Genomic DNA, 119,247 nt, shown 5'->3' with positions numbered 1-119,247 from the left:
TCAATTGTCCCCATTCACTAACTATAACCAGCTAAATTTGCCACTGATAATGTGGTTTTGACTTGAAAGTAAGGATTTGAACTCAAACTTTATTGCTTTTGACATTTCCTTTATGGTAAATTTTGTTGGTAACTCAAATTTCTAAATGAGAACGTGATATTACTGTTGAAAATAATAAGAAGTTAAGTTAAATATATGTTATGAATATCATAACTAATATATATTTTCTGAGTTTTCTTAAATGTTTCGTCTATTAAACTTAATTATAGCTTATGAATTAGATTTAACTATAATTCATGTATTTGAAGTTTTGAAAGTTGTGTTAGTGTTTATATACATTCAAGTACTTGAAGATTTTATATGTACAACCACAAATTAAAAAAAAAAATTGAATCTTTTTATTAATCTCTCATTTTCAATAAAATATTACTTAAAGTTGATCTTATCTCTTAAATTTTTTTTCCAACAATAACATTAACTTACACTCTTTATACAAAATAGTTTTTCTCCAATATATAGTTGCTTATAATGTAATTTTTGGATTGGAGGTTTAAATTCACTAACAGTGAAAAGATAATCGAGAAGGTATGATACATATTCTGCTTGGACTTTTATGTATAATTTGATCCTCAAATTCTAATTTACTCATTTTTCTTATTCTATGATCATTCAGTTCCTCACAATGCATAGAGCATGCCAGCAACACATACTATTTGGAAGAAGAACTAATGATTACTTACATGTGTACTTACTCCTATTTTAATTGCCCATACATCATCCATGTGTATGAAAAATGTGTTTATATAAATATACGTGTATGTATATTGTCACTTATAGGTGGATAGATTGATTTTACTACTTTTCGTGTTCATAGCATAATAAAAAAGCATACGAATTTTTACTACAAAATATATAACAGTAAATGATTGATCCTGATGAACTCAGACACCCATTGATTTGTATGTGTATATCTACGGATGAATGCATAGGAGTATATCATTTTTCTTTTAGTTTCTTATAATTTTGCCCGTTTTGGTTATTTCTTATATTATACGTACAATTTTTGTAATTTATCCATTTGCATCCTTTTCTCCCAACTGGTTTTGCTAAGGCCAAAATCCAGTCGGGTAAGTGCAACGATTGGTAGATTAGATATCCTTTATACATGCATACAGAAGAAACTAGGAGTCGCTTACATACAAATATATATTTATGTATGTACATGCATGTATACAGAGAGATTGATCGAGAAAAAGGCGGGGGGGAAGGGGTGGGGGAAGAGATTGTGGACATTACAGACGGCCAGTACATATATATATATATATATATATAATTTACTACGTGTGTGTGTGTGTGTGTATAGGAGTGTTTTGTGATATATATATATATATATATATATATAGAGAGAGAGAGAGAGAGAGAGAGAGAGAGAGATGAGAAACATTCATGGGTACGTCAATGACTGAACCATAAAGTGGTCTTCTATATTTTGACCAATGACTGAATGGCTCTCTTACTAATCAAATTTAGTAAATGCTTGCAAAATATGTACACATACATATATATGTATGTGTGACTGTATGAATTCATCAATTTGGTTTGACTCTAGTATGCAGTACATCATGTATGTCTTCGTTTTTTTTGGAAGGTAAAGAAATCATTTTCATTAAGGACAGACTTGGAAAAACAGGTAGAAACTTGACACACTATATCTATAGAAAAGATGAGAATGAAGCCACTATATCGGGTATATCTATACTTATATATGGGTATATGGATGTTCTTACCAAGTTCTCTTTTGGTTCTTTTCTGGTATATCCATTCTTCATTGTTTCTCTCTAGCTATTTTCTACTCTGTTGGTTAATTTTTTATTCATCTCTGAATTGATCGGATAATCTTCAGTTTTGAACTCCACATTTACATATACACACATATATATATATATAGAGAGAGAGAGAGATAGAGAGAGAGATAGATATGGAGCTTGAAGATGGTAGCATGCAGTACATCCTGATGATATCTTCAAAAATTCATTCATGTGAATTTGGAGGGACCATATATATATATATATATATATATATATATATATATAAAGGGAGAAATTATTTGATTTGACTTGCTTTCTAATTAAATTAATTTGGTTAAAAATAAATTATTGAGAATGAGTTGAGATTTCTTTTGAATAAACCTCCTGAAATATTATCTCCAATATATACAATTTAATTTTGTGCTTCTTTCCTAATAAAAAAATTCCTTTCTTTGATACCATAGAAAAAAGTAATATTTTGCTGATTAGTAACTTAGAATGAACTACACTTACTATCTACTCAAGGTTGGATATGAAGAGGATTGAATTCTATTTACAAATACTAGTTACGGGCGAATTTGTTTTTATAGCAAAAACACTTGAAAATTAAATAGTATATATCTTCGTAATATATCATTAAAAGATGAGAATAATAATAACACGACGTAAAGAACAAAGAAGATGGTAATAACAATAATAATAATAATGCTTTGGAGCAAGTTTGAGATTGTTCTTGTCACCTTACCGGTCATTTTCATTTTGTGGATATTCATTTTAACCTTAATGTAGGATATTTGTATTATGCTTATGGGCTTTGTGAACTTGCAAAATAACACATTACAACTTTACTTATTTGGTGATGTGGGTCTCTAAAAGTACAAAATAGTGTGATTATAAAAATTACTTAAAGTTAACGAGTTTAAATTTTACTAAAAAATATAGGTTTCGTCACTTAATAGATATGTTATGAGATACAGATGATTGATTTATTAAAATTGAAGACTTAATTTACTATTATGTTAGTGAAATTATAATTATCAAATTTAAATAAGTTTCGACGAATTTATTACATTTTTAAACAAAATAAATATTTCACAATAATTATTTTTTCTCAGTTAAAGTATCTACAATGAATTTAAAACTTGATATAATATTTCTCTATTAAAATAACACCGATCATAACAGTAGTAACAACGACATTAGGCTTGGAGCAACTATTGCAATAATTATGACTTGTAGGAATTGAATATTGGTGGTAATACCAATAATGATATCAATTTGAATGGTGGTAATGGTAAAGCAAATAACGAAATAGTAATAGGTGGCAGTAATAGTAATAGTTGTATAGTAGAAATGACAATATTAATAGTGGTTGTTAGCGGGAACGGTAGTTAAAATTTTACAATTAGTCACTTTAGTTTGAAATTTTCGAAAATAAATGCTACTAAAATTAATTAAACGAAACCAAACTTAGGTTTGAAACCGAAATTGAACAAACTAAACTAGTTTCGTATGTTTTTATATGGATATTATTTATTGGCCTCTCATAAAGCAATTAATACTCTCTATTTTAAGATACAAAATGTTTTAATGTCTTACTTCACTTATAAAAGTTTTCTCTCAAATATTATTAGAGTAAAACGAAAGGCTGTACCCGTCCTATTCTTATTTTTCTACACTTCAATAATTTTTTTTTTTTCAAAATTATGAAAATCATTAGGAAATGAATTTATATTACAATATGGTTGACGGTGAGTTGAAAACTATATTGAATATCATTATACAATTATTACATTTAAAATAAGAATTTGTTTAATTATTATTTTTTTTTAAAAAATACTAATTGTGGTGGGAAAATCAAAATCTTACTCATAAGAAGCATAAGAGCGAAATTGGTGTTTTAGATGTCATTCTTTAGAAGGACAGCTCTCTGCCAAAACGTCTACTGCTTGCATATATACATGTATATATATATACATGTATATATGTAATATTTTCTTAGTATATATACGTAAAATAAATATATAATGCAGTAAGTAGTATAAATGAATGCATTAAAGTGGGTCCGTATGGTTTGGCAGTGAGAAAAAGAGTGAGCGAAAGTGGATACAGCATATATGCATATAGGATCTATTATATGCAGTAAGCAATATATACATATATATATATAGGGAGAAGCCTAGAGAGAGAGAGACACAACAATGGAAAATGGTAGGTGATCAGTGTAAGTGCATATACAATTTATAGAGCTGCCGGTCCCAATACTCCAGACAGCCCTAACGACATATCTTCCTCCCCCCCCCCCCCCCCCCCCATAACCATCAACTTCATCCCATCCCCAAAACCATTATATACATACATACATGCATACATACGTATACAACACTGTCTATTCTTTCTTCCTTAAATCACTATTTTTAGCTTCTGGATAGTCCAAAGTTAATTAGTCGGCTTTTGCTTAAATTAGGTATAAATAAATAAATAAATAAATAATGTAATTCAAACCCAAATATTAATCATTTAATTAAAAATTAATTAGTGGAATTATTAATAAATTAATTTAATATTAATATTGTAAAGTTAATTAATTAATGCTAAAATGGAGAGTAATTGGATATAGTAACGAGGGCATAAAGTAGGGAAAGAACGAAACGAGATTCCTCCGGAAACCTGGACTAAAAGTTGAAGTCCCCACAAGACCTAACTTTATACAGAAAATGGGTATGTGCATTTTGTAAGGTTTAGGTCATCAATGACGATATTAACATATATATATATACGTGTGTGTGTGTGTATACGTACACATATATGAATATATGTATATATATATATATATGGTTGTGAGTAGTCGAGGGAAAAAATGGAGGTCGGAATTAAGGGGGGGAGTTGGGGGAGAGGCGTGCAATGTACTCCCACTCCCACTCCCTAGAAATATATAAACCTTGGACCACCTACGTTTTCAAATTTCTCTTTGGCTTTAAATTATTTAATGCCTACCACATTCCCGTGATACTCTCCATCTTTGTTTTGTCTCTATTCTCCCCCCACCCCCCACCCCCACCCCCCATTTTTCCCCTTTTCTTTTCTTTTTTCTCCCTAAATTTTTCTTATGGTATATGATTATATGATTTTTTTTCTCTTAATCTCATTGCTTGGGTCGTGATTGGTCTACTTTGTACCCCGTTAGGAAAAGACTTAACCTAATTACAATTATTATATGAATACTTGGGGGGGGGGGGGGGGGGGGGAAATTCTAATAATACACAAGTTAATGTAAAAACTGAATGTAAGTCAGAAAAAAAAAAAAAAAAGAAAAAAGAAAAGGGCAAAGAGGTGGACGGGATGGGCACGCTTCTCTTTTCCTAATTCTAGAAAAAGAAAATGTTGCGTGCATGCATGCCCCTCACGCACACACAGGTACATATGTGTGTGTATATATGCATGTGGACAAGACTTGTTGGAGGTGATCGTGATCATGACTCGTCTAATATGTCAAGCAATGGACGGTGGTGATGGATGAACTTCTTTCTTCTGGTGCTTTCATGCAAAAGGGTACAAGAAAGCCAGAAAAAAGAAAAGATACAGAAAGGAAAAAAGGGTGATGAGGAAGACAAAAGAATAATTAGAAGAAGAAGAAGAAGAAGAAAAGATCAGAAAAAAAGCTGGCGAGGGTAAGGAGATAAACCCAGCAGGGTACAGGTACAGGTTGTTTTCTTTTTAACCTTTTTTTTAAAAAAAAAAGAATTAATAGAGAAGGATTAATAAATGAGAGAGAGAGAGAGAGAGAGAGAGAGAGATAATTAGAGTGACAGACAAAGTGATGACAGACGCAGCGGATCCCATAAAACAACCGCAATTATTATGATATATAGGAGAAGGAATGATGGTAACGGATCAGTCAGGTAATGAGGGCTACTGCCCACCACCAGCCGTAAAGTAAACCCACATACATCATCCAATTCTTTCTCCAACCCCTTTATAATCTACTTCCCTATTCCTAATAATTAAGCTAAACAATGATGAAACTATGAAATATTAATGATGATCATGAAATACACAGAATTTAATCGATTGGTGAAGTGGGTAGAAATTAAATTCAGGATAAATATATGGGTTGAGAAGCTAATAATAAATTCGTGCAAGAGTCAAAATCTTATCCTATGTGTGTATGTATGAGGAGGTGATGTGTGAAAATGAAGTGACCCACCCTGGATTGGACGGGAGGGAGATGGAGAGGTTTTTGTATTTGTCTTAAGCTAATTTAAAAGAGACAAGAACATAAATTAAGTTACAGGGTCTCCCTCATTCAATGCCGGTCGGGCACCCTCGTAATTTCCAGTTTGTCTGATTTTTTCTTTCTCTTCCATCACATGTCTTATTATTAATTTCTCATTCATTCATTCATCACCATCATCATATGCCCATTTCTTTCTTTTTCATTTTTCAGTCTCTTTTCTCATTTCCACTCTCTCATGCACGCTTATTCCTTCTTTACTTTCCCCTCCTTTTTCACTTTTTTTACTTTTTCTTTTATTTCTTTTATCTCTATTTATTTTTTTTTACCCGGATGTTAAAATTTTACTGAACATATCAAATAACTTTTATCATATCAAGCGTCATGAGATTTGAACTTAGTTTCCGTTAGCACAATCTAATTTTTATCTTGTTAGTCAATAAGCTTAATTCTCTAACGTTGCTTTTATACTAAACCATTTCTTCAATAACTTCACAGCACACTCTTCGGGTTCAAATTTAATTCATTCATGTATTTAAAAGAAAAGCCAGTTGCAATTCTAACAATTGAATGACAAAATCAGTTGGCAAATCTTCACCATCTAATTCTAAAACCACCATTTTAGCTTTACGTTTGGAGGAATAAAATTACAAGTAAATTTAGTTGTCAGTACCATTAAAAAGCACCTTGATTTAATAGTAACGATGGATGAATAGATTGATGAACGCGAAGCATGCTAGACTGTAGAGAGACACAATAGTGTCATTAGAGATAAGCTAACTAAATCAATTTTGGATATGGTGGCTTTTAGTTTTGACAGTTTCCTTTTAAATGATAAGACCTTGTTTGCTTTCTCCTTTTTTTGCACCTTGTAATTAATTTTTTCCAATACCCTTTACTTTGATTGATGCAAACAGTACTTTCGCCCACTGTTTATAATAAATAATCTACCCATATCATCGTCCAAACATGAGAGAGAGAGAGAGAGAGAGAGAGAGAGGTCCCCTACATCATGAGTGGTCACTTTTGTCTAGGTGAGAGGAGTGACTGGGTTTTTACATGGGCTGTCCTTGTACTTCCAACTGGGTATTCAAAATCCAATCCCCTATCGTTTTTTTCTTCTCGCTATCTTGTGGTACCACTCCCATGAACAGTACAGGACACGTTCTTCCTATATTTTCATAGCTTTTTTCTTTTCTTTACGTTTCCTTCTTCCTTTTTCATGTGGGTTCTTTAGATATTATTCATAGATGTTACAAGAAAATAAAAATCAACAAATGATACAGATAGTTTAATGAGGCGCGAGGGATATTTTCAAAAAGAGATATCAGAATTCACAACCAAGGCTAACCAATAAAAGTTTTCTACACATTTGAATTGCTAAATGGAATCATGTTTAGAAGTACGTGCGCTCTAATATTTTCATGCATTGTAATGACCAGTCTGTATAAAGCATAGCAACTATAAATTCAAAACTAAACAACAAGAAGAGAGTACTTAAATGATAATATAATAACAGGTTATATTCATTTCTTCTGATAAGAAAAAAATACCCCATCAATCCATCGTCTCTATGAGACTTCAATTGCTCGGTTGGAGCTCATTCCAGCCCAGCAAAACCTAATTGAGATGGATCCCTAGTATTGCAACGGGTCAGCTTATTGACTTGGTTGTTTGGAGAGTTTATGTTGTCTTACCCTGCCGTGGCCCTTGGTATTTGAAGTCTTAAGAATGTGTTAGCAGGTCACATGACAACCAAAATGGGCCGCAATTCACCGCCCGTTATCAGCAAGGTGTCAAGATAATCTTCGTGGCACCAATTCATTGAGATGCATGTCCTGTCTGTTACATTTTTTTTTTCAATCTCAATCTTAATTGGGTATATAGAAGTTTACAGCTCCACTGAAGCAGCAATCAATAAATGACTACAAGTAAATATCCGTGGATATCAGTTCAGGTTGCGCAAACAAAAACAGCACGCTCCCTCTTAAGCCTGGCCCAATTTCTGTATATTCTTTTTCTTCGGCTTCTTTGTGCCAGATTATCATGTTAATCATCCAGAAAACTCAATCCTAGAATTTCATCTTGCGGCTTCCAAAAAGGAAATTTTCATGTTGAGGCTGTTATTTGCAGCTATAATATAACTGAACTTAGTAGAGTCAGCATCATGCAAGATTAGAATAGTAGGCATCTGATGCTTCATCCTATTATGGATGCAGAAACGCCAACCACAGTTTCTTCTGGTTGTGTGTTAACTAGAGTCACCAGCCCTACACTGTCAAAGCGTGAAATTATGCAGTATATTAGTAAAGGATTAACAACTTACACTACGGAGAACAACTTACGCACCCACTATCAAGAGCATTGCCTTCGAAGAGGAGTGCTACTGTGGTACGCATCAAAGCTCACAGTAATTTTCTAGTATTTTATAATTATTTAGTAACTTCATACATTTGAGTAGTAAATAACTATATTATGTTATGTTCAAGATATAAAGTTATTAAATTACTATAAAATATTAAAAAATTACTACAGAAGCCTGAAAATGCTTACTAGACAGACATCATGGAATTTTCTTTAAAAGAATACTAAACTTTGAGACACAACCGGGCTGAGGCATTGAGGATTTTCAGGACAAGGGAAATAACCTGATAGTCCTTTGTTCGGTTCATGTCACTTGAGTTCATTTGCTAACGTTTGATGCAGAAGCCTGATAATTAAAGAAAGATAATGCTGCTTCGGCCTTTAGCCACAAACTCCTAAACAGCAAAGCCTGCGGGCTCATTTCCTCAGTTCCACAGGATCCTTGCAAAGCATTCTTAGCAATAGCCTGCATCTTCATCCACAAAGACGTGCCTTGATAACTCCTGCTGTTAAATTTATTAAAATAACTGTCAGCATGACAATATTAAATGATACCTGAGTTATGCCATTGGCTTTTCCCCTTCCCTCATTGTTGCCTGGACAAGAAGAACCCAGTGCTTCATCAAACAATACGGAACAACTTCCTTTCATCTCCAGATCATTTTGAACAGCTTTACCCTTAGTTCTCGTCACCTGTAGGTTTTTAGTTGAGTTCCCTTTGAGTGCTAACCAAGATTCAGGTTCTCAGATTAAGTAGGCAGAAAAATTGATCAATAAAAACAAAACTATATAAAAGGTAAATGCTATGGAAAAAGTCCGCTACAATTTATATGGATGCATAAATAAAGATAAATTACCAAAAAAAAATAAGGACAGTAGGTAACCATTTAACTGTGAAAATGTCTGACCGACAAGAAAAGCACCAGTAAAATAAATATGGTCTACAAATTACAATGAAACTAATTTAATTCAGTGCCTGGGCAGCAAAACACTTTTTCGGAAGATAAGAACTAGTAATTTGATGACGGGACGATCCAGGATTTCACATCTTTACAAATCTTACACTTTGAAACCCTCAAAAACACACCATTCATATCCTGCCTAATTATATTTTTATATTAATTAGAGAGCTATTGATCATTACATGACTTAAAAAGATAAAATTTGAAGCAGCTGGGCATCTCGCTTTCTATATCTCAAAAGCATCAAAAAACTTATCTCTTTCCCACGTGATCCTTCAAAACACCTTGTGGCTTGCAATAAGCCTCAGGTGGATGTTCAAAGAGAGAAAGAGAGCTGTTTACGAACAACCCTAATATCAAACAAAGTGCGCCCAGATTTAGGATCATCAATAATAATGTCTTTTTGTAGCCAAAGGAAGAGTTATCCCCAAGTCAAACCCACAACTCTAATTAGACTCGCATAGATGAGATTGGCCCTAACAACAGTGTCAAAGAGTATTTTGTGTAATGCTCCGGACCCAAACACCATTAACTAAATAACCTTTTGAATCCAAACCACTAATCCTTCAAAGTTTAAACTCAAATTATTGGTAGTATATAACTTGAGTCCTTAATGAAACTTAACAATTATGTATCTTTCTAATGTGGTACTAGGATATCACAATATCCACTATTCAATTTTTTGATGTTCTCATCAAGGGCACATCATACAGTCACAATTCAAATACCCATCAGGTCCAAAATCATACCAATTGGAGTCACCAAACCAACATGTTCTCTAATACCGATTATAATGCCCGGACGCAAGCATCACTAACTCAACAACCTTTTATACTCAAATCACTAGCCTTTTAAAAGTTTAAACTCAAATTATTAGGAGTGTGTAATTTGAACTGAGCTCAATAATATATATCTTTCCTATGTGGGACTGAGAATCACATCGTGTTCTTGAACTTGGTCAGAACGGTCTATCAAAGAAAACCTAGAGTTGGCCATTATCAAACAAGAGGTGTAGGATCGCACTTCCTAGACAAGCCAGCAACCCTCTCAAGTGAAAAAGATCATGAACTGAAGAGAAAATAGAGAGAGGTCATAGAGACAGAAAAAAAGAAAAACACATGAACAAAAGAAGATTCTGGTTTTTGTAACAAGGATGCTAGCATGGATTTTTTTTTACTGGGGGGTGGGAGGTTTTAGAGAGAGGGAGAGAAACAGAGACAGGAGGATTTTAAGCCAAGGGTGTTTCGGATTTGTTTTTCTGAGAAGACTGAGGGAGGACAGGACAGAAAACTAACTATTACTGCCATTGAAGAAAAGCAATATAGAACTAGTAATGTTTAACTTGCATATTCAACAACTCTTTGATCTTAAAGAATCATTTGTTCTCCAGATAATATCACAAGAAAGTTGCAATTGATTTCCATAATATAGAGATCAATGGTCATGCACCCAGTTTAGTAACAAAGTAAAAACATACCTTACCCTCATCAGCTAATTGCCTGGGACTATACGACGTACCCGGATGGCTTGATTCGGACTTTTGATCCCTTGGAGCTGTATTTCTGATATATAAACAAAGGTTACTAATAACATTCCAGGCAATGTCATGTTCACTCTCATTCATTGAAAGAAAATCTTTTGAACAGTGCTGAATAAGCAACTCTGATAGCTCATGCATCATATTAAGCAGTAATTCACCATCTATTTTTGAAGATGCAGATTTGCATGAACCCTGACGTGTTTGAGTAAAATTGGGAAAGAGTTCAACTTCAGTGGAAGATGAATTTAAGACATTTTCTGTTACATGGAAAGACATATTATTCAAAGAATTATTTTCAGTGGCACTAATACTCCTAACGGAACATGGAAAATTTGGCCCTGACACCAGCTGATTATTAGATCTCAAGTACTTCGGTACAAGAGATGGTTGAGGTTCATGAACACAGGAATGTTCAATCACAGAGCTTTTATGTGGCAAACTGGGCAGAAAATTGCCTATTTCCAGTTTATTGGCATTGGAAAGAGTCCTAACAATATTGCTAACTTCTGAAGATCTTTGTGCTTTAACAGAATCCACAACCAATCCCCCGTCTCCAGATGAGAAAGCAACAAAAGAATATCCAGTTTTCTGGAGAGATGAGGAATCATCTCCATCATATTCTTTCTCAGGCTGACAACCGTCTTGTTTAGCAGTGGCAGGTACAAAGTGAGGGGCCAAGGGATTCAATCTGTTAGACGCATCTGTCACCTTACCAGCATGGTTTAAGTTCACAAAATTAGAATCTCTGCCAGGAGATTCAAGTGCAGAGCATCCATACGACTGGTGAGGTAGCATACAGGGTATTTCTGGCTCATGGACATTACTAGAAGATTGCATCCCAACAACACTGATCACTTCTGAAGTGCATCTTCCTGCTTTAACAAATTCTCTTACTCCGTGGTCCCCTGAGAAGAAAGCAACAGATGGAGACAATGCTCTCTGGAATGATGAAAAATCATCTGCATCATATTCCTTTTCGGTGTCTATAGTTTGTCTACTGTCAGATGGCAAAAACTGAGGAGCCAAAGGATTCAATCTGTTGCATGCTTCTAATTCATTACTAGAATGTTGCAAATTAACTGTTCTGGAAATTGCACTTGTTGATCTATAAAATTGGGTTCCTTTCCAACAAGGTGAATCCACCTCAGAGTCATTCTGGTCAAAAAACATATCACCAACAGGACCACTTGCTTCAGCGCCATGCGTTTTTGGATTGACACTATCAGAAACCTTTGGACAATTGATTCGTGGTAAAGATGAATCCCCAACCAAGGGATCCAGTGCCCTGCTTGTGACAAACTCATCCCTCTTTCTCTCCCCATTTCGAATTAGGACTTTCTCAGTACAAGTTATTCCATCTGAGGCACTGCACAGAATTTGAGCCTCCGAAATGCTAACCAGATCATGGACATTTTTCTTGTTTCTCGCTGCACCACTAAAATATGGATCCACATTCTTCAATGAAACTGAATCAATTACAGAAGAATTGGTTGAGGTTCTGAAAATTGGAGGTTGAGCAAAACCATATTCCGATGTCTGGGAAATTGTAGGTGCAGCAGTATGCGCATTAAAATTTGGGAAGAAGCTCTCCTTTGCAATACCTTGTGAATCATAACAAGCATAAAGTTCTGATTAAATACTTATTTCTTCAATGCCTATTGAGTTGATTCCACTATACTGGCTTGCTATATGATTTAAAAAATATTTACTAAATAATGCTGATGCTTTTGAGAACTGTATTGCCAATCCTAAAAGCATTACTTAGATTCATCAATTGCCATGGCAATCTTTTGTCAAAAAATATCAAATATGATAATACATATGGAAGAACTCGTTGAGGCCCGATTTACAAATAAACACTGTACAAACACATTAAAAATGGAAGAAGATATGGAAATATAAATTTTTTAGAGAAAAACAGTAGTGCTAACATGGCACCAAAGGGGTGCCATCCATGTACAGAAGACAGAACTTTACAAAGTATAATCTAAGTTCCCAAAGATCTTCTACATGAAGGTTAGGATGGCTTCTAAACAAGAAACCTGTGAAGGCCTCATGTATTTGTTAAAGGCGATTCACAACATGATCAACAAGAGCCATTTAACAATTAATGATTTAGACAAGATGACAATTACCAAAGCATTCTTTAAGCATGTCATGAACTAATTTGAATCAGACATCTTGATCTTTGTGATATGATACACATATTACTATGAGCACTATAGATCCTTTGCAAGAACAAACAACAAATAAACTACTTCCGCTGATATAAAATTTTATGGACTATGACCAGAACCATTCCGTGTCAATGGTGATCTTCAGCCCATGCCAGACCCCTGCTCTTGTCTTCGAATGTAGGTTTACTTCCATCAACTGTATAGAAGAGGGGACACGAACCTGATTGCAGATCTTACCACAATTCAATTCCAGAACCATCTAATTGAACTATGGATCATAATCTCATGGCTCTGCTATGGCCTATTGGAACTATGGATCATAAGTGAACTATGTACACCGTGGCACATAATCTTTTCATTAGAATTTGCCTTAAATTCTTGTTTGCTTTATGAATCCTAATTTGTTGAAATTTATTACCTAGCCCTGACCATAAACGACATAAATTCTCCATTAATTGGATTAAATGGTAAAGATTTGACAACTTTGGCCTAGGGTTGTGCAATACCCTCTGTTCGAGGAGAGTGTAAGTCAAAGAGATACTATCATGTGAGAGTTTCTTGATTGAGGAATTGCCAAGGGATACTGGATTCAAAAAGAGTGGTCATGTATCAGTATTTTCTCATGGCACTAAGTGGTTGATTAGAACATAATAGTCCTCTTGCAGAGATGGTCGGATGGACCAAATCTACTCCCTTTTTTTACAAGAGTCCCTAACAGTTTTCATTTCAGGAATCTGCATAAAGAAAGGGAAACTTAATGCCACAACCTCAAAAGTAAATTTCAACGTTTATTTAAAAAAAAAAAAAAAGTAAATTTCAACGGGAAAAATGAAAAATTCATAAGCTGACAAAACATGTACTAAGACAATATGAATTTAGCTTGCAGTAAAAATGAAAATGCAATTTATTTCATCATCATTGAGAAATCCTAGCATTGTCCAATTTATATAAAACACAGAGAACACAGTATTGACAGAATTCAATAAATCAAAGACGTATGCAGACCAAATAATACGAGTGGAATAGTGAGCATGAGAATTTGGAAGGACAAAGTAAGCGTGGCAATCGAACAATACCTTGTTTAAGCAAGCTACTGAAATCCATCGAGTCGCTAAAGGAACTCTCTCCTTGGCCCAACCCGTCTACACTACCACTCTCGTGAGATGCAGAGACCAATCCCGAAAAATAACCAGCCTGAGCCGATTCAGCAACAGCCAAAGAATCGGATACCGGGTCACGAGGGATGACGTAAGCAGCTCGAGGTTCATGTGCATCTGGCGGGTAGGGTTTGTAGTAGGAACTAGGTTGGATTTCAGGGGGTCGGTCATGTCCATAGGCGCTCGAGCCTGAGTTGATATGAGAAGTGGAAGCAGTAGAAACAGGTAAAGGATGAAATTGAGTGGAATTAGGTCGCAGAGAAGGGCGATTGACGGTGAAGGGTTGAGCAAGAGCTGACAAACGGGAGCTTTTCCCGTTACGTCTGATCTCACTCTCACTTGTCATCTTCTCAACTACCTCTAAGCCTAATCCACGACAGAGCATATAGAAATTTTACTTCAGTTTCGGGAATTAGCAAAAAACAACCAGTACAAATTTGCAAAATACAGAAGCAGATTATAATATCAACATAATCAAACAGCGTTAAAGACCACCACCACCACCACCACCGTCGTCGTCGGATAACAATCAAAAGAGAAAAAAGTATAAAAAGTAGGTAAAGAAAAACAAAGAAGGCAGATACCTCAAGAAAGAACCAAGTAATTGCCGGAGAGAACGAGAGAGAGAGAGAGAGAGAGAGAACTTGATTCGACTTTTCGGTTCCTGTCTCTCGTCTTCTCCAAAGTTTTGTAGAGTTGACACTCGAAAGGAGGACGAAAGGCACAGAGGCAGGGAGGAGACAAGGTTTCTCACCTTATTTTCCATTTTTTCTTTTTCTCTATTCTTAATAAATTATTAGCTTAAATAACTATTTGTCCCCCTCAATTTAACCAAAAAACAAATTGCACCTTATTATATATGAGTGGAATAAGAATTTATTAATTATTTAATTAAAATTATAACACAATAACTAATATTATCTATCTCGAATATCATTTATTATTTATTTAAACCAACTAAAATTATCTTAATATATACTTTTAATTTTTTTATGCATAGCTGAAGCTGCAATACAAAATTAATGTTTATTATTTTAATTTATTAATAAAGTTTATGCATATGTACATGGTAACTACTAACGAATATAATTTTCCCAATAATTAGTATCCTATATTTTGAAAATGGGATTATTACATATTAATTTTTTAATTCATCTCTCTTGATATTTAACTCTCCTCAATTTATAATTATAAAACTTTATATTAATTATTACATATATAACATTAACTAAATTTATCTTAATTGAATTATGTTTTAGTTTGACAATTGGTACTCACATTTTTTATATGAATTTATAAATTTAAGTCGGAGTATATGTTTTATATATATTTTTATTATAAGATTATTGTATTATTATTTTTTTATTAAAAGATTGATTATATTATTATTAATATAAAAATTTTATTTAATTATTAAAATATATAATATTTTATTAAAAAATTTATAATTCAAAAAAAATTAGATTATTGTTGAGATTTAATCGATAGAATAATTATGAAGTCAGAATAAACATTCCATATATAAGTGCGTGTGTTTGGTCCGTAAGATTTTTAATATGTACTAAAAATTTAAATAAAAAATTACTATGTGCACACGCAATTTTTAATAAAATATTGAATTAGATAATTTTTTATCTGAAAAATTAATGACTAATTAAACTATATATATATATAATGGTCAATATATTGACTTTTGAATATTCGGGCAGCATATGTAGATATGTATAAATAAATTATAAAGAACCAAAATTTAATTAAATAAAAATATTGAATTAATAAAATATACGAAGAAACACTATTAAAAATTTAGAGTTTACATTCTTTATACAGTTAAATCAAAATGTCAAATAGGGTTACAAGAATATCTTTTAAATGAGATTAAATTAACAAAAATAAAATGCGACTAGAAACTTATAGAATTGACTTTTGCAGCGCAACTGATAGAAAACGGAAGACAACCTTTAATCACTAATTTTCTTACTGTTCAGAATTTAGATTTTAATCCTCCTGATATAAAATAATTAAATAAATAGAATAAGTTACACCATCTCTGTAAAAATGTAACACCTACAAATTTTTTGTTTTAATTAAATAATTAATAAATATAATTGTTATTAATTTATTTTATTTTATTATATTTTGTTTTATTTAATTTAAAGTAAAAAATGAAATAAAATTGATGAATGATTTAATTGAAAATAATTTTGAAAAAAAAAAGTGAAAATTTAAATTTTTTGGGTATTTTTGAAAAAAAAATCGAAAAAAATGGACTAAAAAGTAATTTTGGAAAGTTTTGCCACGTTAGACGCCCGGTCAGCAGCCCTGACCAACCAGGATGTGCCAAGTGGCAGAGACACTGATACGGGAGGCCAAGTCGGGTGCTACGTAGGCGATCCATGTGCCCGCAATCGAACTGCTGAGGTCCGTTCCCGCGCACACGGACGACCTGGATGCACTCTCTCCCAAATGCGATCGAACGGCCAGATTCAAATGCGATCGGACGATCCAGATCAAATACGATAGACGGTGTAGATCAAAAGCAGATGAATATAAATAACCCCCATCCGCACCAAATTCTAACCCTAGCCGCCAGAACCCCTCGCTAGAGAAGACGACCCAGCTGCCGGGGAGTCGACCATCGCCACCCGCTACTGCATCAGAACCTTTTCTGACCGTCAAAAAAGGTAAAAACTTCTCATTTTGCACGAAATTCAATTTTAAGCTCACCCACGGTCAAATCAGAGCAAAAAGACTGGCCAGTTGGTCGGAAAACACCAGTGAAGCCTGTCGGCACTGCCGCAGAGAATTTCACAAAACATGTTCGTTGAGGTCCTTCCCGATTCCCGTTTAGCGTAATTTTTTCACCGTTGTGATCACCGTTTTCTTCTCTACAGGTTGACTGACGCAAAACACTCAACCGCAACGTGAGCCAGAGGAGCCGCCGTACCGGAGAGCCCTGTCGCCGGTGAGTTTCGATTTTTTATATTTTTTTGGTCAACCGAGACCCTTTAACATGTTTTCTCGCAGGGATCGATGCAAAATTGGCCGAAAATGACCGACTCGAGACGGACCACCGCCATGCCGGATTTTCAAAATTAGCCGAGTGGGCCCTAAGACTAATTTTTGAGTTTATTTAGAACATTTGTAAGTACTATTAGCGTGTTTCAGTTTCCAAGAAAAATTAAAGAAACTCAGGGACCGCCAGTAGGCGCAGTAAACAGTTTAGTTTTTTAGGCTTCAAATCGAGTAAGGATCCCTCAACCTATTCTCTATCATAGAAACGAAGTTTAAATAAATAATAATGTGGTATTTTATGCAATTTTAGTAAACATGCATAATTAATGACAGGTTGCTAATGGAGTCGGAATTGGAAATTATCTACTACTGTTGTTGATTGTTTTTATAGTTTATTGCATGATGGTATTTTATTTATTTATTTTATGGTTTGAACGCATGTATGGTTATTTTACGTGTTTACTGCTAAATCGAAAAAAATGAAGTTTAAACAGTAAATAAATTGTGTGATTAAATAATTAGATAAAACGACAGTTTTACTGAATATCCTGGGAGATGATGGACGGACCGGGTACATAGGGAATCCTACCGTGAACGTTGTCTCATACCGGATGGAGTATGGAGACTTGATAATTTGGCACTCATACCGGATAGGGTATGAGAACGGCCCGCTTTACCCTCATACCGGACGGGGTATTGAGCTTTAGTAAATTAGTGTTCATACTGGACGGGGTATGAGGACGGTCCATAATTGAGAATGATAAATGAAAGGGTTCACGTGTAGTGGGGGCATCTTTATAAACCCCCATGGATACCAACAGGCTGGTGAAAAGAATGATAGTTATTGTTTGGTTAGATATGAATTTATAATATGTACTATGATAATTGATTATGCATTAGATATTGGTTTGTATGATATTATTGTTCTTACATGTTGTTTTCATAAATTTTACGATGGTAAGTGGACAACAAATGATTTTATGATCGATAAACGAATTTACTAAATTTAATGCTCAAGTAGTGATTTTCGATTTTATACCTATATTTACTTATGTGTCGGTGATATAATATGATATTCTTACTGGGCTGGTGTAACTCATCCTTTATTTAATCATTTCAGATCAAGAGGATCAAGTTCTAGAGCCCGATCCACAAGAACATTGCGAGTAGATGTTAGATATTTTCTATTTCTCATTTGTTTCCTTATTTCTTGTATTTCTTTCAAATAATAAATTATGTAATGTTGTTTAATACTTTTAAGTTATTGTGTAAGAAATGTAAACTTTAACATTTTATTTTGATTTCGCACTTAAGTTATTATATATTTTCTTTGGCTATTTATGGGGTCGTTACAAAAAATATTAACATTTAATAACCGATATAGAAAATCAAATGTTGGTAAAAATCACAAAATAACCTATTGAATCATTTTTCTTTTTAGTTATATTTATTTAATTTTAAAAATGTGATTTCATACTCATTTTTTAGGTTCTCAAATACGACTTATAAAGTCAAGAATCAAGATAACAATTCATTAGACGTTTTAAGAAACAATAATAATTAAATTTTACATTTTTACTTATTTACGAGTATCTTTGGGAGTCTATAGGGATTCTCCATATACATGAATCCAATATCTAATCTATTAAATAATCAGTTATCCCCACACCCCGTCTATTAATGAGCGCCAAACGTACCACCTCCTCAATACCCTATCCGATATGAGGGTGAACAAATACTTTCCAACCCCTTCCGGTATGAGACTTCTCAGCCCCGTTCGACTGAGGTAATGTCTACAGTAGAATTTGCCCTATGTACCGGATCCGTACACCCTTTCCTATGACACTCAGTAAGCCTTCCACATACACATACACATCCTCATCATTGACTAGTCATCAATTACATACAAAAATCTTATTTCATAATTGCATAACAATAGACGACAATTAAACAAATAATATAATTTGATATTTAAATAACTAAGAAAATCGCAGTAATAACATTTATTTAAAACCAATCAACATATGAGGATAAATGGTTAAATAAACTAGGGAACAAGAAAACAATTAAAATCAATCAATTAAAGCAAACGACGTAACAGTAAGCAACTGAGACAATATAGAAATAAATAGGCAGTATAGATAAACTATACACTAACCAGTTATCGGCTCCATTGGTGACCTGTATTTAATTAATAAATGGTTGCCAATATTCACAAATTTCACCAGTTATTATTATTTAAATTTTAATTGACCATAACAAAAAAAAGATGAAGAATTCTTACCCCGAATCGGTGTTCGAAACACCACTTCTTTCACTATACTTCCCGGCAGTTCTTGAATTTCTAGATTTTTTTTCTATGAAAATTGAAAATACGCGTCACTTATCTCGAAAAATCTAGAAATGCTAAAACTAAGGGTTTTAGAATTTTTCGACCAGTTTAGGGTTCTGACACGGCACCGCCGCCGTGCTCCAACACCGATTTTGCTGTATACGGCGGTGTCTCCTCTCGGTTTGGCCAGCTTTGGTCGATTTTGACTGATCCGTTATGAAAACCTGCAAACTTCGTGGTTAGACAGCCTATGTTAGTTGAAAAAAGGAAAAAAGTGAAGCTTACCAACGGGGAGGTTTTCTACTCCGACGGTCGCTCCTCTCTCGCGCTCGGGGATTTTCTTTGGTTATCTTATACCAGAAAAAAGTTAGGAATCTAATGGTCAAAAAATAGAAGGAAATGGGAAGGGAAGTCGGGCTCACCGGAATTGTTTTAGGTCGCAGTACGGCGGCTCGGCCAAGCCCCGCTCTCAATTTCAACTTTTCTTTTACTTTTTCAGCACCGATATGAGTATGGAGATATTTAGAATCGAATTTTGAAGCGAAATGGGTAAAAAACTCACATCCCTGATGTCGGCAGTGGCTTTGGTGCGACAGCGATGGTGGCTGGCTTTTCTTCCAGCCGCCCTTCTTTTTCTTCTCCAGCGGGATCAATTGCGGCTAGGGTTAGGTTTTCTGAGGAAGAAGAGTTTAAATACTCCTATTTATTAAATATGGATCGTCCATTTGAAGAGACGTAATCTATTCCCGACCGTCGAATCAATCTTATATGAAAAATGAATCTGGGTCGCATGATTGGATCAATCATGGTCGTTCAATCACGTCTGAAGAGGAAACGGATCTGAACCGTCCGTGCGCGTAGGAGTAAATCTGGGCCATCGGATTCGTTGACACGCAGATTGCCCGCGTGGCTTCTTGCGTGGATGCGTGTCCGCGTGTCTGCCACGTGGCGCACGTGGTCACGGCGCTAATGTGGCAGTCTTATGTGATCCATTTTTTGTTATTTGTACTTTTACCCAAGGTTTCTAATTTTCTTTTCAAATATATCTTTTTTTATTTTCAGTTTTTTCATAGCTTTTGAAAATTATTTTCAAATACACCCCAAAATATAATTTTCTTTAAACTTTCAAATAAAAATTGAAAATTAAATTTTTTAAAATTTATTTAGTAATATAACTTGTTTATCCTGAATCTAAATCTTGACCCCAAGTGTTACATAAACTATATATAATGGTCAATATATTGAACTTATAAAATTTTCATATTTTAGAAGTTTCCTAGTTACCATTCTGCAAGACTCCCTATAATACTCGTAATTAATTTTAAAAAAATTAAAATTAATATAAAAAATATAATTTTTTTAATTTATGAATTGTATTTAATGTAAAAATTAGCAAAAATAGGTAGATGATGAAATTAAAAATAATTTTAGGAAAAAAGGGTGAAAATTTGAGTTCTGGAGGTATTTTTGAAAAAAAATTATAAACTGGGGGTCAAAATATAATTTAAGAAAAATATGCCACGTAGGACTGCCCAGTCAGTAACCCCAATGAACCAGAGCACACCGCATGGCAAGTCATGCTGATATGGTGCCACGCGAGAGGTCGCGCTAACAATCCATGTGCCGGCGATCGGACAGTTCAGAATTGTTCCCACGCACGTGGACAGTCCGGATTCATTCCCTCCTCAGGTGCGATCGTATGGTCCAGATTAAATCGCGATGAACGATCCATATTTATTTTTTATTTTAACACGATCGGATAGTCCAGATCAAATGCAATAAACGGTTCAGATTAAAGGAAGACAGATATAAATATCTCACTTCACACCGAATTTTAGCTCTAGCCGCCAGCTCCCCACTGGAGAAGAAGAACCAATCGCCGGGAGAGAGAGCCGACTGTCGCACCGTAACCGACCGTCAAAAGAGGTTGACCGAAGAAAAACACTCAACTGCGAAGGTGAGCCAGTGAAGCTACTGCACTGGAAAATTCCACCGCCGATAAGTTTCTATTTTTTGACTTTTTTCGGTCAACCGAGATCCCTTAACTTATTTTCTCGAAGGGATGAGTACAAAACCGGTCGAAAACGGTCAGTCCGAGGTAAACTGCCATCGCGGGCGACGGTGCTGTTGCCGGAGCACGATGGTGCTGCCGTGCTGGAATTCTGAAATTGGCTAGAAGAGGGTTTTAATACCGGTTTTAGGTTTTTTAGAGTCTTTCTATATACTTGGAGTGTGTTTTAATCTGCAAAGAAAAATTTAGGGAGCCCGAGGATTGCCAGTAGACGCGACTGAAAGTTTAGCGTTCGGACACCGATTCAGGTAAGAATCTCTCACCTTATTCCTTATTATAGAATTAAAGTCTAGTTATAAATAATGTGGTATCTTGTACAATTTAGAAAATCTCGATAATTAATCACATGTTACTAATGGAGCTGGAACCAGTTATTATTCACTGTTGATCCTGTTTGATTGATTTTACTATTTCAAATGCATAATATTATACTATAGTTGATATGATGATTCAATGGTGTTTCCTTGGAGCATTTATTGCTTGTTTTGCGTGATTTACAATTAAACTGTGAAACTAAAAATTAAATGTAAACAGAAAATTCTTTGATAAAGTGAATGAATGAATGATAGCTTTACTGAATATTCTGAAAAATGGTGGATGGACTGGGTGCATAGAGAACCATACCGTAAACGTTGCCTCATACCGGATGAGGTACAGAGGATTGGTATTTTGGCGCTCATACTGGACGGGGTATGGGGATGACCCGTTTCACCCTCATACCGGATGGAGTATTGAAAGATGGTATTTTTTGCGCTCATACTGGACGGGGTACGGAAACGGCCGGTTACTTGAAAATATTGAATAAGGGTTCACACGTAGTAGGGATATCCCTATGGACCTTCATGGATACCAGTAGGTAGAAAAAAAAAAAGAAAAATTGTTATTTTGGTTAATTGAATATGATGTCATAATATTGTTTGTGGTATTGTTTCTATAGGTCAGTTTTAAAAATTTCGCTACGGTAAGTGTACAATAAATAATTTTACTTATGATAAATGAATTTATTAAATTAAGAGCTTTATTAGTTGTTTTTATGATTGTTACCAACTTTCATTTCTGTATTAGTGAGTAGTGTGATATTCTTACTAGACTAGTGTAACTCACTCTTTCATTAATCATTTCAGATTAAGAGGACCAAAATTCATATCCCGATCCACAAGAGGGTTGCGAATATGATGTTAAGTTATTTATTTTTTATTTATTTCTTTGATTTGTTGTTCTTTAATAATGATCATTCTCGTATCCCTATCGGATATTCTGAATTGTTGTGTAAAGAATATAAACTCTAATACTATTATTTCGCTTCTGCATTCAATTTATAATTTATTTCTTTTTAAGTTTCAGGTTGCTACACTCCCCTTAGCATATTATATTTTATCTCATCTACAATAATTTTTAATATTTTCCTTTCCCAGTTATATGTGCTTATTTTTAGAAATAATATATATATTTTGAATATAAAGTAATATATATTAGTTTTGCACTTAGATAAAGATTAAAATTTAAACCTTTAATATTAAATTGCAATATAAATAGCTGTTGGACCAAAATTCATTCAATTAATTCTATATACTAATTTAATCTAATATGGTCTACGAGTGATCAAGAATTCTCAATATGTTGCACCAAAATAGATATCTTATTATAAAGTAACAAAATTTTATCCATTAAAACTAATACACAAGTGCCCATAATATAATAAGGGTTTTTCTATTTATACAAAAAAAAATGTTTGTTTACAATCTGATAATTTTGAAAGTATAAATTTTTAATCCTTAAAATATAATAATGTTTTAATTTAAAATACGTATTATTTGTTATTCCTAAAATCAAACATATTTATTAATTAATATTTAATTAAATAATTAATAAGTCTTTTATGTATAAATAATTATAAATTTAAACTAAATTATATTATCATGTGTTTTTATTTAAAAGTTATATTTTATATTATTATATTAATGTGTGTGTGTGTATATATATATATATATGAAGGCAACAAATGCCACAATTAAATTAATGCATGCCGAGGTTTCTTCACCTTTTCAATTCCAAATAGAAGAAAGTTTTCCTAATTGAATTTCCGAATATATTCCTCCCCTCTTTCCTATATCTATACACATACTACTTCTTATATTCATAATCTATTCTCAATAAACAAAAGCAAAAACACATGAAACCTCGAAAATATATTTACATATATATATATATATACAGACACATATTTTACACATAAACTTCACAATAACACTAATCACCCATATATTACATACTGATAATTACAAATGAAACATTACATATACATATATATAAATATATATTAGGTGTAATAATGATTTACATGACACAACATGCATTAACGTTGTCATCGTTGAATAGGTTGCTGACCTTATCGTCTCCACGATGACTAACATGCAGATTTCCATGGCGGTCCCCAAGATTATAGCCATGTCTGTAATAGTTATAGCTCTCTTTGAACTCATTACTTGTGTCTTTAAAATAATGGTTAGCCGACGTGAAGTACAGAGGAGGATCTGGGTACGGCCAGAACTCCGCCCTCTTCCCGGCTCTCCTCACAGCTTTCAGTACTTTGTTTCGGTCAACGTAGCCAACCACCGTCACCTTCTCCATCTCTAACTCTACCTCCACCGAATCTATACCTAATTACATACATATATGAATATATATATATATATTAACTTTGTTCAATGTGATTTAGTGATTGAGAAAAATAAAGTATAATCAATTAAATTTGAAGAACCTTTAAGCTTGAAAATGGCGTTTTTGACGACTCTCTCGCACCCACTGCAGCACATCCGGACTTTGAGCTCCACGGTCTGGATAAAGTAATTAATTAAAGGAATTAATTTAAATGTTAACCGGATCAGTGGGCGGTGGTGGGCTCATATATTTATATATTATATAGATATCTTTGTGAGGATTCCTTTATTCCTTTTGTTCTTGAAAGAAACTTTTATGCCTCTTATAGGAAACCAAAGGGATTAAGAAAAGCAATGTTTTGTTTAGATTAAACTCATTGTTTCCAGATTCTTAAATCCACTATGGCCGGCCAAGCTAGGTCCTGGGACTAGATATATATATATATATATATATTATATATAATGACTAAAAATTAAATAATTAAAGCTGGAATATTTAGAGACATATGATTAAAATAAATATGATTCACTTCATCCCAAAGCCATATAGCTCGGACATGGATCATACTTCATCTTCTTCTGAAAAAAAATGTGTATCCGAAAACATATATTATATTCGTTCAAAAAAGAAAGAGTTATAATATGTATGTGTGTATATATTTGTATTAAGAACTAAACCAACTCATTTTTTGTGGGTTCGTAATTGTTTTAGAGAGGATGGAGGTTAAAATATTTGGATCCTCCTCTGAAAGCTATTGTAAAGAAAACAACATGAGTTGAGAATTATTAAAATATAATGGATTTAACTCAGCTTTCTATCAATTTAATCTTTGAAAGTAAATTCATACAATTTTATTATGTTTGATAAATATTCATATATGTCAATACTATATAACATCTGCATACAAATAATTTTGCAACAAAAACAGCACAGAAACCATAATTTTACTCAGAGAAATGAGTGTAAACCAAACATGCATGTACATATGGATATTTTGTATATACAACAGCCTTGAATAACACAGAGAGAGATAGACATAATATATATGTACATATGGATATTTCAGAAGTTATCAATTACAGTTGCTTTGTCATTTGCTTCACAGCAAGTTGGATATATGTATATATATAGAGACAAAGAGAGAGAGGGAAAGATATACATATATATATATATATAAGGACAAAGAAAAAGAAAATGGATTGAAAGCGAAGGGAGTTACCTGCAAAGAAAGTGGTCGACCCCTAGGCATGTTGCGGTGGTAGTTGATGTTGGTTCTCACTGGGATTTCTTTGGCGTATGGTTGTAAATGATTTTTCGGATAGCGAAAGAAACACAAGTGTGCAAACGCAGATATGAAGGCTCTAATAAGCAAGCTGGCCATATATATATACACATATACAAGCTGTATAAACAAAATTACCTATATATTTAGTCTAATTAAACTTAAGGGCTGAGGAAGAGATAGAGACCAAGTTAAATTTTTTCCAGAAACACAAGATATTCCTCTTTCACAATGGTATCTCTTCTTCTTACCCAAGTTATATCTATCTCCTCCTTCATATATATTCCTCTAACTTCCCCCAAAAGCACCAATACATATATATAAACACACACACACACACACACTCTATGTATATAATATTCAAGTCATTATGACATTAATATATATTTGTTATTGTCGGGTGTTTGTATGCGTGTATGTATACACATGTATGTATGTATGTATGTATGTATGTATTATCCTCATGTATGCATGTATATATAGTAAGGACTTACCACTAATAAACGTTTTCTTGGGTGTAATTTTTTCGCGTACAATATTTACTGTCTTTTCTTATTCCTAAAAATTGAAATTAAATCTTTAAAAGAATTAAGGTGAATTTTAATGATGATGATGGGTGTCTGATATATCATTTGATGATGATATATAAATGTTTAATTGTATTATATATTTATGAATAAATTGAAATAACCCTTTAGACAGGGAATGGTATCTAAAGCCGGATGATGATATTGATCAGATCACGTTAATGGTTCAAAACGTGACTGCTGACACACAAAAAGGGGGAGGAATATCATCCTCATGGATGCCTCTCATGATCATGGATGATATACATACACATATATATACATGGATATATATGGGCGCCTTAACCAAAAGCAAATACCACCTCGTGGGTCTCGATGCCAACCCAATATATATATATAAATATGTATATATATATATATATATATATATTCCTTCATATCAAAGCATGAAAAAACATATTCCTTAAAATCTTTCTTTTGAAATTCAGTGCTTTTCATATTTATGATCCGCATACCCTAACCAATTTAATATAACTTATATATACACATACGTATTTATATAATCTCTAAATCTCATTATGATTCATTAATTAACTCATCTATATGTAAATATATACTTATAGATAACGTTAATCAATTGGTACAATTTTTAGGATAAATTATATAAATTAAGATATCGTGTATTATTTTTATCATTATCTCACACTAGCTAGACATGAGAATTTTTTATTAGGACTTGCACTTTATGTTTCAAATTAAAACCCATCAATCTTTTAAATATATATATTTATATATATATTAATACTAATTTTCATTTATATATATATGTATGTATGTATATATATATATGTATATATGTTACGTTTGTGTATGTGTGTAATTGAAATTGAGCGCCAAAAGGCACGTACAACCTACAAAAATGTATGAGTAAAAATCGAGACTTTTTGCAAAAGGTAAATTAAAAAGAAAATACAAAATAGAAAAGGTATATATATATATACTTTCATTAATAATAATTTACTTTTCACTTAAAAAGATAATCATGTACTGCATATGCATGCATGCTGAAAAGTTAATGGCACAGTTATTCCCAATTCCCCACCATTGAATGCAAGCCAATGAAGTATTATTCTTCCAGCAGCAGTCACACCATCCATACACACAAACGTATACGTGGTAATTGCGTGGTATGTATATATATATATATACACACACACGTGTGTCAGGGTGTGCTTTTATAGTTTCTTACAATAAGCTGATGCATTAGGCTTCAGAGTTAATAAAAATAAATCTGCAGGACTAATTCTGGGAATTGGAATATATGTAACTATATGTATATGCTGATATATATACTTGGCAAAAGTCCTTAATCAGTGAAAGCAGAGCATCTAAACCAAAGTTTCCAGATACCAGCTCCCCTTGTCTACATAGGAGAAATATAGACAGCCGCTTTACAACCTTTTAGAAACTATTTATGCACACACACACACACACACACACACAGATGTATATATTATGTATGTATATTCACAAGCTTGATTATAAGATAATTAATTATTCAAGTTAATTTATTATTTATGTGAAAGACGAGAAACATAGCAGCTTATTCGATATTCCTGGTGCTGTATACGTAGACAAGAATGTTATTCTTTGTGCATGAATTGAACCAGGGTAATACTATATATACATAAAAGCCAACAAGCATATAACCGTATAAGTATATAAGTATATATTTATAGATGTGGATTGAAGAAAAGCTTACTACTATTAGTAGCAAAATTCTCCACTAAAATACAAACATGACTAGAGAGACATGATCTCGAACTAAATTCCTTCTTTAAGTTCTATAGTTTCTGAATTTTATTTGATGGGTTTTAATATATATATATATGTGTGTGTGTGTGTGCGTATGTGTGTTTATCTGTGTGCGAGAATCACAACCATTCACAAAATCTCCCAAATTATACTTACTACATATATCATTATGTATTTTCAATTTGTAATTTAACTAATAGGTTATTATATAGAAAAAGAAATATACTAATATTGATGTCAATGTAAATATTATAGGTAGCTATAGAAATTGGTCTGCATGTTTAGAATCGTCAAACCCATTATAATTTGATAAGCCCAGAAACAGAGGAGCCATTGGGGAACAAATTTTTGTTTAAATTTTAATTTTTGAAATGGAAATAACAATCCAATATAAAATTTTTAAAATAAAAATAAAAATATAATTTTAAATGAATTTTATATTTAATTAAATGTTTTTTTTTTGTTTATATCTTGAGGTGGAAGTATACAATTCATAATTAATTTACACCAAAAAGGTTTTTTTTTTTTTTTCTTTCTTAAAGTAAGATTGCATGTGGTTAGGGTTTCAAAACTTTTATTAGAAAAAAAATAAAATTTAATTCTAAATTAATTATTTGTACAACTTATAATATACTTTTGTACTTTTTTTTTTTTTAATAAACAAACATATGAATTTACCACCGAAAAAGTAAATATGTAAATAACTCAAGGATTTACTATCCAAAATTAATATATACATTTACATACACACTGAGAAAAAAATTATTTTTTTATTTATAAGTATAAAACTAAGCCAAATTTGAATTATCTAATATTTCAGTAAAAATTAAAATTTTAATCTGTAATACATACAGATTATTAAATTATTTATAATCGGGTATTAGAATAAATTATTAAATTAATTCTTAATTCTTAATACTGTTACAATTTAACTTTTAATATTTTTTGTTAGAATATAATTTTTAATATTTTATATTTATCAAGTTATTATTACTCAATTAATTAATTATTAATAATATTAAGTACATTTTTATCATTAATTTATTAATTATTTAAAATTATTTTTTAAAATATTTAAATATGATGTAATTATTTTAGTTTTTTTAAATAAAAAATTAAGATAAAACTAAATATTTAAAATAAATAAAAATATTATATATCAAATTATAATGAAAAAAATATTAAAAATTAAATCATAACAAATGAAACATTAATTTAATAATTCGTCGTATGTACAACTATATTTCTTTTCGATCAAATTTATTATTTATATTAACATCCAGATTCAGGTAGTCCCTGGAAAGTTCATTTTTTAAACACTTTAACCTACATACATATATATATATATATATATACAAGGGGCAGTGGCAGTAAATTCATTGGCCATTTTGTAATAATAAAATATAAATAAATCCTATAAAATCAATAAAATTAAAATCAACCAGTACTTGATTGAACCAATGAATTTGAATCAAAGACACCAACTAATTTAAATAAAAAACTACCGACCCTAATGATTGAATCCTACCAAAATTCATCCTCTGCCAATCTTAGTTTCTCAATCCAAATTCATTGCTAAAGAATTTTTGTAATCATGATCTTGCTTTCAATAAAAAAAGAAAACCATTATAAGGTTAAAATTTAAAATAATTCAAGATTTAAACCAAACAGCCAAACGCGGTCCAAGCAGATCACACAGCTCACGTTCTATACTCTTCCTCGGAAGGTAACTGCTTACTTGTCACACAAATCGCATCGGAACAGCCGGGGCCCGCTCTACTACTAAGGACCACGGCCACGTGGCATGTCGTTACGTCACACCACGTGTCTCTTCTCGAGTTTTCATAATTTCCTAGAAGAGGAAAAAAGAAAAATAGATGGAAAATCTTAAAAATTCAAATACAGATCAATCAACGTCTCCGATTGGATATTTTTTCTTAAAGAAGAAGAAGGATCATTCGTTCTTCATTCTTGATAATTGATCAAGAATGGATAAGGCTGTGATCAGAAGAATTGTTAAGCACCTGCCGACAAATACATTCATTTGTCAAGTAATGTAATTCGCATCGACGTTGATTAAAAAAAAAAAAAAAGAAAAACATCTCCGATATACATATCGAGTGATTCTGTTAAATATCACATGTTTTGAGAAATTTAAGAACTATTGGACGAGTTCTCCTAGCAGCGTATCATATAATTTTGGTAAGAATCTAACATCACGAATCCATTAATGGAGGAAAGTTAATATGCGGCAGTTAATTATATGGAAACTCAGTTGCAGAAAATTCAACAACTCACAAACAAATTACTCGGTTAAAACCTCTGTAATATATACAGAAACAAAGACACCCGGGGGATTAATTACATAGATACAAAAATAATGCAAAGCAGTCTAACCGACAATTCTGGCTAAGAAACAGAGGAAGAGGATGATGATCAAGCGGCAGTCTGAAGAGGAGGATTGGAGGAAGCGAAGTGAAGACTACGAAGGAGTCGGAGCCGAATCCGCCTCGGGAATGGAGCTTCGTGGAACATATGCTCCAGGACCCGAGCCAACAGCACCGTGTACTCCTCCATTAGCTCCGCCATTATCGCTACCAGTATCATCTTCTCTCGTTCTTTTCTGTGTTAATCGGAAGCTAAGCTGATAATCGAAATTCCGAAACCTAATTCACAAAATCGAACTCGAATCTTTTGATTTCTGCGAAGAGAAGGTTGAAGAAGTAGAAGAAGAAGAAGAAGAAGAAGGCCGAGGAAGATCACTGACTGTAGTTGACAATTCTGGCGGCTCTGTCTGTGTGGGAAAATATTTATAGAGGAGAAAACAAGCGGAAAGTTTGTTTCAATCCAGTTAACAGTCAGACGTGATATGACACGGTTTATTTTCTGTGGGTTTGCGGGTTTCGAAGTTCCCGTGGTTTCTGGTTTCTTGTATTTATTCACACGTGTATATATATATATATATGCACTTAAGTATATTGATCGTATGGAGTAATTTTTTAATAAAACAAATAAGTGATAATTATTAATTTTAAAAATTGAATTCACAGTCATTATTAGGTACAGAAACAAAAATAAGTCCTTTTTAATTGTAACTTTAAAAAATAAATAAATAATTTAATTTATTTAAATCTATTTTCATGCAATTAAACTATTTATTAAAATTCAATTAATTAAATACAATCATTTACGTACGTCTTCGTGCGTATAAAATCAAGCTTCTAAAGTTTGCTGAAGGAAACTCGTCCTTCCTTAATTAAATAAGGATAATCCATCATTCTCTTTTATAAACAAAATTAAAATATTTTATAAAATATAAATTTGTTAATTTTAGATAATTATTATATTTGCACGTATGATTATTTTTTTATAATTTCAATTGGTTCAGTGTTTTCAGTGCGGTACATCTCTGCCACGTGGATCCAATTTTTTTTTTTTTTTCTTTTTATTCACAAGATTATCTCCACCTGCTTTTTCTCATCCTTATCTTCTCTCCCCCTTGCGAGTGCATTCTCCTTTTTGGAGTTTATAAAATAATATTTTAAAATGTTAAAATTTAGTTATAATTTTTTATGTAAATAATAAAAATTCCTATACTTCACTTCGATATATGAATAATTCAAAATTCTAATATTTTTATTTAGATTATCAAAGACAAATCTAAGAAATAATTACTATTGGTATTTCCTTTAATATTTGACGGTATCATTTATAAAACTTTAATAAAATAAATAATTTACTCCCGAGGATAAAATAAACTAATTACTATATCAAAATTCAGGATTATAATAAAAACGGAGACGTATAACAAATTTAATAAATATAATTATCTTTTTGTGGCCCCACCGGTGGTTGCCTTCTTTAGGTGAGTATTATTAAATATTTCTAACGTACGTTATTCCGATTGCCACGTAATCATAAGATCACGTGATGGCCTTCATAATTGTTACATAAAATAATTAAATATTATTTGCATTTTCTTCGCGTATTTTTTAAAATATATATTCCACGTACTAATGTCGAAAATAGAGAATTAAAAATAGGTTTAAATCCTAGTGTTCCGGAAGTGAACATTTGGCTTTTTAAAGATTTTACTTTTATAACAACCTAATTAAAAAAAAAAAAAAAAAATTTAATTATCTTAAAATATTTTTTATACAATAAATATATATTAAGCAAACAAACAATAATTACAACCATTAAATAAACTTCAATTGATTAGTAATCTAATCCCACCATTGATATACAGTAAAACCCAGACAAAGCAGGAATCAAATGCTATGTAAGATTATCTCTCCTCATCAGAGCTACAAATACACTTCATTTTCTATTCAATTTGAGTTTTTTGACCGTAAATATTTAATTCCTACATTTTAAAGTAAGAATTAAGTTTTTCACCATTAAAAAAAAAAAAAAAAAAAATTGAAATAATGATGTTGTTTTGAACTAAAAGATTATAAATTATGTTCTAACTGGTTCATATCGGGACTAATGCAAAAATTACAACTAAAAACTGAATAAAATTGAACCAAATACATCGTAAATAGCTAAAGGAGAAACTACTGAGTTGTTGAAGACATATCTATACATGACATGGAAAGGGCAATTTACAGATCTCTGCCTATCTCACTGCACATTAAAATACAATGGAAGAACAATACCTGTAGACACTGGCTTCATGCAGCTGCGGGAACTAAGCATCTGCTCACCCCAATCAAAAGAATAACCACCATCACAGCAACCCCCGTCATGACAATATAACCTAATAAACTACTTGATCCAGGACGCTTGGGTTGTCCCTGTGAAGATGTTATTGCTCCTGTCTGAGAACAGCCAGTTCCACCAAGTTTCGGTCTTAATCTATGCTTTCCAAAATACCCATGTGAAATTTCCTTCTTCCCATCAATATTAACGGGCTCACTCTTTGTTGATGGCTCATAAAAGGTAAGGCTTCGTTCAGAAGCTTCTTCGGTAGCCTGCAGCGGAACATTACATAAAAGCTTATTCAACTCCAAGCATTAGTTCAATGAAATGACTCTTATCTCACTAATGATTAATATTACCATATCAACATATCTACTCCTGCCTTCCTGAACAAATGTGGAGAAACGTTTCGTCTGCAAACGAATTCTTCGAGGAGCATTGCCCTGACTAACAAAGTTCTCTGAATTTGGTTCATGTCGAGGCTGCTGAACTCTGATCCTCATTTTAATACGACGGCGAGCACTGCCACAGGGCAGTTTGGCAGGTTCTATAACCTGTATGAACCAAATTGACCAAAATTAGCACAATAGTGGATCTTCATTGAGCTGTAAAAATGAGCTCCACTCCCCAAAGGACACTTACCTCAGAGACATATGACTGTACTTCATCTTCTTCTTCCCTGCGGTTCATGTCTCTCTTGTTGTCGTAGGCAACTGATGAAGGTGAAGGTTCCACCTTTAGACGAAGTCTCCTAGAGGCAGTGCCCTGGTTTATAAAGTTGTCCAGATTAGGTCGGATCTGAGCCTGTCTTGATCTAATTTTGACTCCTGTCCCACTAATTAAGTCGCAGGGAGGATTCACAGGATTGGTCAGATTGGTGATGGAATCATCAGATGAAGGATCTCGATGCCCAACAATTCCACCATACAGTGATCCTTGAGCATGGTAAGATCCAAATGAAGTTTGAATTTGCAGTGGTTCTTTGCGATCATTATGCTCATCAAACCACATGGAAGCCCCAACCAGCGGACCATACTGGCATATGTACAAACCACAACAATCAACCAAGTTAAATAGACAAATAAAAGAACTACTACACTAAATATATACTTTAGCTGCAGCAATTAGCAGGTTTTTCCTTTACCAGTTGTGGTGCAATGTCAGGATCTCCGTCGCCATATGTACCATTTTCCTTGAAAGCTGCATTCTCAGGTGGGACCGTCTGCAATGGACATGTATTTCCAGACAAATGCATTTCATTTTGAAGAATCAAGTTTTTCTGACTTGTTGACTCCTCACCAGAGCACTCATCTTGATTATTGAAGACCTCATCCAACAACTCAGTCAAACACAAATCCTGTTCACCGGTGCCATCTTGAAAAAGTAATCCATTGCTATTGCTACCAAAATCACTGGCATAAAGTGCATCCATATAGGGTGGTAGTTCTGTCCGAATATGTGGCTGCACTGGGGAAAAAATTTTGCAATCACCTTGATTATAAACATCCGAGGTTCCTCCTGGAAGTGGACATGCCTAGAGCAAATAAAACGAAAAGTACAATAACATGTCATTGTGATGCTCATAATATACTCTTTTCACACAGAGGAAGAAGATACCACAGAAACAGAAAAAAAAAAATCCACTTCTCACTTCTATTGTTGTTTCCTCTGCAATGTGCTCTTCCGCATCAGAAGTCGTATGACTATTGCCAGAGCTCTCATTGATAACAAAACCATTAGGGGTCACATTGTCGCACTTATCAGTTAACAAACTCTTTATACCTTCTGACTGCTTTTCAATGTGCATACCAGACGTAGCTGTTTCCTGAAGTAGATCAGAAGATATGTCATCAGGAAAGGACTTTGTTGTGGTATGAGAGGATCCATTCTGTTCTATCTCATCATACTTTGGACCCTCATTCTTCTCATCTGGCTTGTGGAACAATCGACATAGAACAAATGCACTCTGCATGAAGCAAATAGAAGAACAGAGACAACAGTGTCAATAGCCGATCACGAAACATAAATCACAGACCAACCAAAGTATCTCACAAATAAGGGCGAATAACAGGTTATTTCTCAAATTTGATAGTGATAAAATAACAGCAGCAGCAATGGTCAAGAAATGATGGCCAAAATCGGCCTTAGAGATCCCAAAAAAAAATTACATGAGAAGAGATTATGGCAGGATCTGTTTAATTATTTACAGGATGCTTTTGTTGCTTCTAGAACAGACAAGATCGCCAGTCTCTGGCATCAAAACTATATGCTAATAATACTTTGATTCATGCACAGAACAACAGATTTAGGATCACTTCACGTATGTAAAGAAGAGCCAAATAATCTGGCAAGTATTATCAAAGCCTAAATCAGCTAGATAGACAAAAAGACAGGCACTCTCCAACAGCACACCCAAAAGAAACCCAGAAAAATGATAAAGAAGGCAGAGAACAGAAAGGAAGAAACCTGGCCAGGCGCAGAGCCATCAAGGTCCTTATCGGTGGCGCGGTACTCGTGCATGATCCAGTTGGTACGCTGGCCTTTGGGGGCACGGCCTCTGTAGAAGACCAAAGTCTTCTTCATCCCCACCAGGGCCTTCCTGGACTTGATAGTCCGATCCTTTCCTGTCGCTTTCCAGTAACCGGCATCAGTGGCTCTGTTCGAACGATGACCGTTTGGGTACTTTCTGTCCCGAGGGCAGAAGAAAAACCACTCTGGATCCTCCGTCTTTATCACCGAAAGCCCTATCACCCATCTCGATTACAACCACTGAAAATCAGAACTTATCTATTTTTTTCCCTAAAATTCTCCATTATTTACGCATAAAATAAATAGAGAATCTTGTGAGATGATGAGATGCATTTCGCCATTAAGCAATCAGCATGGAGAATAAAGAGAACGAAACTGACGGCCTTAAGGAATCTAAGCAGATTCAGAATGTTATATGTGCTTGCTTACCTAATTTTTATTTTTATCAAAAAGAGAGAAAGAGAGAATATGAAAAGAAGAGTCGAACCAGGTAAATCCCACGGCTCCCATTTGCAGACATCGACTTCGGGGATGACCTGTACCTCGGAATCACGGCCGTTGATCTTCGACCGTAAGTAATGATTTATCAGCTCCTCATCTGTAGGTCTGAACCTAAATCCAAGAGGAAGCGACTCCATGGACAACACAGCCATCTTCTCCTCCTCCTCCTCTTCCCGCTAACTTAATTTCTAGAAGAATGATTTCTTACTGATCTTAATTATGAACAGAATCGCAACTGGAGGGTTCTTGTTTTTATCCGGGTATTTCCCCTTTGTGGCTAAAGCCTTAATCAGCAAGGGGGTAGAGGAAAAAGCCAATTGAATGACGACAGCTCACTAGCCGCGCCTGCGCCTTTTCACTCCATTTGATTTTGAATCCTGCGCAAGCAACGAGTATCTGAGGGAATTGCTTCTTTAGGGTTTGCCGTAGGAGTGATTTTCTACATGGAGGAATATGAATTTGATAGTCCAACATACACGGCGACCGAGAGCCAGAAATTGGCATGATTGTGGCTGGCCACTGCACAATTGCCTTTTGGATTTCTTCACTTTTTACTATGTTTCGACCTTTGCACGTGTCTCGTCAGCTTCTGCTACAAGCCACACACTGATTGATCACTCTCTGTACTGCAAACGCTTTTTTTTTTTCTTTTTTTTCTTACTTTTTGCTTTTTGCTCGATTTCTCTGATCGCCTCTTCAACTTTTTCATCTTATCACTGCATGAAATTTCTTCTGTTAGTTTTTTGATTGCCTGTGATTATGATATTCCACATAATCTCTTGATTCGTGAATTCTGGAGATATATGTGAACTCATTGTAACTCTCAACATATTTATAATTAAACACTTCACTTTTGCTAAAATTGTAAAAATTTTAAATTTGTGTCAAAGAGGAAGAAGATTATGGTATTAAAGAGGAAGTAATTACATATATTAAAATAAATAAATAAATATATTAAAGAGTAAACAAATCAAAATGTCAGAGATAAAATAAATAAAGATGTTAAAGAGAAAAATAATTAGGTTATAATAAAAAAAAATTTATATTTTCTATAATAATTTATTTATTTATTATATTTTTTGTTTTATAAAACTTATATATATATATAAATATAATTTTTAATAAAATATATATCAATTAAAAAATATTTTAATAATTTATTGAGAATTTTTTTTAATATTTTATTAAACAAGATTTTTAAAATAAAAATTACAACCTGATAATTTTAAACAAACTTTTTGACGAAAATTTATAAATAATCAATTTATAATTTTTTTATTATTTATTAAATATGTAATACAAATTAAAAAATTATTTAAAAATTATAATCTCATATTAAATAAAAGAATAACTTGAGTTTAACAAATTTTTTTTAATTTTTAATTAATCCATCAAATAAGCGAGTAACCACTACAATTAAAATCAAATCTAATTGAAAACGATCCTCTACAATATCAATAGAGCAAAAATCGTCTCCGTCACTAATCATGTTCTGATCACACAATCACGTATCATCCATCAAACTTGAGATCTTATCTATTTAAAACACAAAAATATAAAAATACAAACCTATAGAATAAATTATGTTCAAATAAAGACGTCAACGTCTTTTTAACAAGAAATCGTATATTTCAACTCATATATTCACATTTTTAAAAACATCTAAACTTGAGTTTTTAAAAAAATATATAATCTGAGAATTAAAATTTAAATATCTATAATCTCTTACTTAAAAAATTAGTGTTAACAAATAATTAATAATTAAAGTTAAAAGAAAAAAAAATACAATAAACACAATATCTAAGCTTCTTTCCTCAACCATTTCTTTGGAAAATTTATCTTGTGGCAACACAAAATGTCTTCTCTGCTGCCATTTTTAGTTACATTTCTTGATTTGGCTCTGTGTGCTCGTCTCTGTAAAAACTAGGCACTGCGTTCTATTGTTTGAATGAATTTACTAAGCCACTCATCGTTTTATAACCACAAAATTAACAGAACTAGATTCTCCATACATTCTTGATGTCTCTTAAACATATAAAAAGTAGATATAATAGTAACAAGAAGATAGACTGTACGCCCTCATAACAAATTATAAGGGCTATGCTTCTTCACAGGACATAAAGAAAGCTTGTTTGCTTCTAACTCTGCAATTTCTTTGTATATATACACAAATTTTACCTACAAGCCAGGATGATAGGCAATATGCACATTTGTTTCCACCCTCTGCACAACTCTCCTCAAGCTCCACTCATGGCAAAACTCCAGGCTAAGTCGAAGGGCTGTTCCAAGCCCAAGCACAACAATAACTCCTGCATAATGTTTGCCACGTTTTTAACACCATCAATGCAGCTACCTATTTTTAGGGAATATGATTTGCATGTCAATGAACTGAAAATATATGCAATATATGTGCATACCAATTATAATATTAACAGGGAGTGCAGAAACACCAAGAGTAACTGATATCAGGACATCCAACAATAGCCCACCGATTAGGATTGAGAATGCCACCCAAAGTGGACTGAAACAGGCCTGTCAAATGATTAGAGTCAAAGTTTTGAATTAAAAAAAAAAACATGATTACAAGAAAATAGTCACAGCTGTGCCTTAACCCTTCCATGATCTTGACGTCTAAAGTTTGGGTCAACTCTCCAAACCCAGTAGTTTGTCTGCGCCAAAATCACAAATGAATCATCGCATCCAAGACCGAGATGTCATAACATTGGGAAAAAAATCGATGTCAAAATCCATTGCACTATTTGGAGAGTTTGTTTAGCCCAGAAGACATCAACAAACAGCAAAACAGATCACTCCAATGGTCAATCATTTACAAACAAGTGTATATGTTTGCTCATGTATTATAGAATTTCTTTCTCTAGAACACAGAATAACTCTTGTATACCATGATATAACTGGGCACAAAGTTTTAAATACTTACAGCTGATGCTAGAAGACTAGCTACTATTCGGAAAATCATCAACTTACAGCCTTACTGTAACCAAAGGCCATCAGTTGGTGTAGCTCTGGGGTAACTTAAAGACTGAACAATTTTCAGTTATGGAAATAATAAAATGAATGAAATACAAATACTTTAATACGACTGTATGAGGAACTTCGCGGAGTATCACTCTTAGGTTTGAGGTGATTTTCAAGGTTTAAAAGCCATGCTGTGGGAATCCCACAAGAGATGAAAGCAGCGAGTGTTAGATACCCAAATTCATAAGCATTAGATTATGATGCGAAAATAAATGAAATCAATAACTTCGGAATTCTTTTGATTACTCTCGAGTGTCAGATACTGAAATTCAAATGCGTTAGACTACGATGGGAAACAAAAGAAAACAATAACTAAGGAATTCTTTTGATTACTCCCAGAGTATCGGATACCCAAATTCATGTGTTAGATTACGATGCGAAAACAAATAAAAATAATAACTTGAGAATTGTTTTGATTACTCCATGTGTCAGATATCCAAATTTATGTGCATTATATTACGATGCGAAAACAAATAGAAACAATAACTTGGGAATTCTTTTGATTACTCTGAGTGTCAGATATCCAATTCATGTACGTTAGATTACGGTACGAAAATAAATGGAAATAATAACTTGAGAATTTTTTTGATTACTCCCGAGTGTCAGATACTCAAATTCATGTACGTTAGATTACAATATGGAAATAATAACTTAGGAATTCTTTTGATTAGTCCCGATTGTCAGATACTCAAATTCATGTGTTAGATTACGATGCGAAAACAAATGGAAACAATAATTTGACAATTCTTTTGATTACTCACGAGTGTCAGATACCCAAATTCATATGCGTTAAATTACGATGCGAAAACAAATGGAAATAATAACTTGGGAATTCTTTTGATTACTCCCAAATTCGAGAAAAAGATACCTACAGTTGACTGGGATTCTGGAGGTGGCACATTGGCAGCTACTGATCTGCATGCATGTTAAATCAAGATAAATGTTTTTGTAGAAACAAGTAAATTCTAAACATGGAAGAATTTTTATCAAATAATTACTGGCATATCTCGCATTGGTTCGACCCTTTAGTGCGAAACCAAGTGTCTATGCATGACCGATGAGCTTTTGCAAGACCACCGCGACATTGACATCCGAGATCAATCAAAACTTCTTCCTTCTCCTGCTGACAAACCCTGAACAACGACATTGAAAGCAATTTTTACTGCACCTGTTGCAGTGCCAATTTTATTTTAAGAATCATTAGCTCTGCTTATTTGCATGGCAAATAAAATATATACAGGATTTTTAATATATAACAGTGATTATAAAAATGGGATAGACAAAAACAGTTGCAGATAAAAACAAAATTGTTCGAATTTTCCAGTATAAATTATTCACAATTGCAGAAGACAACAAAGATGTTAGAATTTTCCAGTACAAATTATTCATCGTGTATATGTGTATGTGTGTACAGATACAAACATACAAGTAGATGAAAACAAAATGCACCTGCATTGCTCATGAGAACTGGAAGTCCTGGGCAAGCAGCCCTTTTTTGGTGACGCCACGTCCGGCAGTTCTAACTCCTCTTTACCAGAATTCACAGCATTCAGAAGCTTTTCAGGACCTGGATTGGAGACTACAACAGCAACCAATGCGGGGTTGGGGGTGCCGCCGGTAGAATCCCCTTCCTCTGCTCTCTTATCGCTCTGCCCCGCTTCAAGGTCAAGGTCGGCACCTGCGGCGGCGTTCCCGGGAGACTCCTCATTCTTCATTTGACTACCAACTTCATTAGTTGCCATAAATCCTTTAGGTCCTTAGTTTCTGCAACAGCACAGATTGAGCAAGTGAAAACCCTAGAAACGGCCTTGCGGTTACGAGCTCTAAAAGCTATTTTGGAGGTTTAATTAGAGCAGAAACGCCGGAATCGACGCGTAAATTTGAGCAACCAATCAGCGAAAGCACAAAACCAGTGGGAAGAAAAGAAACAAGACATAGACGCACGAGGAAGAAACATGAAGTTGCGAATTGAAAGAGTGAATAAGATCAATTACACTCTACTTGAATATGGAAACCAAGCAATACAGCAAAGCAAAAAAGAAGTTCCATGTAAAGTGAACATTGAAATTCGAAAAAAGTACCTCCGACCTCCGCGTCTGTGAATTATTGAAGACGAAGAAGCACAGAAACAAAAGAGGGCCTGACTAGGGACTCGGCAGGGGCCAACCACCACCACCGAAGTAAAGAACAAGTCTGGTAGTTTCAGGGTTTAAAGGAAAATTTTACCTCTTTAAATAGATATATAATATTTTTAAACGGAGAAATGAAAGGAGGAATTTTGATAAAAATTGTTTTATTTTTTCTTTTTTTTTAAATAAATTTTTTTTTCTAATATTTGTTTTATTGGAGATTATACGGTAATTTTTTAAAACTTTTTAAATTTAATACGAATAAATTAAATTATAAAAGAATTTAATCTCAGTATAAAAATTAATTTAAAATACAGTAACATCTATTTTGCTTCAAATTCTACTTTCATAAAACTAACAATATGTAGAAATAGAATAAAATTTAAAATTAAAATAACTCTCTACCTTAAAGTTAATTTCAATTAAATATTTTGATTATTAATCTGTTAACATACGAAAAATTTAAGGTTGAAATGTTGAACTTAGCCGATTTATATATATTAAATAATTAAATGAAAATAGTAATTTATCGAAAACTGTAAATATTATAATCGTACGTCGTGAGTGAATTTTTTTACAATAATTAATGAACATTCTCTGTGTGCGTTTCGGCCTGCGCGAGAAAATGACAGTAAACCCAGAATTAATTTAATTATAAAAGAATTAAACAGATCCCCAGGCTAACCATGGATTGGCTCACAGAGAAGGTTATTGTCAGCCATGACGTTGATATGTCACGTGCGCACGTGCACTGTCGCTTCTCGCCAAGTGGCCATTGCTCATGTTCACATTTTGATATCCACTGGTGCTGAATTGTCGATTTCTTTTTCCTTTTTCTGGGTTTTAATTGCTTCTATGCTGTTGTAGCCTAAAAGAATGTATATTAGTCATTAGGAATTTCTTGGTGCATGATAAATTTAAAAATGAATGCTGCTTTTTTAGAAAAAGTTGTCATTTTTAATTTGTACCTCCACAAATATATTTGAAAAATGAACAACTTCGACAGTATTATAAAATTCATCCAAGTAACTTATACATAATTCGATTATTATGGATATATCATATAATATATAACATGGGAATTCTCTTCATTAAAGATATAAACACAAATAGCAAAGAACACTTGTACCATACATCACCCGAAGAGGTGAGTGTGTGTGCGTGTGTGTGTATATATATATGTCACGTCATGTCATGTAAAAGAGGACATGATAACCATTAAGGTTTACCTTATAATTTTCCCCAACAACAAAACACTAAAAAGATGCATAGTTTTCCTACCTCAGTACAAGATAGCATCTCCGGCCAAATGTTGACCTGGAGGTGAAACCCATCGCAAGATTTAAGTGCGGTTCTGTTATTGTACACGAGATCAAACAACAAACAAGTAGAACCAAAAAGAAAATAAAGCCATTTGGTTCCCAAAAAAAGAAAATGTCTGATCCACCATTATAAAGATTAAGAGATTGTACCCAATTTGGATTTGACAATACAATAAAAAGGGAAGTGACGTTTCAGCTACAAATGCAGATTCCCACAGAACTTGACGCCCAATCTAACAACACAGTACCAGAAAAATGGGAACTGAATTCTACAAAATAAGTGAAAAAGAACAGAAACCAAACAAACTGTCAAAAGAAAAGAAGGATTTGGCTGGAAAAAAAAAAAACAGAAAAAAAAAAAAAAAATAGAATCAACGGCAGAACAAACCACCCTAATACAGAGCCAACATTGGCATCCCACAACACAATCATCATATCTGTACAAAACAGAACAGAAACCTTCCCATCGGAACAAAACCCTTCCATACAACAAGTCTTTTCCACCAATCAGGAAGGTCGCTGAATGCATGTGCTACATCTTTCTTCACCTCAACAAAGCCCAATGCAACATTCAAGATCCTCATCACTGTCATCACCATCATCATCCACCTTGTACTTACTGAAATGCTTGACTCTGAACTTCCATTCTCCTTTGATGGGATCATAGGACACATACTCAGCGCCTTGTTCCTCAGCCTTCCTCTTAAGCATCTCCTTGTATTTTTCAACTTTTGGTCCTTCTGTGTATTGTTGTCCGGTCTTCTTATCAAAACACTTTATGTTAAGTAGAGTTACTTCGGCAGGCTTGTTAAGACCTTGTCCGACAGGGGGCTTCTTGCTGTCATCCATATAAACAATTACCTCACGGTTGTTAAATTGCACCAGAGATTCCAGATCGAGCCTTCGCACATCTGTATCACCAGTGAATTTGATGCTCCCATAGCCATGACGTCCAACTACAAAGTCACTAACACGGCGACAGAATCCCGGCTCAGCCCTTTCCTTGGCTGCAAGTTCTTGGATTTTAGGTTCTGTATAGTAATCAGAGCGTCGGAGCTTTGGCATCAGGGCCTCGATGTCAGCCCCATGTTCGTACACTATAGCAGCTTCACCTGCTCTGTGGCCGCTAAGAGTCATGTATGAATTTTCTTTCTGAGGAGGATGATCATCATGAACACCATTAAGCTTTTGATTCATTTTGATGGGATGAACAAAAGCGACAGCACCATCTTCAACTGGATGTTCTGCAAATATTGCAGGTTCAGGAAAAATTTATCAAAGAAAAACATGCAAGTATACATTGAAATCCTCCCAAAAGGCCAAATTCAGCTGAAATTCAAACTTGCTAACAGAAAGAAATTGCTACTCATTATAACAAAATCAAACAAGTTTTGGGTAAGCAACGATGGCAAAGGTCGAATGGTGTTTTTTTACAGATCCAAGTACTTTGAGAAAAAACTGACTTCTTTAATAGTTAATACTGATAAAAATACCTTTTAGAATAAAAATGTCAAACAAACTCCAAATAAATAAATTATCACTTGATAATAGACAATTAGACAGTCATTCCCTTTGATTCTGTATTCACTCTATGATCCAAACCAAATCAATGGGTTCCAGAATTACATGTGATTTTTTAAAGACAGAAATACACGTGATTTTTATCATAAAAGAAACCAGAATTATGAGTAACACAACCAGAAAATTAGATTGCGCAATGTGAGAATCAAAAGAACCAACATGGAGCTACAAGTACTTACTGTCTTTGTTGCCAGCAGCAGATCCATTTTCAGAAATTTTACCTGAAACAAAAATCATGCTCTAAAAAGGTCAGCACGCCAGTAAGCAAGAGTTCGATCATGCTAACAAATGTAACACCATAATGGGCTACTTGAAATTTCAGATGGAACTGCTGCAATAGGAGAGCAACAGGGGAGATGGTGACTATCTTCCCAGGAACTAACAATATGATATTAAAACGGACCAATAGCAAATTCAACAAGGTTTAAGGGAAAATAATTATTTCAGTTAAATCTCCTAATCAAACTAAGGTTTGTTAGGTGGCACAAAATGTAACCAAACCGTACCGTTTTCATGCACCAGGGTAGTGTCCTTCAACGGAGATGATTTTTCTGCACTAGCTCTTGAAGGCCACTGTTCTGTTGGACGAATCACCAGAGCTCTTGGGTTTTCCCTTGGAATAAAAAGAGCATCTGCCTTGGGAGTGCTGGGTGTCTCTTCATCATCATCAAAAAATGGAACCTGTATAGCAATCAAAAGATAAGCTTATGTATTGGGAAAAAATAATATTAATAAGAGGCACTAAACTAAAATATCTCGTAACCCAACACAATTTACAGAGTAATTATCATTTCAAACCTTTGGACCATCATTAGGACGATACTTCCTTGCAGGCAACCTGATTCGCCTTTGCGAAATGTGTCGAGAAGTCAATAAAGATGATATTCTAACAGGAGCAGGTTTGTCGACAACCTGAGATTAAAAAAGAAGTTAAAAAAAATTGGAAACAAATGAATCTTAGTGATTAAAAATAGGAAGTTCCTAAAGTGAACATATTTCAGTAGTAGGAGATGAGGAACATAAAGAAATTATTGAAAAGAAATGAAAAAATTTAATTTCCTCTTATAAGTTTTGGGAAGTTTTACAAGAAAAAAAAAATTGAAATATTTATTTTTCTATTTCCTAGATGTCCTATACTTGATGTATTTGGTGCTCATAAATGAAATACTTAGTTTAGTTATTAGGTAGACTATTAGTGATTAATAATTAAATATTGAAATATTATTTGACTATTGAGATCCGAGTTCTCCTAATTTGCTTCTTAATAAAAATTTCCCTAAGTTTTGTCCTCAAGCTCTCTTGTTGTCCTACATCACATAGTTAAATGCATTATCCAATATAGCTTCCAGAAAAACTATTACAAAAACAGTAATAACAACATTCATGCTAGCAGGCCCAGAGAAACTCCATTATAACTAAAATAAAAGACAAGAAAGTCATTTCACTCCTAGTTTGCTTCTTAATAAAATTTTCATAAGTTTTGTCTTCAAACTCTCGTATTGTCCTATATACATTATTAACTGCATTATCCCATATAGCTTCCAGAAAAACTACTATAAAAACAGTAACAACAGCATGCATACTAGCAGGCCCAAAGAACCTCAATTATAAACTAAAATGAAAGTCAAGAAAGTCATTTACAGGCATATTAGAAATTCCATATTGTATTGATGGCGACATTCCAGTTCGACCAATCGACATTTGAGGCATAACAGGAAGCGTCCCAAATGGATTTGTAACAACAACCGGTTGTACAGCAGCAGCGCTCTGTGCAGCTGGCCTGTAAGAGGAATATTAAAAGCAATTAAAAAACAAAAAAAAAGTATTTTTGTTTTAAATTTAAATAAAAATAGTATATGTATAAGGTCTGCACAACACATTGATACACAAACAATAACGAGTAGTAACCAAAGAATACAAGACATACATTTGTCCAATGTTGCTTTGACCAAAAATGCCCAATCCACCGCCAAAGCCACTTCCACTTGCTACAAAGGTGGTAATTTTAGAAAGTCAGTATCATCATGTTGAAAAATTAAGAAACATATTAGAAAGAAGGACAGCAGCATACCTGCTTGTGTCTGACCAAAGTTGCCAAAGCCAAACGTGCTAGTGGCCTGAGCAGGCTGGCCTGGCTGAAAAGGTGTAGAAACAGAGGCCTAGATAAGCAGAGGACAAACATCAGAGAAATTTAAAACAAGGCTAGTAGTGAATCAACATGCACGTGCACAATAAATTAAAAAAAAAAGGAGTCTTCCAGGATTCCACATCCCTCTTTTGCATGTATCCACAACCATTATTCAGAACCTTTATACGGCTCACCCTATCCAGCATGATGCTGATTTTTTCTGACTTTACTAATCTTGCATTTGATTCTTTATAAAACTTTTGTACATGGTGGCACCCCTTTGGTGACATACCAATGGATTTTCTCTCTTTTTCTTTTAGAAAAATGAACATTTTCTCAAAGAAAACATCAAAAAAGAGTTGCATATTAAGATCGTAAAAAAGTAGGTCATGATAATGTCAGAAAGGAAAATATACATCCTTGAAAAAAATAAGAGATTTATGCAAGAAGCTTCAGTATATTGTTTTATCCTTTTTTGGGTTGAGAAGTACATTGGATAGAATAAAATGGAAAAAGAAGTAACTTACTGCTGTTTGACCAAAAATTGGGCTGCTAGAAGTGTTAACTGTTGATGAGCTTGTGAATAACCCACCAAACCCGGTAGAAGGTGTATTGAAGATACTGGACTGACCAAATGAAGGAGTAGAACCCTGTCCAAAGGACGAAGTAACCTGTCCGAAACCAGATGCTGTCTGCCCAATTGAAGGAACAGTTGAATTGAACAGAGGAGATGTCTGACTAGTACCAAAACCCATGCCAGAACCAAATGCTGGAGCTGTCCCTTGACTTGCAGCAGAACCAAAAAGAGATGGAGAAGACCCAAATACAGGTGAGCTTGATGAACCAAAAATAGATGAACTTCCTCCAAATGCAGGAGTAGATCCAAATAGCGATGTAGTTGTTGATGAAGTTGATCCAAATAAGTTTGATGACGATGTTGCACCAAAAGGTGATGAACCGAATGCAGGAGTGGTTGAGGTCCCAAAACCTGAGCTACCAAAACCTGGAGTTTTTGGAGCAAATGGATTTGAAGATGTTGAGCTTGTAAAAGGACTTGGTGATGACTGACCAAATGCTGGTGAAGGAGCAAAAGGATTTGCCTGAGCAGTTGATGTACCGAAGCCAACTCCAGCCGGAGACTGGCCAGCAGGGAGTGGTCCACCTGAAAAGGAAATTACTTACAGAATTAGTAATGTCATGCATATAGCAACAAGTAACATTAGCTTCTGCAATTTAAGAAATATTCACCAAAAAATACCTTTATCTCCCTGCTGATAATCCTCCCACCTCAACTCCTCATGGCTTTTATCTTTGTAGACAGGCATGGCTGATATTGACTCCAACTTCCCAGCAGGCTGTGTACCACTACCGCTATCTGCCTCAGTTGTAGGTGTGTAAGGGGCTACCCTACTTCCTCCACGTTGACCCCCAAAACCTGATTGTCCAAAGCCGCTGCTCCCAAATGTTGGTGTTGTAGCTTGAGCTCCTGCGAGACAGGTAAAATAGGCATACATATTCAAAGAATGATGAATTTAAATAAGAGGTAGAAGCTAAACTGGTTTCTTATAATAAAAAACCAGAATATTTATCACAAAATCTGCTTTAGCCCATGCTATTGAGGGAATCAGAAAAATATGATAACTCACCAAAAGGAGAACTCTGAGCACCAAAAGGAGAGGATGTGGATCCAAACATGCTGCCGCCAAAGGATGAAGTTGACTGGCCAAAAGCTGGAGCAGAGCCAAAGCTAAAGGATGGAGTGCTGGATGCTCCAAAAGCAGGCGTACTTGAAGCCCCAAAAACAGACGTGGTTGAAGCCCCAAAAGCAGGAGCACTTGACACCCCAAAAGCAGAAGTACTTGCTGCACCAAATGCAGCGATGCTTGAAGCACCAAATGCACCCCCAGATCCAAAAACAGGGGTACTTGACACACCAAATCCAGTTCCTGTACTACCAAATCCTGGGCTCGGTGTTGAGCCAAATGCAGGTGTGCTTGTAGCACCAAAGGCAGGTGTACTTGTAGCACCGAACGCAGAGGTGCTTGCAGCCCCGAATGCTGGAGTGCTTGTAGCACCGAATGCTGGAGTGCTTGTAGCACCGAATGCTGGAGTGCTTGTAGTACCAAATGCAGGCTGACTTGATGCACCAAAAGGTGTGGAAGAACCAAATATACTGCTTCCAAATCCAGGTTGTGATTGCTGAGTTGTACTTCCAAAAGGACTTGATTGAGTTGTTGCCCCAAAACCAAAACCAGGCTTTTGACCAAAAACAGATGAGCCTATGTATTCGAAAAAGAAGAATAGACAAAAGTTTACCAAAAAAATAAGCCAAATAAGATTACTATAATTATATAGATAGAAGCAAGCATAAATGTAACTATATTTCCAGAGGAACTACATCTATACGAGAACAATACGGCGGAAGAATACTTGCACAAAAAGGGAATATGATCACTTAAGAAAGATATAACCTCAATGGGGAAGGAGGATAAACAAGCAAGAAACAGTATTATAATTAACCAAAAGAAAAGAGGAATGGGGAAAATGTAATAGAGAAGGATGAAAAAAAGAGAAAAATTAAAATCTTAATCAGTGAATTTCCTCAGGAAAGTGATTCCAATACAAAAAACTCTCCCATGGATAGAAATGCACCAATTGCAACTAAAATACAAGACATCTGAGAAGAACTCAATCATCAGGTCCTGAGTCATATGTGACAACTAGCAAACTCAAAATATCTCAATCTATCAATAACCAATTACACATAGCCCATATGTCTTCTTCAAGAACTTGACAAGTCAAACAATCAGGTAGTGTTCAGTTAAGAAAAAAATAAAACAAAAATAAATAAATAATACAAAAAATCCATTGGGACACTCACCACCAAATGACGAAGATGAAGCGCCAAAAGCAGGAGTTGAAGATGCTCCAAACGAGGGCATGGAACTTCCAAAAGCTGGTGACGATGAAGCCCCAAAGGCTGTTGTGGAAGAAAAAGGTGAAGAGGATTGAGCAGCGCCAAACACACCAGTTGAAGTGCCCCCAAACATTGAAGTACCTGTTTGTGCGCCGAAAGGAGATGTACTACCAAACGGTTTAGGGGCAAAAGGATTGTTACTAGCATTAGTCTGACCAAAGACTGTTTGAGACCCGAACGGGCTAGTAGATGACTGCCCAAACGCTATTCAATGCATTTCAAGTTATCAGTTTAAGTTACCAAAAGATTCCACACAATTAACAGAAAACAACTATTAATCAACTAAGGAAAAGCAAATAGATAGAGACAGATCACAAACGAGATCATATTAAAAAAAAAGGCCATATCCGCATTGATGGTAACCAAAAAACAACTGTTGCCTGATAAGAGCTCAATACTTTCAACCAAATACAAACAGAATTATGTTAATTTTAGTTACCAAAAACGAATCCCATACATTAAACAAACTAATCAACAAAGAAAAGGCAAAAAAAATAGAGGTGGGCCACAGATGAAATCTTAATAGGTAAAAGGCCATACCAAGGCTGATATTGACCAAAAACATGGACAATCAACTGATAAAAGTCCAATTTAATCCTAGTGGAAATATCATAACCAAATATGTCAACTGAATTAGACTAGCTACTATCATTCCACATCCATAGAATTAACAAAAAAGATGTAAGCAAGGATGGTTCAGTCACGCTGGCAGAAGTTCAATGGATAGCCAACAACATGATACAACAAGAGAAAATCGAGAGAAAGAGAACAGGTTTAAGGGAATGAATTTGAGGGTGCATATGCATTAGAACAAAAAACAAAATCCATGGACTACAAAATAAACAAACAAACAAACAAAGAGGATAGGGAAATTGGCATTAAAGCAAAAGGAGAAGTAAAGGAAAAATCCAGGAAAATAGCAGACGTAGAGATGCTGGAAACAAAAATAAAGGGAATTTGTGATACAATTCTACTACAGATGCCCCCATGCACAGAAAATTTCAAAAAAATCAAAGGTACGTTTCCACTAGTTAAAAATGGAAACAAACACCATTGTTTACTCAACCTATAAATTGAAAGAGATGCTAAGAATTTAAGGACTCCTTACCATTCAAACAGAATAAGAAAAAAAAAATGGTAAATAGAAAAACAACCTCAATGAACTTAAGATATGATATTTAAAGGAAATGAAAATGAATGGAAGCTAAAGGAAGTAGAATAGGCCCTTACGATTAGATGATCCAAACATCTTTCTAATTAATTCTTTACTCCAGAAACAGCATCCAGTTCTAGATTCCCAACTGAAGAAATGGAAGCACACATCAGATAAAAGAAAAATATACAAGTGAACTTCAACTGATAATTAATTCCAGAAAACTAAAAAGTCAATTCCACTTGAATGCAGAGAAATTGAAAAAAAAAATAATAACTTTCATGAATATAAAAGAATCATTAAACAAGGAAACTGAATGAGAAGGTTTACATAGCAAATCATTTTTCTTTATTAACAAAATCACAAGCTCAAAAACCAAAATTCATATTCTTTTATGGATGCATCATAAATACCGTTTCAGGAAATTATTTTCCGAGAATACTATTTCCAGTAATTACATATAAATTTAATATTATTCTCCAAAAAAAAAAAAATCCTGCCTATCCATTTAAGAGAATTATGATGGTATAGTCATTAGAATAAGGTACATCCAGGCCAGGGCACAGGTATAAGAAAGATATATGCTACTTACCTAAATTTACATGGGAAGAGGAAGCAAGTACGCTTAGTCACACATTGCGAACCACTTCAGGCTTAATATTGGTTATCACTTTATATCTAATAGTAATATGCTGAAGTAAATTATATTGATTATTGAAAGAGGCTACTTCTATTTGAATTAAAAGATCATAAATGAAGTTTGCCCAAAAACATCATAGACAAAGGATTAAGACTATGCTGTGAGATATGCTACTACACTTGTTCCAAGTTTATATCTTACTTACATTTTGACATTCTGGAAACCTAATCAGCAGTTGAACATCTAAAATACTAATTTTGCCAAAACTAGATGCAAAATTAAACATCGAATTACCAAATTGGTTTCAGCATTTCTGTACCTAAGATACCGAAGTTTCACACCCAGCAATACTAAAAAAATGAAGAGTTTCACCCCTAGCAGCTAAAACAGAGAATCGAAGGCCCAAACATCAAACAGAAGTTGTAGGGCAATCCATCTTCTCTGACTTCAATAGGCTCATAGTGGTACATGGAGCCCGTCTCTTAAACTTTGAATAGCACCAAGTCAACTTGATAAAGAGGCTCTTTCCCATCTGCTCTTTCAAATCTCATTGGCACAGGCACACCTTTTCCTCTATTGTTTCAATCCATTTTCATAGTTTTACAAAAATTCAGCAGAAATTCAATTGAATTATATAATTGAATAGGAATCTCCAAGATTGACGACCCATATCGCATGAACTACGGATGCAAAAGAATTTAATATAGATTGCATCATCAGGTTCACAATAGCGGTTCTGATGATGTAATGTGCTAAAAAACATAAAATGAGATTAAAAAAATACAAATTGAAAAAAAAAAATAAAAACATAAAATATGCTAAAAAGCATATGCAATATTACTCGAGAAGATCGACTTAAAACTCACAACTATACATTCAAAAATCTAATATTGTTTCATGAAAATTTTTCCACCACCATTCATTTCTCCTCTTTTGCAAAATACTCTAATTCCTTAAAAACAGAAGTGGCCTGAAGAAATCACCACAGTAATGGCAAAACTGCTCCTCAAGGCAATCAGCTTTTAGGTCATCATCGTCACTAGAAACTCTCGTCTAATATATCCAAAGCTAATATTGTTTCAATGAAAATTTTGCCAACATCATTCACTTCTCCTCTTTCGGGAAGATAATCCCATTCCTTATAAACAGAAACAGACCAAAGAAATTTCCACTGCAATGGCAGTACCGCTCCTTGAGACAATCAGCTTTTAGATCATCATCACTAGAGACTCTGCAGAATATGTTACTGAATTTCACCCTTATATCAGCAAGCACGGGTGCCTGTTATGCATTTCATAATGAAAAAATTTTACAAACCTTGGCTCAATACCCAGACTCACCAAATACATCACTCCTTGAGACAATCACTAACACCTTTATTCTCCTTAGAATAAAGATAGACTTCAAAAACTGTAAGCTAGTTTATGGTCCCATTTTTTCTATATTCCAAAAGTGCGCTATAAGACACAGTAATTAAAGACTAGCTATGTTGATCTCAATTACAAAAATCCAATAACTAAACATAGACTCCTATCCTCGCATATTTAACTTCAAATATAAGAACTAAAATGGCTAAAAACAATTAGATAAAGCTGATACCAAAGAGTTGCTCACGAATGAGCACAAGTGACACAATAATCAATGATAAGTAGACCTTAATCGCATTCGATTAGTTTAATAGTGAAGAGGATGAGTCTCAATAGCTCTTTTGATTCGACAAACCCCAATCCTCTCATTTCGTTAAAAATCCAGTCAAAATTACGCATTAAAGAATCGGCTATTACCTGTTTTAACTCGAGCAAATCGAGAACCGATTGAGATTCCTGAATGAACGGCGTAACTATACAGTCATAGTGAAAGACCTCAGATCGCGAGGCGGTGATACCTTTTCCTCTGCGTATCGGATAAGCAAGCTTGCGCGTCCCGGCTTTGTAAAATCGACTTCGGAATCCGGCTGAGGAGAGGAACTGAAGGACGAAGACGGAGAGACCGATAGAGACGACAGAGAAATGCAGTTTAAGAGTTGAGATTTGGGAGTCTCAGAGAGAAAAAGCGGAACGAGACGGACGACTGATGAGATGAGATAAATGGACAAATAGCACGCTTGGACTATTTAAGGCTGGAATAGCTTGGCCGCGTAGCGTCGGTTTTAAGTCCGATTAGCGTCGAATTTAAGCCGTGCTCACTACTTAGGGTTAATGCGGCTCTTCGTTCCCAATCGCCAGACTCGGTGGTTCCTCGTGTTGTTATGACTTTTTGGGAGTAATGAAATTAATGATAAATGAATTTAATAAAAATAATTTCTAAATTTTATTTAAAATCTTTTAACAAAAATGGAAAAATTCTGTTATAAATTTCTATATTATTTTGTTAAAACTTTAAATTAAACACTTGAATAATTGAAAGAATGATTATTACAAATATATCTTAGACACTATTTTTCTCCAAATGTAATTAATTAGTAAATTATTATAGCGCTTCTAGATAATATTTTAAAGCAACATTGTTTATTTTAAATATTATATTCATTTAAAAATTGTTCTTTTTTTTAATTTATTTATAAATATAATTAAATTATAGTGTTCATTTATTTAAATTAATGCGTAATTATCTTGGCCAAATATTAAACTAAATATCTGTTTTTTACACGAATATATAATAGAGGGATCAGAATTTTTATAGTGTGTTTAATTAATTGATTTAACACATTTAATTACATTTAAATAATAGTATAACATATTTAATTGTATTCAAAAAATATTCAATAGTAATGACAAACTTAACATTATTAACACTATATATATGTATGATGACTCAAATTACTTCAATTCTAATTAAATTATTGTTTAATTTTTTATAAGTATGAGTGGAATGTTATTTTTTTATGCATGATGACTCAATTTAAGTTGACATATCAATGTACAAGTGTTATGTTAATGTAATTATTTATAATGATCATACTCATTATAAAGACATAATGTTAATGATAATAAGTACATAACTATTGAAATCTATTGTTTATTTATTTATTTGCTTGCTATAAGGAAAAGAGTAAAAAAAAAAAAACTATGGGTGTGAGGAAACAAACCCTTCAATGCAGTGATGTACGCATTTAATAAGTCGATTGATTCATACATTTGTCTTTTTAAATATTTAAAAAATGTGAATCGCTTAGTCAAAAATAAAAAGGTTCTACATATAGTTTTCAATTATAAATATATAATGATCAATCTTATTAAGGTCATGAATGATCTACATAAGTGTAAAAGAGCTAAACTCAAGAGTAAGTTTTATGGTTCCTTTATCCCATACTACATTGAGACCCTCCAAAACAATAATGAACTCGAATGCTATATGTTATATATAAAACCTGTGATTTAATGTCTATGGTTGTTATAAATGGGACCTCTATTTGTGACCTTTCTAATATCACTCTTGATCGACTCATCCGTATTAAGCTTAAACCAACTAGTCAAGAATATTGACCACCTCACTTTAGGGCTACCAACTCCATAACACGTGACCTGATGCCTAAACTAAAGGGGGTCGTGAACATCTCACCGCACCACACACAAACTCACTTCTTCTCCAAATAAACCAAATAGTGGTAGCAAACATTGAAGACCTATCATTCAACGAACACAATACAACCTCAAAGCCTCATTTGCATATTTATTCAAATAGTAGTTAAATACAGAGGCATTTAACCTAATTTTTACTATAAATTAATATTAATTAATTAATTTAATATTTGAAATTTATTTTTATTTAAAAGCGAAAGAATATCAATTTTAATGATCAAACTTGCATAATAAATTTAATAACCAATTATGTCACATGTCAAAGGTGTTAACATATTATCTATACAATTACTAAAGTTTTATGATTGAAAGAACCGCATATTTATTGAAATGTTAGGCCACGAAATAAATATTAAATTTAAGTATTTGATTGTAAAGTGAGTTTTTAATTGGTTACTACATAATTTGAAATTCGTTTTTAAATTTAAAGAATGTTAAACTTAATTATTTTGACAAAAATCAAATTCTCTCTTATATACAGGAAATAATGAAATAATAGGTGGCCACCAAATAACAAGTGGCAAACACTTAAAATCAAATACAGCACACATGTAGCAAAAATTTAATCACAAAGATAGTAAGTAACATGTACAATCGATAATACATGGCAGCATATGATGGTAAATGAAGATCTATTAATTTCAAACAATTATAAAGACATACTAATTTAGATTTACTATCTTAGTCATCAAAAAGAATTATTAAGGAGGAGATCAATTAAATCCATCAATTACAATCACCTTAAATCATACATACTAAAACTGGAGGTTCCTTAGGCTTTATTTCCCTCACATTGATTTAAGCATCAGAACTATCTAGTAAAAACTCAAGTTGCTTGCTTATTCATCTTAATATCTCTATTCATAAGAACTTATGTTAGTTATAAAACAAATAAAAAACTGTTCACCTTCTATACACTTGGGTTCTTAAGTACAAAAATAACAAGACACTATTTTTACAATATTACAATTCAACATTTTGCTTTCACCTGTGGCTAAATCTTAGTCTCGTCGAAAAAGAATATTACTTCCAAAAAGTAATCAGGACCCATGAGTGTCACTTGACCATAGATGATAGTCATAAGCCATATATGGCATCCATTAGTACACAACAGGTTTCACATGGAGAAAAAGACATCTAACACTTCATAATTAATTAAGTGGTAACTTTATACTAAAAATAACATAACATAACCTCTTAATGATAACGTATGATATTTAACTCAACTAAAATTCTTACCTTCATAAAGAATTACCAAAGCACCAATTATCCAGCTAAAGAATAATTGATAACAAATGACGTATAATATATATATATATGTGTATATTTGTAATGACATTCTGACCTAAACAAATTTAGACATCAATGTCATTCACAAAATATAACCCAATATCACAATTTGCTTATTTATCTAAGTTCTATGACTACTAGATTAGGATGGTCGCATATTCGTTACCTAATATATCTCAATTCAAATTTAACTTTATTAGGTATTTGTCTTTTTATCACCACACTGACCTTTCTACTAATAGTATTTAGTTTGTAATAGTTTAGCAAATAACAACTCCGATAATAATGCCAACAAACTAGTAGGCAAAAGGTCATTCATTATTATTGGCTTTGTCTATGTGCCTGTGAGGAGGAGATAGTTACTATGATGGGCGGGACAGAAAAATCTACATATTAATGCAAAAACCAAATACTGGTGAAGCACACCCGCAGTGCAAGTACTTTATATGATATCCATCTAGGTAATATATGATTTTTGGAAATAAGATCTCCTTAAAACAAGAATAGACCAAAATGACATTTCTCCACCTGCAAACAAGCATGTATAGGAAAAAGAATAAATTATAATTGGAAGGAAGAAAAGTTCAACTACGGGCTACTCCAACAAAATCCATGAAGGTAATTTTGTCTTGCATATAAGTATATCAATAATCTTTACCAAGTTTGTAATTTTTGCTCCAATATGTGGATTATGAAAGCATAAGATACCCAAGATTATAGTTTCACCTTTGCTTCAATGACATTGGAATCATTTTAGGAAATTCTCAACATCAATCACGAATTCGTACTTCACATCCATTTTTATTAACCTTTCAAGAGCTTCGTTGGCTTGCTGGATGGGAATTATCTCTATATGTGGGTAAATTTTATGAGCAGCACAAAAGTCAATAATTTCTTGGGTTAAATATAAACCTCCAATAACACTACTAGAAAAGGTTCTCATGCCTGTCAAAAGAGAACATTAAAGCATTTAATTCACCACTAAGCATATTCTTGATTGAAAGTTATATGATGACATTTAGACATTTGTTCAGAATATAAATATCACCAAATTACCCAGAATAAGGCTTGCATGACTGAATTTGACTTCACTTGGGAACCCCACCAGGATGTAAACACCAGCAATCTTCAAGAGCAACATGTATTGATCAAATAGGTGATCGCCAGAGGCTATATCAATGATAAAGTCCAGCGACTTAATGAGGCCCTGCATGTAATTTGTCAATTTTGAAAAGGATGAGTCATCATTTTCAAATATGCTGAAACGAAAAAACATGATTTCAAATAGCAAATTGTTTCCACCATAATATGCTCTGTGTCAGATGCTAGAACAAATCTATCAGCACCAAGTAAATTCAGGGCTTCCTCTTTCTTGGATATGCTTGTGCTAAAAACTGTTACTTCCAATCTAAAAGCCTTTCCAAATTTCACTGCAATGTGACCAAGACCACCAAGCCCTATCATGTCAAGGGACTTGCTAGATTGGTTTATCTTATACCGCATCATTGGGGCGTAAATAGTAATTCCAGCACAAAACAAATGTGTTACTGAAGCCAATGGATAGTCAACAGGTATCTGTTGATAAACTAACATTGTTAACATTACTAATGCACTAAACATGTTTCTTCAACATCACCTAAAGTATCAATACTCTCAAAAAGTTAAGTCAAAATATATAATATCGAAGCCTTACTTTTTGAATTTACTATAAGTTTTCCCTACCAAGTAGTGTAAGACATTATTTAGCTTCTCTTATATTAACTTTAGGGAATGTCAATATCTTATGGTTTAAAGACAATCAAATAGTTTTGCTATCATCTGAATCTACAAGGGAATGATTCGTCATTTAACATGTTGTATATGACATTTATACTTGAAACACACACTCTGAGTACATTAATAAGTAATTGATCCCTCCCAGATGGTTTGATCTAACAAAATGAACTCTATTATGAAATTCCTTAGATACCTAAGTGGTCTCGAACCTAGAATGTCCATAGAAACTGTAAAATTATAGGCACAGAATGCACAAACAACCTTCATCATGAGCACTCATCACTGATCAATTTGCAAGAATTCTTGTTCAGCTATGAATGCTAGCTTAATATTTTACAGCAGAAAGACAAAGAATTTAGAAAACCATATGGTCAGCCATTGCTGCCATCAATTTAATTACCAATGAAGTTAATCAATTCTCTAAAAGATTTAGTATGAAAAGATAACGACACAAGCAACACAACAAATGATCTGAAAGCACCTGCCTTTCATGGACGACAATAAAACTAGAGTATCCTCCTTTTATGACAGTACCATCTACATCAATGCCATTGAAAGTGGGAACTGACCCTTTTACACAATCAACCTCCAACCCATTATTACAGTAATCACAATCTCTACATGAGTTGATATAAGTTCCTATTCCTACATGATCACCAACTTTGAAGCGTTTAACACTCGAGCAAACCTCCTTCACAATTCCAACAATCTCATGTCTGCTTGCAAATCACCATATCAATGTTAGTACAAGACATCATTTTGAATTATTTGCAACATGGATTTAGGCCACATACCCAGGAACCACTGGATACTTTGAATCTCCATGTTTATTTATTGTCCAGACAACATCAGCATAGCAAACTCCACAATGGGTTATTACTAATGATATATCATCACTTTCAAACATCCTAAATGAGTTTTAGGCAGTAGATGATAAGATTATATTTTAAAAGTTCAAGATCATTTAACAACTACATACTTGCTTTTAATCAATACAAAAATATATGGTGCTCCATTTTCTTGGTCATCTATTTTCAAATACATAACCTGACATTGCCCTTTTTATAACATGGTGTTTTAGCCTAAAATTAACAAGAGGAACACAATGGGAATACCATGTATGTACACATTTATAATCATACCAGATTAACGGGACAATTCAAGTATGCTGATTAAATGGAAAACAAAATCTGTGGATGATTCTGAAGCTTAACAACAAGGTCAATTTGATCATGATATATATGAGAGTATGATACAATCAGTTGCAGTGATATATTTAGAAGTATAATACTATCTCTTGCCATATTTATATTCAAACTGTGGGACGAAGCTCAAAGCTTAACATGACTAAAGAATATATATGACCAATATATAATTATAGAAATCGACAAATTAGGAAGAATGAAAGTGCTCAAATAAGAACAAAGATAACAAAGAGGATATAGTTGATTGTCCAAAGTGTTTAGGATTTAAAGGCACCTGCGATTGAATTTAAAGGGGAGAGAACTCTAGATGAATCTCTTGCTGCCTAACCTACACAGTCTTCTTTTACAATCTCAGAACTCATGGTTGACTAATCTGCCGCACATAGGAATAAAATAAGTTGCTGCAAAAATCATTTTTCATTTTCTTTCACTAGTGTGAAAGAAGTCATAATATGTTTCCAAGATAACCTGTTCAAATACATACCAATGCAAGGAATTGATCAGTAAGAGATGAATTTTGTGTGGAGGCAGCAAAATCCCTCGAAACCTTGAAGAAAACATTAGACAATGTGTGAGGCTTAAACATATGGTACAATACCGCAGATAGAGAAGCAAACCGGAACTTGATGGAGTCTGATTACATAAAATTGATAAATACAGCATAAACTAAAATTTAAATTTTGACTAGTGTCAAAACTGCTTTACCATAGTTTTAAACGGTTTGCTTCTTGTAATTGGTAGAACCGATTTCTGGATTCTCCGAAATGTAGAATTTCCACGAATTGTAACGATCTGGAGCTCTGATAGAGAGAGAGAGAGATAAAAGGCAAACCGAAGAGCATAACGTTTTCTATATATAATCGAGAATAATTTGTAAGTGTATTATTTATATTCACACAAAGTAAAGAGGTAAAGGTAAAAGTAAAAGTAAAATAGTAAACAACAAACAGTTTAATGAATAATATAAAATTAAGTTAGTTAATCACTTAATTAACTAATCTAATACGAACCCTTCTCATATGTCCGCATCGATTTATGCTAATTGCTAATGGAACAATAACAGAATAGGTTGTGTGGATTGAATTCCCGTCTGAATTTATGGCAAACATTGACGTATGGATGTGTGTGAGTTTCTGAGTGAACCCGAGAAAATGATGATCCATCTTTTTTTAAAAAAATTTCAATCCCACAAAACAATTGTCAAAATAAACAAATTTAAATTTAAAATAAATAATAAATAAAACACAATTACAATAATAATAATATTAATAAATTATTTTATAATAATAAAAAATTATTTTTAAAATAAATTTTATTATTTTATTGTTATTATTATTATTATTATTATGATAATCATAATTATTTATTTTATTATTATATATTTTTATTTAATTTATTATTTATTTCAACCAAATAAATTGGAATATCAAATCTCTCTCTCTCTCTCTCTCTCTCTATGTAGATATAAATCTTTGTTTTCTAGGAGAGCCTTTTACACCAATTTTTTTCTTTTTTTTTTTTTTTTTAAATTTGGATAACATGGTTATTATTTGGGATAGACATTTTGCAGCAACATTAGGACTTTATATGGAGGCAAGTTTAGACAACAATTAGAACATTTTTTTTTTTATATAAATAAGATGGTTAAGAATTTTTTTAAAAAAATTTGTGAAACGGTTCCAACTAATTCACATTCATATTTTTATAAATAATAATAAAATTAATAAAAGTATATCACTTGTTAACAAATTTCACATATACCACTATAAATTAATAGTGTTAGTTTTTATTTGCAGTATATATTAAATAAATTTTTTTAAAAAGTAAAAAAATAAATTTAATTTAAAATTAATTGAGGAGCTAATTTAAATAAAATTAAAAAATCAAGAACCAAATTATTATTATAGCCTTACTATTACCATCACATAGAGTGAAGGAGGAGGATAATGATTTTAAGTTATTACATCAACAAATAAAAATTGAACCATATCCCACCACATTTTTTACGTAAAATGTTTGACGTATTATATGGTTTCGAGATTTTGCGGAGAGTTTAAATGTGAACTAGTTTGAACTAATTAGCAAATCTCAGTTTAAATGAAAAAAAATGATAAAATAATTTAAATTAAAAAAAAATTAGTCTAAACTATTCTCAGTTTAATAATACCAGAGGGCCAAAAAAAGTAAAAACTAATTAGCAACAGACAGGATAGATCAGCCCAGATAATGGGTCAAGCTTCCAGGTTTAAGCATAAATCAAAGCACTACCACATGATCTAGTCCTATCACAAAGTAAACTCTTCTCTGGTCCAGAAAACAATATTTTTTTTTATTTATCATATGAAACATTGGCAAATTAGTATGATCCAGAGGGTTGCAAAATGTTGCTAGACACCACCAACATGGTATAATCAAATCTAGTAAAATGTGCAGACTGTTTCATTGCATTCTAAGAAATTCAAACAGAGAAAAATCTTTACACAGTTTTATAGATCATCCGATTTCAGCGCAAACCATATCAGAATAAATCCTAGGTAAATGCTTGTAAGGAGAATTCGTAAGGAGAATTCGGGCTGGCTTCAGAACCTAATACCTAAGTTATTTTGAAGCTGATGCTGGGAAATGGTAGCTCAAAGAAGCATCCGTACAAAAGGAAGCACACAAGTTCCAAAGAACAGGAAAAGCAATGGCAACGGATCTCCACTCATCTTATTTTCTTTGCTTCTTCCCCTTCTTCTTAGTCAAGGGCTTCTTGGTTTGCAGTTTTAGTTCAGAAGCAGTTTTCGATTGGTCACTTTGAGGTTCTTCCGGCAAAGTACAGTGCAGAAATTTCTTGTTGGAACCAATTTGGTTGCAGAATAGCTTCAGCATCTTTCTTCCCCTCATCCACTTGAGCATTATTTTCATGTGTGTTTTGCTGTTTAATCCACTAACACCAGCGTCCTGTTATAAACAAACATTAAGAGGGTAAAGTAAAGGGAACAAAACGGTAAAACAATTCAATCATAAAAGTATAATTTACTTCAATACATGCATCTAATCCTATATTTTGATGAAGGATGAATAACCCTGATTAGAAGATCCCGGTACTTCATTCATGTTTCCTTAAACATTCCCAAAAGAAAGCCTGAATTTAACAACTAGTACTACTACTACGAGCTTAAAAAAAAAACCTGAATTTAACAAGTACTACTACTATTACTACTACAAGCTTAAAGTAACTGCTTCTATGTGAAATACCAAATTGTCACACAAAGCATGATGGACAGAGTTACAGTTGGGACAGTGGGGAGCAACTGTCTCATTTCAGTCCAAGAAATGTTTATTTATATATACTGATATTTTCATTAATTTTCAAAATTCCTCCATTATATTTGAGAAAGGAAATACAGCACTATGAACAGTAACAAAGAATCAAGTAATATGATTTTCCACAAAAAATTACGCGAACCAGAAATTTTCCTTTAAGTTTATTTTGACTTTATTAACCTCAAAGATCTTCATGTACATAAGTCAAAAATAAAATGCCAAATAATCTCAGTGCCCTTTATTGATTAAGTTGCCTTCAGATAGAAAAAAATCTAGTACCAAACACCAAGAGATGAATAACCAGCATATATGATCATCAGACAAAGTGCTTGCATATGGCATAATTGCATTAGCAGATCACTTGGATTTAACATAATCTAAGACTATGTTTGTAACAAATCAACTTCATTTGTAGAATTTAGTTAGTAATTCATACATAATTTAACTATGAGAAGTGAAAAGCGTGTATAAAATAATTGACCTTCTATCATTCTCTAATAGAATTTTCATCAATTCTAGTGTTATAATCGGAGTAAATCTAAAACTTTTATAGACTTCCTTTTTCTTACAGATAATAAGTATGGTGTGATTCATTCATTCACAAGCAACAAGGTGGTGCCAGTCTATTTACAAAACAATATTTACATTTCAATTAAAATATCAATAAAGTTCTCAGAATCCTCAATTGTGTAAAGAAAATGATTCATAATAAAAAAATCGGAGTTTGGAACCATCTATCTCTTACCCTATCAAAGTCAACTTCCAATCTCTCGAAAGTTCTCTTGTTCCTCTATTTCCACGCTACCCAAAAGATAGCAAGAGGAATGAGACTCACATGTTTATTCCCTCCACTAATACCCAAAATCTTTATAGAATTCATTTACAAATCCATACAACTAAAACATTATAAAAATAACTAAAAATAATAAAAATGGACCTCATATAAAATTAGAGGTACAATTAGAAAACCATGAATTTCAAATTCCATCAAGATTAGAACAATGAGTTTCAATTTTTATTATCTTTTGATAAAATGTAGATCATCTACTAACTAAACTAAGTGTAGATTTATAAATAAATTCTATAAAATTTCTAAATTTTTTTCGAATAAATACTTCGTGTAAATTTTTAAGTAAATTATATAAAAATAATGAATCGGTTCCAAACATAGCCAAAGCTCCCTTTGGTCGAAGCTTGCATTCCACTGGCTATGAACAACTGCAAAAACGCTAGAGTTCAAACTGCATAGCTATTCTGAGTATCTGAACTTAAGACAAATAAAATGGCAACAACCAACAAAAGATGAACAGGCAAACAATGAAGGAAAAACTTAAAGAACTTTTGAGTAAAAAATGACAAAGTACGTATTATAGCTGCTTCTGAATGTACTTATTATATCAAGCCAATTCCTTTTTCTTTTCTCACAATTTAACTGAGATTTCTATATGCTTTCATTAACTAAAAAAACAGAGAGTGGAAAAGTAAAGAAATTTGAACCTACCTTCGCATGGATCCAGGTGTTGGAGACGGTGAGAGGGCCATGGAGCTTGATGATATCATAAAGAGAATGGGAGATGGCGTACGCTTCCTGCGTCGGCACCTTCGGGTTGATTTTCCTCACGTTCACTGCGCATTTCCGGGACATGTGCCTAACGAATATCTCACCGGCCATTCTCCCTATACTACTGTTGTTGCTACCACTCCATGCTTGGAGAACTGAAGCTCTCAATTTCACTCCTCCTCTAAACCACATCGTCTTTCTTCTGCTTCTTCCTCCTCCGCTGTAGTCCGACAAGGGTTTTGCATCTCTAAGGCCTTCTTCATGTGAGCACGTGATGCTCACGTGGACTCCACTCAATTGGGCTGGGTTATCCACTTATTAATTGGGCTGGGTTACCCACTTATTAATTGGGACTCTGCATCATATTTCCCTCAATTTCTTTTTCCTTTTTTTCGCTGAGCAGAAGAACCGGCCGGAAGTATATGATAGTTCCCTTGGCGCTTGAACAGTAGGGCTCCAGGGAAGACGGATTTGCTGTTTACCGGCATGTCGTCGTCGGTGACGTCGACGTCGACGTCGTGGTCAGGAGTTAGGTGTTGGAGGACGGCGTTTCTGACGTTGAGAGATGAAACTCTGACGAGCCCACCGCCACCACTTGCTCCGTTGCTTCAAAACCTCATTTTCTCCCACCATCACTCTTTGCTCTCTGCTGCCTCCGAGCTTCCTCCTCACGAGGTGATTCAATTCTGTCTCTTCTAATCATACAGAGCTGTCTCTTCTTGCTTTGTTTGTTTAATTTTTGTTCGCATTTGAATTTCTTTCACTGTTTAAATGTTGCAGGTCACTTCGGATTTGTTGTTTCTTCTGGAACTGGTTGCCACAGCAAATGCTTCACATGGCGGTGATGCTGGAGAAATGATTCCTGCATCTGCTCACACTTGCCGCTTGGTGAGCCTTATCATTCTGATGATAAATGGTCCTTTTGTTTTTGTTTGAATATTATTTGGCTCTTACTGTTGTCAGTCTCGCTCTGTCCTAGATCCATGATGTCTGTTATCGGGTTTCTCTCCAACTCAATCCTTCTTCCTGGACCCTTGTCCTTAACTGTTTTGCCAAAATCTTGGATTTCCTTCTCGGCGCGCCTGGTAATACACCTTCCGTTTCACCAAATGCAAATGCGAGTGCACCTAGAACAAGAACCGTTATGGATTGTTTGGAGACTTTGAGGTTAGTTGCTCTCAGTTTTGACTGCAATTTTTCTTTTCATCTATGGACTGAATATGGTGTATATACTGACTCATGCCATAATTCTTCCATTTTCACAGACGATTTACCATTTATAGAAAAACCTCCGTTTCAGAGGATGTCCACCTGGTCAAGTTCCTTCTGAACAGCATAGAATGCTTGCAAACAGACTTGGTTTTTTCATATCGTTACCGCCAAAGTTCTTCTGCCAATGCTGCGAACAGATGCAGTGGCTTATGGGAATTTCAAGCTCTTGCCTTTACTATGCTCGGTGAAGCATTTTCTGCATCTGGATCTTCATTTCCTCGTGATATTTGCCAATCAATAATTGAGGTAAATGTATTCCATAATTCATTGTTGTACTTCTGGTGTTTATACAAGTTTGGGATTCTCAAGTGTGTGTAACGTGAGTTAGGTTCTTAGAAAAGTGATGGATGTCCTAGGATCTAAGAGCTTGCTTGTGGAAGACAATGTTATGTCAAGGTATCATAATCTCCTTTCCTCAGAAACTAGTGGAAAAAGTTAGAACCTGTATAATGTCACTTCCCTTCTCTTGGTGTATTTACCCATAATCCTGTGACTCTTAACAGTTAGTTATGATACTGCAGGTTCTATGCGTCTCTTCTACAATGTTTACATCTGATCCTTGTAGATCCCAAAGTTCCCCTTTCTGATCACGTAAGTACATGAATTTTGAGTTTGAAGAACACAAACGACATCATGGTTGTGATTGTCTGAATGTCCAATAGACATAGCCTTTTGTCTTTTCTCATTTTAAGAAAAAAAAAAAAAATTAACTTGCAGGTGTCTAGTTTTGTATCAGCATTACGGATGTTCTTCGTTTATGGACTTTCTAGTAGAATACAGCCTTCATGTCCTGATGTTGCTCACAAGGAGAAGCAGCCTGATTTAATGACCCTGAATTTGAATGCACAAGAGCCAAAGAGGAGAAATCATGCCCCATATAGGCCTCCCCACTTGCGGAAAAAGGAAAGCATTAACCTGAAGCAGGACAAAGTTCTGGATTCCCAGTGTTTATCTGATCACGAGTCTTCAGTGGTAGATTTGACTTCATTAGATTCAGATTATAGTGACAGTGAAAAATCTCTTAATGATCCTGACTGTGTTCAGAGGTCTAAGGTTAGAGTAGCTGCTCTTGTTTGCTTACAGGTAGGGGTACGTTTATTTTCTTTTCCCTATTTCTTGTCACCTTGACACTGTATACTATTGAACCATAATAGGTCTTGATTTTGTACTTTAAATTCTCATTAAAAACATGATGACATGAATACAGGCCCGCCGAGGTCAAAGAATTTAGTATTGAATTTATAATGTCTTAAAGTTTTTAAAATGAAATCTAGGCATGTAAAATTGATAATTGAAGGATTTGATTAAAGGATCATCTTTTTCTAGCTTCTAGTTTACAATCTATATATATTCTTTTCAAAAAAAAAAAAAAATACTTTTCTACTTTTCATTTCAAAAAAAAAAAAAAATATATGTATCTTCTTTTCATGCTCAAGTGATTTGGTAGGAGGCCAAAATTTAATGCTCAGGCCGCCATGAGTTGGTTGAGGATGCTACTGTTATAAATGATTTCTAATTATAAGATCTAGGATCTAATTCTTTTGCTGGTATGATGTATGTTTGTAGCACTTATCTAGAAGTATTCAGATAATCTAATTCTTTTGCTGGTATGATGTATGTTTGTAACACTTATCTAGAAGTATTCAGATCATAAATCTCACTTGCAAACTATGCTCTGCCCAGTTGAGATTTGTTCAATTATAAAGAAACTGCCTCATTTTTCAAAACTAAAGAAGAACCTTTTTTTTTATTAACTACGATGTAATTTCTCCTTTTCCTATCCACTTTTTAAAAAAATTCTCTTAAAATGTTCTATTGCCACTTCATAATGTGTCATAAATATTCAAAATACCTCCATCTACTCTTCAAAGCACCTTAAAAACAAACAATTTTTTATTCTAAGAAGGAAAAAAGAACAGTTGTATTTGCTTTTAGCTAAAATTAAGCAATTGATCTTCAGGAGGAAAAAAAAGGAACAGTTGTTAGCAGGCATGTCTCCTTTCATCTTGTCTGCCATATGTTATGTGATTACCACATTTTAGATAAATATTTCTGCCAATTTAAAAAAATATAGCAAGAAGCAAATTATATAACAGTCGGTAATAGTTATTTTAAAAAATAAATAACAGTTGGTAATAGGATTTTTATTCATTTTTAAAGGGTGAGGTTTTTTTACGGTGAAATGGACCTCAAGAGGGTAGCCATACTTTGCCATTGTTTTGGAAGATTGATATAATATTCTTATTAAAGTAAAATACAGTTATATATATCTGTCTTGCTTGGCACATGTTTGAACAGTTTTGTCTACATTTAAAACTATCTTTTGAAGTAATCTTTTAAGTGGAAGTTGATTTTTCTGTTTATTTAATTCTTCTAGTTATGGGAAGATATTTTGTGCTTATTTTTAGTTTTATATGCTGAAACTACAATTGAATAACAAGTGAAATCAATCCATCTAATTTTGTCATGGTTTTGGCTGATCTTTTTTATTGTGAGAAAAGGATCTTTGTCAGGCTGATCCCAAATCATTTACTAGTCAATTGACAATTCTTTTGCCAACTAATGATGTATTACGACCAAGGTGAGACTTTTTTTTTAATTCTTGTTGAACTAATTTGTCTAGGCTGTCATGATTTTCCAAGGTCTAATAGTACTTGCTCCATGCAGGAAGTTTGAAGCAACTTTAATGACAGTCTTGTTATTTGATCCTTATTTGAAGGTAATGGTTGTGTTCTTTATAGATGATATCTATCCAAGATCGATTTTTCTGCCCACTGATTAATGATGTGGATTAATTTGCTAGACAGATGTTCTTCTTATAATTTCTTGTGATTATGCTTTCATGTCAGTTGCATATCTAATCCAAAATTTCCGTCTTTGTGGTGCCTAGGCGCGGATGACATCTGCTTCAACTCTTGCAGTCATGATGGATGGGCTATCATCTGTTTTCCTGCAAGTAGCAGAGTACAAGGAATCTAATAAATATGGATCTTTTATGGCCCTTTCCAGCTCTCTTGGATTGATATTAATGCAACTTCATACTGGTACTTGAAGTTGGCTGTGAATTCAGTCAGTTGGTGTTAATTGTACTTCTTTTGTTTCTAGTTCTTCTTGATGTCCACTGCCTACATGTTTTCATGTTTGAATTCTATTAATATTTCTGTGTTTTATGGTGTAGGTATTTTGTACTTAGTCCAGTGTGAAACTCATAGTAGATTGCTGGGATCCTTATTCAAGATTCTTGTGCTATTGATTTCATGCACTCCGTATGAATCCTCCTTCATTTGACTGTTTTTCTCAATGAATACTTCTCCATATGGTTATCCTGGATTTTAAAATCCTAAAAGTACTTTTGTTCTTGAATGAATCACTATAGATTACTGTAATCTTGTTTGCTCTTTCTATTTTATGACTTTCTTTTGTACTAATAGTGTTAGTTTGCCTTTGTAAATTCTCTGTATACCTCTTTAATGGCCCTCTTTTTGAAACTATGATCTGTAAGTATTCAAATGTAGATTTGGGCCATCTGTAATAGACACCGCTTCAAATGAACTAAGATTTTGCAATGTCAAAAAGTCACACCTATCTCTTTATATATCTAGATGATTGTGCATGTTTGTGTACAGCTGTAGCAGATGCATAGCCAAAATTTTGCTGCAACACATGATAAGTTGCAGGGTTTTTGGTTGATCATCTGCTTTTGATGATTATCACCACAGCCATTTGTACCATATGTTGTCAGATAATATGATTCTTTTACCTGATAATATTGTACTGAAAGTAGCTTTGACCTTATTGCATGTCAGGATGGTTTATGTTTGAACTAGAATTTCTAACCTCCAAACTTACAGCAGTATGATCTTGACCTTACTAGGTTGTGAATGTTAGTAAGGTCGTGAATTTTTAAAGATTCATGTAAATGATGCATTTGCAGCAGTATGAATTCTTTCCTAAAGTTTGTCATGCTTTAGCCCATTGAGAAAACAATGCATTTATGTGCTTATATTGTTTCTCTTTCTGTTTAAATCATTGAATAGATATTCAAGAATGCCTGGAGATTTGTTGCCAACAGTAATTACATCTTTAGAGAAGAGGATTGGGGAAGGATTTCTGTTCAAAACAGATCAAACTGGTTTGCTGGTTGGTATTTTTCTTCCCTTGGTTTTATTTAAGTAATTCTTTACTTGTTGCACTAGGCTGGGGATGGCGGTGGGAAATTAAGACTTCTTGCCCTCAATAATATCTATTTTACAACTTTTCCTTTCTGTAGGTTGCTGCAATGGGTTGCTTGACAGCAGCTCTTTGTACCTCCCCTTCCCTGCTGCAAGTTAGAGAGATACTTTTGGAGGAGATATCCACAGGTTGGCTTCATTTTCTTTGTTAAACCTTTGGGGTTAGTATAATTTTGTTTGGAGAACTTACATGCACTATTGTTACCTGGTTGGTTCATGTTGCTTACTTTGGTTCAATTGAAAATGTAGAAAATATAGGAAAATAAATTTGTTTCTTTTCTGTTTTGCCTAGTGGAGAGAATCTCAAAATGGTTATAACCATTTCTGCAATTCTTTCTCCCCATAAATTTGTTAGGAAGTTGTTATTTTTGTTGCTTTATTTTCTATAAATTGTAGTACCGCCAAGAATGAAATTAAGACAAGTAGAAGAGGATTTTCCATTCTTCAAACCTTCATGGTATCAGAGCGATTCTGATCCAGGAGAATCATCCCGATTGAGCCGCAGTCAAAAATGGCATCGGGAGAACTACCGTCTTCTCTACCAGAAATTTCATCGGGCTCTTACCATCCTTCTCCTACCAGACATGGCTTGGTTGAACCATCCTCATCATTCCTTACTTGGCATAAGCTGAATGATAGCAATTACCTTTAGTGGTCATCGTCAATATTACTCTTCATTCGAGGCAAAGGTCGCGAAGAGTATTTTACTTGTGAACTCTTACCTCCACCGGCGAATGACCCGAATGCTCGAATATGGAAGATTGACAACAGTATAGTAATGTCGTGGCTCGTAAGCTCGATGACGCCCGATATCGCAGAAAATTTCCTTCTCTACGAGACTGCACAGAAAAATTGGGAGGCAGCTCGGAAACTCTACTCCAATAAGGAAAATACATCAACTATCTTCGAAAACAAGTCCACCCTTCACGAACTGAGACAAGGTGAACTAAATGTAACTCAGTATTATAATTTTCTATCTCGCAGCTGGCAGCAACTGGATGCCTTCGAAGAAAGGAGATAGAACTGTCCCGAGGACGTTAGAAATTTCCGGTCATTTGTGGAGGAGAAACATATTTTCAAATTTCTGCTGGTTTGAACAGCAACCTTGATGAAGTACCCCCGGGGGGGGGGGGGGGGTGCTTGGCATCAAACCATTACCTAGCATCCGCGAAGTCTTCTCCGAGATTCGAGGAGAAGAAAGCCGAAGAAGAGTGATGATGGGTGATGCGCAACTCACTCAATCTTTCAAAAACACTTTTGCACTCTCGACAAGAACTCAGGACTTGAGAGGGAAGAAAGGTCGGCCTTGGTGCGACCACTGCAAAAAGTCTGACCATGTCCGCGACAAATGCTGGAAACTCCATGGAAAACCAGCCGATTGAAAGTTGCCCAGACCAGAAACCGACCACCATGGTAGTCACGCGTCCGCTGGAGAAGCATCTCTGAGTTCTGTGGAGAGTAGCCCCTTTAGCCTCAAGCAGCTAGAAGCATTTCAGAAAATTTTGACCCAGAAAAATTATCAGCCTTCAATCAACACATCAGTGGCACACAAAGGTAAAATTCATGATTTATCTGTGTATTCAGCAAAGCAGGTTTTGGTGGTTGATTCTGGAGCGTCGGATCATATGATTGGAGGTGTGTTACTGCTCCAAAATTACAACAAATTTGAAGAAAATATTTTGATTAAAACTGCTGAAAGGTCTGTCTCCAAAGTGGCTAGATGTGGCTTCGTAATTTTATCTCTAAATTTGACATTTTATTCAGTCTTTTATGTGCTAAAATTAGACTGTAATTTGTTATCAGCGAGCAAGCTTTGTGGAGAGCAGAAATGTGTTACTAAATTTGTTTCTAATTTGTGTGAATTCAAGACTTGGACTCGGGGAGGATGATTGGCAATGCTAGGATGATTTTAGGACTATACCTTCTTCAAACAGACACTTCTAGGGGATAAACTCAAAATGCAGTATGTGCAAATTCTGTTTCTATAAGTCATTCAGATAATGATCAAAATATCATGTTATGACATTATCAAATAGGGCACCCAAATTTTGTTTATTTAAAAAAGTTGTTTCCTTCACTGTTTAAGAATAAAGATCCTGTTTCATTTCAATGTGAAGTATGCCAATTTTCAAAACACATTTGCAATTATTTTCCTAGTTTACCATATAAATCTTCTAAACCATTTGCATTAATTCATAGCGATGTATGGGAACCTTCCCGAGTCACTAACATACCGGAATTAGGTGATTTATATCATTTATTGATGATCATACAAGAATTATCTGGATATTTCTTATGAGAGAAAAATCTGATGTTGGACCTATTTTCAAAAAAATTCAATACCATGATCCAAACACAATTTCATATTAATATTCAAGTTTTAAAATCCAATAATACATGTGAATATTTCGAAACCTCTATTGGAAAATATTTCACTGATCATTGCATTATTTACCAAAGGTCGTGTGCCCATATCCCACAACAAAATGGTATAGCTGAAAGGAAAAACCGACACATCCTGGAGGTTGCCCGCTCAATCATGTTTACCACTCACGTCCCAAAATTTCTTTGGGGAGAGGCTCTACTCACTACCACTTACTTGATAAATCGGATGTCTTCCCGTATTCTCAACTTCCAGTCACCATATAAATTACTCTCACAAACCTTTTTTGAATCCCATATTTGTAACGGCCCTGGAAATTTAAATAAAATGTATGTATTAAAATCTCAAATGCAGAAGCGTAATAAAAATTTTGATTAACATCCCTTACATAATAATCAAAATGTATTCAAAACATGAAGGAACAAACTACCTAAAAGAGATACTCGAAATAAAAACTATAAATATAACTATGAAGTCTTTAGGTGTTCCCTTCGCCGTCTTCCTGCGGAACGGGCTCGGGAACAACATCTTTCTGATCTGAAATGGTTAAATGAGGAATGAGCTATACCAGCCCAGTAAAGACATCACACTATCTCACTGCCACGGAAGTAAAGGTGGGTAGAAAACAAAAATGACCAATGAAGCATAATTTATAACAAACTCGTTTATTAACATAAAAACCTTTACTGTCCACTTATCTCGGTGAGATACATGAAAACAACATATGAAAGCAATAACATTATCATCGTCATGAAATCATATAGACTTTATAACATAACACTTACCACGCCTTTGCATTTCAATCATTAAACCACATGTTTTCCTCTTTTACCAGCCTACTAGTATCCATGGGGATCCATAGGGGGTCCCCGCTACCTGTGAACCATTAACATTAATAACCTGATTTCAGGGCCGTCCCTATACCCCGTCCGGTATGGGCGTCAAAACCATAAACCTCCATACCCCGTCCGGTATGAGTGTGAAACGAGCCGTCCCCATACCCAGTCCGGTATGAGTGCCAAAACACATAAAGTCTCCATACTCCGTCCGGTATGAGAGACCACGTTCTCGGTAGGGTTCCCTACGGACCCGGTCTGTCCACCATCTCTCAGGATATCTAGTCAGGCTGTCCACATTATCCATTTTGTCTTTTTCCTTGATCTCAATCATCCAATCATACACAACATGTAAACCAGTAATTGACATCAAACAAGACAACACAGTATCGGGTTCACCATAATACAAACCATAATAAAAGAAACCACAATTCATGCATATGAGACCATAAAATAAATACATCAAACATCATGCTGCATTTAATACTGAAAAATAGATCAAACGACAACTGACCAACAATGTACCAGATTCGGGCTCCATTGACAACCTTAATTAATTACACATCTATAAAGTCACAAAATACCGTTTAATTATTTATTAAGCTTTAATACCGTGATAGGAAATAGGGTGAGGGGTTCTTAGTCTGAAATCGACTCTACAGTATGCCTACGGGCTGTCCCTAATTTTCCTGAATTTTTTCTAGAAAACTGAAACGCACTACTGGTACCTGCACGTGTCCCAAAAAATTCCAAATAAGACCTAGGGCCCCTTTCGGCCAATATCGGAATTTTGGCACTGCGGCTCCGTCGTGCTCCGTCGACGACGCCGCTGCCTGCGGCTCCGTCGTGCTCCGTCGACGACGCCGCTGCCTGCGGCGGCGATCCGCCTCGTATTGGCCGTTTTCGGCCAAACTTGCATCGGTCCCTGCGATAAAACAACCTTAGGGCCCTCGGTGGGCCAAAAAAATTACGAAAAACCGAGACTTACGAGCGACGGTGCTCTCGAGTGCGGCGGCTCCTTCGGCGTGAGTCGCGTTTTGATATTTGGCTCCGATCAACCTGTAGAGAAAAGAATGACGATCACAGTGGTATAAAATTTGCATCGAACGGAGGCCGGGAAGGGCCTCATCGGAGGCAAAAACAGAGGGGAGTCGTGGCGGCGGCGCTGGACTTCTGCGGGGTTTTCTGGCTGTTTGACCGGTGGTTTGGCTCCGGTTTGGCCATAGGTGGATTCAGTATCGAAAAACGAGCTAGGGGGAGAAAATTTACCTCGATTGGCGGTCGGAAACTTCTCTGGTGCGGCGGCGGCCGGCTCCTCCGGCGTCTAGTTCTTCTTCTCCGGCGAGGCACTGGCGGCTAGGGTTTTGTGGTCAGGTGTGGGTGGGGTTATTTATACCCTTTGCATTTTAATATCAACCGTCCATCAAAATTAAATCTGGACTGTCCATCGCGATGCGATCTGCGCCGTCCGTATGCATGAATCTGAGCCCTTCGTGCGCACGTTTGATCTAGGCCGTCCGTGCGAGCGGGAACGGATCTGGGCCGTCCGATCGCGCGCACACGGATCGGCCACGTGGCCCGTCCCGTGTCAGCGTTTCCTTGCCACGCGGCGTGTCCTGGTTGGCCGGGGCTGCTGACCGGGCTGCTGACGTGGCTGCTGACGTGGCACAATTTTTCTAAATTGCGTTTTGACCCCCGGTTTCTGATTTTTTTTTTCAGATACACCATCAGAATCTAAATTTTCACATCTTTTTCCCAAAATCAATTTCAATTAAATCCAAATAATATTTTTACCCAATTTTATCATTATTATTATTTTTATTTTCATTAAATTAAATTAAATTAAAATAAAATCTAAAAAATTCAAATATAAAAAAAAAATAATAATAAAATAATATAAAAAAAATATATTTTTGGTGTTACAATATCCTAAATAGCCTATCACTCAAAGTTTTTGGGTGTTCTGCATATGTTCATATTCACCCACATCTTCGAGGGAAACTTGATCCACGGGCTGTAAAATGCATCTTTGTTGGTTACTCTGCCCATTAGAAAGGATACAAGTGTCTAGCAACCCTCTTATTCTACAACTGATATTCATGGGGAGAACTTTACTCAGGAATATCAGTTGTGGGATGTTAGCATACCTCCTCTCTATTCACCTCCTTTCTATTCATCCCCCCTAGAACCTGAACCTATCATCAATACTTTACCAAAAACCACACAGAAAGAACCTGACCCAGTGTTAGGAACAGAAAACACATTTCCTGTCAATAATGAGTTACGTGTCTACACTAGAAGGAACAAAAATCGAGGAGGGAAGACACATGAATCAGACAAGCTTTGCCATGAATCTGTTCTGGCTCCAGGGACTTAGAAATTTATAGGTAATGAGACAGCTATTCCTGTTACTGATATTGATAATGAATTGCCTATAACTTTAAGAAAAGGGACTCGAACATGTACCAAACATCCAATACAGGAATATATCTCATTTAGTAAGTTGTTTTCAGAACATCATGTCTTTGTGTGCAGGCTAGACAATAATTCACCAGAACCAAAGTCTAATCATGAAGCTCTGGAAATACTGGAATGGAAAGCTGTCATCCAAGAAGAGATTAGAGCACTTGAGAAAAATGGGACATGGGGGTTAACTGATCTGCCCACAGGAAAGCGTCAGGTTGGATGCAAGTGGGTCTTTACAACAAAATACAATCCTGATGGGAGTATAAATCGATACAAGGCTCGCCTAGTAGCAAAAGATTTTACTCAGTTTTATAGGATAGACTATGAAGAAACATTTGCTCCAGTAGTCAAGTATAATACAATTCGGGTATTACTGTCACTTGCTTCTAACCTTGATTGACCACTTTGTCAGGTAGATGTAAAGAATGCGTTTTTGAATGGTGACCTAGAATAAGAAGTATACATGGATATCCCACTAGGATTTGAACTAACTGATGATCCTCAAAAAGCGTACAGGCTCAAAAAGTCACTATATGGTCTGAAGCAATCTCCAAGAGATTGGTTTGACAGGTTCACAAAAGCAGTAAAACAAGAAGGGTATGGGCAATACCAATCAGATCATACACTTTTTGTTAAACACTGCATCTCAGGTAAAAAAACTATCTTGATTGTCTATGTAGATGACATTATTTTGACAGGAGATCACATTGAGGAAATTCAAAGACTTAAAAAATTTCTTGTTAAAGAGTTTGAAATTAAAGATTTTGGAATGATGAAATACTTTTTTGGTATGGAAGTAGCCCCGTCAAAAAGGGAAATTTTAGTATCACAACGAAAATATGTTCTTGATTTCCTGAAAGAGATCGGAATGCTCGGAAGTAAACCTGCTGACACATCTATGGATCCGACCGTAAAACTTGGATTCGACATCAGTGATAAAAAGGTTGATAAAGAAAGGTACCAAAGATTGGTGGGCAAACTCATCTATTTAGCACACACCAGACCTGATATCAGTTTTGCAATTAGTACAGTGAGTCAATTCATGAATCAACCAACTGGGAAACACATGACGGCTGTATATCGAATTATGAGGTACTTAAAGATGACTTCAGGTCAAGGATTGTTCTTTCAGAAAATAGAAAAAAAGGATATTGAAATGTTCATTGATGCTGATTGGGCTGGATCAGTAACTGACAGAAGATCTACATCAGGATACTGTACCTATGTCTGGGGCAATCTAGTAACTTGGCGCATTAAAAAATAGTCTGTTGTATCTCGTAGCAGTGCAGAATCTGAATTCCGAGTACTTGCTCATGGAATATGTGAAGGAGTGTGGTTGAAAATGATACTTGTAGAACTGAAAGTTTATGATGGTACCTCTATGAAAGTTTGGTATGATAACCAATCAACTATTAGTATGACCAAGAATCCAGTTCATTATGACCGAACCAAGCACATAGAAATTGATCGACATTTTATCAAGAAAAAATTGGAAGATGGAACTATAACCCTTATGCATATCTCAACAAGTCAACAGGTTGCAGACATCCTAATAAAAGCTTTACCAAGAGGAACATTTGATAACATTTTATCTAATATAGGTTTACTTAACATTTATATAAATTAGATCGATGGGGAGTGTAGAAAATATAGGAAAATAAATTTGTTTCTTTTCTATTCTGCAATTCCTTCTCTCCATAAATTTGTTAGGAAGATTTGTTAAGAATTTGTTATTTTTGTTGCTTTATTTTCAATAAATTGTAACACCACCAAAAATGAAATTAAGACAAGTAGAAGAGGATTTTCCATTCTTCAAACCTTCAGAAAATGTTCCCAAATTTTCAAATCTCTCTCTTTTTCCCCCTCTTTAGTTTGGTTTTGCTGGCTGTTTGAAATGGGGAATTGGAGCATCATCCAAAATTTGGCAATTAAATATAATTTGGTTTATTTAAACATGATAAAATAGGAAAGAATATCACTAAATAAAATGGCTAAAATACTATAATACCCCTTGAACTGTTCGAAAATATTGAAATTCTTCTTGAAGTATTTTTTGTTTAAAGTTCCCCATAAACTTTCAATGATGAAACAAAATTTTTCGTATCTGTTAACTTTCTCTAACAACATCTGTCATTGTTGACAAATCATGTGACATGGAGAAACTATGTTAGGGGTTCTTTAAATTTGTTGACGTGGCAGCCATGTTGGTATATGAGTTTACTCACCTTTCAAATTTAGGCACTTGGTCTCGCTCCGATCAGAGAACCTGAGTGCGTAGTTTGAGTCCCCGATTAACTGCAACATATATTGTTTCTTCCCGACCGATTCATTCATCGTAATGCAAGCCTGCAACTGCACAAACTCGTGGCTGCCTCATCTGTTTGGAACCGGAACCCATGTCTGCTTGAACGAGCTCTACAGAATCCTTTGAACCTTGCTCTTACTACCCCTGAAAGGGACAGTAAGAGCATCGTCATGATTTTAAGCCCCTAAACCGGTCCCCATCTCCTCCATTATGTCCCCAGTTTGAATTCCACTTGTCGACTTTCGAAGAACCTTTAAGGCACTCGATTGAGAGCATCGTCGTGATTTTACTGTTTCGGATTGTTGGGGCTGGGTCCATGGGCATATTGGGTCAGCTTAATTGACTTTCACCATGATTTTAAGCTCATTCTTTGATGGATTCTCTCTTCTTCTTCCTCACTCTCTGGGTTTTTCTGCTAATTTTCCAATGTAAAAACAAAGAAGGAAAACAGAAGAGAGAGAAAGGAACAAATGAAATGAAGAAGCTCTCTGTATTTACGAATAGTTAAGGAGCTTGGGCTCGGCAACTATGGAGTCTGTAGGTTGAAGGTCTAATCGTTGAAGAAGATGAAATCACAAAGTGAAATGTGGTTGAAGAAAAAGAAAAATAACAAAGGGGAATCTGGGGTTTTTCTTCCAAGTGTACGGAATCTGAAGTTCAGGGAACTTGCAGCTGATGATTTTAAATTTCTATATGCGTTGGATTGATGACCTCATTTTCCTGGAGAGGTGGCATGCACGACACAAAGAAGACGGCATTGTGAAGGAGCAAATGAGAGGGACGATGCTATGAAGAAGACGATGGCACAAAGTTGAGGGAGTTATTTTGCTTTAAGGTATAGATGGTGGTACGTGCAGAAAAAAAGAAAGCATGGTAAAAAAACCTCTGACTAAAAATTGGATTGAAAATCTGATGTGGTGCTGATGTGGTCTCCACATCAACAAATTTTAAAAAACCATTGACATTGCTTCTCCACATCACATGCTTAGTCAGCATGACAGACGCTGTTAGGAAAAGTTAACGGAGAGGAGGAATTTTGTCACGTTTTTGGAGGTTCAGGGGAGAATTTTGAACAAAAAATGCTTCAGGTGGAAATTTGAACGTTTTCTAACAAAGAGGAAATTTTAGTATTTTACCTTATAGTGTAGCGTCTGATGGATACAAATTTGGACAGGATAACACGATGTACAAATACCTTAATGCCCTTCTGTTATTTAAATCTAATCTTGTATTTTAATTTATTCAATTAGTTAAATAATATGTTAATTAGTTATTATTTTATGAATTTCTTGGGAAAATATAAATTTTTTAAAATTAATTTAAAATCAATATTGTTTTTTTTAAATAAAAAATGTAAGACATATATTAATAAGGGACCAAAAAATGGGGGTACCACTTATGTACAAAGATTTATAATGTAGTTAGAATATTTATGATATTCTCAAAATTCTCATCACAATTTATGTCACGATCTAATAAAGTAGTCCCTAAATAGTGTATCCACCTATCTTTTAAATTATACAAGACTAATTCTCTACCATCAAAAGCTTTACCATTCCTTTTCTTTTCAGAAAAACCCAAAAAATGGTTAATGGAATCAGTTTTGCAACCTTTCTTTTAACACATAAACCCTCCCTAGCCCATAATTCCCCACGAACAGTCCCAGATATAACCCAATTAATTCCTAGTAAAGCGTAAATCATACTCCACAAACCATAAGCCGTAGGATACCAAATGATGATTGCATGATGCATCTGCACTCAGACAGAGATAGCATCTGTTAACTGTGAACTGTCCCCGGGCTCTTAATTTATCAATAGTAAGGATACTTTCTCTGCAAGCCTCCCAAGAGAAAAAAGCGATTCTCAGAGGCACTTTAACTTTCCAGATTTGATTCGCTGGGAAATTATGCATGCCATCCTCAGCTTCCCCAATCAAGTGTCTGTAATAGGATCCCACAGAGAACTCCCCCCTTTTTTCCAGTATCAAGTAACCTGATCCGAATTGGATTTGATTTCCTGTTCCGCCAACAACAATAACAGCTCCTCATACTCAATGATTTCCTAATCATTAAGATTTCTATAAACATTAACCATCCATTCAATACAGTCATTACGGACCCGATATGCCTCCTCGACCACCATCTGTTTTGATTGGGATATTTCGTATACCTTTGGAAATATGTTCCTGAGACAGCCCTCTTTAGCCCACTCATCAAGCCAAAAGCTGATCTTATTGCCTTTCCCAATTCTCCACTTAATACACTGCTGAAACTTAGGCTATTGCATCATTATTTTTTCCCAAAGGCCCCTTCCATGCAGTCTGTATAATCTGTTACTATCTCTGCCAGCTGTCAGAACACCCCATCTTGCTACCACTACGTGCCTCCACAGCCTGTTACCTCATTCAAGAATTTTCAAAGCCATTTACCGTGTAACGCTTCATTCATGGTGACTATGGACCTGATTCCTAAGCCTCATTTTTTTACTGGTTTTTTAATCTCCTCCCATTTCACCAAATGGTACTTCCTGTTATTCTCTTCATCGTCCCAAAGAAATCTGCACTGTATTGTTTCCAGCTTCTTCTCAATGTTTATTGGGATAGTGTGAGTGGCTGGATAGTATATAGGAAGATTGACCATGGTACTCTTGATAAGAGTGAGCCTACCACTTTTAGACAGAAAATTACGTTTCCAACCCGCAAGTTTATTCTCACACAACTCAATAACTAGATCCCAGGTGGTTTTCTCTTTGTATTTGGCTCTCAATGGGATCCCAAGATATTTCAAAGGGAAATTAACAGCTTTGCAACCCAAGACCTTAGCAAACAGACTGCTATCACCATTATTACCAGTCCTAGAAAGTTCCGATTTATCCAAATTGATCTTGAGTCCAGAAACGGCCTGGAAACACAGGAGCACGCACCTCAAGTGTATAACTTTCTGACATCAGATTGGCAGAATATAAACGTATCATCTGCAAAAAATAAATATGAGACTTAAATAAAATCATCTCTTCTTCCCACCAAAACACCCTTCAGAAGCTGTAGTTCGTCAGCCTTGCATAATAAACCATTCAAGGCCTCCATAGCAATGATAAATAAAAGAGGGGACAGCAGATCGCTTTGTCTTAGCCCACTAGAGGCCGTGAAGAAATCGGATGGTCCACTGTTAACAATAACGGCGAAAGATGTTGTAGACATACAAAGCTTCATCCAATCTCTCCATTTAGTTCCAAAGCCCATTCTCCTCATCATGTAGTTGACAAAACCCCAACTCACGTGAATTTAAAATTAATATTGTTGGAGGTCTACTTCTTTAATTATGGTCCTAAATGCTTTGGTAAAAATGTGTGGGATCAAATTGAAAAATCAACTTTCAATAGTGTAATTAAAAATAAAAAGTAATAATAAATTAATGCCAGATAAAACAATTGAAGAGAAGGGTAATGAAGGGAAGGGGAGGGGTATTTTGGGAATTTATATTTAATTTGGAGATAACAAGTTTGCTCCACCATTTTGTAGGACAACTTTTTTTCCAACTTCAAATGTTCGTTGCATTGCTCAGTTTTTACATTTTTGTCACTAAACATAAAACTAGACTCTATTCTTTTCTCAAGTCCTATATTTATGTTCTCAGATGCTACCTTAGAGTGAGTAGACCAATTTTCCTTCTAGTTGTACGGGGTTGCTTGACTTGTTTTGTTGATCAAGATGTCAGATTTCAGATCCAAAATTTATAATTAGTGTCAGTTACAAGATTAATTGAAAGTGGTAGATGCATCCTGCTCATAACATGATTTAAATCCTTGGTCTTTTCCTTTTTGGTTGAAGCACTCAAATATTTATTGACTATGGATAAGCCATTTAGGGTTGTCAAACTTCATGTTTCCATTCCCCTCTCAGGGTTTTTATCCAAAATGAAATCCTTGATATCAATATATTTTTATGCTTCAAAATATTTGAAGTTTAGTGCTGTATCTAATTTGACGTTGGAATATATTTGAAGCTCTTTTTCAGAATTTGTTGAGGCTGGAAGGAGGTCAGGCATTCTTTTAACACTATTCCAGTATTCTGAGAAAATAAGCAGCCCAGCGACATGCTTTGAGGCCCTCCAGGTAAAAGTTTTTATGAAGATAACATAATAATCTTTGTTGAACGATTTTTAAGGATTAATTAGCTTCTGCTGCACGTTGCTTCCTGAAGGTGCTTTCCTGGATATTGAAAATTTTGCATGATTTGGATCAAAGTACCTAATGATGACTTAGTTAGACAAATTCTGTTTTTAGTTGATAAATTAGTTTGCTTGGTAAATCAAAACTTTTATACCTATTTCCATTGAGGAAGTCAAGAGAGGGTGAACATGAAATAAGAAGAGTAGGAGGGACCATTTGAATGAGATGTAATATTTGTGCACAGAGCTACAAAACCTGCTTCTTCTGTTGACAAGAGCAATAATGTTTGTATGAAGTGATGTAAGAAGCACAGGTGTGCATGCTCATGCCTGCAAACAATAATTATATGCAACTGACTGGTGCTAAAGCATGCGTTTAGTCATGGTTGTTTGTGCCTCAAGCTGTGGCCCAAATTGCCCGAGTGGCTAAAAGTCAGACAGACAAGGGATTAGAAAAAAGATCCTCTGCGAGATTTCTCTACAGTTATATTAGTCTTGTGCTTTAAGAAGATCTTATAATATGGAAATATATCATGCATTGCAGGCCCTTAGAGCTGTGTCACACAATTACCCAAACTTGATGTCAGCATGTTGGGAACGGGTATCTGGCATTGTATATAAAATTTTGACTGCTGCTACTTCTGAGGTTTCTCCTAGGACATGGAGGGGACAAGTTGGAAATACTAGCGGATGTATTGGGGAAAAAGTCATTGCAGCTGCAATTAAGGTAAGACGTTCTATGCTAATTTTCTTCCTTTCAAACCTTATATTTATGTGTATTATCTGTTGGTTTCAAAGCTCTTCCTTTTCAACGAATAGCAAGAGAGTTCCAATTTTGTGCCATATTATGATCACTCTTGTCACTCTGCAGTTTATCTTGCAGTAAGAGAAACTCTATGATGATCAATGGAGATTATTGAGAATGGCCAATTGTTTGTCAATCGCACAAAAAATTAACACTTACCAAGTTTTTTTTTCCCCAATTTTCTGTGACAGTTCCATGATGGGAGAATTTCTCAACACATAATGGTATTGTATTGTTACTCATACATATGCTTAAGGCAGCTCTTGTGAAATTCATGCAAGCAGAGAGTAGGGAAGAGTACAGAAGAATGAAACCAAGAATAGAGTAGAAAAGAATATATTATTTTCTGTATTTAAAAAAAAGAATACTATTGGAACATTGAATTAATCACGATCATTTGCTTATGAAATAGATGCATGTCATTATGATGGCTATGCCATGTCTGGGCAAACTATTGGCACATGAAGGTCACTTTGCGTCCAATAATTTGTGATAATATGATTTTCTGGCAATTCTTTTTTCATCTATTTATGGCACCAGAATGAAAATATGGTCTGCAATATTAGACTATAATCTCTATATTATCCAACGTTCATCAGGTTTACTTGTTTATCACTGCTGGAGCAAAAGCGATAAATAGATTCAGACATATATCAATGTAATTTTTGAGTTGTGCAAAGTTTTATGTCTCACATACTGAACATGAACACATGATATATATTCTTATATTGATGCTTTTCCCAGCATTGCTATTAATATCGTGCTTTTGTTTACTACCAGCCTGATTTTTTTTTTTTTGAGATAATACTACCAGCCTGAATTTAAATCTCTCTCTTTCTTCTTCTTCGTAAAAAAAAAAATCCTCTCTTGCTTACCTGGAAAGATAAATTTCATATTGCATATATTGACACAATGATAGCCACTTTTCAGTATGATATGTAGAGATAATTGATCCCTGTATTTTTGCCTTAGCTCACTTCAAGAGTGAGGTGGTGTCAGTTGATTTGGTCAAGAATTTAAATGACTAGGAGATCCATGAGTATCTGAGGTTCATTGAGGCGTCTATCAGAGATAAATATGACAAGCTCATAGATACAGGCCTATCTAGAAATTGAATTCTTCTGGTACCTTCTGAGTGTAGTTCTTTTATTGGCATCTAAATAAGGGGATAGTGCCTTGTGATCACTTTTTCTGGCCAATTTGATTTGGAAGGTTAGGACATCTCCTAGGGTGGCTTTCTTCATCTGAGAACCAGTGATAGAAAGTATATTCTAACTCAAGACAAGTTGATTAGAGGGGAAAGGTTATAGTGAATGGGTGCTCCCTGTGCAAGTGCGCTGCAGCATCATGCAATCACAATTTTTTTTGTGATGTTCATATGGTTATCAGATTTGGATGTGGCCTATGGTTTCTTGAGCGTGAGTGGGGTGATGACAGGTTCAGTAAGGGAAGACTTATGGGCCTAGAGAGGCATCCAAGGTGATTAGAGATTAAGACATTTCTTTGGCTACCTTTTGTGCTATTAGAACAAGAGAAATAGAAATGCTTTTGAGGGGACAAAATCTAATTTTTGGTAAGTTATGAGGATTTGTAGTTCCAGATTTTGAGTTTTTAGTTAAGGAGTCATCCGCTTTATTCTAGCGAGGATCTGGAGGAACTTTAATTGATATCCTGTTAGAATGGCAGATGCTTTGTGTACATGCACCCTTGAATATATTCTATTTTCTTTTCAGAAAAAAAAAATTGATCTCTAAAGATGCCACTGGCACTCTTCTGCTCCTTTTCCACCATAGAAAGAGAAGAAGGAGCTCTAGGATGTTCGAAACCGTTCTGAATGACATGTATTCTGCAGTATTACCGACAAAAGATGTTATTCTGAAAGCCACTGAATTTACTTGAATCCTTGATCATTTTTTTAACTTAAACTGTAGGGTAGGAGAGCTTGGACTCTCAGCCTCAGAGGAACTTAAAAATTCTAAGACCTAAACTAAAAAATTCTAAGACCTATGTGCTAACAAATTGCACTGCCGCCTGAACGTTTGAAGTGAATGCTTGAGCTTGACACTGATGCAACATTTGGAGTCGATGAAGATTTTTGGATGGGTGAATATTTTTTCTTGTCATCCTGATTCGGGAAGAATCAAATGAGTCTTATCTGTGCTATGACCCATATATAGAATTTGATAGAAATATCCTGTCATATCAAATGATAGAAATACCCCCTCCCAACCCAAAAAAGTAAAGGAAAAAAAAAGAAGGGAACAGGAGTTGTTCATTTTGTGTGTGATTGAGATTTGTTAAGAAGATTACTTTTCTACGTATTCAGACATGATGCTCTTATTGTGTTATTTATTTATTTATTTTTGTGCACAATTGTGTAACAATCATATATGTTGCAGGTTTTGGATGAATGCCTTCGTGCAATATCTGGATTTAAAGGAACAGAGGATCTTTTAGATGATAAATCATTTGATACCCCATTTACTTCTGATTGCATGAGAACAAAGAAAGTGTCATCAGCTCCATCATATGGATCAGAGAATTTTGACTGTTCTAAAGAACCAAAAGCATGCCAATCAGCAAATGTGCAGTGGTCTGAGGCAATTGATAACCATGTACCTCTGGTTTTGCATCACACTTCTGCAATGGTTAGTTGAAATTTTTTGTTGTTCTTTTTCATTGATATGATTTCTATTCTGAGTTAAGGCTTAATTTGACACACTCAATGAATTTTGAATTTCCCAATGCATGCTCCAAGTTTTTATAAATTGATTTGAACAACAGGGAAGTTGTTGCTTATGCAAACTGAAGTTTATTGCCTATGGAATTATGCTTTCATCTTGCTCTCTTTTTTTTCTTGAAAGAAAATGAAGAATATGCTTTCATGTAGACTAATACTTAGGATCTGTTCAGACGAACACAAAATGTCTGTAATGGTTCCCAGATTCTCAGAAGAGACAATGTCCTTGAACACTGTGGCTCCTTTTCTTCAAGATCATCCAGATGGTAGCCAAAGGGATAAGGGGCATTTTTTTCTTTTACCCCAGTATGATTCTATTTTCTTTTCTTTTTTCTTTTTTAAAGTAAAAAGGTATGTATGTATTCATTCATACGCACCGAGGGGGTACAAACTTATCGGTAAAAATATTTACCTATCAATAAGGTCCCCAATATCCTAAAAAAGAATAAAGAGATAACTCTTAATGAAAAGACTTGGACTCTGATACCAACTATCCTCAGCCTTATCAAAGTTGACATTTGTGCTCTCAATAGCTTTCATGTTCATTTTCTTCATACCACTCAAAAAGTAGCAAGAGGAATAAGGCTCACATGTCTCATCTACCCTCTGATCCCTTTAATGCCCATCACCCAATTAATACCCAATAGGCCATAAGCAAGGGTCTAAAGTTTGTATGCAAAGGAGCACAACCATAGTACATGGTTACATGATTGCGAATCCCTTCTGCACGCATAACAACCATTCAGTAGCACCCTACCCCTTCTAATAAGCTTGTCTTCGGTTAAAATGCAACCTCTAGTAGCCTTCCAAGCGAAAAAAGCAACTTTGAACAATGAATTAACTCTCTAAATTTGCTTGTGAGGAGAGCTTCTTTCCATAGTCTCTCTATTAGTCATATGGTTAAAGAACTTATAGAGAAAGGTCTTTTAACATTAAGACTCCAAAGTGGTTGATCTCTACTCCCATCAATCCTGACCCTAGTCTCACCAACTCAGACTTGGCAAAATTTATATTAAGGCTTGATACTGCTTGGAAGCTTAGTAGAAATACATCTAATGTTTAGCAAGGTTCTCTCCCTTGAATTACAGAAAAACATCTTGTGATCAGCAAAAAATAAGTGAATAATCTCTTCCACACACTTAATCTCTGACCTTGAAACCCATAAACATTTCAGGTTCACAAGCCCTCAAAGTCATTTTGTTGAGAGCCTCTATGATAATAATAACCAATAACAAGGACAAGGGGTCTTCTGCCTTGAGACCTCAGGTGGCCCTGAAGAAAGACAACGACCCCCATTCATCATAATAGCAAAGGAGGTCGTGGAGATACAACATCTGATCCACTTCATTTGTCCCCAAAACCTATCATATTTAACATATAATTTAAGAATTCCCAATCCACATGGTCGTAGGTTTTCTCCATGTCAAGTTTACAAAGGACTCTTTCTAAATTCTTATGTTTTAGTTCATCTACAATCTCATCTGCAAGCAAGGCTGCGTCCAAAATCTGTCTAGCCCCTACAAAAGCGTGCTGATACTCTCCCATCACTTTCTCCATCACCCTAGCCATTTTTCTTGCTAAAACTTTAGTAATAAGTTTGTACACGTTTCCCACAAGATTGACATGTCTAAAATTCTTAAAAAATGCTTGTTGCTCCCTCAATTTTTAGGATAAAAAACAAAAAGTAGGGTTTAAACGTTTAATGAACTGCCTCATTTCATGGAAATCAGTTTAGAGTTCAAAAATATCATCCTTTATCACAAGGTACAGCCTTTGGAGGGAACCCATCGTGAAGCCATCTGGCCTAGGAGCTTTATTCTTACTGCATTGTATAAGGCTTTCATGAATCTCATTTTCATGACTGTGATCATCCAACGACAAAAATTCAAGCCATCCAACTTAGCTTTCCACCAAAATTCTCCATAGCAAAGCCTGTCGAAGAAAGCTTTGGGCCTCTCCCTCAAGTCTTCTTTCCCCTTTACTACAACTCCTTCAATCTCCAACTCTTCCACATAATTGATCCTCCTATGATGTTAGCCATGCAATGGAAAAATGTCATATTTCTATCACCCGTCTTTATCCACCTGTCACGAGACTTTTGTCTTCATGAGATCTCTTTCATTTGGATTCTGTTTTCCAGCTCAATGCAAATAGATTCTCTACGGGCTTGCTCAACTTTAGATAATCCCCATCCCCTTACATTCTGTCAAGGCCCTCTAGATCCTGAAATAAGGATTTAGTAGTAGTTGAGTCTTCCCTCCGTTTCTCTTTATGCTGCTTTTTTTTTTTGAAATAACTCTTTATGCTACTTTTTTTTTTTAAATAAAAGTGTAGTATCATATTAAACAGTACTAAGGGGGTACCGCCCATTTACAATGCTTTTACATCTCAATCAATTGATCCATTACCATCCCAAAATCTTCAAAATCATTTCTATCATGTCCCAAAAATCAATTGATCCATTAACTCTTTTTGCTACCTGTCAATTTCCACCTTAACCGACCATAGCTTCTTAGCCACCCCATAACTTACCTTGCCGTCCACCACCATACCGTTCCACCAATCTCTGATTTTATTATGAGTCCATCACTTTAAGTCATTTATCCTCAAATATGAAAGAGAGAGTCCCCATTTTATCCCACCAGAATCTCGGCAGAAATTATCAGCAATAGTGCGCCGCAATAGTGTCTGACACAGCTTCGAGCATTCAAGTTGGCAATTCATCGACACAAGGAATCTATCAATCTTGGAGCAAGCTGGTTTTGATTTTTTATTAAATCTAGTACATTTGCCTTTGGCAAGAGATAGATCCATTAAATTTAGTCTATTTAAGGTCTCTTGGAACTCATCAGCATAAATCCTGGAGAAATTTCTCATGTTCTTTCCTATTTGTGCAAAACTATGCTGAAATCTTCCCCCACTAACCAAGGGGAATCTTATTTCCTTTTACATTCCCTCAAATCGTCCCACAACTTGCTTAATTCCTTTCCCTTGCCTCTGCCATAAACCCCAGATGACACAATCCACAACCAAGACCCTAACACTTTTTTTAAATAAACCAAAACCTTAACACATTGAAGAGCATCCTCATTCCATATGATTACAACCTCACCAGCAGCTCCATTGGCAGGAACTCCCTCCAATCAATCTCCCTAATCATCCATATAGTGTGCCATGTTGTTCGAGAAGAACTAATTTTAGTTTCCTGAAGACAGATTAACTCGGGTTTCTACCTGTCCATGCATCCCCTTATCGCTAACCTTTTCCTATGGTCTTTCAGTCTCTTTACATTCCAAGAGATGATGCGCTTTATAATAACGATAAGTTATTGATTCCCCGCTCTCCCTCAATCTCCCCCTTATCATAGTTGATTGTGGACTGCAACCTCTTCAATTTTGTGCACTTGTTCACATCCTGTTTTTTCTTTACTGTGGATATCGCTCGGCTTCTATTCCCTTTTGCTTTGTCTTTTCAATCTCCTTGAGCAAGTTCATGGCTTGCTCCTCAAGACCTTCAAAACTTACCCCTATCAATTTACTAATTCTTTGAATATTTAGAAGGACCCATGTGGTAGGATCCCTATCACCCAATTCTGTCCCATTTTCACCATTCATCCCTCAACAACCAACACAGTTTCCTACTGCTCTATCACTTTTCCATCGTCGATGTCACCATCAGTCACAATGACATCCAGTGGGATCACCACCAGCGGCTCAACTTCTGCTTCACTATCCTTCCCAGATCGATCTAGCACATACACATCAATCCCATACTCCTCCCTTGGGGACATTATAACTCCCTCACCACCTCCTCCCCATTCCTGCATCTCTCTCCCTGCTTCTGTTTCTTTCGTCCTCGTCAGAGGACTCGCTCGGGTCCTTTGGGTTGCTTAAACGACACCTACTAACTGCATTTTGGTAAAATTTGAATTTTACCTGACCCAGTTTGAAATCGGATCTTCTCTTCCCCACCTGATTTCTCCTCTCTCTACCTCCTTCACCACTTCAGCATACCTCCTCACTTCCCGAATCTCCAATATCACCTTCATCTCCACCTGACAACTCAAGCACTTCACGGTGCAAGAGTGATAGTGTGTATCGCTACCTAACTTTACTCTCTCTAACTCACCTAGTTCAGTATTGTCTTTTCCAAGCACGGTTAGCTCGCCTCTTCATGGTCAGGCGTCCTAACTTCCTCCCCATCATCTTATGCAGCGCCACCATCGTCCTCTACCATTCTCTGGGTCTGTGGTCCATTTGGGATAAAAATGCTTATGTTTTCTTCCACTCTTTGCTATGCGATAATCATGAACTGTGTTCCCTCCAAATCCATTTAGAGCTTGGTGATTTTTGTTGGACGTATATCACTCACCAAAACCCCCTTTCTCGTCCGGTAAAATTCTTGCAGCACACCTAGGTGCCACTCGATTTCCTCCCCACCCCCCAAGAAAGAGAGAGTTAATCTTAACCATTTTTTATTCTCACTCACCCTCATGCCTTCCACTCTCTTTCCTGCTATTCCCACATCAAAAGTTTTACTTTCGATTACCAGGAACTTCCAGGTTGCTGGATGCACCATTCCTCCTCACCACTCTCTAGTGGCATGAGCAGAAACGATGAAAAAGACGTCATCTGTCCAGGAGCTAAATAGCCATGGCCGTACAGTTGCTGTCCATACAGACTAACTCTCAGAAAGTAAAAGTTGGTCATGATTATTGTAATCCTTACATCATCTGTGCAGGAGCTAAAATAGCCATGGCTGCCGGAAGCACCATGACTAGTAAGTTATTCTTGACACTTAATCCAAACAATTTAGCTAATTTTAAACTAAGTTGGTCATGGTTATTGTATTAGGTGCTTAACCATTCTTTTTCTTTTCAGAAAAGGAAAAAGGGCCATAATATTGAGCAGAAACAACATTGTTATAAAAGACTTGGACAGTTTCCAATTTTTGAAGAGAGTTTGATACAGTCATTAGTTTGATTGTTGTTTTATTAGATGATTATTTATTTAGATAGAGAGCACACAAATGCCACACACATATTTATATATGTATATCCATCCAAAGCATCTCAACATTCTGTGAAGTAATAAAGGCTGAATTTTACTTTCAGTTCATTTCAATTTTGAATTAATTGGTCCTAACATAATGATCTGGCTGAAACTAGCAAACTTAAATATCTGTGGGGTAAACAATTTATATTCTAATGTACTATAACTCGATCTTGGTCACTGCCATGAACCAAATTCAGATATCAAGGAGGAGTAAAATCATGGTTAACTGGTGCTTCCTTTGCAAGTTGGATACGGAATCATGCAATCATATCATGCTGTGGTGCTCGACGGTTCATAATATACGGTCTATGGTCTACAGTCTCTTGGGGATCAATTGAGTTATTGTGGGTTCTGTGAAGGATGAATTGTGGGCGTGGGTGTGGGTGGGTTTATGTAAAAAGAAAATTCACCTACTCTTAATTCCTTTATTTATATTTTGGGTGGTGTGGAAGGAAAGAAATGCTAGAGCCTTTGATGGGATTGAGAGAAAGTTTGTTAACATTAGGGATAGATGGATTCACATTTTTGGTTCTATGATTTTAGGTTATGACATTAATGGGCTAGATGATTTTGGAAACATTATAATAGACCATTTGATTGATGTGTAAATATTTGTATTCGGGTGATACTCTCTTGGTACCGTTGTTAATATATATACTAGACTATACTTTTATTTCAAAAAAAAAATCAAGGTCCCTTTTCCTGATAGCTGGCATCCCTTTATGTCTGCCTCACTTCAGTGAATATACCCACACCACTAAGATCAAAGTAAAAGTGAGAGAGAGAGATAACCACAGATTTTGTGTGGTTTGGCAATATGGCTACATATACAGACCTTTTGTGAAGTCATTATGGAAGAGTAGTGAATTGAGGAGAAAACTCAAAATTACAAGGATAGTCCCAAGTCCTGAAAAATAATGTAACACCTTCCCAATTGCGAGAGCTTTCTGTGAATGGTGATCTATTAGGCTTTTACCCTATATGACTCTTCTCCCCATCAGACTATCTCAGGCTGATATATCGTCTACACTTTCTCTTCTGTTATAGTCATGTTGTATCTTTCCTTAGTGCTCAACATGGTACCTACCTGATTAAGATTTAAAGTTATCTTGCCTTACATGCAGCTTTTAACTGTGTCCATTGTCTGGAAGGTGAGAACTCCCTCAGTTACTTGCTTTGTTGGTTTTTCTTTTTGATAGAAAAGGAATTATATTAGACAAAGAAAGGGGAAATAAACCTAGAGGAGAATACTCTATCCTACCAAAGACAAAAGAGAGAAAACAAACAACAAAACTAAGAAAACAAAAGTGTCAATGTAATATTGCAATCTGATACCTCTGAAGCGTAGAAAGAGGAAGTTCATAAGGTGCAAACCCAACTCAGCCCAATATTACTTTTTTTGTTCTGTCGTAATATGTTGTATCTTTTCACAGTGCTCAATATGGTATCTACCTGATTAAGATCGAAACCTTATACATATATCTTAACTGTTTTCTTTTTCTGGAAGGTGAGAACTGCATCTGTTACTTGCTTTGCTGGAATTACTTCGTCTGTGCTCTTCTCGCTTACAGAGGAAAGAAGAGTCTTTATCCTATCTTCTGTGGTAAGTCTTGAAGTAACATGCATTTGAATTTAACTGCAGTTTCTGTTTTCTCTGGTTAGAATATAATGTTTCTATTTAATAATTTGTGCTGACATCTAAATATCTCTTTAGATGAGAGCTGCTTTTCATGATGATGCTCCTTCAGTTAGGTCAGCTGCATGCCGAGCCATTGGTGTCATTTCAACTTTTCCTGAAATATCTCAGTGGTAATTCTGAATCTATCAACTATTATTTATTTACTTACCATGCAACAGTTATAGACAGTCAATTTACTGAAATCTTAATTTGTGTAGTGCAGAGATCCTTGACAAGTTTATCCATGTTGTGGAGATTAATACTCGTAATCCATTGGTTTCGGTATTCTTTTTAGTAATTCTTGTTGCAATATTCTTTTTTTAAGTTTATCCACTTCACAATTTATTTTTAGCTGTAAACAAGACTTTCAAATACTTATTACTGTAGGTGCGAATAACAGCATCCTGGGCCTTGGCAAACATATGCGATTCCCTCCGTTATTGTATTGATGATTTAAGCAGAGAACAGTCTACAGGTGAGCATAGATTCCTGGAGTTCTTTTTTAGTTTAACAGTCACTTGTTCAGATTGAATGTCCTATTCAAAATAAACAATTCTTTTCCATGCTTTGTTGTAGGTCCAAATTTAGACACCCAGTTAATTGAATTATTAAGAGAATGTGCTTTACGTCTAACAGAGGATGGAGACAAGGTAAATTCGTTGATTGATTGTAAATACCATGATAACTAATTTCATATATTCACTTATTTTTCGTCCATGCATCATTTGCATAACTTTGATTTATTGTGCAAGTAATTTCTTGTATTCGTTGGTTGATTTATTTGATGTATCTTTTCTTTTGCCTTGTGGTCAGGTTAGTCTCTAGTAAGGCTGGCTTGTGAAAAATTTTAAAGTTGTTTGATTTCAATGGTTTAAAGATGTTGTTAGTAGCGATTATATTTATGCTAGTGCTTCATTTAAAAACAAAAAAAAAAAAAGATGTTTTATTAGTTTGTGTCAATAATGAATTATTATGAGTGCCCTCCAAGGTGCTTGCCAAACAACTATCTAAAGTCTTGAGCACGGTCATAGGGGATTGTCAACATACTTTCGTTGGAGAGAGGCAAATCACTGATGCTATATTGACTGCTAACGGAGTTGTTGATGACATGATTAACCATAACAGAGAGGGGTTTCTCTGTAAACTGGACATGGAGAAGGGTTTGATCATGTTTGTTGGCATTTTCTTGACTATATGCTTGACAAACTGGGATTCGGTTGGAGATGAAGTGGATTAGATGGTGTATTTCCATTACTAGTTTCGCAGTTCTTGTAAATGGTGGGCCACCTTTTTTCAACGCGTCTAGGGGCCTGAGACAAGGTGACCCACTCTCCCCTCTTCTGTTTATTATTTTATGGAGGCCTTGAACAGACTTCTGGAGCAAGCTAGAGAGATGAACTTGTTTAAAGGCATTACTATCAGTGACAACTGGTCTCAACTGGAAATCTTCCATTTGTTCTTTGCTGACGACACTCTGATTTTTTGCCAAGCTGAGACCTCTATGTTGCTTAATTTGAGATGTGTCCTGCTCTGCTTTTAAGCTATTTTGAGTTTAAAAATCAATATGCATAAATCTGAGTTTGTGAGAATTGGAGAGGGCAATGATGAGAATTCTCTTGCCCGGGTTTTAGGGTATATTACTGGTCAATTGTCCATCAAATCTCTTGGTCTCCCATTGGGCGCCAAATACAAGGATGGGAGAAGCTGAGAGCTTGTTATCAAGTTATTTGAGAATAGATTAGCTGGTTGGAAGAGGAGATTCCTCTCTAAAGGAGGTTGTTTGACGTTGATTAAAAGCATTCTCTCCAACTTCCTCATTTGCTTTATGTCAATGCTCATCATCCCTTCCAAGGTTGCCAAGAAACTGGAAACCATTCAATGTAGGTTCCTTTGAGGTGAAAGTAGCGATAACAAGAGATACCACCTGATTAAATGGGAGGATGTGAAGTGTCCCATGGAGTTTGGGGCCCTCCGTTTGAGATCACTGATTGACTTGAATAGAGCTTTACTGGGCAAATGATCTGGAGATTTTGGGCCGATGACGACAGCTTGTGGAAGAAGATCATTGAGGCCAAATGGGGTAGGGGAAGCAATGATGGCTTCACTGACAGAAACTGGGAGAACAAGAAGCACACCGTGGGTTTTTGGAAGAGCATTATACAACGTCAAAAGTGTGTTCTTGATTGCACAAAGTGGCAGGTTGGCAAGAGTAATAAAATTCGATTCTGGTATGACATATGGTGCGGCAGTGATTGCTTTGTGTCCAGGTTTCCAAGTCTCAAGAAACTTTCAAGACTGGGAAGTTAGTGAGGATGTTGAACTTCTTCAGCTTCTTGCCACCATCCGCCTCAACAAAAGTCCCAACAAGCTCCTTTGGGACTTAAAGAAGAATGGAAAGTTCTCTGTTAATTCTTTCTTTTATTATTTGGGAGGATATAAGGAGATTGGACCTATAGCTTTTCCAACTAAAATGGTGTGGAAGTCTAAAGTCCTGCTTTGTATTTCTTTTTTTGCTTGGGAAGCGGTTAAGGAACATATTCAGACTATTGACAACTTGATGAAAAGAGGGAAGATCATGGTCAACAGATGCTTTTTGTGTAAGGCAGATAGATTCTGGATGCTGTAATGGCTGCTAATGAATCCGTGGATGACCTTATGGTTTGGGGTAAGGACGGCCTATTGTGTAAATTGGATACAGAGAAAGCATATGACCATGTCAAATGGAACTTTGTGGGTTACATATTTAATAAGTTAGGGTTCGGGTAGAGATGGAAAGGCTGGATGACGCATTGCATATCCATCTCTTCGTTTGCGGTGCTCATCAATGGTGGTCCATCCAAATTCTTTAGTGTATACAGAGGTCTAAGACAGGGTGATCCCCTTTCACCATTATTGTTTATAATTGTCATGGAAGCCCTAAATGGCCTTTTAACCAGGGCTGTTGACCTTCAATTAGTGAGGGGGATCGTGGTGGGTAAAAAAGAATCACGAGATTCAGGTGTCTCACCTATCCTTCGCAGATGATACGCTCATATTTTGCCAACCAGATGTGAGTTGCTTGCTGAATTTGAAATGTGTTCTTCTTTGCTTTCAGACTGTATCCAGTTTAAAAATTAATCTCAATAAGTCTGAATTGGTCAGGATTGGCGGGAATGGGATGGCTAATTTGTTTGCTAGGGTGCTTGGGTACAAAGCGGTTAGGTTCCCCATGAAGTACTTGGGTATACCTTTGGGGGCTAAATATAAAGGCACTACCTTTTGGGAGCCGACTGTGGAATTATTTGAGAGGAAGCTTGTAGGGTGGAAGCGTAACTTCCTTTCAAAGGATGGTAGATATACCTTAATCAAAAGCACTTTGGCCAACCTTCCCATTTATTATCTTTCTATCCTTTCGATACAAGCAAAGGTGGCCAAGAGACTAGAATCAATTCAATGCTGCTTCCTCTGGGGGGATGATGATGGGAAACACAAGTGCCATTTGGTAAAATGGGAGGATATTAAAAGGCCCAATTATTTGGGTGGACTTGGCATTACATTTATGGTGAAAATGAACAATGCTCTCCTTGGGAAATGGTTGTGGAAGTACATGATTGAGGATAATAGGTTGTGGAGGCTCCTTGTGGTGACCCTAATACGATTCTGAGAAGTAGGCTCTCTACCCCACATGACAGAGGATTATGGCAAAAGATCTTATCTCATTGGCCTCAATTTAGCTTTTGCTCACAATGGAAGTCGGGAAAAGGTAGTAAAATCAAATTTTGGACTGATGAGTGGCTGCAGAGTGGTAGTCTCAAAAATTGTTTTCTGAAAATTTTTTCTATTGCCCAATCGAAGAACATGCTCATTGAAGATGCGTATCAACGGTCGAATGAAAATGTAAATTGGGACATAAAGGTTATAAGAAACTTAAATGGTTGGGAAATTAGTGATTATGCGGAGATTCTTAAGGTGTTATCTTCACAACAAATCTCTTCATCTCCTGACAAATTTGTTTGGAAATTAGAGGAGTCTGAAAGATTCTCGGTTAGATCCTACTACAATTTTTTAATGAAGAATACTATGGTGGTTCACCGGAACTTCCCTTACAAACAAATCCGGAAAACGAATATCCCTCTGAGGGTCACTTTCTTTGCGTGGGAAGTTTGTTGGGAGAAGATTCTCATAACTGAGAAACTAAGAGGTAGAGGATAAACTCTTGTGAACCGGTGTTATGTGTGTTTGATGGCTGAGGAGTCTTGTAATCATCTGTTGCTTTGGTGCCCCGTGGCTTGGGACCTATGGTGTGTGATCTATAGGTTTTTACGGATTCATTGGTGATGGCGGGTTCAGTTCATGAGGAAATTTGGGCTTGGGATGGTTATATGTAAAAAGAAACATTGTAAACATTATTCCATTGACTGTTTTATGGGTTATTTGGAAAGAACGGAATTTGAGAACTTTTGAGGGTAGAGTTAGCAGCTCATATAGTATTAGAGATAAATGATTGCATTTTTTTGGGATTATATTGTTAGGTCATGACATTATTAGCGATGTGAATTTTTGAAATGTCATTGATGCCTTAACTCTTTTGTAAATCTTTTGTACATGGGTGGTACCCCCATTTTAGTACTCTGTTAATACAATACTTTACACACTTTATTTTTTTAAAAAAAATGCTTCTTGTGTAAATGCGATGCCAAGTCCAGCAATCACATTATGCTCTGGTGCCCGTTTACTTATCCTTTGAAGCTTAGCATATGGTCTCTTGGGTATTGACTGAGTTATGGTGGGGTTAGTGAGGAATGAGCTGTTGGCTTGGGAGGGATTTGTAAGATATGGGCATGCTTTGACTCATCCCCCTATCCATCATGCGGGTCACATAAAAGGAGAGAACCAATAGGGCTTTCGAAGAAAAGTAAGAACTTGTCAAATTTAGAGATAGATGATTACATTATTTTGGTTCCATGGTTTTGGAACATGACATCTTATAGCATTGAGGATTTTGGGGTCATTATAAGTACTCTCACCGACTTGTAAATCTTTTGTAAATAGACGGCACCTCCTTAGTGCCTTCAGTTAAGATACTCTTCACACTTTTTATCTAAAAAAAATTGTTATGAGAAGAAAGTAGAGGAGGAGATTAGATGAAGAGGAAGAATTGGGCATCCCTTGGTCGGGATATTTGGAAAATATAAGGTCTGTCTTGCCCATAAAATTGATAAAATAATAACTTCTCCATGGATTTGTCATTATCCTAAATTTACATCAGTATACCTACAGTTGAAACTTGGTGCAGTTTTATCAAAAATAGTACTTCATTCTTTTCTAGAAGAAGGTGATGAGGAGACAAAATGGACAAGCAAAGATGAATATTTATTAAAACAATTTGGAGAATACTAGTTCTTTGACCTATCTAACTGGCAAAATGAAATCACGCGTGGCTAACTCCCTGTGTGATTTTCACTATAATATTGAAGTTTGTTATTCAGCATTAATTTCATCAATACCTGCTCTTATAAGTATGAAGACAAAAATTAATACCTTATGATATGATATATTATAATTGAATAAGTATCTTCATATCTTTGATGGATGCAGTAAAATTTCTGTCAAACATTTGACAACTTTTTGCGTATATATAATTCCTCTTTTTGCTAAAAAATAGAGATTTAATCATAATTGTATTATGTATTTGCTCTTTTTGTGATACTTGGTTTCTAGAATTTTTGTATTCTATCCAAGTGCTTGGTTGGAGAGTCATAGAGATTGGTTAATTTTCTTTTAGTATGTAAAATCGTATTTTCATTATTAAGACCTTTCTTCTCTTACCATTAGGTTAAATCAAATGCTGTGAGGGCTCTTGGCAATATCTCCAGGTTTGTCAAATTCACAAGTTCACCTGCTGTGCATAATAATCGTTTCAACTGTACGCGTTCATCTTTGACACTCAACAATGCCGAGTTGCTGCCAGGAAGCAGCTGCAAAGATAGTCTTGTGTGTGGATCAAATTTGTATCATCCAACATCTTTCAGAGATTCACGTTGGCTAGAGAAAATGGTGCAGGCTTTTCTTTCTTGTGTTGCGACTGGTAATGTTAAGGTATCATCTTCCTTGTTAGAGTTTGAAACAATATTTTTACCTAGAGCAGGCTTGAGTGGTTGTATCCATATCATTAATTTTGATGTTAAATTCTTTTATATTCTATTCTTAAGTATAAATCTGCATGTAACAGGTACAGTGGAATGTTTGTCACGCGTTCAGCAACCTGTTTTTAAATGAGACAATAGAGCTGCAAGATATGGACTGGTAATTTCGTACTAATTTCTTCAAGCTTTTGTAGTTAAATTGCTGCATTTCTTTATGTATTTTAGGTCTTATTTTTATCTAAAAAAATCTGGATGCATGCTGCTGGGACCAAAGACAAGCGTATTCTGATAAAATAGGCGTTTGACAAACTGCCATGGGTAGTTGATCATTTTGTCTTGGAGGCTAGATTCCAGAAGATATTCGTTACCCACTTCCCAAATCACAGCTCATATCATCCTTGTTGGTTTGCCACAGCAACTCCTTATTCCAAGACAACCTTTGTGCGAAGGCCTTCTAATCCCCAGTGGTGTCCTCCCAATAGTTCAGCTTTAGAGTAAAAAGAACAGAACAGAAAGTCTATCTAATAACACTCCGAGCTTTTCAAAGTAATTATTAGGCAGGTGCTCTAATGCCTTGTAAAGCCTCCCATGAACTTAATATGTCTGTTTTAAGGCTTATGGTAAGAGTTTTTATTTCCAGCCTGTAATCTGGCATTGAAGCCAGTCCAGTAGGGTTCTACATTCTATAATAGGAACCTTCTGGTTAGAGTTTTAGAATAGGGCTACACATGATATAAGAGCTTGCAGTTATATGGTAGGGACAGAAGCAGAAAATGTCTGTTACAGATCTGCGGGCTTTGTTTCTTGTTTCTTTTCTTCTTGTTTTGATCAAATTGTGATGAAACGAGCCAGTCAAGTGGTTTAATGAAGAATTATTTAGCTGTGCAGGAACTGCTAGGATTTAGTGATAAGGAGCAGTAGAAATCACTCTATTTGTTATTAAATACGTGTTGCTTGGGTCTACAGCCAAGAATCCTCATTCTGCAGGAGCTTTTACCTGAATATGCTCGTCTGTTTAATGAAGCTTTTCCAATTTTACCTACAGAATTGGGGCCCTTTTTTTCTCATGCAGGACAGGAAGATCCTAACGTGGATATATTTCAATAATAAGATATATTTATGTAATTGTAATGTTTATATATTATTAAGGTATTTAGCTTATTTAGGAACCAGTATCTATATGGTATAAGTTTGTTATTTCCTATTTTGTTAGGATCTTATTTAGTTATTTCCTATTATTATTCTTCTAATTAAGTAGCTTGTTTTCCTATTTTATAGATTTTCTAGATTGACTTAAGATTTCCTATCTTGATTGTATCTTGATACATATAAATAAGGGACCCTATCTTAGTTATTCGGTAAAGTATTCACGGTTACAAATGTTAGTTATTGATTTTATTATTAAGATTCAAGAATTCTAATTTTGATTTTTAATGAATTTTCTCTAAGTTTTGCGATCAAACTCTCTCAGTCCTGCATTACTTTTAACCTGTCTTTAGTTTTGTTAATTGTTTAAATAAATCATATTGGGTGAATTTCATCTCTCTTTTGGATTAAACTTTCATCATGTAAACATTATGTTATTTTACATGAGAAATTTGGAAGTGGTCCAAGACATGTGCCTGGTAAGATGTTGGCAATCTTTACTTCTATTTTACCGAATTTCACTAGTATTAATATCTCTAGCTTTATGCTTGTCTTGCAAATAGTTTAGCAAATAATATTTATTTGCTTCATGAGTAGTATTCAATCTCATCTCTTTTATTTAAAGAAGTAATATTATATAGTAAAGGACCAAGAGGATGTCACCCATATATAAAAGATAGAAAAACAAAAATTAAAATGAACGAAAAATACTCTCCATTAAGGAGAGGGTGGCCTGAGGGAAGATTTGAATGCATGCATGAGAGAAAATACTTTAGGCCTCGGGTCTTGTGCATGTGTTTCTGGTTGTTCCAACCTTCTATCATGCCTTTCCTATCATCAAGGAAATTTTTAGCAATAGAAATGAAATCTTTCTGATGTAATTCTAAAAGAGGAAGTTGAAGATGTTTAGGTTTATAGAGAATGATGCTAGGAATTGATTTTCCTTCTACCATTTGAGTCTAGAGATTAGATGGTTGTTTAAGTCCTTTGGTGGGTGTGTTCAGATAAGGTGGCAACAATTCAAGGTAAGAACTTCCAGGAGTGAGGGTAGGGTTCTCTCAATCGGTATGAGACATAACAACAGAGTGATTTTTTTGGAGTTGAGAAAAGAATGACAAGAGGCACCATAAGATTGTCAATTCCTAAAGGAACTTTTCCTAAGGGGGATGGTCTGGTCGAGAATTTCTTGGTAGCCTGCCTAGTGTGCAATCTCAGTTAGAAGAAGGAACAATAACAACTTTGGCTTCTCCATGCTGGTTATATTCTAGAGAGGAGGGCTTAGCTGCCCATTTATTTAAGGAGTTGAAACAGAAATAGCAGGAGAGAGGAAATGTGAGGAAGGTTAGGTGTTTGATTTTGTTTCCTACATGCAACTTCACTTTTGAGGCTTTTTCTGGAGACTGTGGAAGAGATCAATGCATGTTATCCAATCCTGTTCTATCATATGCCTCTTCCCTACAGAAGTCTTTAGATAAGGATACTGTAAAAATTTCAAAATTTTATTGAAGTTGCTATTAAGAGATAGGAACCTTGGCCAAGTCTAGGGTAACAAGCTCAAAACTTCTGATTCAACTTTTAGTGCAAGACGAGGATAAAAGAATTGCTGAATCACAACCTAAGGAAACCCCCTTTGTAAGCTGTAAGAGGCCTTAGGTCTCTATTCCTCCCTGTCCAACAGCTCATCCAATCTAGGATTTGTTTGGCAAGACTGTAGTTTTTGCTATAAGTTGAAAAGTGCTGTTAAAGTATTTTTTCATTAAAAGGACTTCTAGTAAGAAACTGTCATGTGTTTAGTAGAAATAGCTATAGGAAATCTTGTAACCTTAAAAAGCAAAAGTTGTTGTGTCCGATGGAAATAATTGTTGATATTGAAATTATAAAAAAGGTATAAGAAGAGAATATGCCAAAACAGAAGCGGTTGCATTTGGTTAAAATAACTGCCAATAATAAAATAACATAAAATTAAATTTTTATTCATACAGTAACATAGATATATTATATATTATAACTATGTATTTATATATATAATATATCATATATACTTGTATATAAGAGTATACCATATACACACAAATATATATAACATATATACTTAACAAAAAAGTTAACTGAAATAGAGAAATTTAATTTGAATTATTATTTGTGCAGTAATTTTTGTACAATAAAATTAAGAGCATAGACGAAGCGTGGAATGACAATGAAAATGAAAAGAGGCGAGACGGTGGTCAGACGAGCAGACGCAAGGGATGACAAGATCATACATGGGACGAGCATATGAAGGAAGAAAGCATAAGGGCGGTAGGTTGTGTTCTGATCTTGTGGCGTGGGAGGCTTAAGGCTAGTTGTTGGAGGTGGTGCGAGAGGGAGGTGATCTTAGGGCTCAGGCAAAGTGGAATAAAGGAGAAGGGGGCTGATTTTAGGGTTTTGTTTTTGAAGAGACAAAGACGTGATTTTTTTCAATGTTAGTTAAGGGCAACATTGGAAAAAATATTGAAAACATTTTTAGCTTCTATATACAAACCTATCAAAAGCAAATTTTAGCTTTGATTTTGGCCAAAAGCACTTTTAATTTTTTTCTTTTGGCTGCAAAGTAACTTGAAAAGACAAGCTGCGGCCAAACATCACTCAAGTTAATTTAGACGCAGCTTCAGCTAGTGAGAACGAAGGCCACCTATGATAATGTGAACACAAATTCTTCCAAGTAGGAAACAAGTAGGCTTCAACTTGTCGTCAAGGTACAACCTTTACCTTCTAGTGAACTTCTTCTAATGCCAAGTATAGTTTCAGAAGATAGTCCCCATTTTGGGGATGTTGTGAGAGAAGGAATGAGGTTGCTGAGTGTTAAACATAAGAGGAAGTGATACCATACATGGTGGAGGAGATACCACACATGGAGGAAGAAGACTTACATTATCTATTTTGGAGTCTAAAGCTCAACTTGATTATAGAAGTCATTGAACAACAGGTTTATGAATTGTTCATTGCCAGAGAGGCTAGAAGAGGGGCCCTATCCCCTACTAGTGGTGTTGAAGTTAAATCTCGAAAAGGTTCAAGAGAATTAAAAAGACAAGAGCAAGGAAGCAAGGGAGAAAAAAGCATTTCGGGGTGATAGCTCTACTTGATTTCAATTATTAGTAGAATAATTTCTTGAAATGTGGGGGGGCTTGAATGATGCTAGCAAAAGGGCTTTCCTAAGTTTCTTTTTTCTTTTCTCTGAAAAATTGTGGTGGGGATGTTGTTTGTATATAGTGAACCAAATTTGATTATGCATGGTGACGTATTAAATTAAGAGTGTTTTGGGGGACCATGAGTTAGTTGGTTTGATCTACTCTGGCTTCGGGGGCATTGTGATTATGTGGGATGAGAGGGTTAACAAAGGTTCTGTTTCCATAGTTGGAATGTAAAATGTTGGGGAATTTTGTTCCTTTCGGATGGTTTTAATGGGATGGAGGTTGTGGAAAGAAAACTACTTCAGCCTTCAGGGTGATCTCGGGATGCAGAAATATCGATGGCCTGAGATGAAATGGGTAGTTGGCAGTCACTTTGAAATGGTTTAGAATAGGAATAAAAGCTCTGGGAAGATACCATTCTGCTACTTGTGCTAGGGAATTCAGGGAGTTTGTGAATAGCTTAAAGCTCGTGGATTTGCCTTTATGTGGGGGGTACTTGCACCTGGTCTAGCATGAGAGAGAATACCTGTTTCTCTTGCAGTAATAGGTTTTTGGTGTCTCTAGGGTTTGAAGAAAGGATACATAGCTTAACTCGGAAACTTTTGCTCTAGGTTATATCTAACAACATTTGATATGTCTTGATCTAAAAGGTATTAAATGGGGTTTGGTTCCACTTTAGGTGTGATAACAAGTGGTTAAAATGCAAGGAGTTCTGGAGTTCTTGAAAGGCTGCTGGAATGAGATGAATCCTTGGATCATGCGTGTTTTTGTGTTGCAAAAAAGCTTTCCTGTGTCAGATCAAGAGTTAATTCTTTAGTTCCACCTTTTTTGACAACCGGGCTGCAGAGAGGAAAGAGCTTTCTGTAGGGTCCTAATTCCTAATTGAAGTAATAGTGGAAGGAAAAAGAATTTGAAGGATAGAAATTGTAGAAAGTGCAGAAAAAAGGATTTCAATTTCTTTTAGTTTTTCTGGATAATGAGCATGCAACTTATATAGTTTATGATTAACTACTAAACATCCTAACTGCTGTTAGTCTCATGCTAATTTTCACTAGGGTAAACAATCAACATAGCCATTTCAATTCGATGATAACAAACTAAAACATATCATAATATCTATCTATTGCCTATTTTAGTGTTTGCGAATTCAACACCCAACAATGCGCAATCTGGGTCAACCTTGCCATATTGAAAAGTCCTTCTACCTTTTTTCATGAGGTTATCTAAAGTGAGAATCCTTTCTTTGGCAGCTTCCCATGTGAAAAAAGAGACCCAAGGAGGGGCACTACTGTTCCAGATCAATTTTGTACGGAAATCCAGACAGCTTATTCTATTGTGTGGGGTCAGATAATGATAGAAGGATTTGACCGAGAATATACCATTATTCCCGATTGTCCAGTGAAGTTTGTCATCGTTATCAGTGAGCTTAATTGCTGATAAGAGAGTTAATAAGCTTTCATATTCGTCGATTTCCCAATCCTTCAAATTCCTAGAAACCGCGATGTTCCAGCCACCGCCATTAACACTGTGTAAAGAAGATGCCGAGTCCTGTAATCACCTCTTACTACATTGTCCTTTCTCCTGTCAACTTTGGTCCATGGTTTTGGGGTTACTTGGCATCAGCTGGAGTACTGCAGGCTCAATACAAAGAGAACTAAAAGCTTGGGAATTTTTATGCAAATGAAATTTTCTAGGATGGTTGAGCAGATGAAAAAGAAGTTGAGATGAGTTTATTGGATCGGAATTGGGAAAAGAGGCAACTTGTCAAGTTGGACCTAACTAATTAATCGGTCATTAATAGAGGAGGTGGATATGGAAGTAAGGGTCTAGAGTGCTATAGATTCAGGAAGGTTAATACAAATTCTTCCATCGGCTGGAACCATAGACAAAATTATAGGTCCAATTTGATTATGATGGGGCAGACTATGATGTGGAGAATAATCTGGAAAAGTTTGTTGGAGAATTCTAGAACTATCAGAATTCTACTTAGCTGTACGCTGATCCTTGGAACGGAAATTAGACGGCATCGTGTTTGATTCCCTTGCATCTGATGATGTTGTTTGTTTGGAGAGAGCTTTCATCAAAGAAGAAGTTTAGGTTGCAAAAAGCCAATGCAACAATTAGGCCCCAGGTCCTGCATAATTTGGAGGTTGTTCATAGAGACATTTTATGCCTTTTTGAGGAATTTCACGAGGCTGGCTAGTTGTAGCTTCTTTAACTCTATTTTTCTTGTGCTAATACGCAAGGATGACAATGCAATGAACATTAAAAATTTCAGGCTTATTAATTTGGTAAGTAGTGTTTAAAAATTGATTGGTAAAGTTCCTGCCATCAAACTCAGCAGTGAGATCGAAAAACTGGTTGGTGAAGCACAACATGTTAATGGGTGATGGGTAGATTCTGGTGCTTTTTTTATTGCAAACAAGGTGGTTAACCTAGTCTTACAATCTGGGGAAGTTTTATGTACAAGGTGGATATGGGGAGCTTAAGATCTTGTGTTATGGTCTTTTCTCATTTATATGTTAAAGAGATGGAGTTTGGGGAAAAATCGTTAACTGAATCCATCCTTGCATATCCTGTAGTTCTTTCGTAGTCTTGATTAATGGAGGGCCGATCCACTTTTTCACCTCCTTGGGAGGCCTTCAGTAAGGTGACCTCGTTGTCGTTGTTTTTTATCTTGATTATGGAAGCATTTAATGAGATGACCTACAATCCAGAGAAAATGGTTTGGTTCCAGGTTTCTCTATTGCGAGGGATGAGAGACATGTGGAGATGGTTCATTTGTTGTTTGTCAATGGCCATTTTGTTTTGTAGGCTATACAACGACCAGTTACTATATCTAAGATGCATCTTGTTATGCTTAGAGGCAGTATTTGGCCTGTGAGTCAACCTTGATAAACTGGAGATGTTAGACTTTGGGGATGTGGTATAATTGACTATGTTACTATTCTTGGGTGCAAATGTCTAAACTTTCATGTGAAATGCTCGGATTTTCCTTTGGGTGCTAGATTTAAGAGTACTAGTAGTTTGCAGCCTGTGACCTTAAAAGATGAAGTGGATGTTGCGAAATCACTCAAGTCATTCACATTGATTAAAGTAAAAGTGATATAAAACATAACTTGTTTCGCCAATGTGCCTCCACTATGGAACCACCTGCGGAATTTTTCTATATGAATAATTACCTTTTATTATTAAGGTTTTTCCTATATGTAGAAAAAAGGAGAAAAACTGTTTTTACAAGAATGCTCCCTATAATAAAGAAAAAACTGCCTTAGGTCCAAAAGTAGTGTGAATAATAAACATTCAAATAAGCCACAACTCAACAAAAGGAGGGTAGCTAGTTGGACAGGGACCCAATCTGGATGCTGGGAGTCTAACTTTAAATATAAGCACTCTATCCAATTTGTCAGTATACTCTCTTGCCTTTTTTCCTATCTCCACCACTATTCCTTAGAATATCTCCAATTTTTTTTTTTTGTGAGATATTCAAAAGACCAAGAGGAAGACGGTTGCCATTAAATCCTTTTGACTGAGATGAATACTTCCCCTTTAATCAAATTGTTTTGGAAGTTCATGACTTGCAAGAGTCATCTTTGGTGGGAGGTGATATAGGCAGAGTGTGGTACTAAAGAAGGTGGGGCGGGGGGAGTGGTTTGGGTGGAGAATACGAAGAGACATATTGCCTTACCAGTTTATGGAGGTGGATAACCAGGAACTAGAGACATCTCATGTAGCATGTTGCTTTCAAGGTGGGAAATGGTCAATCTGTGGGTTTTTGGGATGATAGTTGGTACAATGGGTGTCCACTTCGAACCCATTACCCAAATGTCTATTTCTTGGCTAGAGACAAAGAAGCAACAATTAGTGAGGTAGAGGTGATTGACTATGCTGGCAACACTTTGCGAAGCATCCATTGAATAGAAATCTAAATAATTGGGAAATGAATGACTACCTTGAGTTAATGGCTTTTTCCTCAAATTGTTGTGTGGATGTACCCTACTCGAGAAGATTGCCCAGTCAGGTCATTTCCAAAGACAGGTAGTTTTCAGTTAAATATTACTGCATCAATCAACTCTCTAAGAGTTCAATAGCCTTCAAATTTCCTTGGAAATAGATTTGGAAGAGTAAAGCACCTTCTAGTAATGTTTTCTTCACTTGGGAAGCATCTTAGAGAACTCTCATCATAGACACTCTTGGCAAGAGGAGGAAAATTATTATAAAAGGTTACCTTTGTGGCTGTAATAGTGCTAATCCACCAACTATCTCCTCCTTTGATGCTTGTAGGCTAGAAGGTTGTAGGATTCTACGTTAAGTGTTCTTATTTTTTTGAGATAAAAAGTATGAAATATATTATTAATAAGGTATCAATAGGGGATATCACTCATGTACATTTTCAAAATTCTCATCACTAATAATGTCATGATCTCACAAAATAGATTCAAAATAGTGAATCCCACGTATCTCTTCAATTTAAACATACTACTCTCAACATCTTTAAAAGCATGAGAGTTTCATTCTTTCCAAATTACCCAAAAAACAGTCAACAGGACAAGATTCTGCATTAAGTGTTCTTAATTTGTCGTCTTTGGATTGGGAGTGAATGAACTCTGGGCTTGGGGAGGGATAAAGATCTATAAAGCTAGGATAAGACTTCATATGCTTCTCCCCTTGTCTATTCTTTGGGTATTTGGAAAGAGAGGAAGAAAAAGAGTAGTTGACAGCATTAGATCTTCTCTTACATTAGAAGTAGAAATTATTGGTTCCACTCCCTGAGTTGTTTGTTGGCAAGGGAGCCAATCCTTCAAGATGAGGATTTGGGAACCTTTATAGATCTTTTGACATCTAACATTTATAAATGTATGGGGGTGGTACTCAAATAAGAGAGTTTTTGACCGGGTGGAAGAGACTATTGATAAGATTCGAGAGAGATGGTTGTGGACCCTAGGTTTTTTGGTTATAGGTTAACCGTTGTACTCCATGAAGAATTTAGGTGAATTAATTGACGTCCTTACAGACTTGTAAATAATTTTGTACATAGATTTGCACCCCGTTGGTGTCTATACTTAATGACACGTTTTATGCTTGTTATTTCAAACAAAAAAAAAAAGTATTTGTGTGGTACCCATTTGGTGCCTTTTGATCTTGTTCACTTTTTCTCTCCAAAAAAAAGGAGGGGTAACCTGTAAAGCAACAAAAATAAGGTCTGAGCCACGGTCAGTAAGACTAGCAAATCAGAATTGAAGCCCTCAGAAACCTCCTTTTTCATGCCTACCTAAAGGATCAAGAAGGTAACAGGAAGAATAAAATTTAGTAAATCAGTTTCTGCTCCTGAGACTGCAGATGCCTTCCCACATCAACTCCTCCAAAATGATCGAAATCCCACTTGAGGCCCAATGAACTGAGTGCTGAATCCCTTACCTTTCTCTCCTCTGGACAGCATAAAAGAAGATGGTTAAGGGATCATTCTCACAGCACAACAGACCTCGGTTTTTAGGAAAGAAACAGAAGCTTTATATTTATGAAAAGAGACGGAACATTGTTCAAGCCCTCTCTGGTTCAGTGTCAAGACACTCTTTGCCATAGAAGTGCCTAAGGGGAGTCAAACTCCTGACAATTACAGTGCCTCTGCCATTAAGCCATAGAGCGCCTGGGTAGTTTCTTATTTCTTTTCTTACTTTTAAAGCTTCTGTTTCTTTGTTCCTCTGAAATGTTTGTTAAAAATATCTTTAAAAAAAATTGTTTTTCTGTTTTAGTTTTCAATCTGTCTTAATGGACTATCTGATGTTCTTTTTCTTTTGTTGCCATTCTACATTATGGCAAGTTACAATTTTGTGGTGATTCTTTAGTAGAGTAGTTAATGGCTCATTATTTCTGCCTGCATGTGCTTTGTTAGATAATCCTGTATCTCTGCCTTTTTCAAATTAAACCTTCTTAAGCAACGAACTGCTATTTCAATTTAGATATAATTAATTCATGTGTTGTTTGCAGGGCTCCATCTGTTTTCAGTATCCTTCTATTATTACTTCGTGATTCTTCTAACTTCAAAATCAGAATACAAGCTGCTGCTGCTTTAGCTGTTCCAGCATCAGCAATTGGTGAGTTGTAGCAGTATTTTCCATGCAAACATGATTGATTTTTGTTGCCTTAGTGATTCACCAATTTCTCTTCTGGCCACTGGTACTTCTTTTCTACCTTTATATTGTTGAATCAATTGACTAACATATTGCGAGAACAATTTTCCCACAGCTCACACGAAAAGAGAAATCTCTATGTTTGTTTGACATTGTTGGTTTGTCTTATGCCTGTATGTTTGATGCAGCTTATGGGAAGTCCTTCTCAGATGTTGTTCAAGGTGTGGAGCATATACTTGAGAATGTAAGTTCAGACAAGGTATCTGCGCCATCAAATTTCAAATACAGGATTGCACTCGAGAAGCAGGTCAAACCCTTCATTTGTTCACTATGCACTCAGTAACATTATTTTGGTTTTTAACGTTCAGATTACATTTATTGTGAGCTTCTACTTGGCTTTCTTTCTACAGATTGGTAATGTTACATCATTTCTTTCTTATTACAGTTAACCTCAACCATGTTGCATGTTCTCAGCCTTGTTTCTAGCACAGATTACCAGCCTCTGAAAGACTTTCTTGTTAAAGTGAGTATTTCAAAATTGTGAAAACTATGCGAATAGCTCATGTCAAATCATGTCTGGCATTTATTTGGCTATCTATTAGTATCACTCTACTGAGAGGCAGCTATAACCTGCATTTTCACATTAAGTAGCTAGTCCAACCTCCAAAATCCCACCCTGTTTGCTTTTAGTCAGCCAATTGTGTGGTTTCAAAATGGAATCAGTTTAATGATGATTTTGTTGTGTGTACAATTTTGTAGGCTTAAAGTTGTGCTAATGTCTTTCTTTAGAAGTGAAAGAAGGATTAATTGAAGGGCACTAAGAGGGTGCAATCTTAATACAAAAGAATTTAAAAATATTCAAGATTCAAAACTATACAAGTCCCTTGGTGCCATCAGCAGGAGAAAAAAAAAACAGATATTCAAGATTCTGCAGTGTCCCCTAAATCTTCTGCCTTACTAAGGGGGTAGCCTTTAAACAAAAAAAAGGTGGTTTGCAACCAAACATTTTGGGATTTATAAAAAGAGTAAGAAATATCCTTGAAGACTCAATTTTTTCCTTGCAAATAACTCACAGATATTGATGCATCCTTGACTCTGTTCTTCAGTTGTTTGTAATTCTGGGAAGAACTTCTGTTGCGGGCATTTGGCTAACACAAAGTGAAAAACAACGGATTCTTTGACATAAAGTGGTTCTTTAGGTGATCTAATTGTAGTGGAACCAATTTTTTGAGCAAACTTCTTGAATAGTTGATGGAATAAGATTTAAGGATGGTCAAGGAAGAGAAATATCTTCTACATTTGTGCATGTCGATAGTCATGCATATTTTTATTAAAATAATTATGCCTGTGTATTTTTACGATTCACCCTTTATTAAGTCATAATAATTCACTATTGCTCCAGAATTTCTGAAAAACTATCGTAGCCAACGACATAGATTGCTTGAGCAAAGTGCTCTTTTAATTTGCCTGGCTTCTCTCTCTCTCTGGTACTTCAGGCAGCTTTCTAAATCAATAATTGTCTGTTTATAAATGTAGAAAGCGTCATTTCTGGAGGATTGGTTAAAGTTGCTGTGTTCATCATTGGGGAAGTCCAATATTCAACCCGGTACCATAACTAATTCTGTTGGGAGTCAGAAGAAAGAAATGATATCTGAAGCAATTAGATCGCTAGTTGAAGTATACAAGTGCAGAAATCAAAGTGTGATAGCTCAGCAATTCGAGAACCTAAAAAGCAGCATGGAGCACGAAGCAGTCATCTAGGCAACATTGTTCAGTTTGTTTCTCATAGTGTTTTCTGAGTTGGCTAACTTGGCTGCAGGTCCTCCATTTCTTCATAAAAATCTCCAGGGTGGAGGGAAGGAGGGCTAGAACTCATTGGAGCCCTTGAAGATGGTGACATCGAGGGGTAATCGAGTTAATTTAATCCATGCTACAGTTTACATCTTAGACTCTAGATGCTTGTGAATTTGAATGTGAAGTAGATAGATGGGTTGGTCCTACTCTGTAAAATTTCTTTTGTTTTATCTGTACACGTTGTATAGCTAGTATATGTGATTGGATTTTGTTGAATTCTCAAGCCGGAAGGAACCAGTATTGACTATCCTTCCACAGTTTTTACAGCTTACTTAGTAATATTACCCTTGTATTATTGTAAATCTTTTATTTAAACCCTTAAAACATTTTTTTATTCTGTTTAAGCCTCTGTATGTTTAATTTTTTTTTTTTTTTCTAAACGAACACTTAAAGCTAACTCATGTTAACTAACTACAAGTTTAGTTCTATCAATCACAGTCAAGATTAATGCAAATATTAATTATAAGGTAGAGTTTATCGTGTCTCTATCACTTTTGACTCTCTCTTTCAAAGCTGTAAAAAAGAATTAAATTTTTAATACCACAGGTGTCAATCATACCAGACATTAATGTCACTTGGGTTTGTCTCCCTTGCTTCTGTTCTAGTTATATATTTTATTATTATTTATTTAATAACTTGAATAAAAAAAAGGTACAATTACGCAGAAGCATTTGTACTATTTAATCCCAGTTTTTACGGTAGAAGTAGGTTTTACTTTTATGATCTGCCGTGTGGAGGAATTTGGAAATAGACATTATTTTTCCTCCCCCTTCCCAAGGCTACGAAAGGACAGTACGAATTTAGAAAATAGAAAGGACGCTTTTATTGCACTCTCCTTCATTGGAATTAGGGCTTAAGCTACTGCTTTTTTTTTTTTTTTTTTCAGAAGTTCATTTTTATGGAAACTTATACCTGCAGGAAATTGATTATATGGGTTCTCTACTTTCCACCCGCAACTTACATTCCTTTCTTGGAAACAAGTCTGCGTATATGCCATTTTCTTCTTCAGAAAAAAGAAAAAGGTCGAGAAGCAATACCCGAATCTGCTGAACTATTTTTTAGTTAACATCATCATTAAATATAGGATTTAATGTTTTAACCAGAAGAAGCTTACAGACACGGTTTGATTAGAAGGTGAAAATGATGTAAAGAATTCTCCAGATATAGATATGATGTTTCTTACAGATGGACGAATCTCTTCCGGTAAATCTATACAAATGAAAATATCATTTAAAGTGAAATGATATATGTATATATTCTCTGAAGGCATCACGTTTGTGAGTGGTCCGCTCAATCCCCCAAAATGTTACACGAACTGTATTAGTGAAATGGTCTCATGTATGTCGTGTAGGGTTTAATGAAGGGACGTTCATATTAATATGTAGTGACAAGAAACAAGCATCAGATTCCTTTACTTTCCTCTCTTCCAACCTTGTGGGACACAGCCTACCAGTAAATGAATGAATGCTGACATAATTACTTTTCTTTCCAAAGTGGTCAGAGCCCAAACATGGCCACCAACCTGCCCTCCTCCCTTTTCTGGCAAACACATCCAATATTGAAGTTAAACCAGTTATGTATAAAGTTTTTATTATATTATAAATTAATAATTATAAAATTATAATTTATTAATATTTTAATAATATTATAATGATTTTTTAAAATTTAATATGTAATTGTTAAAATTAATATTTGAGTTAATTATGTAAACTCAAACATCACCTAACATTCTTGTGCATTGTAAAATACATAAACATTCTTATTAAAATTCTTTATGTATTTATAGGAAACAATGTTGTCCAAGTGGTAACAAATTTTTTTTTTCTATAGATTTTCTAATTTAAGTTTCCAATTTTTAGTTTTTGAAGATTAAAATCCTAAAATACGGTTTAAAAAATTTTGATGTCCTCAAGCTTCTGGTCTCATTGTAAGAACATACCAAAAATAGACTTGCACCCTATTTATGCTGTTTCTCTCTCTCTCTCTCTCTCTATATATATATATATATATGTGTGTGTGTGTGTGTGTATTTATATATAAATGAACAAAAACAGAAGTTATAACAGTCGAAGGTAACTGTTTTTTGGGGACAACAATGGTGTCTTTAAGTGTGGATAGCTTGCATCAATTCATTTTCTTTGTAATATGAAGTTATATTATTATAATTATAAAGATTTAACTTTAGATATATGATGGAATTATAAATAAAAAAGCAGGGAAAGTTTTGTTTAAAAAAAGAAAAAGAAAAAGAAAAAAGAAAGTAGAAGGACAAGAGCAAAATAAGGCTGGTGACTCTCCTCTGAACCCTCCATTTCCAAATCCTGCCACTGTCTTCGTCCTCCTCCTTAGACCAAATCTTCTTCTCTCTCATAAAAATACCAAATCACCACTCATTCATTTTCCTTCTCTTCTTCCAAAATATCCTTTTTTTAACCGATAAAAAACAAACAAATACTCACTCTCTTACCAACTCCTGCAATGGCGGATTATTTTATTAATCTTTCCTTTTCTTCCTACTCTTTTTTCTTATCATCCTAACTTTCTCTATTCAACCTCTTTTTTTTTTTTTTTCTCCGCTCACTGTTGTTTTACCATGTCGTGTGTATGTTTCTCTTGAGTGTTAAAAGACAGAAACATAAGCTATCAGCAAGCAAAAGCTCCCCCGTTTCTTCTGCACTTTGGGAGGAGTCTTATTCGGGTATTGTTACTTTCTTCACCCAGCTGGTTAAATTATAAGGTACGTCTTCTTCTCCACTTCGTCACCTTTGAAGAAAAATCTTGCCTTTTTATCATTTCATGCATTCAGCATATATAAATGCTGGATTTTTCATCTGGGTTCCTCTACTTTTGCTGTTTTCTCCGAGTTTGTTGAGTGTAGGAAGACATAGTTACTTAAAGACATGAAGTTTTCTTCCTCAAAGTTCAGTTCTTGGAGGAAATTTATAAGTTATTGTATGTCTTACATGATGGTTCGAGACCTTGATTTCTTGTTCTCTGTTTTCTGGAAACGTGTCGAGAAATGTGGGAAGTTTTCTATATGGATTACCCAGATATTTTCATTTGGATTCCCCTGCTTTTGCTGTTGCTCATGAGTGTTTGGAGAACAAAAATCTTAAAAAGAGAAGAAGATTTCCCTTGCAAAGTTCATTTCTGGGAAGAAATTTCTGTTTGAGTTGTGTGTTTGATAAGAGGATTGCAGACCTTGTTCTCTTTTTTCTGTACTCTTGAAATGTCTGAAGAAATGTGTGAATTTTTCATCTGGTTCCCCTGCTGGAAAACTGTCCAAAAATCATTTCTTCGAAGAAATTTACTTATATAATTAATATGAGGATTGAAGACCCTGTTCTCTTCTCTGTGTTTTCTTCTAATACCTGAAGAAATATGGAGAAATTCTCATCTGGGTTCCCCTGATTTTTCTTCTTTTCTCATTTAAATAAGTGGTTTGTAACAGTAACATTTCCTGCAACATGTTAAGTTACTTAAATGCTTGATATGAGGAGTGGGTGGGAGGAGAGTGGAAAAATTTTCTGAAGAAAACATGAGAATTTTCTATCAGTCAAGCTTGTTCTCATTTCTCATCTAATAATCTCTCGACTTATTCATCAAACTTTATGCATTCCAGATGGGCAAGGAGCGCAGTGGATCACCAAAGCAACATCATCAGCTCGAATCAAAGCGAAAGCGCCTAACTTGGATCCTTGGCGTGAGCGGACTCTGCATCCTGTTTTACATTCTAGGCGCATGGCAGAACAACTCAGTCCGCTCCACCCCTCAATCTGAGGTCTATACCCGAGTTGGCTGCGATCCCAACTCGACCCCAATTCCAACTCAATCCTCCGCAGAAACAGTCACATTGGACTTCAACAGCCATCACCAGGTCGAGGTCAACAATTCTGCAAAAGACTCAGTCCAACTCCCCCCATGTGACATGTCCTTCAGTGAATACACTCCTTGTCAGGACAAGCAGAGAGGGAGGAAATTTGACAGGGAGATGTTGAAGTACAGAGAGCGGCATTGTCCTGGAAAAGATGAGCTTCATCTCTGTCTCATTCCTGCTCCGCCTAAGTATAAAACTCCTTTTAAATGGCCTCAGAGCAGAGATTATGCATGGTATGATAATATTCCCCATAATGAGCTTAGCATTGAGAAGGCTGTTCAGAACTGGATTCAGGTTGAGGGTGACCGGTTTAGATTCCCGGGAGGAGGCACCATGTTCCCTCGTGGAGCTGATGCTTATATCGATGATATTGGCATGCTCATTCCTCTTACTTCTGGAAAAATCAGAACTGCCATTGATACCGGCTGTGGTGTAAGTGAACTTCTCATACATAGTCTCTTCTCAATTACTCTCTCAAGTTTAATACTTGCTACAAATTTGGTTGTTAGCTCTTGTTAGTTACAATTTGACCTCTAAAGTATTTATTTGCTTCAATCGCTCTGATTCTTTTTATTTTCTAACAACGGAAAAAACTAAAATAATTATGTCATGTTTGAATGTTCTAAAAAACCCTCACCTCTTATGCTCATAAGCCTAATCACATGTTGAACTCCATTTGGCTGGTTCAGGTTGCAAGCTGGGGAGCGTACCTACTGAAGAGAGACATCCTGGCTATGTCTTTTGCACCAAGAGACACGCACGAAGCACAGGTCCAATTTGCATTGGAACGAGGAGTTCCTGCCATGATTGGTATCATGGGTTCGCAGAGGCTTCCTTACCCAGCAAGGGCCTTTGATATGGCTCACTGTTCACGTTGTTTGATACCTTGGAAGAACTATGGTAAGGTGCCAATGAATGTTATTGGAATCTTTATTCTATTGGCATTTATCAAGATTTATGTTTTACTTCTTTGCAGATGGGATGTATCTAATTGAAGTGGATAGAATCCTAAGGCCGGGCGGCTACTGGATCCTTTCTGGCCCTCCAATTCACTGGAAGAAGTACTGGAGAGGATGGGAAAGAACCCAGGAAGATTTAAAGCAAGAACAGGATGCCATTGAGGAGGTAGCCAAGAGTTTGTGCTGGAAGAAAGTGATAGAAAAAGAGGATCTAGCAATTTGGCAGAAGCCTATGAATCACAAGGAATGCATTAAGAGCAAGGAGGTTTATGGGAAACCTCCTATCTGCAACTCAGGCAATCCAGATTATGCTTGGTACTTTTCTCTTCATGTCTTTCATTCTAACATTTGGTCTCTGGACAATTAATCGAGTCAGATTTTTCAAAAGTTTAAACAAATAGGAATTGACACAATCTATCATGTATAACTTAACTAATCTCCTTGCATTCAAGTTTGATAGACTGAATTCAGAGATCCAGCAAAAAATGTTAGAACTAAAGAAAAGTAACAATAAGAATAAACTCAGGCGAGAGGAGAAGATAATTATATATTGATGTGAATTTTTCAGTCAATCAATCAAACTTTTTTAGGTAAATTACATCAAAAAGATAGATGAATCTTTATTTATCCCCATCTTAAATGATAATTATAATCTTTATAAATGAAATCCATCATTTCTTTTCTTCCTAATTGATAGATTAAATTTTTATAGAACATTCATTACTTTTCAGTTTCTTAAATAATATATAATTTAAATAAATTAAAATTTTAAGAAAAGATAAATATTTAATTTATTTAACAAAAAAAACAATGACCCATGGTGCTGAAATTAACTAGCAGAAGTTGATAGTTGCCAGGATTTCAGTACTAAAATTTTTTTAACTCTGATACTATGTGAAGAACTTTCTGAAAGAATCTATTACAAGTAATAGAAAGAAATGGAAAAAAATTGTACTTGACTCATCTTTTGCTTGTGATTATGTATGATTGAAAGGTACAAAGACATGGAAACCTGCATAACTCCAATGCCAGAGGTAAGCAACTCAGGGGAAGTGGCTGGTGGCGCGGTGGAGAAATGGCCTGAACGAGCGTTTGCTCTTCCCCCGAGAATTGCCTGGGGCACCATAACAGGCGTCACCTCGGATAGTTTCCGGGAGGACAATGAAGTATGGAAGGAGAGGGTGACCCATTACAAAAGGATCATTGCTCCTTTAGTACAAGGAAGATATAGGAACATAATGGACATGAATGCTTACCTAGGAGGATTTGCTGCAGCCATGTTGAAATATCCTGTTTGGATTATGAACGTAGTCCCTACAAATTCAGAAAAAGACACTCTTGGTGCCATTTATGAAAGAGGTCTTATTGGAACATACCAGGACTGGTGTGAGGCATTCTCAACTTACCCAAGAACTTATGATCTCATTCATGCAAGTGGAGTCTTCAGTTTTTATCAGGACAGGTATATATAACTTCACCCGCTATATTTACATGTAACAAAATAAAAAATATATCAATACCCATTTTACTATCTTCAAATATCCGATGGGGGATCTAGTAGCTGATTCTTTGTTTGATTGGTATACGTAAAAGGTGTGACATGACCTACATCTTGCTAGAGATGGATAGAATTCTGAGGCCAGAAGGGACAGTGATATTCAGAGACACTGTGGATGTTCTGGTAAAGATTCAAAGCAAAACCAATGGAATGAGGTGGAAGAGCCAGATTATGGACCATGAGAGTGGACCATTTAATCCAGAGAAAATTCTTCTTGCTGTTAAAACTTACTGGACTGGTGCAGAAACTACAGAAAAGCAAAGCTAGTATACATACCATATATATATATAACATTTTCTGCTTTCACTTTTCTGATTTTCTTTCTTTTTTTTTTTTTTTTCCTTTCCCTTTTTCTCTTTTGGGAGAGGCAATGTGAGGGTCTTTTTTTTTTCCACTGTTTACTTCTCCTTTCAAGTTGGGAAGAAAGGTAGGTTATGTTTCTGATTGAAAACATGTTGTAGCATTTTTGTTATTAAAATAATTAAAGAATTCCATACCAGATAAGAAACAAAAAAAAAGAAATCAATTTTCCTCATAAACCAGAAAAGAAAAAAGCTACCACGTCCTGTATTAATATAATTAATTTTTTATTTTTATTTACAAAATAATATTAAATTTATTTAAATTTTAAAAATTAAAAAATCTGGGTTAAACTATAAGATATGTATGTATATGTCGTTTTGCGCGGGGAAGAAGGGGAGGATGGCAGAGTCAGAGATTGACAAAGACGTTGACGTCCCGGCGGGCTGTGCGAGTGAGAGAGTGAGAGAGAGATTCATGTTAAAACAGAGAGAAGCGCGGGGGGTTGAGGAAAAAAAAAAAAAAAAAAAAAGATTGTCCGCCACGTGGAGGAATCCGATTGGTTCGGTTTGGTTGTTGACCAGCTTGCTTTCTTTGGAAATTTGTGGGATTTGACTATCGAACATGATTTGACACCAAAGAGAAAAATGTCGTCGTTTCATCCAACTAATTTTCTAATCTTTATATTATCAAAAAGAAAAAATAATTATTCAATTTTTTTAATTTGATTTAATATTTTCATTTGAAGACTATCCAATAATAGAGAAATTATTTTCAACATATTTATTTAAAATCATATTTAAAAAAAATTAAAAATATAATGTCGAATTTTAACTAACTATCTCAACTAAAAAATCTTAACCGCAACAAAATATTAAATTAATTAAAAATAAATTTTTTTATAATTACTTTCTCAATTGTATAAGTTATAAATGTGAACTTTTAATTCGCTTAGATTTAAAGATAATAAAATTTTGCCTTAAATTTTATTCATATGGTTTCAATTGCCAAAATTTTTAATGATTTTCTCTTTTTCTTTTTTTAGTCATTCAAAAATTTTATATAACGGTTCATAACTTAAAAGGAAATAAAATTATTAAATGAATGTGAAAGCGAAATAATAAAGTTATAGTTTATATTACTTACACAATAATTTAGAATAGCCAATAGAGATACGGGAATGACTCTTCTAAAAGAATAACGAAAAATTAAAGAAATAAATAGAAAGTAAATAATTTGGCATTTTATTCGCAACCCTCTTATGGATCGGGATCTGGATCTTAGTTCTCTCGATCTGAAATATTTAATGAAATAGTGAAGTACACTAATCCAGTAAAAATATCACACTACTCACTGATACAGAAATGAAAGTTGTTAAAAATCATCAAAATAACTAATGGATCTCTTAAATTAAATAAATTCATTTATCTTAAATAAAATCATTTATTGCATACTTACCATAACAAGATTTTTAAAAATCGACTTATAGAGGTAATAACACAAACAACATCATAATTAACCAGAACAACAATTTTTTCTTTTTTATCTACCTACTAGTATCCATAGAGGTCTATATAGATGTCTCTACTATGTATGAACCCTTATTCAACATTGTCAACTAACTGGTCATCCTCATACCCCGTCTGGTATGAGTGTCAAAGATACCATCCCTCAATATCTCGTCTGATATGATGGTGAAATGGACCGTCCCCATGCCCCGTCCGATATGAGCGCCAAAACACCAATCCTCGATATCCCACGGTATGAGGCAACATTCACAGTAGGATTCTCTATGTACCTGGTCCGTCCACCATCTCTCATGATATTCAGTAAGGTTACCACTCATTCATTCACTTAATCAACCAATTCTCCGTTTACATTTAATTTCCAATTCTACAATTTAACTGTAAATCACGCAAAACAAGCAATACATATATTAAGAAAACACAATTGAATCATCTTACCAACTTCAATGTATTATTATGCATTTAAAACTATAAAATCAATCAATCAGTTAAAACATGATAAATAGTGATAAATAATCAGTTCTGCCACCATTAGTAACCTGTAATTAATTATCGAAGTTTTCTAAATTACGCAAAATACTGTATTATTTATAATTAGACTTCAATTCCATAACAGAAAATAGGGTAAGAGATTCTTACCCAAATCGGTGTCCGAAATACTAAACTCTCAGCTGCATTTATTGGTGGTATTCGGGTTCTCTAAATTTTTTTTAGAGATTAAAACATGCTTCCAGTACCTAAAAATACCTTAAAAATTCAAAATCGGTGTTAAAAACCTTTTTTCAGTCAATTTTAAAATTTCGGCACTGCGACACCGTCGTGCTCCAGTGACGACACTACCGTCCGCAGCGGCAGTTTGCCGCGAAATGACCATTTTCGGCTAGTTTTGACCAATTTTGACCGATTTTATGCTCATCCCTACAAAAACACACATTAAGGGGACTCGATTGGCTAAAAAAATAGAAAAATAAAAACTTACCGACAATGAGGTTTTTCGGTGCGGTGGCTCCGCCGGCTCACCTTCGTTGTTAGGCCTTTTTTTTTGTCAACCTGTGGAAAACAGAATGGTGAATATAATTGTGAAAAAATCATACGAAATGAGAATCGGACAGGGCCTCATCGGAGGCAGTTTTTAGTTTTTTTCGCGGTGGTGCCACCAGTCTTTATCCGTGGTTTCTGGCTCATCTACCGATTTTTTTACTCTCGATTTGGCCATGAAGGTGTTCAAAATCAAATTTCGAGCAAATAAATTTTTTTTTACCTTTTTTGGTAGTCGGAAGTGGCTCCGGCGC

The 119,247-nt window shown here is 35.0% G+C and overlaps 11 protein-coding genes and 1 pseudogene across 23 annotated transcripts; 2 read left to right on the top strand and 10 right to left on the bottom strand.

Moving 5' to 3' along the window:
• Positions 1–7,536: 7,536 nt before the first annotated feature.
• Positions 7,537–14,969, bottom strand: LOC110816412 (uncharacterized). Of its 6 annotated transcripts, none has more exons than XM_022044590.2 (6): positions 14,827–14,969; positions 14,162–14,608; positions 10,846–12,509; positions 8,962–9,099; positions 8,691–8,878; positions 7,537–8,317 (listed from the first exon to the last, which is right to left on the bottom strand). In XM_022044590.2, the coding sequence occupies exons 2-5, from the start codon at positions 14,586–14,588 to the stop codon at positions 8,726–8,728; spliced, it is 2,382 nt and encodes a 793-aa protein (XP_021900282.1). In that variant the 5' UTR covers positions 14,589–14,608; positions 14,827–14,969; the 3' UTR covers positions 7,537–8,317; positions 8,691–8,725. The 6 variants fall into 6 exon arrangements, with proteins under 6 accessions (XP_021900282.1, XP_021900283.1, XP_021900280.1 ...); XM_022044591.2 differs by having other exon boundaries at positions 8,691–8,872; XM_022044588.2 differs by having other exon boundaries at positions 8,962–9,131; positions 10,851–12,509.
• An 8,929-nt stretch (positions 14,970–23,898) lies between these two features.
• LOC110816491 (heavy metal-associated isoprenylated plant protein 30-like) lies at positions 23,899–25,952 on the bottom strand. Its single transcript, XM_022044703.2, has 3 exons — positions 25,541–25,952; positions 24,422–24,497; positions 23,899–24,320 (listed from the first exon to the last, which is right to left on the bottom strand). The coding sequence occupies exons 1-3, from the start codon at positions 25,700–25,702 to the stop codon at positions 23,998–24,000; spliced, it is 561 nt and encodes a 186-aa protein (XP_021900395.1). The 5' UTR covers positions 25,703–25,952; the 3' UTR covers positions 23,899–23,997.
• Positions 25,953–29,349: 3,397 nt separating this feature from the next.
• On the bottom strand, positions 29,350–30,872 carry LOC110816490 (uncharacterized). 2 transcript variants are annotated; one of them, XM_088206263.1, is made up of 2 exons: positions 30,343–30,872; positions 29,350–29,797 (listed from the first exon to the last, which is right to left on the bottom strand). In XM_088206263.1, exon 1 carries the CDS (start codon positions 30,550–30,552, stop codon positions 30,382–30,384), a length of 171 nt encoding a protein of 56 aa, XP_088062389.1. In that variant the 5' UTR covers positions 30,553–30,872; the 3' UTR covers positions 29,350–29,797; positions 30,343–30,381. The 2 variants fall into 2 exon arrangements, with proteins under 2 accessions (XP_088062389.1, XP_021900394.1); XM_022044702.2 differs by lacking the exon at positions 29,350–29,797 and adding an exon at positions 29,812–29,969.
• A 1,509-nt stretch (positions 30,873–32,381) lies between these two features.
• LOC110816566 (protein NTM1-like 9) lies at positions 32,382–36,415 on the bottom strand. The gene is made up of 7 exons (XM_022044807.2): positions 35,666–36,415; positions 35,116–35,393; positions 34,301–34,615; positions 33,794–34,183; positions 33,292–33,684; positions 33,009–33,203; positions 32,382–32,921 (listed from the first exon to the last, which is right to left on the bottom strand). Exons 1-7 carry the CDS (start codon positions 35,829–35,831, stop codon positions 32,622–32,624), a joined length of 2,037 nt encoding a protein of 678 aa, XP_021900499.2. The 5' UTR covers positions 35,832–36,415; the 3' UTR covers positions 32,382–32,621.
• A 1,217-nt stretch (positions 36,416–37,632) lies between these two features.
• LOC110816567 (RING/U-box superfamily protein) lies at positions 37,633–40,955 on the bottom strand. Of its 4 annotated transcripts, none has more exons than XM_022044808.2 (7): positions 40,797–40,955; positions 40,165–40,479; positions 39,714–39,848; positions 39,588–39,630; positions 38,286–38,348; positions 38,097–38,211; positions 37,633–37,988 (listed from the first exon to the last, which is right to left on the bottom strand). In XM_022044808.2, exons 2-7 carry the CDS (start codon positions 40,455–40,457, stop codon positions 37,858–37,860), a joined length of 780 nt encoding a protein of 259 aa, XP_021900500.1. In that variant the 5' UTR covers positions 40,458–40,479; positions 40,797–40,955; the 3' UTR covers positions 37,633–37,857. The 4 variants fall into 4 exon arrangements, with proteins under 4 accessions (XP_021900500.1, XP_021900501.1, XP_021900503.1 ...); XM_022044809.2 differs by having other exon boundaries at positions 38,292–38,348; XM_022044812.2 differs by having other exon boundaries at positions 37,747–37,988; positions 38,097–38,200.
• Positions 40,956–42,310: 1,355 nt separating this feature from the next.
• Positions 42,311–52,911, bottom strand: LOC110816429 (Nucleoporin autopeptidase). 2 transcript variants are annotated; one of them, XM_022044621.2, is made up of 13 exons: positions 52,430–52,911; positions 50,083–50,153; positions 48,757–49,056; positions 47,522–48,154; positions 47,134–47,361; positions 46,403–47,037; positions 45,819–45,882; positions 45,675–45,735; positions 45,389–45,527; positions 44,546–44,659; positions 44,254–44,428; positions 43,927–43,968; positions 42,311–43,410 (listed from the first exon to the last, which is right to left on the bottom strand). In XM_022044621.2, exons 2-13 carry the CDS (start codon positions 50,099–50,101, stop codon positions 42,716–42,718), a joined length of 3,105 nt encoding a protein of 1,034 aa, XP_021900313.1. In that variant the 5' UTR covers positions 50,102–50,153; positions 52,430–52,911; the 3' UTR covers positions 42,311–42,715. The 2 variants fall into 2 exon arrangements, with proteins under 2 accessions (XP_021900313.1, XP_021900312.1); XM_022044620.2 differs by having other exon boundaries at positions 45,819–45,906; positions 52,430–52,910.
• Positions 52,912–55,869: 2,958 nt separating this feature from the next.
• LOC148253229 (putative cinnamyl alcohol dehydrogenase 1) lies at positions 55,870–56,672 on the bottom strand. Its single transcript, XM_088222645.1, has 2 exons — positions 56,573–56,672; positions 55,870–56,461 (listed from the first exon to the last, which is right to left on the bottom strand). Exons 1-2 carry the CDS (start codon positions 56,655–56,657, stop codon positions 56,265–56,267), a joined length of 282 nt encoding a protein of 93 aa, XP_088078771.1. The 5' UTR covers positions 56,658–56,672; the 3' UTR covers positions 55,870–56,264.
• Positions 56,673–56,737: 65 nt separating this feature from the next.
• LOC148253228 (putative cinnamyl alcohol dehydrogenase 1 pseudogene) lies at positions 56,738–57,109 on the bottom strand (annotated as a pseudogene).
• Positions 57,110–57,700: 591 nt separating this feature from the next.
• On the bottom strand, positions 57,701–58,859 carry LOC110816554 (putative cinnamyl alcohol dehydrogenase 1). The gene is given in 4 exon segments (XM_022044789.2): positions 57,701–58,008; positions 58,087–58,200; positions 58,772–58,787; positions 58,790–58,859. Coding segments are annotated over 4 exon segments (504 nt in total). The 3' UTR covers positions 57,701–57,704.
• A 2,056-nt stretch (positions 58,860–60,915) lies between these two features.
• On the bottom strand, positions 60,916–63,607 carry LOC110816483 (tumor necrosis factor receptor family protein). Its single transcript, XM_022044692.2, has 2 exons — positions 63,308–63,607; positions 60,916–61,440 (listed from the first exon to the last, which is right to left on the bottom strand). The coding sequence occupies exons 1-2, from the start codon at positions 63,557–63,559 to the stop codon at positions 61,207–61,209; spliced, it is 486 nt and encodes a 161-aa protein (XP_021900384.1). The 5' UTR covers positions 63,560–63,607; the 3' UTR covers positions 60,916–61,206.
• Positions 63,608–63,741: 134 nt separating this feature from the next.
• LOC110816583 (ARM repeat superfamily protein) lies at positions 63,742–110,079 on the top strand. Of its 3 annotated transcripts, none has more exons than XM_088222512.1 (27): positions 63,743–64,042; positions 64,148–64,255; positions 64,347–64,534; positions 64,633–64,885; positions 64,968–65,035; positions 65,161–65,230; positions 65,357–65,722; positions 67,141–67,220; positions 67,307–67,358; positions 67,530–67,683; positions 67,818–67,905; positions 68,677–68,779; positions 68,910–69,000; positions 80,879–80,976; positions 81,577–81,759; positions 84,237–84,485; positions 91,139–91,234; positions 91,346–91,440; positions 91,528–91,591; positions 91,697–91,784; positions 91,886–91,959; positions 97,124–97,387; positions 97,521–97,594; positions 107,739–107,845; positions 108,070–108,188; positions 108,327–108,404; positions 109,418–110,079. In XM_088222512.1, the coding sequence occupies exons 1-27, from the start codon at positions 63,854–63,856 to the stop codon at positions 109,640–109,642; spliced, it is 3,624 nt and encodes a 1,207-aa protein (XP_088078638.1). In that variant the 5' UTR covers positions 63,743–63,853; the 3' UTR covers positions 109,643–110,079. The 3 variants fall into 3 exon arrangements, 2 of the variants coding, with proteins under 2 accessions (XP_088078638.1, XP_088078637.1); XM_088222511.1 differs by having other exon boundaries at positions 65,357–65,728; XR_015821447.1 differs by lacking the exons at positions 107,739–107,845; positions 108,070–108,188; positions 108,327–108,404; positions 109,418–110,079 and having other exon boundaries at positions 63,742–64,042; positions 65,357–65,728; positions 97,124–97,164; positions 97,260–97,387.
• Positions 110,080–111,932: 1,853 nt separating this feature from the next.
• On the top strand, positions 111,933–116,435 carry LOC110825401 (S-adenosyl-L-methionine-dependent methyltransferases superfamily protein). Its single transcript, XM_022055849.2, has 6 exons — positions 111,933–112,472; positions 113,358–114,044; positions 114,302–114,512; positions 114,589–114,886; positions 115,566–116,033; positions 116,165–116,435. Exons 2-6 carry the CDS (start codon positions 113,358–113,360, stop codon positions 116,394–116,396), a joined length of 1,896 nt encoding a protein of 631 aa, XP_021911541.1. The 5' UTR covers positions 111,933–112,472; the 3' UTR covers positions 116,397–116,435.
• Positions 116,436–119,247: the final 2,812 nt, after the last annotated feature.

The sequence above is a fragment of the Carica papaya genome, chromosome 6 (assembly GCF_054855325.1).
Source record: "Carica papaya isolate Zhongbai chromosome 6, ASM5485532v1, whole genome shotgun sequence".
NCBI lineage: Eukaryota > Viridiplantae > Streptophyta > Magnoliopsida > Brassicales > Caricaceae > Carica > Carica papaya.
The sequence above is the reverse complement of the archived record's forward strand: the minus strand, read 5'-3'. Positions and strand labels throughout refer to the sequence as shown.

Excerpts from the sequence above, each read along its gene's own strand:
- LOC110816412 (XM_022044588.2), bottom strand. The coding sequence starts at position 14,588 with ATGACAAGTGAGAGTGAGATCAGACGTAACGGGAAAAGCTCCCGTTTG. Across the intron at positions 12,510-14,161 it reads CAGTAGCTTGCTTAAACAAG|GTATTGCAAAGGAGAGCTTC; the intron begins GTATTGTTCGAT and ends ATGATTCACAAG. Across the intron at positions 9,132-10,850 it reads CAGGCAATTAGCTGATGAGG|CACTCAAAGGGAACTCAACT; the intron begins GTAAGGTATGTT and ends AATCTTGGTTAG.
- LOC110816491 (XM_022044703.2), bottom strand. The coding sequence starts at position 25,702 with ATGGCCAGCTTGCTTATTAGAGCCTTCATATCTGCGTTTGCACACTTG. Across the intron at positions 24,498-25,540 it reads GTCGACCACTTTCTTTGCAG|ACCGTGGAGCTCAAAGTCCG; the intron begins GTAACTCCCTTC and ends TACTTTATCCAG. Across the intron at positions 24,321-24,421 it reads CGCCATTTTCAAGCTTAAAG|GTATAGATTCGGTGGAGGTA; the intron begins GTTCTTCAAATT and ends GTATGTAATTAG.
- LOC110816490 (XM_088206263.1), bottom strand. The coding sequence starts at position 30,552 with ATGATACTGGTAGCGATAATGGCGGAGCTAATGGAGGAGTACACGGTG.
- LOC110816566 (XM_022044807.2), bottom strand. The coding sequence starts at position 35,831 with ATGGCTGTGTTGTCCATGGAGTCGCTTCCTCTTGGATTTAGGTTCAGA. Across the intron at positions 33,204-33,291 it reads TACAGTCATATGTCTCTGAG|GTTATAGAACCTGCCAAACT; the intron begins GTAAGTGTCCTT and ends TGGTTCATACAG. Across the intron at positions 32,922-33,008 it reads GGAGTAGATATGTTGATATG|GCTACCGAAGAAGCTTCTGA; the intron begins GTAATATTAATC and ends GTTCCGCTGCAG.
- LOC110816567 (XM_022044808.2), bottom strand. The coding sequence starts at position 40,457 with ATGGCAACTAATGAAGTTGGTAGTCAAATGAAGAATGAGGAGTCTCCC. Across the intron at positions 39,631-39,713 it reads AACCAATGCGAGATATGCCA|ATCAGTAGCTGCCAATGTGC; the intron begins GTAATTATTTGA and ends ACATGCATGCAG. Across the intron at positions 38,349-39,587 it reads CTCCAGAATCCCAGTCAACT|ACAAACTACTGGGTTTGGAG; the intron begins GTAGGTATCTTT and ends ATTTTGGCGCAG.
- LOC110816429 (XM_022044620.2), bottom strand. Across the intron at positions 47,362-47,521 it reads TGCTCAGAGTTCTCCTTTTG|GAGCTCAAGCTACAACACCA; the intron begins GTGAGTTATCAT and ends CCTGTCTCGCAG. Across the intron at positions 45,736-45,818 it reads CTTTGGTCAGACACAAGCAG|CAAGTGGAAGTGGCTTTGGC; the intron begins GTATGCTGCTGT and ends CCACCTTTGTAG.
- LOC148253229 (XM_088222645.1), bottom strand. The coding sequence starts at position 56,657 with ATGTTGCTCTTGAAGATTGCTGGTGTTTACATCCTGGTGGGGTTCCCA. Across the intron at positions 56,462-56,572 it reads TCATGCAAGCCTTATTCTGG|GCATGAGAACCTTTTCTAGT; the intron begins GTAATTTGGTGA and ends CTCTTTTGACAG.
- LOC110816483 (XM_022044692.2), bottom strand. The coding sequence starts at position 63,559 with ATGTGGTTTAGAGGAGGAGTGAAATTGAGAGCTTCAGTTCTCCAAGCA. Across the intron at positions 61,441-63,307 it reads ACACCTGGATCCATGCGAAG|GACGCTGGTGTTAGTGGATT; the intron begins GTAGGTTCAAAT and ends TGTTTATAACAG.
- LOC110816583 (XM_088222511.1), top strand. The coding sequence starts at position 63,854 with ATGTCGTCGTCGGTGACGTCGACGTCGACGTCGTGGTCAGGAGTTAGG. Across the intron at positions 67,359-67,529 it reads TATTTGATCCTTATTTGAAG|GCGCGGATGACATCTGCTTC; the intron begins GTAATGGTTGTG and ends TGTGGTGCCTAG. Across the intron at positions 91,960-97,123 it reads TAACAGAGGATGGAGACAAG|GTTAAATCAAATGCTGTGAG; the intron begins GTAAATTCGTTG and ends TCTTACCATTAG.
- LOC110825401 (XM_022055849.2), top strand. The coding sequence starts at position 113,358 with ATGGGCAAGGAGCGCAGTGGATCACCAAAGCAACATCATCAGCTCGAA. Across the intron at positions 114,045-114,301 it reads CCATTGATACCGGCTGTGGT|GTTGCAAGCTGGGGAGCGTA; the intron begins GTAAGTGAACTT and ends TGGCTGGTTCAG. Across the intron at positions 116,034-116,164 it reads TTCAGTTTTTATCAGGACAG|GTGTGACATGACCTACATCT; the intron begins GTATATATAACT and ends TATACGTAAAAG.